Below are 137,865 nucleotides of genomic sequence, written 5' to 3' on the forward strand. Positions count from 1 at the left end.
TTACTTCATCGTTTAATAAGTATTACCACTGTACTAACACGTAATCATTGTTTGCACTCCCCGGCCCCTCCTGTCCTCCTCCTCCTCCTCCGTCAGCGGAACCGACCGTCTTGAACCCTGCAGTGATTCAGACGGTCGAGGTCCCACATAAGACAGTCAGTCTGGACACAGAGACACCGGAACCCGCAAACAACACCCATCTACATGCATAGTATTTCTTATCAGTACATAGCATATACATATATATATATATATTTTTTAGCTGAAAAGCATTAACCAGTCAATTGATTCAATCTGTATTTCAGGACATAGTCACCTCAGAGGAAATCAGGGCGCGGCTGGTATTTGCTGGCATTGCTGGCAGGAATCAGTCCAAGAACTCAATGGATTATAAAAAGTCATTTTTATTTCAATAAAGTTACAGAAAAAGACTTGAGCGGAAATATCCATTACAGTTTAAAAGAAGTATAACACAAAACATCTCATCTGGCACGGCTTGTGCCCGCAAGCAACATCTTCCTATCTCTCTAGCTCAGTGTAAAATCTGCCTGTGATCTGGCCAGTTGCCATTTATAAAGGGCCCCAGATCTCTTCTGCTTATTGGTCCAAATACAGCGCTGTCACCGTGATGTCATTTCACCAGCCAGTCAGTGCACGGTACGTGGGGACTGGCTCTCCTCCCTTTCTACTCCACTAGGCCGTAACTCGAAAAGTAATTGTAACATTTTTGCTGGAACAGACTCCCATTGTCTCTGCTGTGGAAAGTCCCTTCACTTTTCATCTCATTCAGACCCCACAAAGGGTTAACCGGTCGGAGAGCTCCGAGAAGAGGCCCTGCTGCCAGGTTGACTCCCTATTTCGGGCCTGTTCCCACAGACAACAGGCACCTTTTCTTCAGACATTAAAGGCTCATTTCCATTTTTATAAGTAGAGCCATCATTTCATTATCCTCCAGAGTTCAGTTTTTAAAGTCTATAAAAGATTATACTGGTCATATTATACGAATCAGGATGTCAATTTCCAAGAGTGTCACTTGTTGATCTGTGGCACTTCACACCCACTCTGCCATCCTGGGAGGTCATTGTCCATCGTCAATTGAATAATTGAATAATGAAGCATATAATTACATGTGAAAAATAGGTATATACGGCTATATTGGAACGAATCAGGATGTCAATTTCCAAAAGTGTCACTTGTTCTGTGGCACTTCACAGTGTCTAAGGTCTTAGTGTGTGTCTAAGGTCTTAGTGTGTGTGTCTAAGGTCTTAGTGTATGTGTGTGTGTAAGGTCTTAGTGTGTGTGTCTAAGGTCTTAGTGTGTGTGTGTCTAAGGTCTTAGTGTGTGTGTGTCTAAGGTCTTAGTGTGTGTGTGTCTAAGGTCTTAGTGTGTGTGTGTGTAAGGTATTAGTGTGTGTGTCTAAGGTCTTAGTGTGTGTGTGTCTAAGGTCTTAGTGTGTGTGTGTCTAAGGTCTTAGTCTGTGTGTGTGTCTAAGGTCTTAGTGTGTGTGTGTCTTAGTGTGTGTGTCTAAGGTCTTAGTGTGTGTGTGTCTAAGGTCTTAGTGTGTGTGTGTCTAAGGTCTTAGTGTGTGTGTGTGTGTCTAAGGTCTTAGTGTGTGTGTGTCTAAGGTCTTAGTGTGTGTGTGTCTAAGGTCTTGGTGTATGTGTCTCTATGGTCTTGGTGTGTGTGTCTAAGGTCTTAGTGTGTGTGTGTCTAAGGTCTTAGTGTGTGTGTCTAAGGTCGTAGTGTGTGTGTGTCTAAGGTCTTAGTGTGTGTGTCTAAGGTCGTAGTGTGTGTGTCTAAGGTCGTAGTGTGTGTGTGTCTAAGGTCTTAGTGTGTGTGTGTGTAAGGTCTTAGTGTGTGTGTGTGTCTAAGGTCTTAGTGTGTGTGTGTCTAAGGTCTTAGTGTGTGTGTGTTGCTGACGGCTGATACCAGACAATGAACACTGTCTCCTACGCCCTCTGAGGCCCGGAGCAGCTCCGTCTTCAGCCTGTTCACTGGACACAACATAAAGAAACACAATGGAAGAGTTTTAAACTGGACACAACATAAAGAAACACAATGGAAGAGTTATAAACTGGACACAACATAAAGAAACACAATGGAAGAGTTTTAAACTGGACACAACATAAAGAAACACAATGGAAGAGTTTTAAACTGGACACAACATAAAGAAACACAGTGGAAGAGTTTTAAACTGGACACAATATAAAGAAACACAATGGAAGAGTTTTAAACTGGACACAATATAAAGAAACACAATGGAAGAGTTTTAAACTGGACACAATATAAAGAAACACAATGGAAGAGTTTTAAACTGGACACAACATAAAGAAACACAATGGAAGAGTTTTAAACTGGACACAATATAAAGAAACACAATGGAAGAGTTTTAAACTGGACACAACATAAAGAAACACAATGGAAGAGTTTTAAACTGGCCACAACATGAAGAAACACAATGGAAGAGTTTTAAACTGGACACAATATAAAGAAACACAATGGAAGAGTTTTAAACTGGACACAACACAGTTAAATTACACGAAAGGGAAATGTAGTTCCTAAACATAAAGGAGGATTACACCCAAATTAAGATTCCAACATGTTATTTCCATGGCCTTGAAAAATAAATATTTGTGCAAATGAGCCTCTCTCTCTCTCTCTCTCTCTCTGTGAGAATTCGGAGGTTCCCGGTTCGATTCCCGCGATACTGACGGAACCGTCCTGAGACACAGGAATAACATACTGACGGAACTGTCCTGAGACACAGGAATAACATACTGACGGAACTGTCCTGAGACACAGGAATAACATACTGACGGAACTGTCCTGGCGCACAGGAAGAACATGTGTGGATTCTTAAAACGGGTGCGTTCCCCTTTAAGACTAGACAAAGATCTTGTGAGTCATCTATCTGCAACCACAATATGTGCTCAAATAGTCACAATGTGACGACTTCTGTCTCTATGGTGCGGTAATCTTCTCACCTGTGTGTGAGTGTTGTGAGAGATCAGCTTTCAGACTGTGCACCAGCTCCTCCAGCTGCTCCTCCAGCTCTACGGGACTACATATCCCATGATCCTCCTCTTCAGTCGAACACTGCTCCGCTAGTGGACCGCTGAGAGGGCCGCCATTCCAAACTGCCTCCGCGCCAACTACGTGCTGCTCTCTTACTGGACGACTGAGATGCTTGTTAACCATAAACCCTGCCTCTTTGACAAACCACCGGTCCGTGATTTGACCGCTGAGACGCCCATCAACCACGGGTTCTCTCTCTTCGATATGGTCAGCCTCGTCCTCTGTGGACTTTGTCCCCCATTGGATTGTGGGAGATGGAGTTTCCGTGTGCAGTCCAGTCTCAGTCCTCCCCTCTCCTCTGTTCACATCTCCTTCTCTCCACTCCTCCTCACTCCTTTCTTCCTCCCTCCTCTCCTCTTCGCTCTCCTCATCCTTGATGAAGGCCAGCTCACTCTCCTCTTCATCCTCCTCTAAGTCATCTCTGTCATACTCCTCCTCCTCTACTCTCCCCCTCTCCTCTCCTCCTCCTCCGGGGCTCGGGGGGGCTCCCGGCGTGTCTCTCTCGTGTGGCTTGACGCTCGCGTGTTGGTGTGTCCTGCTCAGCGCCTGGGTAGAAAAAAAATAAAATCTAACCCTGACTAACCTTACTGTCATGCACTTGTCCTAATAAACTAACCTACACTGTAACACGCAACACTTGATGAACATTGTTACTCAGCTGATAGAGTTGTACCCTTCTTGCTGTCTTGTCGTACAGAACTTGTAAGTCGCTTTGGATAAAAGCGTCAGCTAAATGACTAAATGTAAATGTAAATGTAGAACAAGAGGTTATTATAGAGGAGGCCCTGTACCAGGCCTGCAGAGAAGCTCTTTATAAGTACATTTATATATACCAGCCCTGCAGAGAAGCTCTTTATAAGTACATTTATATATACCAGCCCCGTAGAGAAGCTCTTTATAAGTACATTTATATATACCAGCCCCGTAGAGAAGCTCTTTATAAGTACATTTATATATACCAGCCCTGTAGAGAAGCTCTTTATAAGTACATTTATATATACCAGGCCTGCAGAGAAGCTCTTTATAAGTACATTTATATATACCAGCCCTGTAGAGAAGCTCTTTATAAGTACATTTATATATACCAGCCCCGTAGAGAAGCTCTTTATACGTACATTTATACCAGCCCTGTAGAGAAGCTCTTTATAAGTACATTTATATATACCAGCCCCGTAGAGAAGCTCTTTTTAAGTACATTTATATATACCAGCCCTGTAGAGAAGCTCTTTATAAGTACATTTATATATACCAGGAATGTATCATTTAACCATCCTAACTATTTATATATACCAGGAATGTTATCATTTAACTATCCTAACTATTTATGTATAGCATGTAGGTATTTCATGTCTCCATAGGTATCTATAGGTTCTAGATCTATGTACCTCTGTCAGCATGCCCTGCAGTCTGAGGTTGTGTTGTCTCAGGGTATCCATGGTAACCTCCATCTCAGAACACCTGTCCTCCAGAATCCCCTGTTCTGATTGGACAGATACCCGCCATGCCTGGAGCTCCCTCTCAAGTAACCTAGACCCCCCCCCACCACACGCACGCACACACACACACAGACATAAGATCCCTTGAAGAATTGTAATATGTGGTCATTATATTGACATGGCAGACGGTCAGCTTGGCTGTAAACAGAAGTAGATGAGCAGCCTTCAAGGTGAAAGATAACAGGAATTTACCAACCTTAGTATGTCTTACCACATATCTTTAATATAATGTAGAAACAGGTTGGAGTGTTTCTTTAATATGAGGTAGAAACAGGTTGGAGTGTTTCTTTAATATGAGGTAGAGGTCTGGGACCTGGTCTAGAGGGCTGGGACCTGGTCTAGAGGCCTGAGGTCTGGGACCTGGTCTAGAGGTCTGGGACCTGGTCTAGAGGCCTGGGACCTCGTCTAGAGGCCTGAGGTCTGGGACCTGGTCTAGAGGCCTGAGGTCTGGGACCTGGTCTAGAGGCCTGAGGTCTGGGACCTGGTCTAGAGGCCTGAGGTCTGGGACCTGGTCTAGAGGCCTGAGGTCTGGGACCTGGTCTAGAGGCCTGAGGTCTGGGACCTGGTCTAGAGGCCTGAGGTCTGGGACCTGGTCTAGAGGCCTGAGGTCTGGGACCTGGTCTAGAGGCCTGAGGTCTGGGACCTGGTCTGGAGGCCTGATGGAGTCTCACCACTTGTCTCTCTGTAGATCTCTCACGTCCTTCAGCAGAGCTCCCCTCTGGTAACACAGTAACAAACAGACACTGTTGTGAATAAAACATTACATTCGTTTGTAGGGGGGGGGGGGGGGGTTGTTACCCAGATATTCAACCATCAACTATTTAAAATATCTGACTGGAGACAGTAAATCTGTTTAAATCAAATGTCTTGAAACAGCTAATAATACTTTCTATCCATTCCATTCTAGTAACATATTGTCTACTCTAGGTCAGGAGTGACACCACCTTCTGTATGTTTTGGTATATCTGTGGGTAGTTAGTGTTGTAGGGAGTGGGTAGTTAGTGTTGTAGGGAGTTACAAGGTCAGGAGTCGTTTTGTTGTTCTTGTATAGTCAGATGGTCTATTCCCTACCGAGTTCGTTTTGTTGTTCTTGTATAATCAGATGGTCTATTCTCTACCGAGTTAGTTTTGTTGTTCTTGTATAGTCAGATGGTCTATTCGCTACTGAGTTAGTTTTGTTGTTCTTGTATAGTCAGAGGGTCTATTCCCTACCGAGTTAGTTTTGTTGTTCTTGTATAGTCAGATGGTCTATTTAAGCATTACATCACGCGCAGGAGTGGGTTGTGACAATTAGACCATGCCTAGGGGTGGTCTAATTGTCACAACCCACGACTGCGCGTGGTGTAATGGCTTTTATACAACTGGTACATTCATCCAACCTTATTGCTATACAATAAACACACATTAATTGAAGATTTATTGAAAAAACCATCCGCCTGAAAAAGTAGTTCCCAAAAAAAAAAGAGAAGTTGCCTTCATGTGGAAGCAGCTCGGAAGTGCATCCAACTGTTCTCAGTAGGACATCCAACAAACTAACACATCCAACTGTCTCTCAACTAAGACATCCAACAAACTAAGACATCCAACTGTCTTTCAACTAGGCATCCAACAAACTAAGACATCCAACTGTCTTTCAACTAGACATCCAGCAAACTAACACATCCAACTTTTCTTTAGTTTTTAACCTACTTTCTATAGAACTTCATTATTAGATGCTTCTATAGAAAGTAGGTAAAACAAATTAAAAAAAGTTTTCTTTGCCCTATAGGAAAAAAAATTAAGTTTTCTTTGCCCTATATAGGGGGGGGGGGGGGGTTCTTTGCCCTATAAGATTATTATTTTTTTTTTAACTTACTTTCTATAGAAGCAGCTGGGAGGTGCGCTGTTTTAAGTGAGCGTGGGTTATTGAATTGATTGATTGATTGATTGATTGATTGCTAATTTGTATTACTGTCCGCCTTGTTTCCAACTGGTTAAGTTTAGGCCCTCTTTCGAAGTTGGTTAAGGTTAGAGTTTGGAATCAGGGCTGGTGGTCTATCGCCCTGCTCTAAAGACAAACTCTAACCTTAACCAACTTCAAAAGAGGGCCTAAACTTAACCAGTTGTAAACAAGGCAGATACAATTTGCTGTTTCCAACTGGTTAAGTTTAGGCCCTCTTTCGAAGTTGGTTAAGGTTAGAGTTTGGAATCAGGGCTGGTGGTCTATCGCCCTGCTCTAAAGACAAACTCTAACCTTAACCAACTTCGAAAGAGGGCCTAAACTTAACCAGTTGGAAACAAGGCGGACAGTAATAAAATTAGCAATCAATCGGTTAGGGGGCGGAGCTGAGCGATCATGGAGTAGACGTGTTTCACATGAGCTCCCTTCTACCGTGCAGAATATACGTTTCTCCCCATTAGTCTTTATTTTATTTTTATTTGTTTTTTGTCTGCTTGCTAATTCGTCGTGTTTCAAATACTGTCGTCGACTTTTTTCGACTTTCTGCGATGTCGGTGGTGGAAACCAGATCCATGAGCGCCCCAACCAGCAAACCACCACCGGGCCTGGCCGCACCATCGCCTGGTGTCGGTGAGATAAGCGAAGCTGTGCTCTTGGTCATGACCAAGCTACATGCAGAGTCTGAGACACGCTCCGCTGAAGCACAAAAGAAAGTGCTGGCGGATTTTTGTGTCAACCTTCATCGAGAGATATCGGAGGAAATAAGGCTGGTGGTCGTCCCGCTGATAGACAAGATGGAGTCGATGCACGCTGTCTCCTCGGCTAATGCTATCGAGCTAGCTGCGTTAACGACGGAGGTATCATTACAGGGCGAGAAGATGGTGGATCTCGAGTCCTCCCTGCTGGCTAGGCAGGCTGAAGTTACCAAACTACAGTCGGTAATTGAGGAAATACAGTCCCGGGAGAGACTCTACAACATCAGGATTGTTGGAGTACCGGAGGGCAGCGGGGAAGGCCGTCTCTCTGAGACCATGCCGGAATTGCTGCAAAAAATACTGGGAAATGACGTCTTCTCTTCGCCTCCCGTCTGTGAGTCGGCCTACAGAGCGGGCAGGTCCGCTCCTGGTGTGAACAAAGAGCCGAGGCCCATCATCGTCAAGCTGAACAGGCTACAGCAGAGGGAACTCATCATGCGGTCGGCTCGTGCCAGAAGGGGTAATCTGAGGCTTGGCGATCACAAAGTGGCCATTTTCGAAGACTTTACACCGGAGGTTCAAGCACAGAGAGGCGAATACAAATTGGTCTTGTCCAGGCTATGGAAACTAGGCCTGAGGCCCACGCTATTCGCTCCCGCGAAATTATCTGTGTTGGATAAGGTCGATGGTCGTTGGATAAAGCGAAGGAATATCTCGAGGGGATACCCGAGAATGTAGCTTGATAACTATATCGGGTGAGTGACTTGGCGATTTGGGCCTGAATACATTGTTAGGGCCGGCTATTCACAAACACTTGCTGTCATGCCCAGACATGCTAACTGCCCACTGCCCATCCAACTAGCGGGGCTTCCCAATGACTTCTGTTACTTGCTAAAGCTGACCTCATGGTCGTACTTGTGTATCGCCTCTTTGGAAGCTAACGAGCTAGCTGAACAATGTACATAATAGACTAACGTGCTATCCGGATTCATCACTAGCTTACGCGCTAGCCTCGGGCTAGCTAGCGGGCTGCGTCTATCGTCTGCGCTGAGACATTCGAGACCCGTTAATATTTACGCACTTTGGTTGTTGTTGCTGTTTAAGTGTAATCGGCTCGCACAATTCAACGGTGATCGGGTCCTTAACTAACTTCTTGTATGCTGTTATTTTTATATCCAGGCTGTTTTGAGCTTTGGGCTCCGGTAGGAGAAGATCGGTTGAATATATATATAAACAAGATATGATAACAGGTTGTGTCAGGTATTGCTTTTTACCATCCCCGGGTTAATGAATGTGTTTAATTCTATTCTTACATAGGTTATGTCATTCCAGCCGTGGTGCCTGATCAGAGGGGAACTTACAGGTGTGCACTTTGACCATAACCCCCTTTTCCCCTTCTTCTTATTATCGTTGTTTAAATGACATTTGTTTTTTCACAATTTACCTGGAACCCGATCCTACCTTAGACTATATGCTGGTATGCTCTAATTTAATTTTGTTTTGAATTTTCCTTTATCCATTTGTACTATAACATTGCGACGTTGATGCGCAGACTCGGAAATAGATGGTTGCAGGGTTGATGTTGAGATGTTATATAATAATGACTATTTTCTTTTTTCTTTTTTCATTATAGTTATCTCATGTTAGGGCCAAGGCTCACAGTGATTTTCGACCGATATCTTTATTGGAACAATATATGATAACAGGTTGTGTCAGGTATTGCCTATTACCATCCCCGGGTTAATGAATGTGTTTAATTCTATTCTTACATAGGTTGTCATTTCAGCCGTTGTGCCTGATCAGAGGGGCTGTTACAGATGTGCACTTTGACCATAACTCCCTTTTCCCCTTCTTATTATTGTCGTTGTTTAAATGACATTTGTTTGCACAATTTATCTGGAACCCGATCCTACCTTAGACTATCTGCTGGTATGCTCTAATTTAATTTTGTTTTGAATTTTCCTTTATCCATTTGTGCTATAACATTGCGACGTTGATGTGCAGACTCCGAAATAGATGGTTGCAGGGTTGATGTTGAGTTGTTATATAATAATGATTTTTTTTTTTCCATTATAGTTATCTCATGTTAGGGCCAAGGCTCACGGTGGTTTTCGACCGATATCTTTATTGAAACAATATATGATAACAGGTTGTGTCAGGTATTGCCTATTACCATCCTCGGATTAATGAATGTGTTTAATTCTATTCTTACATAGGTTATGTCATTTCAGCCGTTGTGCCTGATCAGAGGGACTGTTACAGGTGTGCACTTTGACCATAACCCCCTTTTTTTCCCTTTCTTATTATTGTCGTTGTTTAAATGACATCTGTTTGCACAATTTTGCACAATTTACCTGTGACCCGATCCTGCCTTAGACTATCGGCTGGTATGCTTTAATTTAATTTTGTTTTGAATTTTCCTTTATCCATTTGTGCTATAACATTGTGGCATTGAAGCGCAGACTCGGAAAAAGATGGTTGCAGGTGTGATGTTGAGTTATTATATAATAATGGCTATTTTTTCCATTATGGTTATCTCATGTTGGGGCCAAGGCTCAGGTGGTTTTCGACCGATATCTTTATTGAATTTTATTTTTATTATTATTTGTGTTTATTGGACTAGTGGGGGTTTAATCAGGGGTTTATCTAGAGGGGGGTCGGAGTGGGGAGCGTCTTACTGGATCCATGACTCTAGTGGGAAATGATAGGAAGATGACCATCCTTAGTGGATGGGGCATAGGGTGGGGATTGGAGAGTGGGTATAGGAGGGCTTATAATAGGACGGGTGGGTTAGGGTTTAGAGTAGAAGGAGGGGGGGTTGTAACTGGGGTGGTATTTTTATGTGTTTTATGTGCTGTTGTCTTATGTGTGTAATTGTTCCTCCTCTGAACTCCTGGGATTGACCGTCTGGGCCCGCCTGGATCAGCGCCTCTGTACTCAGCCTGGCTGCACTGGTATGTTCTCTACGCATTTAGACAAACTCGACCATGGCTAAACTGAATATCTTAATTTGGAACGCAGGAGGTCTTAACGCCCCGGCCCACACAAGCGTGCCAGTGTCCTTTGGTTATTGAAGAGAAGAAATATTGACATTGCTCTCCTTAGTGAGACGCATTTATTGGTGGGTGATGTGTCGAGGCTAGCAAATCGACAATATCACGTTATCTCCTCATCCTCAGCCGATGATAAGACGAAAGGAGTCGTCATAGTTACAAGACGTAACCTTGATATCAAAGTCCTGGATGTGTGGTCGGACACGGAGGGAAGGATTACTATAGCAAAAGTTGAGTTCTCTCATAGGAAGATGGCAATAATAGCATTGTATGCCCCTAACACATTTGATTCAGCGTTCTATAATACAATCACGAAGAATATGTTGGAACTTACTGGATACGCTCTCATTGTGGGTGGCGATTTTAATGCGTGCTGGGATGCGGATATGGATAGGTCCGGATCCTCTGAAACAAGCGACCAAAAACGGTCCTCTAAGGCCCTCAGGATGTGGGCCCAGGACACTGGGCTCGCAGACCTATGGCGCTTATCCAATCCCACCCTCAAGGATTACTCTCACCTGTCTGCCAGACACAAAACCTTCTCTCGAATAGACTATGCATTCGCATCCCCTAATTTGTTTGATAGTTTCGACGTCTCATTGGTTCCCCTGGCTCTCTCGGACCACAAGGGGATTTTCCTTGTGGCAACCTTTGGCAGGCTCTCCATGAGAGCTCCCAGGTGGCGTTTTAACTCAACCTTATTAAAGAACGATGATTTCTGCTCGGAGTTCAGGAGTAAACTAGCTGAATTCTTGCAGATCAATGTTGGCACGGTCGATGACCCCAGGGTCCTATGGAACGCATTGAAAGGATTTATCAGGGGTCATGTCACACTTTTCGCCTCCAACTTACGTAAATCCCGGTCAAAAAAACTAGAAGGACTGGAAACATTATATGCGGATCTATACGCATCTTTGCAAACTAACTATAGTGATCGACTAAACACACAACGTAAGATAGTCAAGAAGGAAATAAACTCCATACTTAAACAACAGTCTGAGTTCTTGATACATAGGACAAGGCAAAATTACTACTTTCACAGCTCCAGGCCTAGCCATCTATTGGCAATGAAAATACGCTCGAATGATCATTTCTCGGATATCCCCTCGATCAAGACGCGACAGGGTACAATCACTACTGATTCGAAAAGGATCAACGACACTTTTAAAGAGTTTTACTCGCAGTTATATAGCTCAGAGGTTAATCTCGACGACTCTAAATTTGAATCGTTCTTTGGCGGGCTTGAGATACCCCACATTTCTGAGGAAGAGGCCAAGGAACTGGGGAAACCGATCACTCTTATGGAGTTGAGGGAGACGATTGCTGAAATGCAGAGGGGCAAGGCACCAGGCTGGGATGGTATTCCACCCGAGGTGTATTTAGCTTTTTGGGACCAACTGGGTCCATTGATGCTCGATATGATCAATTATGCTATCGAGCAAGGGGAGTTCTCAAGAGATGTCAACATGGCGTTGATTTCCTTACTTCTCAAGAAGGACAAAGATCCCAATGATTGTGGTAGCTATAGGCCCTTGAGTCTTCTCGGGGCCGATTTAAAAGTGTTTGCCAAGGTGCTGGCCCGCCGCCTGCAGAGATTTATGACGGTATTGGTACACTGCGATCAAACTGGTTTTATCCCGGGGCGTCTGGCTACAGATAATCTTAGGAGGCTGTTGCATGTAATCGATAACCGTAAAGACAATACAACTCCGTCCACAGTTCTGTCTTTGGATGCCATGAAGGCGTTTGACAGACTTGAGTGGTCATACCTGTGGAAGGTACTTGAGGTCATGGGTCTTGGGAAGAGTTTTATTCATATGATTAAAGTCCTGTATGCCTCGCCGTCTGCGATGATACTGACAGGCAAAAACTGTTCCACACTCTTTCCAGTCTCCAGATCTTCTAGACAGGGTTGTCCTCTGAGCCCAGGACTGTTCGCGCTTTCCCTCGAACCTTTGGCCCAATTTATTAGGCAATCGGAGGACATCGTCCCCATAATGGTCAATAATACTCCACACAAAATTGCTCTCTATGTGGATGACCTGCTGATTTTCATGGACGACCCCTCCCGGTCGGCCACAAAATTATTGAGAATAATCGACGACTTTGGTAAAATGTCAAGCTTTAAGATTAACTGGAACAAATCAGCCTGCCTACCTATTAATGAGCTGGCCAAGACGGTACGACTACCAGCTGATATCCCCATAGTAGAACATTTTAAATACTTGGGCATAGAGATATTCCCCACGCTGAACCAAACTACTAAGTACAACTTCACGGGTACTTATGATAAAATACGCCAGGATCTAGACAGGTGGTCGCCCCTTCCTAACTCCTTACAAGCCCGGGCTTCCATAATCAAAATGAACGTCCTGCCTAGGATACATTTTGTTAGCTCAATGCTCCCCCTGCCCCCTCCAATAGACCACTGGCGCAAGGTACAATCGATGGTATCTAAGTTTATCTGGAATAACAAACGCCCGAGAATCAAAAGGGCTACTACTCAACGTAGAAAACAAGATGGGGGCCTCACAATCCCTGATTTTAAGCTTTATTTCTGGTCCTTTTCACTGAGACCTCTGATGTGCTGGCTAGACCCTGTAGAGGCTGTATCGTGGCGCTCCTTAGAAGCGGCGGCAGTCTCACCGCTAAGATTGCAGGATGTAGTGTACTCCACTGTCTCTATTTCGAAATGCCGGCTGAGGTATGGACCGATCATAACTCACGTGATCCAAACGTGGCGTAATGTACAGAGGTCGTGTGGGGTTAAATGCCCATGGCACCTGGACTCTCCAATTTTTAATAACCAGCAATTACTTGTTGGGCACAAGCCGGTTAATATTCCTCAATGGCAAAGGAGGGGAGTGCATACTCTGGAGGATATTTATGATAAGAACGGCCTCAGGACTTAAGAGAATTTTATGATCTTCCCGGCGAGTCATTCTTTCTTTACCTTCAACTAAGGTCAGCACTGAGGGCGCATGGCGTGCCGTGGGCTCAAGCTTTGCACCCACACCCCTTCCTCAGGCTCATAGTGGACAGGACGACATCCAGAGGGTTTGTCTCAGACTTTTATACGCTCTTAATTCAATCCACGTATAAAAATGTATCATTGGATACAATCTGGCGTGTGGATATCCCGGAGTTGGACCCCAAGTTTGACTGGGATGATGTTTGGGCAAATGTGGCATTATCTTCCCGCAACCCCAATCACCAGCAAATTAATTTTAATTATATTCATAGGACCTATCTTACACCTAGGAAGCTATTTGCTATGGGACTGATAACCGACTCTCGGTGCACTTTGTGCTCTCAAAAGGCCACTGGCACTTATATGCATATGTATTGGGATTGCCCACCAGTGGCCCGCTTCTGGAGGTCAATAACGGACAAACTTTCAGACCTGTGTGGCTTAACTATCCCATTCACAGCTGTTACGCTACTCCTGAACGATATAACGACACTACCTGCGTCCGTTCAACTAAAAAGGGTTGTCCTAGCGGGTGTCACAGCAGCGAAGAAGCTAATAGCAATGAGATGGAAGGAGCCTGAGAAGCTTACAGTGATTAACTGGTCCCTAACACTATTGGATGTGATTTATCTTGAGATATCCACGGCGCGGGTGATTGGGGTAGGACAGGCTGGCATTGACCTGTGGTTCGCAGCAGCTGAGAAGGTAAGGACCGCCGTGTGCGGCTGAGCGGGGTTGGGGTGCCTGATCGGGGGGGTCCGGCGGTCTCTTGGGAGGGGGAGGAGGAAATGTTTTGTCTGTCTTGTCTTTTGTCTTGTCCTCTTGAGTTTAGCTGGGGATTTAATGGGGGGGCAGCTATTTAACTATTTCTTCACTGTTTGGTCACTTTTACACGGTCTCTGTGAGTCTATGGAACACCTACAGGTTTTTGTTTTTTCATGAAGGTTCATTGCTCTGTTTTCGGGTCGTGTTCTCAAAAAGTGGTCCTTGTGGTGAATTGGAGATGTACGTTTTATTAATATAAGGTCACACGGCCGGGAATCGGGGCTGAACACTGGGAAAGACCAATTATTAGATAGTACCCCTTGGATTTAGAAATTAGAAGGTTGAACTCTGTTTTCTTTTCTCTTTGTCTGTATAAATTGTTATTCTGTATTATTATTGTTTTTGTTATTTTCTTGTGAAGTTCTATGTATTGTGATTGTGTTAATGTGTTTTGTTTCATGTGAATAATAATAAAAAATGTTATTTGATCAAAAAAAAAATAGCAATCAATCAATCAATTCAATAGTCCACGCACACTTAAAACAGCGCACCTCCCAGCTGCTTCTATAGAAAGTAGGAAATTTTTTATTTAAAAAACAAAATATGCAATTAATCAATCAATCAATTTGCGCGATTTTTATTTTGTTCCACAATGATTCATGACCCATCAATTACATCATCCAACATTGTTTAAGCAACTAAGACATTCGCCGTGACAGAATAGTTTTTCATTTAGTCTTTATGACCCTATCACCATTATCCTTTCGTAATGTTTCCTGTCCGGCTTGCGTCTATTCGAAAGGCAACCGGTTCATGCTTCCGCGTTCGCGTTTTGCGCTCTGATTGGCCACTGCTGTTTTTGGTCGCACCAATCGTGTGACGGCAAGTTCTTTCGCCGGTTAAGCTTAGGCACTCTTTCGAAGTTGGTTAAGGTTAGAGTTTGTCTTTAGAGCAGGGCGATAGAACGCCAGCCCTGATTCCAAACTCTAACCTTAACCAACTTCGAAAGAGTCGCCTAAGCTTAACCAGTGATAAATTAGGCGTTAGGTAGTTTGCTGCTGGTCGAGGCGGAAATGGGCGCGTCACGCGATTGGGCGCACATGTCACATGACCAGAAACGTCAGTGGCCAATCAGATTCGCAAAACGCATGAACCGGTTGCCTTTCGAATAGACGCGTCCGGCTTGTCCGCCATCTTGCTTTCATTCCTAAAACCACGAACGGCGCATTGATAGTAAAGCGGTTGTGGGCGGGTCCTGGGACCAAGAGCGTTGGGTTATGAAAAATACCCATGTGTAAGTTGACTTTCAGCCAATCAGAATCGAGAAATTTGCATGCCGTTGTATAATCGCTACCGAGTTAGTTTACTTGTTCTTGTATAGTCAGAGGGTCTATTCCCTACCGAGTTAGTTTTGTTGTTCTTGTATAGTCAGAGGGTCTATTCCCTACCGAGTTAGTTTAGTTGTTCTTGTATAGTCAGAGGGTCTATTCCCTACCGAGTTAGTTTAGTTGTTCTTGTATAGTCAGAGGGTCTATTCCCTACCGAGTTAGTTGTGTTGTTCTTGTATAGTCAGAGGGTCTATTCGCTACTGAGTTAGTTTAGTTGTTCTTGTATAGTCAGAGGGTCTATTCCCTACCGAGTTAGTTGTGTGTTCTTGTATAGTCAGAGGGTCTATTCCCTACTGAGTTAGTTGTGTTGTTCTTGTATAGTCAGAGGGTCTATTCCCTACCGAGTTAGTTGTGTTGTTCTTGTATAGTCAGAGGGTCTATTCCCTACCGAGTTAGTTTTGTTGTTCTTGTATAGTCAGAGGGTCTATTCCCTACCGAGTTAGTTGTGTTGTTCTTGTATAGTCAGAGGGTCTATTCCCTACCGAGTTAGTTTTGTTGTTCTTGTATAGTCAGAGGGTCTATTCCCTACAGAGTTAGTTGTGTTGTTCTTGTATAGTCAGAGGGTCTATTCGCTACAGAGTTAGTTGTGTTGTTCTTGTATAGTCAGAGGGTCTATTCCCTACCGAGTTAGTTTTGTTTTACTCAGTTCATTCAAGCTCCTCTTCCTGTGGTTCTGGGCTAAATTAACATGGATGTTATGAATAACCGCTTATGAAAGTGGTCGTTTCTGTGCAGTGGTAGATAGTGGTAGTGGTAGAGTATAATAGTGGTATAAATGTATTAATACATTTTTGGGGGGGAAAGCAATACTTTTATTATGCACCTTTCTAAAAGCTCTGTGGATGTGTTATTAAAATAAATAAATACGAATACCACATACAAATTTCATCTATAGCACCTTTAACTCAGATAATGGTTCTGCTTCAATGTGAACGGTACAGGTTCATACTTGTGGAGCTCTACTTCAACACATCTCTTTTTAAGAGTGTAGGTTCATACTTGTGGAGCTCTACTTCAACACATCTCTTTTTAAGAGTGTAGGTTCATACTTGTGGAGCTCTACTTCAACACATCTCTTTTTAAGAGTGTAGGTTCATACTTGTGGAGCTCTACTTCAACACATCTCTTTTTAAGAGTGTAGGTTCATACTTGTGGAGCTCTACTTCAACACATCTCTTTTTAAGAGTGTAGGTTCATACTTGTGGAGCTCTACTTCAACACATCTCTTTTTAAGAGTGTAGGTTCATACTTGTGGCGTTGACTCCTTCTCCTCATCCTCCTCCTCCTCCTCCTCCTCATCCTCATCCTCCTCCTCTTCTGTCGGTTGGGTTTTTGAGGGAAGCCTGGAGGGAGAGGAGGAGACGCGAGGAGACGAGCTGGAAGGAGGAGGAGGAGGAGGGGAGGGAGCCGGGGCGTGGCGAGGGTGGGGGCGGAGCGAGGAGGGAGGAGCAGCAGGCTGGGGGGAGGAGTAGGATGACTGGGGGGAGGAGTCAGGTGTACGGCTGCTGGGAACAGGAAACAGAAACATACCATTGAAAGATGGACAGATACATGTCTATCTTACTAGTTACGCTGCTGACCATAGTCTTATACCTGTATCACTGTACATATTAATACTACCAGTATGACTTACTACCATAGAGTCTTTATACCTGTATCACTATACATATTAATACTACCAGTATGACTTACTACCATAGAGTCTTTATACCTGTATCACTGTACATATTAATACAACCAGTATGACTTACTACCATAGAGTCTTTATACCTGTATCACTGTACATATTAATACAACCAGTATGACTTACTACCATAGAGTATTTATACCTGCATCACTGTACACATTAATTAACTACATTAACTACTATTAACTACAACTCTGTACATACATCTGATTAGCACTATTACTCGGTAGTACTCATTTATATATTTTATACAGAGTTTAATCACCTGTACATTGTATATTGCTGTTGCACTTTACTGTTAAATTTGCACTCTGGTTGGATGCAAAACTTATTTTCGTTGTGCTGTACTTGCACTGCATGATGACAATACATTTGAATCTAATCTAATATTTTTTGCAGTTCAAACTGAGGTATACGGTGTGGTCATTCTAGATTAACCCTTTCACTGCTGCACTACCAAATGGTTAACCCTTTCACTGCCGCACTACCAAATGGTTAACCCTTTCACTGCAACAAGACAGAATGTTAACCCTTTCACTGCCACACGACAAAGGGTTAAAGGCAGAATGTTTAGATGCCGCCAAACAGCGACCCCTAGGAAAAAGTCCCCCCCCGCTTGGTATTGCACTTTGTTTACATGTTTAGTTTTGGTCTGATACTGTCAACCACAACATTCTGCGCGGTGGTGTCAGGAGAACTGCCTCTCCCTGAACGTCAGCAAAACAAAAGAGATGATTGTGGACTTTAGAAGGTCGGGGGTCAGGGACTACAGCCCCCTCAGCATCGATGGGGCACCGGTCGAGAGAGTGAACAGTTTTAAGTACCTCGGAGTCCACATATCCGAGGACTTGACATGGACCACACACATTGACAGTGTAGGCGCCTAAGGAAGTTCAAAGTGAGTCAGAAGATCCTTAAGAACTTCTACTCATGCACAATAGAGAGCATCCTGACTGGCAATATCACCTCCTGGTTTGGGAATAGCACTGCACAAGACCGTAGCAGACTACAGAGAGTGGCCCATTCAGCCGAACGCACAATTGGAGGTGGGCTTCCCACTCTCCAAGACATTTACAACAAGCGTTGCAGGGGTAAGGCTAAGAGAATAATCAAAGACTCTAGCCACCCAAACAACTGCCTCTTTGAACTGCTGCGGTCAGGCAAGCGATACCGGAGTCTCATGGCAAGCACAGAGAGACTCAGAAGGAGCTTCTAGCCCCAGGCCATCAGGATGCTCAACGACAATACCACTATGTAACAAACCATCAAATACACTCACAGCACACACATCCACACGTACACACTCACTTTAAATAAACAACTCAATGTAGCACCCACTTTACCCACTTTAGACACTTTAACAAACTTTATATTTATTGGTAAAGAGATTTGCACTACAACTCATACCTCATTGCACCTTACCCTAAGTTGTACCTCATCCCATTTCTGCATTGTACTGTATATTGTATTGTAACTCGGTTACAATTTTTTTTCCTACTCTGTGTTGTATATTGTATATATGTATATTGAACACTTTTGTTTACACTTGTTTACGTACTTTTGACTTTCTATTTTGTACTTATCTATTTTATTTTGATCTAGCACACTCTCAGGAGCAGAACAGAAAAAAGCATTTCATATAAAAGTATTCTGTATTTTTGTATGACAACTAATAAAGAAACTTGAACTTGAACTTGATTCTCATCTCTAAACTCAATAGATAGAAATAGGTGTTCAGGATATTGCCCTCAAGTGGTTTACAAACTACTTAGACAACAGAGAGCAGTTTGTGTCATCCAATGAATGCTCATCGGTTAAATCAAGGATCTCTTCGGGGTTCCACAGGGTTCTATTCTGGGCCCTTTATTATTTTTTATTTACATTAATGATTTGACTATGTCTTGTAATACTCTACTTCCATTATTATTCGCGGATGACACCAATCTCATAGCTACTCATCATGATTTCGTCAGGTACAGGAGCGGTGTGGAGAACCTGAGGTGTGGTCAGCAGTAGCAACCTCTTCCCTGTCCCCACTCAGCTCCGACCCACACGGCAGATCAGAACTAAACATGTAAACAAAGTGCAATACCAAGCGCGACCTAGAGGTGGCTGTTTGATGGCATCACAGATTCTACCTTTAACAGATCATTCTAGTTCAATAAAGATCATTCTGGTTATATCAAAGATCTCACTTGGCTTGTAACTGTTCTGATGACACTCTCACTAGGCCACGCCTTCTCTCTGCCTCTCTGCGCGTGTATCGTCGTGGCAACAGGGCATGGCAGGCGCTGTGGGTTAATGATGACAGGGACTCTCTCCAGGAGGGCTGAGAGGGAGAGAGAGCGAGAGAGAAAGAGAAAGAGATAGTGTCAACAGCATCAACAGCATCTGTGTGTGTGTGTGTATGTGTTGGTTATCTTAGGACCACTGGTATGGTCTGGTATCCGTCTCCACCTGCTACAGCTCTTGTGTGTGTGTGTGCGTGTGTATGTGTTGGTTATCTTAGGACCACTGGTATGGTCTGGTATCCGTCTCCACCTGCTACAGCTCTTGTGTGTGTATGTGTTGGTTATCTTAGGACCACTGGTATGGTCTGGTATCCGTCTCCACCTGCTACAGCTCTTGTGTGTGTGTGTATGTGTTGGTTATCTTAGGACCACTGGTATGGTCTGGTATCCGTCTCCACCTGCTACAGCTCTTGTGTGTGTGTGTGTATGTGTTGGTTATCTCAGGACCACTGGTATGGTCTGGTATCCGTCTCCACCTGCTACAGCTCTTGTGTGTGTGTGTGTGTGTGTGTATGTGTTGGTTATCTCAGGACCACTGGTATGGTCTGGTATCCGTCTCCACCTGCTACAGCTCTTGTGTGTGTGTGTGTGTGTGTGTGTGTATGTGTTGGTTATCTTAGGACCACTGGTATGGTCTGGTATCCGTCTCCACCTGCTACAGCTCTTGTGTGTGTGTGTGTATGTGTTGGTTATCTTAGGACCACTGGTATGGTCTGGTATCCGTCTCCACCTGCTACAGCTCTTGTGTGTGTGTGTGTATGTGTTGGTTATCTCAGGATCACTGGTATGGTCTGGTATCCGTCTCCACCTGCTACAGCTCTTGTGTGTGTGTGTGTATGTGTTGGTTATCTCAGGACCACTGGTATGGTCTGGTATCCGTCTCCACCTGCTACAGCTCTTGTGTGTGTGTGTGTGTGTTGGTTATCTCAGGACCACTGGTATGGTCTGGTATCCGTCTCCACCTGCTACAGCTCTGGTTTGTGTTTGTGTGTGTGTGTGTGTGTGAGTGTGTGTGTGCGTGTGTGCACACATGCGCGCGTACCTGTGTGCAGTGCTCCAGGACAGGGTGTGTAGTCTTGTGTTTCTTGGTCTGTCTGTCCGTCAGGAAGCAGGTCTGACACAGATGAACGTTCACACACTTCATACAACGATACCTGTAACACACACACACACACACACACACACACACACACACACACAGAGATTCGGCTCAAACAAGGGACTAAACACGTTTCGCAATTATGCCACATCAATGTGGAACGCCCTACCCACAGCTGTAAAGGAATGTGAATCACTACCCACTTTCAAAACCACTCTCAAAGAGCACCTACGGGAGACTGCAACTCGAAACTGGCCCCTGTAAATGTCCTAACCCAACCCCCTCCAATGTACAGTAAATGTCCTAACCCAATAATACACAAGACCCTCTTCTTGGGACCAAGTAAGGTTTCGTCGATATTCCAATGTACAGTTTTGCTTGTACAGTTGTACAGTTTCCTCCACCCCGCCTACCCAACCCCCCCCCACCCCACCCACCCAACCACCTCCAATGTACAGTTCCCACCCCACCTACCCAACCCCCCCCACCCCACCTACCCAACCTCCTCCAATGTACAGTTTCTACGTCAAATGTATACAGTATACTCTCTTTTTTAGACTATTTTTGTATCACAAACAGTACTGTATTTGTAAATCTGGTATGTCATAAATGTCTAGATGTAGCAGTACTGTATCTGTATGTCATATATGTTATGATGAATTGAAAATGGGGGACCCTGATGTAAACGAGATGAAAGTATTGAGCTGTACTGTATTGTACCCAATCTGCAATCTGTTAATAAAGTTTTCAATCAATTAATCAATCAAACACACAGACCAATCAAAACATGAATACATACGTTTTTGATTTTAAATCAAATTTCAAAACACTGCACGCATGCACACACACACACACACAGATACCTGAGGCCAGTGATAGGGCAGTAACACACAGATACCTGAGACCAGTGATAGGGCAGTCACACACACACACATACCTGAGACCAGTGATAGGGCAGTCCTTGCAGGTGTGACAGCGTACTGAGTGGGTGACGTTCTCGCTGACGGTCAGTCGGTACAGAGTGGACAGCCATAGCAACAGACAGGGGTCAGCCTGTAACCATGACAACACATGGTCCTCACTCACACTGGGAGTCAGCACCTACGCACGCACGCACACACACACATAACATTACATACTTTAAATCACTTATGAAGCTGCATCGTGCTGTTTTAGAATGAACAGAATTATCTCTACAATAACTAGTTACAAATGCTTGACTAGTATTTATAATCTTGACACAAAAATCACCATTTGAAACAAAGTGAACCAACGTTGCTCTTAGGAGAAGCTTCTTTGAAACAAAGTGAACCAACGTTGCTCTTAGGAGAAGCTTCTTTGAAACAAAGTGAACCAACGTTGCGCTTAGGAGAAGCTTCTTTGAAACAAAGTGAACCAACGTTGCTCTTAGGAGAAGCTTCTTTGAAACAAAGTGAACCAACGTTGCTCTTAGGAGAAGCTTCTTTGTCTGCTAGAGGTGGTGGAGGGTAGGAGCACCACAGACAAACACATCATTTCTAGTTTCAAACAAGGGTTCCAGGTTTGCTCCTGTAACACTTCATCAGATATCGTATTGATTCAGGATGAATGCTAGCAGGGACCCAACATGACTGCAGACACAGGCTGACACCACACTGTTAACTTATGCCTCACATACGGCTCTTCTCTGGGGTAAAGATAGTGAATGCAGTGAACATTTATAGGTTATCACCCCGAACCTCAGTCATCAAAGCATAATACATTTAAATACGATTCAACCAGTAAAGAATACGGTTCAACCAGTAAAGAATACGGTTCAACCTGTAAAGAATACGGTTCATAATAATAATAATAATAATAATAGATCAAATTTCTATAGCGCTTTTCATAGAACCCAGGGTCGCTACGGTTCAGCCAGTAAAGAATACGGTTCAACCAGTGAAGAATACGGTTCAACCAGTAAAGAATACGGTTCAACCAGTGAAGAATACGGTTCAACCAGTAAAGAATACGGTTCAACCAGTGAAGAATACGGTTCAACCAGTAAAGAATACGGTTCAACCAGTGAAGAATACGGTTCAACCAGTAAAGAATACGGTTCAACCAGTAAAGAATACGGTTCAACCTGTAAAGAATACGGTTCATAATAATAATAATAATAATAATAATAGATCAAATTTCTATAGCGCTTTTCATAGAACCCAGGGTCGCTACGGTTCAGCCAGTAAAGAATACGGTTCAACCAGTGAAGAATACGGTTCAACCAGTAAAGAATACGGTTCAACCAGTGAAGAATACGGTTCAACCAGTAAAGAATACGGTTCAACCAGTGAAGAATACGGTTCAACCAGTGAAGAATACGGTTCAACCAGTAAAGAATACGGTTCAACCAGTAAAGAATACGGTTCAACCTGTAAAGAATACGGTTCAACCAGTGAAGAATACGGTTCAACCTGTAAAGAATACGGTTCAGCCAGTAAAGAATACGGTTCAACCAGTAACGAATACGGTTCAACCTGTAAAGAATACGGTTCAACCAGTAACGAATACGGTAAGAATACGGTTCAGCCAGTAACGAATACGGTTCAACCAGTAAAGAATACGGTTCAACCTGTAAAGAATATGGTTCAGCCAGTAAAGAATACGGTTCAACCTGTAAAGAATACGGTTCAACCAGTAACGAATACGGTTCAACCTGTAACGAATACGGTTCAACCAGTAAAGAATACGGTTCAACCTGTAAAGAATACGGTTCAGGGGGAGCTCCCGTAGCTCACCGCATATCTCGGCGCTATTTCTGCGTCGGGGAAAACCGTGCTCGTCACGGATCTGGGGGACACGAGTTCGATTCCCGGACCCGCCGTCATTTCTCAGAATGTCTTCCCCTGCTCTACATCCCATTTCAACCTGTTTCTGTCGGTCATGCTTGACCAGAAAAGCGATAAACGCTAAAAAAAAAAATAAAAAAAATAAAAAATACGGTTCAGCCAGTAAAGAATACGGTTCAACCAGTAACGAATACGGTAAGAATACGGTTCAGCCAGTAACGAATACGGTTCAATCTGTAACGAATACGGTTCAACCAGTGAAGAATACGGTTCAACCAGTAACGAATACGGTAAGAATACGGTTCAACCTATAAAGAATACGGTTCAGCCAGTGAAGAATACGGTTCAACCAGTAAAGAATACGGTTCAGCCTGTAAAGAATACGGTTCAACCTGTAAAGAATACGGTTCAACCTGTAAAGAATACGGTTCAACCTGTAAAGAATACGGTTCAGCCAGTGAAGAATACGGTTCAACCTGTAAAGAATACGGTTCAGCCAGTAAAGAATACGGTTCAACCTGTAACGAATACGGTTCAACCAGTAACGAATACGGTTCAACCTGTAACGAATATGGTAAGAATACGGTTTCATTTCATTTTATCCTATTTTATTTTACTCTACTCTTATCCTAGGCAACTTGATTTGATTTGTGTTATTATTCTTATTTGTGACCTGTCCTGTCTAAATGTTTAGATGTAGAGAGATTTGCAGTCTAATTTCCCACAGGATAATAAAAGTATTTCTATTCTATTCTATTCTATTCTAATACGGTAAGAATACGGTTCAACCAGTAAAGAATACGGTTCAACCAGTAAAGAATACGGTTCAGCCTGTAAAGAATACGGTTCAATCTGTAAAGAATACGGTTCAACCTGTAAAGAATACGGTTCAACCTGTAAAGAATACGGTTCAGCCAGTAAAGAATACGGTTCAACCAGTAAAGAATACGGTTCAGCCAGTAAAGAATACGGTTCAACCAGTAACTAATACGGTTCAACCTGTAAAGAATACGGTTCAACCTGTAAAGAATACGGTTCAGCCAGTGAAGAATACGGTTCAACCTGTAAAGAATACGGTTCAGCCAGTAAAGAATACGGTTCAACCTGTAAAGAATACGTTTCATAATAATAATAATAATAATAATAGATCAAATTTCTATAGCGCTTTTCATAGAACCCAGGGTCGCTACGGTTCAGCCAGTAAAGAATACGGTTCAACCAGTGAAGAATACGGTTCAACCAGTAAAGAATACGGTTCAACCAGTGAAGAATACGGTTCAACCAGTAAAGAATACGGTTCAACCAGTGAAGAATACGGTTCAACCAGTAAAGAATACGGTTCAACCTGTAAATAATACGGTTCAACCAGTGAAGAATACGGTTCAACCTGTAAAGAATACGGTTCAACCTGTAAAGAATACGGTTCAACCAGTAACGAATACGGTAAGAATACGGTTCAGCCAGTAACGAATACGGTTCAACCAGTAAAGAATACGGTTCAACCTGTAAAGAATATGGTTCAGCCAGTAAAGAATACGGTTCAACCTGTAAAGAATATGGTTCAGCCAGTAAAGAATACGGTTCAACCAGTAACGAATACGGTTCAACCTGTAAAGAATATGGTTCAGCCAGTAAAGAATACGGTTCAACCAGTAACGAATACGGTTCAGCCAGTAAAGAATACGGTTCAACCAGTAACGAATACGGTAAGAATACGGTTCAGCCAGTAACGAATACGGTTCAATCTGTAACGAGTACGGTTCAACCAGTGAAGAATACGGTTCAACCAGTAACGAATACGGTAAGAATACGGTTCAACCAGTAAAGAATACGGTTCAACCAGTGAAGAATACGGTTCAACCAGTAAAGAATACGGTTCAACCAGTGAAGAATACGGTTCAACCAGTAAAGAATACGGTTCAACCTGTAAATAATACGGTTCAACCAGTGAAGAATACGGTTCAACCTGTAAAGAATACGGTTCAGCCAGTAAAGAATACGGTTCAACCTGTAAAGAATACGGTTCAACCAGTAACGAATACGGTAAGAATACGGTTCAGCCAGTAACGAATACGGTTCAACCAGTAAAGAATACGGTTCAACCTGTAAAGAATATGGTTCAGCCAGTAAAGAATACGGTTCAACCTGTAAAGAATATGGTTCAGCCAGTAAAGAATACGGTTCAACCAGTAACAAATACGGTTCAACCTGTAACGAATACGGTTCAACCAGTAAAGAATACGGTTCAACCTGTAAAGAATACGATTCAGCCAGTAAAGAATACGGTTCAACCAGTAACGAATACGGTAAGAATACGGTTCAGCCAGTAACGAATACGGTTCAATCTGTAACGAGTACGGTTCAACCAGTGAAGAATACGGTTCAACCAGTAACGAATACGGTAAGAATACGGTTCAACCTGTAAAGAATACGGTTCAGCCAGTGAAGAATACGGTTCAACCAGTAAAGAATACGGTTCAACCAGTAAAGAATACGGTTCAGCCTGTAAAGAATACGGTTCAGCCTGTAAAGAATACGGTTCAACCTGTAAAGAATACGGTTCAACCTGTAAAGAATACGGTTCAACCTGTAAAGAATACGGTTCAGCCAGTGAAGAATACGGTTCAACCTGTAAATAATACGGTTCAGCCAGTAAAGAATACGGTTCAACCTGTAACGAATACGGTTCAACCAGTAACGAATACGGTTCAACCTGTAACGAATATGGTAAGAATACGGTTTCATTTCATTTTATCCTATTTTATTTTACTCTACTCTTATCCTAGGCAACTTGATTTGATTTGTGTTATTATTCTAATTTGTGACCTGTCCTGTCTAAATGTTTAAATGTTGAGCGATTTGCAGTCTAATTTCCCACGGGATAATAAAAGTATTTCTATTCTATTCTATTCTAATACGGTAAGAATATGGTTCAACCAGTAAAGAATACGGTTCAACCAGTAAAGAATACGGTTCAGCCTGTAAAGAATACGGTTCAACCAGTAAAGAATACGGTTCAGGCTTCCGGTATGAGAGCGGAAGAGTAGCACGCATGCGGTGAGGCTCCTGGTCAAAAGAGCGAAAAACGGAGAAATAAGGACCCGAAAAGTGACGGAAAGTGATCAAAAATGAAGATGCAAACGAGAAGGAAGGAGGAGAAAACAAATATGAAGGAAAGAGAAATGGAGAACTCACAGGAAGAGGAGAGTTCGATGGAGCAGAATCCCCGAGGCGAGACCGAGAAGGAGCAGGCGGAGGAAGGGAGAGTCTCGGCTGAGACAGACAAGGAAATGCCAGGATGGGCCGTGCGCATGCAGGCCGGGATATTGGCGACCATAAAATTTAACTCGGACACGATAAGAAATTATATTGGGAAGTTACGGGAGGAATTGAGGAAGGAACAGGAGGACTTCAGAGGTGAAATGAATACAGAAATCAAAAGGGTGGATGAGAAGATGGCGGAACAGGACAGTAACGTAACAGAGGTACAGACTAGAACGGCGCAGATGGAGGAATGGAGCACAGAGATACACGAGGTGTTAACGTGTGCGATTCAAAAGCAAGAACAGATGGAGACAAAGATATCGGACATCGAGGGGAGGTCACGGAGAAATAACATCAGAATATGGGGATTGAAAGAAGGAGTCGAAGGGGAATCGGTGATCCAATATGTGGAAGAGCTTATCAAGGAACAAATGAAGGAGACGGGACTGGAAAAAATGGAGATACAGAGGGTCCACAGGGTGTTGGCTCCGAGACCGAAACCGGACAGACCTCCGAGGGCGGTGATTATTAACTTTCTGAGATTTGAGATTAAGGAATTGATACTCAGAACCGCGTGGACCAAAAAGATAGAAATCGAGGGGAAAAGACTGTCGTTTGATCAAGATTACTCGACAGCGGTGGCAATAACACGCAGGTCCTACGCGGGACTGAAGAGAATTCTGAAAGAAAACGGAATGAAATTCCAGTCACCCATGACCTCGCTAAGGATTCACTGGAAGGAAGGGACGGTGACATACGCGACGGCGCGGGAGGCGGCGGAGGAGATGAGGCGACAGGGGATGCAGATGGCGGAGGACGGAGAGGGAAGGAGACAGGAGGGCCAGACGCGGAGCCTGCAGCAGAGATTGGAGGGGGCACGCAGATGGACCAGAGTGGGAGATCGAGGCCCGGGAGAGGAGGGAGGAGAGAGGAGAAGGCCGAGGTGAGACGTGACAGACCGAAGGCGGAGACGGACGAGGAGGCCAGAGACTGAGAAGGAGGGGAGAGGAGGCGGGAGGAGACGAACGGATGAGTACACGCACAAGAGATTAAAAAACTATTCAAATAGAGACAAAATATAGAAACTGAAATAACATATACATAAACACACATTCCCAGGTAGAGGCAGGATATAGGAACGAACATAACGTATACATGGACACATAATACACAGGCCGACGGAGGAAATAAATGGAAATATAATTAGGTATGATAGACGGAACACAGAACATATTGAAACAAGTACATAGACACACGCTGAGAGTAACACAGTTGGAAGGGATTAAGGGGATAAATGGACATCACATAGAAAATAGAGAGAAGGAAAAGAAAATAGAAAGGGGTACACAGAAGACACCACACACGGGTTTGGGAGGAAAGAGGGACATTGGAACATATGAGCCGCATTGAGGGGGACCTAGGAAATGGGGATCTTTGATCAGAATGAAGGACAGAGCGCTTTTGACCAGGAGCACGACAGCAATAAGAACAGTAAGAAAGCTGGACAAATATGACGAGCGGTTGGGGGCAAAGGTTTCAAACCCCCAAGCCGTCAGGAGGAGGCCTCTCACTAGGAGAGCAATTACTCCTCACCCACCAGCAGGGGACAGGGGGGGACACAGGGACCCCCCGAACGCCTTGGGAGCACTTTATGTAAAGTTTATGTTTTTTATTTATGTTAATCATTATATGTATTCGGTGAAGTGAGCGGAGGCTACAACCGGAGGGGGGAATGAATGTGACATGGGGGGGACTGGCAGACGAAAGAAGAAGAAAGATGACAATGGTTAAAGGTATAAAGATGATGTCGTTAAACGTTAATGGAATGAATAATGCGATAAAGAGGGGCAAAGTGATGTTGAAATGTAAAAAAAGTGAGATGGAAGTGATTTTTCTGCAGGAGACACATTTGGTAGCACAGGATCATGAGAAACTGAAGAGATTTGGATATGAAAATGCATACTATAGTTCCTTTAAACAGAACCTGAGGAGAGGAGTAATCACGTTAATCAAAAACAGTCAAATTTGAATTGATCAAGGAAGTAAGAGACAAGGAGGGAAGGTTTGTTCTGGTGAAGGGGAAAATGGAGGGCCAAATGGTTACGTTAGTGAATGTTTATGCACCCCCAGAGAGTGAGAGGGATTTATATGAGACCATTTTTGATATGATAGTGATGGAACTAGAAGGGATATTGATATGCGCGGGAGATTTTAATGTAGTACTGAATCACGACCTAGACACCACGAGTACTAGAAAAGGACGGGCACCAATCAGTAGATATATGAATATTCAGATGACGGAAATGGGAATTACAGATGTTTGGAGGGGGATGCACGCCATGGACGGGGAATACACACATTACTCACACCCGCACGTGACATATGCGAGAATAGACTACTTTTTGATGACGACGGGGGACAGTTACAGGGTACGGGAGAGCAGAATAGGAGTAGCGGACATATCGGATCACAGTGCCATATATCTGACAGTAGATCTAGAAGGGAGACGGAGGAACACGATCTGGAGACTAAATGTAGGAATATTAAATAACAAGGGGGTGGTGAGTCAGATCAAGGAGGAGATAGCCAGATACAAGGAAGAAAATGACAACGGGGCGGTAGATCCGAACATTCTATGGGACACACTGAAGGTGGTGATAAGGGGGAAATTGATGGAGAAGACAGCAATGCTGAAGAAGGCCAGAACGGAGACATATCACAATCTGATAGGGAAGCTGAAGAAGCTAGAGGGGAGACACCAGATATCAAAAGAATAGGAAACGCTCGGAGAAATCAAAGAAGTAAAGGCCAGGATAAATAGGGAATTATTGACGGAAATAGAAAAGAAAGCGAGGTTCATGAAACAAACGTACTATGAAGGGGGACCAAAAGCGACCAGACTGTTGGCTAGGAGAATTAGGACGCAACAGAAGTTGAACACGATACACACAATAAGGGATACAAAGACTAATGAAATATTGAGACACCCAGCTGAAATAGAGAGGACATTTAGAGAATACTATGAGAAACTATACACACAGCCAAAAGCAGCGGGAGAAGAGGAAATAGAAGCATATCTGGAGAAGCTAGAGTTACCATCGATAGGGAAAGAACAGAATGAAGAATTAAATAAAATAATTACGGAACGAGAACTGGAAGAGGCAATTAGTAGAGCTAAAAACAACAAGTCTCCGGGGAGCGACGGATTCCCATCGGAATTCTACAAGACAGAATTCCTTAGAACAGGCTGTCATCCCCACCTGCCTGAAGAAGTCCACTATTATCCCTGTACCCAAAAAATCCAAGCCTGCTTTCCTCAACGACTACCGCCCTGTAGCTCTCACCTCCATAGCCATGAAGTGCTTTGAGAAGCTAGTAAAGGGCTACATCTGCTCCTCCCTCCCCATCAACATGGACTCCCTGCAATTTGCATACCGCCCCAACAGGTCCACGGAGGACGCCATAGCCCATGTGCTGCACACAGCAGCATCACACCTGGACAAGAGGAAGGGGAACTATGTGAGAATGCTATTCATCGACTACAGCTCGGCATTCAATACCATAGTCCCCTCCAAACTCATAGCCAAGCTCAGGAACCTGGGCTTGAACTATGACCTCTGCCAGTGGGTCTTGGACTTCCTGACGGGCAGACCCCAGGTGGTGAGAGCAGGCAACTGCACCTCCTCATCCATCACCCTCAACATAGGGGGCCCCCCAGGGCTGTGTTCTGAGTCCCCTCCTCTACTCCCTGTACACACACGACTGTGTGGCTCAGCGGAGTAGCAACACAATCATCAAATTTGCCGACGACACAGTGGTGGTGGGCCTGATCTCTGCCAACGACGAGAGGGCCTACCTGGAAGAGGTCAAGGTCCTGGCGGGATGGTGCCAGGAAAACAGCCTCTCCCTGAACGTCAGCAAAACAAAGGAGATGATTGTGGACTTCAGGAGGTCGGGGGTCAAGGACTACAGCCCCCTCAGCATCGACGGGGCACCGGTTGAGAGAGTCAACAGCTTTAAGTACCTCGGAGCCTACATATCCGAGGACTTGACATGGACCACACACATTGACAGTGTTGTGAAGAAGGCACGACAACGCCTCTACTTCCTCAGGCGCCTAAGGAAGTTCCAAGTCAGTCAGAAGATCCTTAAGAACTTCTACTCATGTACAATAGAGAGCATCCTGACTGGCAACATCACCTCCTGGTTTGGGAATAGCACTGCACAAGACCGAAGCAGACTACAAAGAGTGACACGTTCAGCCGAACGCACAATCGGAGGGGGGCTCCCCACCCTCCAGAACATTTACAACAAGCGGTGCAGGGGGAAGGCTAAGAGAATTATTAAGGACTCGAGCCACCCGAACAACTGCCTCTTTGAACTGCTGTGGTCAGGCAAGCGATACCGGAGTCTCAAGGCGAGCACAGAAAGACTCAGAAGAAGCTTCTATCCCCAGGCCATCAGGCTGCTTAACGAACAATGAACACTACACAACAACAACCATCAAACGCACATAGCACACACATCCACACGCACACACTCACTTTAAACAAACACACTGTAGCACCCACTCCCCACACTTTATAGCACACACTCACTTTAAACAAACACACTGTAGCACCCACTCCCCACACTTTATATTTATTGATGAAGGATTGCACTACAACTCGTACACCTTACTGTAAATTGTACCTAAATTGTACCTCATCCCATTTCTGCATTTATGCTTTGCACTATATAATATTGTACATCAGTACACTGCATAGTATTGTATATTATATGGTAACTCAGTTACGTCTATTCTGCATCGAACATTGTACATATGTCTATACTGAACACTGTGACCTCATTTTCTACTTCTAATTTACATGCTATACTATGTTATTTGATACTATCTTGTCTAGCAGTCTCTGGAGTGTAACAGTAAGAAGCATTTTGTATGAAAGTATTCTGTACTTCTGTATGACAACTATTAAAGAAACTTGAAACTTGACATTTAGAACTGAATTAGCACCCATGTTAGGGGCGGCGTTCAGACACACAATGGAAGAGGGAAAAATGCCCCCCTCGTGGAAGGAAGCCATAATCACCACGATACCGAAGGAAGGGAACGGAAGGATAGAGAATTATGTAGTAGTTTCAGACCTGTGTCCATACTCAACATGGATTACAAGATGTATACATCGATAATATCAAAGAGATTTGAGACGTTTATGCCAGACATTATAGATGAAGATCAAACTGGATTTATTAAAAGGAGACAGACACAGGACAACGTGAGAAAGACATTACACATAGTAGAGGAGATACAAAAACAAGGTGGTAGCGCGGTACTGATTAGCCTAGATGCAGAAAAAGCATTCGACAGTGTGAGCTGGACATTTTTATATAAAACATTGATGAGGTTCGGACTGAACGAGAGGGCGATGAAGATGATCAAGGCGCTATATCAAGAACCGACAGCGAGGGTTAAGGTGAATGGCAGCTTGACGGATAGAATCAGATTAGAGAGGGCTACCAGACAGGGATGTTGTCTCTCACCGACGCTCTTCGCCGTTTTCATAGAACCACTGGCACAACTGATCAGACAGACCAAGGACATTAAGGGAGTAAGGATAAAGGGAACGGAATATAAACTAGGCCTGTTTGCGGACGACGTGATAGTATACATGAGGCAACCAGACAAGAGCTTCCCGGCACTGATGGATCTACTGAAGGAATATGGCCACTACTCGGGATACAAACTAAACGTGACAAAGACACAGACCTTAGCATGGAACTATACCCCAACGACGGAAATTAGGGAACAGTACGGGATAAGATGGGACATGGACAAGATTAAATACTTAGGGGTGAACATCACGAGAGGGGTGGAGAAACTGTTTGAGGCGAACTATACACAGATAAATCAGAACATCAAGAGAGACTTAGAGAGATGGACAGTAATGCCCTTGGACTTCAATTCAAGAATAGAGGTCATTAAAATGAACATACTATCAAGGTTACTGTACCTATTCCAGTCACTACCGATACAAATACCACAGAATCAATTCAGGGAGTGGGACAAACTGATATCGAGGTTCATATGGGCGTGGAGAAGACCACGGGTCAGATATAAAACACTACAACTACCAAAGGAAGAGGGAGGGATGGCAGTACCCAGCCTACATGATTATTACTATGCAGCACAACTGAGAGCAGTGACGTGCTGGTGTAACGACATATATGAGGCAAGATGGAAAGACATTGAAAAAGAAGGGGAGGGATACAAGGTACAAGCTCTGGTGGGAGATAGGGAACTATTTAAAGAAAAAGAGGGACTATTAGATCCAATCACCAAATGCACCTTGACTATATGGAACAGAGTAGTAAAAACACACAAATTGGAGAAGCAGTCAGGGGTTCTGAGATGGGTAGCACATGACAAGAGATTCAAACCAGGGAGGTTAGACCATGGATTCAGAAGGTGGGAGAGGGGGGGGGCAACAGCGATATGCAAAATGATAGAGAAGGGGGAAATGCAGACACTACAAAAATTAAAGGAGAAATTTGGACTAGAAAACAGGGACCACTTCAGATATCTACAGGTTAGAGACTACTACAACAAAGAAATAAGGGGGACCAAAGACGAAGAACAGAATGGAATAATTAGGATGATAGTAAGGGCATACGAAGGAGGGAAAGGGAGGGTAATATCAGCACTGTACCGGGCTATAATGACCAGCAAGGGACACACGACAGACTACATAAGGGAGAAATGGGAGAGAGAACTAGAGATAGGAATAACATGGAAGGAATGGGGTAACATATGCGAGGTGCAACATTCAACAACAGGATCGAGGATATGGAAAGAGTTTGGATGGAAAAACATAATCAGATTCTTTATAACCCCAGAGTTGAAGGGAAAATATGCACCAACACAAAGAGCATGCTGGAGGATGTGTGGGAAGGAGGGGGCAAATCACACACACATATTCTGGGGATGTCAGAAGCTGAAGGGGTATTGGGAGGAGATAGGGGAGGCAATGATCAGAATATTAGGATACGGATTACCACAAACAGGACTGGTGCTTTACTTAGGGGACCTGACACACGAGGGAATACAGGGGGGGGACAAGTATTTAATAAAGATAATGTTGATATCGGCCAGAAAAGCAATAACGAGACTGTGGTACAAGGAAGACCCACCGACAATAGCACAATGGGTAGGAATAGTAGAGGAGATACAGGATATGGAGAGGATAACGCACATGCTGAGGCTACAGGAAGAGAAATTTGGAGAAAGATGGGTAAAGTGGGAGGATTATAAAGGGAACGAAAACGACATCACAGAGGAAGAATCAAATGCAACACAAGAGAGCGAAGGGTAAAGGAGGAAAGAAGTTCAAGGAGGGTCTCTGAACCCATGTCACACACTTTTGCTTTAGTTAGTATTTTATAATTTAATTTTTTTTGGGTAATACAATTGTTTTACATTTTTTGTACTTTATTATTTATGTCTGTTTAACAGTGTTGTATTAATATTCAGGGATGATGTGGTTTGTATATGGGTGAATCAAAAGGCAAAGAGAAATTTAATATAAAAGAAATAGAAAGGGCGAAGGATAAGGGAAGAAAGAAGTTCAAGGAGGGTCTCTGGACCCATATCACACATGATTGCCTTAGTCAGTATTTAATCCTTTTGAGGAGTTATTTTTTTTGTATGCCTGTTTAAGGGCGGTATACAATCAGTCTTTGTATTAAGTACCTGGAAAAACAACTGTAGCAGAACCGTACAACTAACCATGCTACCCATGTAACCATTTATGTTCACTGCATTCTTTCTTATTGTGTTGTTAGTTTCATTTTGGTGTAAGTGTTGTTTGTCTATAAATGTTAATAAAAATTTAAGTTTAAAAAAAAAAGAATACGGTTCAGCCTGTAAAGAATACGGTTCTGCCTGTAAAGAATACGGTTCAACCTGTAAAGAATACGGTTCAATCTGTAAAGAATACGGTTCAACCTGTAAAGAATACGGTTCAACCTGTAAAGAATACGGTTCAACCTGTAAAGAATACGGTTCAGCCAGTAACGAATACGGTTCAACCTGTAAAGAATACGGTTCAACCTGTAAAGAATACGGTGAACCTGTAAAGAATACGGTTCAACCTGTAAAGAATACGGTTCAGCCAGTGAAGAATACGGTTCAACCTGTAAAGAATACGGTTCAGCCAGTAAAGAATACGGTTCAACCTGTAACGAATACGGTTCAACCAGTAACGAATGCGGTTCAACCTGTAAAGAATACGGTTCAGCCAGTAAAGAATACGGTTCAGCCAGTAAAGAATACGGTTCAACCAGTTAAGAATACGGTTCAACCTGTAAATAATACGGTTCAACCAGTAACGAATACAGTTCAACCTGTAACGAATACGGTTCAACCTGTAAAGAATACGGTTCAGCTAGTAAAGAATACGGTTCAACCAGTAACGAATACGGTAAGAATACGGTTCAGCCAGTAACGAATGTGGTTCAATCTGTAACGAATACGGTTAAACCAGTAACGAATACGGTCAGAATACGGTTCAACCTGTAAAGAATACGGTTCAACCAGTAAAGAATACGGTTCAACCAGTAAAGAATACAGTTCAACCAGTAACAAATACGGTAAGAATACGGTTCAACCAGTAAAGAATATGGTTCAACCAGTGAAGAATACGGTTCAACCTGTAAAGAGTACGGTTCAACCAGTAACGAATACGGTAAGAATACGGTTCAACCTGTAAAGAATACGGTTCAGCCAGTGAAGAATACGGTTCAACCAGTAAAGAATACGGTTCAACCAGTAAAGAATACGGTTCAACCAGTAACGAATACGGTCAGAATACGGTTCAACCTGTAAAGAATACGGTTCAACCAGTAAAGAATACGGTTCAACCAGTAAAGAATACAGTTCAACCAGTAACAAATACGGTAAGAATACGGTTCAACCAGTAAAGAATATGGTTCAACCAGTGAAGAATACGGTTCAACCTGTAAAGAGTACGGTTCAACCAGTAACGAATACGGTAAGAATACGGTTCAACCTGTAAAGAATACGGTTCAGCCAGTGAAGAATACGGTTCAACCAGTAAAGAATACGGTTCAACCAGTAAAGAATACGGTTCAACCAGTAACTAATACGGTAAGAATACGGTTCAACCAGTAAAGAATACGGTTCAGCCTGTAAAGAATACCGTTCAACCAGTAAAGAATATGGTTCAGCCTGTAAAGAATACGGTTCAGCCTGTAAGGAATACGGTTCAACCTGTAAAGAATACGGTTCAATCTGTAAAGAATACGGTTCAACCTGTAAAGAATACGGTTCAACCTGTAAAGAATACGGTTCAACCTGTAAAGAATACGGTTCAACCTGTAAAGAATACGGTTCAACCTGTAAAGAATACGGTTCAGCCAGTAAAGAATACGGTTCAGCCAGTGAAGAATACGGTTCAACATGTAAAGAATACGGTTCAGCCAGTAAAGAATACGGTTCAACCTGTAACGAATACGGTTCAACCAGTAACGAATACGGTTCAACATGTAAAGAATACGGTTCAGCCAGTAAAGAATACGGTTCAACCTGTAACGAATACGGTTCAACCAGTAACGAATACGGTTCAACCTGTAACGAATACGGTAAGAATACGGTTCAGCCAGTAACGAATACGGTTCAACCTGTAACAAATACGGTTCAACCAGTAAAGAATACGGTTCAGCCAGTAAAGAATACGGTTCAACCAGTTAAGAATACGGTTCAACCTGTAAAGAATACGGTTCAACCTGTAACGAATACGGTTCAACCAGTAAAGAATATGGTTCAGCCAGTAAAGAATACGGTTCAACCAGTAACGAATACGGTAAGAATACGGTTCAGCCAGTAACGAATGCGGTTCAATCTGTAACTAATACGGTTCAACCAGTAACGAATACGGTAAGAATACGGTTCAGGGACTTCCGGTTTTGAGATGGGTGGATAGGAGACCACTGAAAGAGCTCCCGGTCAAATAACTCGAGAAAGGGAAGTAAAACCGTCTAAAACAGAATAAAAGGTGAAAATTCAAAGATATAAGAGAAAGGGAAGGATGTGCACGCGGAAAAGTGAGAGAAATAAGACCCCAGAAGACGTACAAACACCGGAGGAAAAATCTAACCTCGAGGAAATGACTGAAGAAATGGCTCAGGCGAGCGTGACGCAGGGAGGCAGGGAAGGAGACCCCGTGGAGCCCGCCTGGTTAACCAGAATACAAACGACCATGCTGGCTGGGCAGGAACTACAAGCCAAGGCAATTCTGCAAAGGCTATTCAAGCTATACAAGACAGCATACAAGTTAGCACACAAGCTAACACGAGGAACGTGCAAGCTAGCGCGTTGGCTAGCCAACAAGAGTTACAAACTAGCATACAAGCTAGCGTGATGGCTAACCAGGCGAGCACGCAGAATATCCAAGACAGCATTGATGGACTGAGGGAAGAGTTGAAGAGGGGACAGGACGAACTCAGAGGGGAAATGGATAAAGGACTCGAGGCAATGAACGGAAAAATACAAGAGCAAGAGAAAGACATAAAGATGTTGGAAGAAAGGACGGCCGATACGGAAGAATGGAATACAGAAATGCATGATATTCTGAAAGAGACGCTCGAACAACAGAACATGATGAGAGGAAAGCTAATGGACTTGGAGGCGAGGTCGAGGAGAAACAACATACGAATATGGGGTCTGAAAGAGGGGATGGAAGGAGATTCGATGGTCAAATATGTGGACAGCCTGATTCGAAGAGAATTAAAAATGACAGCCCTCGACAAGACAGGGATTCAGAGAGCGCACAGGACTCTGGCGCCGAAGCCGCGAGAGGACAAACCACCGAGAGCAGTTATAGTAAACTTCTTGGAATTCGAGGTGAAAGAGAACATTCTTAGAACAGCCTGGCAGAAGAAGATAGAGGTGGGGGGACAGAGAGTTACTTTTGACCATGATTATGCAACGGAGGTGGCGGTAAAGCGTCGGAGCTATGTTCAGATAAAAAAATCTCTGAAGGAAGGCGGAATCAGATTTCAATCACCAATGACCACGCTGAAGGTTCATTGGAAGGAAGGCGCAAAGGTGTACGGAGACGTGCGGGAGGCGGCGAGGGACATGAACCAGAGAGGATGGAAGGTGCCGGGAGGAGGAGACGAGAGACCTACGCTGCTGCAGAGGTTGGAGAAGGCGAGGAGATGGACCAGGGTCGGCGGGGGACGAGGAGGAGATGAGGAGAACGGGAAGGTGAAGGGGATCTGAATTGATTCAAAGCAGATCAACTGAGAAGAAGGACGCAAGGACACGGAGAAAGGGGGCGGAGACGAGACGAGACGGTGATCAAAGGGTGGATGAGTACAATGCACACACACAAAATAGATAGTGAGAAGATAGTAATGTACATGAGATAATTATAGGTAGACCAAAATTTAGAAAGGAAGGCATAGAGATTCGAAGCACATTGGACTGATATACGTATGACGCACATAATGCAAGAGAGTGAAAACATGAAAGAGACTTGTTAGGCAGGAAGAGTATGACAAAATACATGGGGGATAATTAAACCGAAAGTGATAAAAAAAAGGGGGGGACATGTGCATTCAAGAGATATATGGAGACGGACATTAAAGGGACTCAGGAAAACACATGTCGCATAACACAGTTAGACGGAAACATGAAAGTGACTAAAGCGGAGCTTTTCAACTGGGAGCTCGGTCAGACCACACACAGAGCTGGACATATATAGTGCGCTCAATGTAGCCACTAGGGGGGGCCCTCTCACTAGGAGAGCCACTACTCCCCACCCACCAGCGGGGAAAAGAGGGGAACGAATAGGACCCTCAAATGCCATGGAAGTTCAAAGAGTGAATTTTGATGTTGATGTTTATTATGTAAATATGTATGTAAGTCAGAAGGAGATAGCAGAGGCTACAACCACAAATATTATTTTATGTGACATGGGTAGAACGGGAGAACAATTGGAAAAGAAATATGACACAAGTTAAGGGTGTAAAGATGATGTCGTTAAATGTGAATGGTATGAATAACCCGATAAAGAGGAGTAAGGTGATGACGAAACTTAAAAAAGAAGAGGAGCCGGTCATCTTCTTGCAAGAAACGCATCTTATATCACAAGAACATGAAAAGCTAAAGAGATTCGGGTATGAAAATCTGTTCTATAGTTCTTTTAAACAGAACCTTAGAAGAGGAGTAGCTATACTAATTAAGAACACAGTGAAATTTGAGATGATCAAGGAAATAAGGGACAAGGAGGGAAGGTATGTGTTGGTCAAGGGGAAAATGGAAGGTCAAATGGTAACACTAATAAATGTATATGCTCCACCGGACAGTGAGAAATATCTATTTGAAACGATCTTTGATATTATAGCGTTGGAAGGGGAGGGGGTCCTGATCTGTACAGGTGATTTCAATGTGGTACTGAATTATGACATAGACACGACTAGCACAAAGAAATGGAGGACAAACATTAGCAAATATATGAATATACATATGGCAGAATTAGGAATCATAGACATATGGAGAGCAATGAACACGCTAGGGGGTGGCCAACCCGCGGCTCGCGAGCCGCATGCGGCTCTTTGCCCGTCAATGTGCGGCTCTTCCATCCATAAAAAAAAATAAAAAAAAATAAAAAAAAAATATATTTTTTAATTTTTTTTTAACTTTTTTTTTTTTTTTTTTACTTTTTTTTTTTTTTTATGTCACTCATTCCATAAGGACGTAGAATAAACATTTACAATTTTTTTTTAAATGGTCCATTTGCATGTTCTTGGTATCTGAATCTAGGGACATATATGGATCAGTGTCAGAAATAGTGTGTCTGTTACTAGGCTTGAGTAAATTGTAATGAACCAAAGGAGAATATCAATTCAATTTAAAAAAAAATATATCTTTGACTGTAAATAACACCATGCTAAAATTGACCAGACCTGAAAAATCTAAGCAAATGAATAAAGGGAAGATGATTAAACGGAAGGTTTTGTAGATACAGTACTGAATTCTGCCATCTTTTTTATAATGTAAGTTTCTCCACCATTTTTCATCATATTGCAACACCGTTTTTTGCAAGACGTTCACAGAAAGGTAGAGAAACTAACTGCGTTCTGTTTTATGGCAATAACATTCAGGTTTGTGGGAGATAATCCCAAAAAATAAGAGAAATTAAAAAGTAAATCCAGAAGTCAGATGATTGACAGGGGCTGGTGTGAGCTGGGTAGGGTAGTTTTTTCGAAATTTGAAAGCCCTGAGTCTCTTCCTTCAAAAGACTACACTCACTTTTGGCTGTGCCACTTCCTCCTGTCAATATGCGCCGGTTTCCGACTCAATGCCCTGAGATTTCTATAATCTTATATTTCACTAATAACAGTTCAAATAATTGGTAAACAAACATAATGCTGAAAATATACACTTTTACTGTATATCTCGGGCTTAAGAGGTTAACCCTGTGAGGCCCAAATTAAAAAGAAATTAGCAACTTCAGAGGCCAGAGGGTGGGACATAAACACATTTACTATCAAATAGCATTGTGAGGCTGAACAACAGGACCAATTGACTATACATGTGCTTAAAGGGGAACTATCTTATAAATGGCTTTTTTCAGTGTTTACCATTGTTTCTTAGCTATGTGGACTTATATTAATAGGATATATGTCTCTAATTCTCATATTGGCGAATTCTTCCAATTCTCCTCTCACAATATTCACCCTCACTGAACTGAGTCATCTGAAAATGTGCATATCTGTGATGTCAGAGATTTCTCAGCTGCATAATAATGTGGCAGTTGATGTGGCAGTTGGCACCAGGCCACACAGTGGTTGGAGCCCAGCCTCAAAACGGCTTAAGATCTTAAGGTAGAAAAATGCGGTTTTTAGTACTTGATTAGAAATACAAAACAATGCATTTTTTTTGAAAAATACCTAGGTGTTCCATAGACTCACAGGAATTGTGTAAAAGTGCCCAAATAGTGAAAGAAATAGTAAAATAGTTCCCCTTTAACATTTTTTAAATAAACATTATTTTTTTAAATGGCTAAAAGTGATTTTGTAATTTTGAAACCGTGGGTCTCACAGGGTACTTTTAACCCTGTGAGGCCCAAATAAAAAAGACATTAGCAACTTCAGAGGCCAGAGGGTGAGACCTATAAACACATGAAGGGTGCCGTGACTGAAAAAAAAGGTTGAGAAACGCTGGTATATGGTGTGGCTCTTTGTGGTACCACAGTAATTTTTTTGTGGCTCTTAGTCTCTGACTGGTTGGCCACCCCTGCGCTAGATAGAGAATATACGCACTATTCACACCCGCACACAACATATTCAAGGATAGACTATTTTCTCATGACAACAGGGGACAGATATCGGGTGGAAGAATGCAGGATAGGAGTGACGGATATTTCAGATCATAGCGCAATATATCTGACAGTAAATCTTAAAAGTAGACAGAGGAATACAGTTTGGAGACTGAATGTAGGACTATTGAACAACAAAGGTTTGGTTAACCAGGTGAAGGAAGACATAATTAGATATAGAGAAGAGAACGATAATGGGGAGGTAGATCCAAACATTTTATGGGATGCACTAAAGGTAGTAATACGGGGAAAATTGATAGCAAAGACGGCATTACTCAAGAAGGCTAGAATAGGGATATACCAGAACTTGATAAAGAAGCTGAAAGAATTAGAGAAAGAACACCAAAGCTCAAAGAACCAGGAGACACTTAGAGAGGTTAAGGAAGTTAGAGGACAGATAAACAGGGAGCTGCTGTCAGAAATAGAGAAGAAAGCTAGATACATGAAACATACATGAAGGGGGACCGAGGGCGACCAGACTGTTAGCTCGACGAATTAGGACGCAACAAAAAATAAACACAATACATACAATAAGGGACACAAACGCAAACAAAATACTGAGAGAACCAGCGGAAATAGAGAAGGCATTTGAAGAATATTATAGGAAACTATACACACAACCGATAGCGGCAGGGGAGGAGGAGATAGAAACATTTTTAGAAAAATTGGATTTACCATCAATAGGGAAGGAACAGAATGGAATATTAAATGCAGAAATCACAGAACAAGAAGTGGGGAATGCGATCAGTAAGGCAAAGAGTAGTAAGTCACCGGGTAGCGACGGATTCCCCTCGGAATTCTACAAGACATTTAGGCAGGAACTGAGCCCCATGTTAGAAGCAGCATTCAGACACACAATGGAAAAAGGCACAATGCCACCTTCATGGAAAGAGGCCATAATTACTACAATTCCAAAAGAAGGGAAAGATAGAGAACTGTGTAGTAGTTTCAGACCTGTGTCCATACTTAATGTAGATTACAAGATGTATACATCAATAATATCCAAAAGATTTGAGACATTTATGACAGATATAATAGACGAAGACCAGACTGGATTCATTAAAGGAAGGCAGACACAGGATAACATAAGGAAGACAGTGCAGATAGTAGAGGAGATACAAAAGGAAGGAGGAAGTGCAGTATTAGTTAGCCTAGATGCAGAAAAAGCCTTCGATAGTGTAAGCTGGTTATTTCTATATAAAGTATTAGAGAGATTTGGATTAGACAAAAACGCTATGAAAACAATTAGGGCATTATATCAAGAACCGACGGCTAGGATTAAGGTGAATGGTAGTCTGATGGACCGGATTAAACTAGAGAGAGCTACCAGACAGGGTTGTTGTCTTTCGCCGACGCTCTTCGATGTATTCATCGAACCACTGGCCCAACTAATTAGACAGACCAAAGACATCAAAGGGGTGGAGATAAGGGGGACGGAACATAAATTGGGATTATTCGCAGATGACGTGATAGTATATATGAGACAACCAGACACAAGCTTCCCGACACTGATGGATCTGCTGACAGAATATGGATATTACTCAGGGTATAGACTTAATGTGACAAAGACACAGACATTAGCACTGAACTACACACCAACGATAGAGATCAAAGAAAAATACAAAATCAAATGGGACATGGACAGGATCAAGTACCTAGGGGTGAACATCACAAGAGGGGGGGAGTGGCTATACGATGCAAACTATACACAGATAAATCAGAAAATCAAGAGAGATCTAGAAAGATGGACCGTGATGCCCCTAGATTTCAGTTCAAGGATCGAAATCATTAAGATGAACATATTACCAAGGTTACTATACCTATTTCAATCCCTACCTATATTAATACCACAAAAACAATTTAGGGAATGGGATAGACAGATATCAAGATTCATTTGGGGGGGGAAAAGGCCAAGGATCAGATATGTGACTCTACAATTACCAAAGGAGAAAGGAGGGATGGCAGTACCCAGTTTAGAAAGCTATTACTATGCAGCACAGCTTAGAACAGTAGCATGCTGGTGCAATGTGAACTATGAGGCCAAATGGAAAGATATAGAAACCAAAAGAGAGGGATTCAAAGTGCAGGCACTGATAGGAGATAGGGAGCTGTTCAGAAGACAGGAGCAACTACTAGATCCAATTACCAGATTCACTATAAACATATGGAACACAATAGTAAAGAAATACAAGCTAGAAAAAGAATCTAAGAGACTGAGATGGATAGCACACAACAACAAATTCAGACCAGGGATAGAAGATCATGGGTTCAAGAGGTGGGAACGGGGGGGTATAACAGCAATGTGCACGATGACGGAAGGAGGGGAGATGCAGACTCTACAAAAATTGAAAGAAAGATACGGACTAGAGAATAGGGACCACTTTAGATATTTACAGATTAGGGACTACTATAACAAAGAAATAAAGCAAGATAGAGACAAAGAACAGAATGGGGTAATTAAGATAATGGTAAAGTCATACGAAGGACGGAAGGGGAGGGTGATATCAGCACTATATCAGGCAATAATGGACAGTAAGGGAAATACAACATTGTATGTGAAAGAAAAGTGGGAAAGAGAGTTGGAAATAGAGATAACAGAGGAGGAATGGTATGACACATGTAAGACACAACAAACAACCACAGGATCAAGGATATGGAGGGAGTTTGGGTGGAAAAATATAATTAGATACTTTATAACACCAGAAATACAGGGCAATTACACACCAGCAAAGAAAACATGTTGGAGGGAGTGTGGACAGGAAGGGGCGAACCATACACACATATTCTGGGGATGTCAGAAGATAAGGCACTACTGGGAAGAGATAGGAGGGATAATAAATGAAATAATAGGATACGAAATACCCCAGGGAGGCCAAGTGTTGTATTTGGGGAATCTGTCACAGGAAGGAATCCAAGGGGAAGACAAATATTTGATTAAGATATTGATAGTGGCAGCCAAGAAAGCTTTTTTTTTTTTTTTTTTTTTACTTTGACCAGTCAGCTGGTTCTTTTTAGCGTTTATCGCTTTTTCGTCGCATTCATACTTGGTCAAGTTCGACCGACAGAAGCAGGCTGAAAGGGTTCAGATGGGGGGAAAGACACTCTGGGAAAGGCACGGCTGCCGTCCGGGATTCGAACGCGCTCAGCCCCAGATCCGCGCAAGCGCGGTTGTCCACGGCGCTGAAATAGCACTCGCGGTACGTGGTGAGCTACTGGAGCTCCCCGGCCAAGAAAGCTTTAACTAAACTGTGGTACAAGGTAGAAGTGCCGACAAAGGATCAATGGATAGAGTTGGTAGAGGGGATACAGGAAATGGAGAGAATCACACATCTGCTGAGGCTGCAAGAAGAAAAGTTTGAATGGAAATGGGGAAAATGGGAAGAATACAGGAGGGGAAGTAACGACATCACAGAGGTTTGAAAAGGATACAAGGAAATGAATAAAAATGTAAATAAATAATGCAAATGTAGAATGGACCGAAGGACCCATGTCACACTTTTTCTTTACTAATTTTTTGTCTATTTGTTTTAATTTATGTACTGTGTATTGTCTATGAATGTTGTCTATGTATGTTGTTGAAAAAATGAAAATAAAAATTTAAGTTTAAAAAAAAAAAAAAAAACGGTTCAACCTGTAAAGAATACGGTTCAACCAGTAACGAATACGGTTCAACCTGTAAAGAATACGGTTCAACCAGTAAAGAATACGGTTCAACCAGTAAAGAATACGGTTCAACCAGTAACAAATACGGTAAGAATACGGTTCAACCAGTAAAGCATACGGTTCAACCAGTGAAGAATACGGTTCAACCTGTAAAGAATACGGTTCAACCAGTAAAGAATACGGTTCAACCTGTAAAGAATACGGTTCAGCCAGTAAAGAATACGGTTCAACCAGTAACGAATACGGTAAGAATACGGTTCAGCCAGTAACGAATGCGGTTCAATCTGTAACAAATACGGTTCAACCAGTAACGAATACGGTAAGAATACGGTTCAACCTGTAAAGAATACGGTTCAACCAGTAAAGAATACGGTTCAACCAGTAAAGAATACAGTTCAACCAGTAACAAATACGGTAAGAATACGGTTCAACCAGTAAAGAATATGGTTCAACCAGTGAAGAATACGGTTCAACCTGTAAAGAGTACGGTTCAACCAGTAACGAATACGGTAAGAATACGGTTCAACCTGTAAAGAATACGGTTCAGCCAGTGAAGAATACGGTTCAACCAGTAAAGAATACGGTTCAACCAGTAACGAATACGGTAAGAATACGGTTCAACCAGTAAAGAATACGGTTCAGCCTGTAAAGAATACGGTTCAACCAGTAAAGAATACGGTTCAGCCTGTAAAGAATACGGTTCAGCCTGTAAATAATACGGTTCAACCTGTAAAGAATACGGTTCAATCTGTAAAGAATACGGTTCAACCAGTGAAGAATATGGTTCAACCTGTAAAGAATACGGTTCAACCAGTAAAGAATACGGTTCAACCTGTAAAGAATACGGTTCAGCCAGTAAAGAATACAGTTCAACCAGTAACGAATACGGTAAGAATACGGTTCAGCCAGTAACGAATGCGGTTCAATCTGTAACGAATACGGTTCAACCAGTAACGAATACGGTAAGAATACGGTTCAACCTGTAAAGAATACGGTTCAACCAGTAACGAATACGGTAAGAATACGGTTCAACCTGTAAAGAATACGGTTCAACCAGTAAAGAATACGGTTCAACCAGTAACAAATACGGTAAGAATCCGGTTCAACCAGTAAAGCATACGGTTCAACCAGTGAAGAATACGGTTCAACCTGTAAAGAATACGGTTCAACCAGTAAAGAATACAATTCAACCTGTAAAGAATACGGTTCAGCCAGTAAAGAATACGGTTCAACCAGTAACAAATACGGTAAGAATACGGTTCAGCCAGTAACGAATGCGGTTCAATCTGTAACAAATACGGTTCAACCTGTAACGAATACGGTAAGAATACGGTTCAAGCTGTAAAGAATATGGTTCAACCAGTAAAGAATACGGTTCAACCAGTAACAAATACGGTAAGAATACGGTTCAACCAGTAAAGAATATGGTTCAACCAGTGAAGAATACGGTTCAACCTGTAAAGAGTACGGTTCAACCAGTAACGAATACGGTAAGAATACGGTTCAACCTGTAAAGAATACGGTTCAGCCAGTGAAGAATACGGTTCAACCAGTAAAGAATACGGTTCAACCAGTAACGAATACGGTAAGAATACGGTTCAACCAGTAAAGAATACGGTTCAGCCTGTAAAGAATACGGTTCAACCAGTAAAGAATACGGTTCAGCCTGTAAATAATACGGTTCAACCTGTAAAGAATACGGTTCAATCTGTAAAGAATACGGTTCAACCTGTAAAGAATACGGTTCAACCAGTGAAGAATACGGTTCAACCTGTAAAGAATACAGTTCAACCAGTAAAGAATACGGTTCAACCTGTAAAGAATACGGTTCAGCCAGTAAAGAATACGGTTCAACCAGTAACGAATACGGTAAGAATACGGTTCAGCCAGTAACGAATGCGGTTCAATCTGTAACGAATACGGTTCAACCAGTAACGAATACGGTAAGAATATGGTTCAACCTGTAAAGAATACGGTTCAACCAGTAAAGAATACGGTTCAACCAGTAAAGAATACAGTTCAACCAGTAACAAATACGGTAAGAATACGGTTCAACCAGTGAAGAATACGGTTCAACCTGTAAAGAGTACGGTTCAACCATTAACGAATACGGTAAGAATACGGTTCAACCTGTAAAGAATACGGTTCAGCCAGTGAAGAATATGGTTCAACCAGTAAAGAATACGGTTCAACCAGTAAAGAATACGGTTCAACCAGTAATGAATACGGTAAGAATACGGTTCAACCAGTAAGGAATACGGTTCAGCCTGTAAAGAATACGGTTCAACCAGTAAAGAATACGGTTCAGCCTGTAAAGAATACGGTTCAGCCTGTAAATAATACGGTTCAACCTGTAAAGAATACGGTTCAATCTGTAAAGAATACGGTTCAACCTGTAAAGAATACGGTTCAACCTGTAAAGAATACGATTCAACCTGTAAAGAATACGGTTCAACCTGTAAAGAATACGGTAAGAATACGGTTCAGCCTAGGGATGCATCGAATGGGAAATTCTTGGCCGAAACCGATACCGAAAATAGAAAACAGTTGGCCGAAAACTGAAAGCCGAAAGGCCGAAAATGATTCATAGAATAGATTTTTTTTACCAATGTTGTGGAACATTATGATTATGGAAAAATATATGATTATGGCAAAACTTAACTTAAATAATAAATAATCACTATTATGGGTCCATAAAACATTTATTCAGCACTTCTGAATGCATACAGTACATTAATTCCATCTTTTCTCTGGCTGCCGCAGCGGACATCTGTGCTCTACTGAGCGCACCTTTCTAGTCCCCAGCTGAATGTGCTCGCTTGACTCGGCACAGTAGACAGCGTCAAAATGTGAATAATATGCATATTAGATCACTCGGTGATTAACCGCGACGGGCATATGGTGAATGGGGATGTAAAGGCATGTTGAAGACGCATTTGTTGGACGCGTTGCGCGCAGAGTTTACATGGAGGCGGCGCGACTCCCGACAGCGCGACATCACAACAACACATGAATGATATGCATATTAGATCACTCCTACCGCGACGGGCATAATAGTGAATGAGGATATGAAAGCATGTTGGGGACACATTTGTTGGACGCGTTGCGCGCAGAGTTTACATAGGGGCAGCGCGACTCCCGACAGCACGACATCATCACAACAACACGCGAATGATATGCATAGATCACTCCTACCGCGACGGGCATAATAGTGAATGAGGATATGGAAGCATGTTGGGGACACATTTGTTGGACGCGTTGCGCACAGAGTTTACATAGGGGCAGCGCGACTCCCGACAGGGCAACATCATCACAACAACACGCGAGGTTGTTTCTGTTTCGGTGATATATTTTCGGTGAAAAAACTCTTTCGGCCGAAAGCCGAAAGGCAATTTTTTGCCATTTTCTGCCAAAAGCTTTCGGTGCCGAAATTTCGGTGCATCCCTAGTTCAGCCAGTAACGAATACGGTTCAATCTGTAACGAATACGGTTCAATCAGTGAAGAATACGGTTCAACCTTAAAGAATACGGTTCAACCAGTAACGAATACGGTAAGAATACGGTTCAACCTGTAAAGAATACGGTTCAGCCAGTGAAGAATACGGTTCAACCAGTAAAGAATACGGTTCAACCAGTAAAGAATACAGTTCAACCAGTAACGAATACAGTAAGAATACGGTTCAACCAGTAAAGAATACGGTTCAACCAGTAAAGAATACGGTTCAGCCTGTAAAGAATACGGTTCAACCAGTAAAGAATACGGTTCAGCCTGTAAAGAATACGGTTCAACCAGTAAAGAATACGGTTCAGCCTGTAAAGAATACGGTTCAGCCTGTAAAGAATACGGTTCAACCTGTAAAGAATACGGTTCAACCTGTAAAGAATACGGTTCAGCCTGTAAAGAATACGGTTCAGCCTGTAAAGAATACGGTTCAACCTGTAAAGAATACGGTTCAACCTGTAAAGAATACGGTTCAGCCTGTAAAGAATACGGTTCAACCTGTAAAGAATACGGTTCAATCTGTAAAGAATACGGTTCAGCCTGTAACGAATACGGTAAGAATACGGTTCAGCCAGTAACGAATGCGGTTCAATCTGTAACGAATACGGTTCAACCAGTAACGAATACGGTAAGAATACGGTTCAACCTGTAAAGAATACGGTTCAACCAGTAACGAATACGGTAAGAATACAGTTCAACCTGTAAAGAATACGGTTCAACCAGTAAAGAATACGGTTCAACCAGTAAAGAATACGGTTTAACCAGTAACAAATACGGTAAGAATACGGTTCAACCAGTAAAGAATACGGTTCAACCAGTGAAGAATACGGTTCAACCTGTAAAGAATACGGTTCACACAGTAAAGAATACGGTTCAACCAGTAAAGAATACGGTTCAACCAGTAACAAATACGGTAAGAATACGGTTCAACCAGTAAAGAATACGGTTCAACCAGTGAAGAATACGGTTCAACCTGTAAAGAATACGGTTCAACCAGTAAAGAATACGGTTCAACCAGTAACGAATACGGTTCAACCTGTAAAGAATACGGTTCAACCAGTAAAGAATACGGTTCAACCAGTAAAGAATATGGTTCAACCAGTAACAAATACGGTAAGAATACGGTTCAACCAGTAAAGAATACGGTTCAACCAGTGAAGAATACGGTTCAACCTGTAAAGAATACGGTTCAACCAGTAAAGAATACGGTTCAACCAGTGAAGAATACGGTTCAGCCAGTAAAGAATACGGTTCACACAGTAAAGAATACGGTTCAACCTGTAAAGAATACGGTTCAACCTGTAAAGAATACGGTTCAACCTGTAAAGAATACGGTTCAACCAGTAAAGAATACGTTTCAGCCAGTAAAGAATACGGTTCAACCTGTAAAGAATACGGTTCAACCTGTAAAGAATACGGTTCAGCCAGTAAAGAATACGGTTCAGCCAGTAACGAATACGGTTCAACCAGTAAAGAATACGGTTCAACCTGTAAAGAATACGGTTCAGCCAGTAAAGAATACGGTTCAACCAGTAACGAATACGGTAAGAATACGGTTCAGCCAGTAACGAATACGGTTCAACCTGTAACGAATACGGTTTAACCAGTAAAGAAAACGGTTCAACCTGTAAAGAATACGGTTCAGCCAGTAAAGAATACGGTTCAACCTGTAAAGAATACGGTTCAACCTGTAAAGAATACGGTTCAACCTGTAAAGAATACGGTTCAACCTGTAAAGAATACGGTTCAGCCAGTAAAGAATACGGTTCAACCAGTAATGAATACGGTAAGAATACGGTTCAGCCAGTAACGAATACGGTTCAATCTGTAACGAATACGGTTCAACCAGTGAAGAATACGGTTCAACCTGTAAAGAATACGGTTCAACCAGTAACGAATACGGTTCAACCTGTAAAGAATACAGTTCAGCCAGTGAAGAATACGGTTCAACCAGTAAAGAATACGGTTCAGCCAGTGACTAATACGGTTCAACCAGTAAATAATGCGGTTCAACCTGTAAAGAATATGGTTCAGCCAGTAAAGAATACGGTTCAACCAGTAACGAATACGGTAAGAATACGGTTCAGCCAGTAACGAATGCGGTTCAATCTGTAACGAATACGGTTCAACCAGTAACGAATACGGTAAGAATACGGTTCAACCTGTAAAGAATACGGTTCAACCAGTAACGAATACGGTAAGAATACGGTTCAACCTGTAAAGAATACGGTTCAACCAGTAAAGAATACGGTTCAACCAGTAACGAATACGGTAAGAATACGGTTCAACCAGTAAAGAATACGGTTCAACCAGTGAAGAATACGGTTCAACCTGTAAAGAATACGGTTCAGCCAGTAAAGAATACGGTTCAACCTGTAAAGAATACGGTTCAGCCAGTAAATAATACGGTTCAACCTGTAAAGAATACGGTTCAGGGGAGCTCCAGTAGCTCACCGCATATCTCGGCGCTATTTCTGCGTCGGGGAAAACCGTGCTGCGTCACGGATCTGGTGGACTACGAGTTCGATTCCCGGACCTGCCGTCATTTGCCAGAATGTCTTCCCCTGATCTATATCCCGTTTCTCCCTGTATCTGTTGGTCATGCTTGACCAGGAAAGCGATAAACGCTAAAAAATAAAGTTAAAAAAAAAAAAAAAATACGGTTCAACCAGTAAAGAATACGGTTCAACCAGTAAAGAATACGTTTCAGCCAGTAAAGAATACGGTTCAACCTGTAAAGAATACGGTTCAACCTGTAAAGAATACGGTTCAGCCAGTAAAGAATACGGTTCAGCCAGTAACGAATACGGTTCAACCAGTAAAGAATACGGTTCAACCTGTAAAGAATACGGTTCAGCCAGTAAAGAATACGGTTCAACCAGTAACGAATACGGTAAGAATACGGTTCAGCCAGTAACGAATACGGTTCAACCTGTAACGAATACGGTTTAACCAGTAAAGAAAACGGTTCAACCTGTAAAGAATACGGTTCAGCCAGTAAAGAATACGGTTCAACCTGTAAAGAATACGGTTCAACCTGTAAAGAATACGGTTCAACCTGTAAAGAATACGGTTCAACCTGTAAAGAATACGGTTCAGCCAGTAAAGAATACGGTTCAACCAGTAATGAATACGGTAAGAATACGGTTCAGCCAGTAACGAATACGGTTCAATCTGTAACGAATACGGTTCAACCAGTGAAGAATACGGTTCAACCTGTAAAGAATACGGTTCAACCAGTAACGAATACGGTTCAACCTGTAAAGAATACAGTTCAGCCAGTGAAGAATACGGTTCAACCAGTAAAGAATACGGTTCAGCCAGTGACTAATACGGTTCAACCAGTAAATAATGCGGTTCAACCTGTAAAGAATATGGTTCAGCCAGTAAAGAATACGGTTCAACCAGTAACGAATACGGTAAGAATACGGTTCAGCCAGTAACGAATGCGGTTCAATCTGTAACGAATACGGTTCAACCAGTAACGAATACGGTAAGAATACGGTTCAACCTGTAAAGAATACGGTTCAACCAGTAACGAATACGGTAAGAATACGGTTCAACCTGTAAAGAATACGGTTCAACCAGTAAAGAATACGGTTCAACCAGTAACGAATACGGTAAGAATACGGTTCAACCAGTAAAGAATACGGTTCAACCAGTGAAGAATACGGTTCAACCTGTAAAGAATACGGTTCAGCCAGTAAAGAATACGGTTCAACCTGTAAAGAATACGGTTCAGCCAGTAAATAATACGGTTCAACCTGTAAAGAATACGGTTCAGCCAGTAAAGAATACGGTTCAGCCAGTAACGAATACCGTTCAACCAGTAAAGAATACGGTTCAACCTGTAAAGAATACGGTTCAGCCAGTAAAGAATACGGTTCAACCAGTAACGAATACGGTAAGAATACGGTTCAGCCAGTAACGAATACGGTTCAACCTGTAACGAATACGGTTTAACCAGTAAAGAAAACGGTTCAACCTGTAAAGAATACGGTTCAGCCAGTAAAGAATACGGTTCAACCTGTAAAGAATACGGTTCAACCTGTAAAGAATACGGTTCAACCTGTAAAGAATACGGTTCAGCCAGTAAAGAATACGGTTCAACCAGTAATGAATACGGTAAGAATACGGTTCAGCCAGTAACGAATACGGTTCAATCTGTAACGAATACGGTTCAACCAGTGAAGAATACGGTTCAACCTGTAAAGAATACGGTTCAACCAGTAACGAATACGGTTCAACCTGTAAAGAATACAGTTCAGCCAGTGAAGAATACGGTTCAACCAGTAAAGAATACGGTTCAGCCAGTGACTAATACGGTTCAACCAGTAAATAATGCGGTTCAACCTGTAAAGAATATGGTTCAGCCAGTAAAGAATACGGTTCAACCAGTAACGAATACGGTAAGAATACGGTTCAGCCAGTAACGAATGCGGTTCAATCTGTAACGAATACGGTTCAACCAGTAACGAATACGGTAAGAATACGGTTCAACCTGTAAAGAATACGGTTCAACCAGTAACGAATACGGTAAGAATACGGTTCAACCTGTAAAGAATACGGTTCAACCAGTAAAGAATACGGTTCAACCAGTAACGAATACGGTAAGAATACGGTTCAACCAGTAAAGAATACGGTTCAACCAGTGAAGAATACGGTTCAACCTGTAAAGAATACGGTTCAGCCAGTAAAGAATACGGTTCAACCTGTAAAGAATACGGTTCAGCCAGTAAATAATACGGTTCAACCTGTAAAGAATACGGTTCAGGGGAGCTCCAGTAGCTCACCGCATATCTCGGCGCTATTTCTGCGTCGGGGAAAACCGTGCTGCGTCACGGATCTGGTGGACTACGAGTTCGATTCCCGGACCTGCCGTCATTTGCCAGAATGTCTTCCCCTGATCTATATCCCGTTTCTCCCTGTATCTGTTGGTCATGCTTGACCAGGAAAGCGATAAACGCTAAAAAATAAAGTTTAAAAAAAAAAAAAATACGGTTCAACCAGTAAAGAATACGGTTCAGCCAGTAAAGAATGAATGAATGAATGAATGAATGAATGAATGAATGAATGAATGAATTTTTATTCACACACACACACGATACATTTTACATGCGAGTATCATGTGATAACATGTCGCAAATTGTGTGCATGTGCCAGGTCTCCCAAGAAGCTATTTAAAGCTTTTGGAGGGAGCCTGAACACAGATACAAACAGAATATGAACAAAACAATAACAAAAAAACAAAAACAAAAAAACAAAAACAAAACAAAACAATACAACGTGGGTAGGTTTACACACCTACCTACTAACTGACATATAACAGAGATACATAATACAGACAATTTTATTCCTAAGTTATAATTTCAATTAGAGATATGATTTTAGCAGTTCCTCTTTCAGTGATTTTTTAAAGGTATTAGTCATTTTTAGATTTTCATCAAGCTTGTTCCAGATCTGTGGACCCCTGCATGCTATGCTTAGGCTAGCACAATTTAGCCTTCTCCTCTTGCCAGATATAAGATGCTAAAGAATACGGTTCAACCTGTAAAGAATACGGTTCAACCTGTAAAGAATACGGTTCAACCTGTAAAGAATACGGTTCAATCTGTAAAGAATACGGTTCAACCAGTAAAGAATACGGTTCAGCCAGTAAAGAATACGGTTCAACCAGTGAAGAATACGGTTCAACCAGTGAAGAATACGGTTCAATCAGTGAAGAATACGGTTCAGCCAGTAAAGAATACGGTTCAGCCAGTAAAGAATACGGTTCAACCAGTGAATAATACGGTTCAATCAGTGAAGAATACGGTTCAATCTGTAACAAATACGGTTCAACCATAGAGATATACATATAGATTATAGATAATATTATAGGTTATATTTTATAGGATATATATTATGTTATAGATTATAGGCTATATATTATATTTTATAGATTATATGTTATAGATTATATGTTGTAGATTATATGATATAGATTATAGGTATAAATGATAGATTATAGGTATAAATGATAGATTATAGGTTATATATTATATAGTATATATTATAGGTTATAGATGATATATGATAGGTTATAGATTATAGGTTATAGATTATATGTTATAGATTATATATTATATGTTATAGATGATAGATTATAGATTATAACAGAGAGAGATACATCCATATATATAGGTTATAGATTATATGTTATATATTATAGGTTATATTATCGATTATAGATGATAGGTTATAGATTATATATAATAGATTATAGGTTATATTATAGATTATAGGTTATAGGTTATTTTACCCCAGAAAAGCAGGACTTTACTGCAGCCTCAACAAGGCCAAACACCCTTCCTTCCTGGACAGCTGATGGAACCTACAGACAGACAGACAAATAGAGACACAGACAGACAGACAGACAGACAGACAGACAGACAGACAGACAGACAGACAGACAGGCAGACAAATAAAGACAGTTTGGGTTCATACTGCTCACGTGTGTGTGTGTGTGTGTGTGTGTGTGTGTGTGTGTGTGTGTGTGTGTGTGTGTGTGTGTGTGTGTGTGTGTGTGTGTGTGTGTGTGTGTGTGTGTGTGTGTGTGTGTGTGTGTGTGTGAGAGAGAGAGACCTGGCTGAGGTCTTGCAGGACGGCTCGGAGACTACTCCTGCTCACTGCTCCTCCTAGTCTTCTGTCACTACACCACTCTGCTACACACACCAGAGCTAGAGAGAGAGAGGGGTATGTGGCGGAGAGAGGCAGGGAGAAAGAAAGAAAGAAAGAGGGAGATTATTTTTCCACATTGCCAGATTGACTGTGTATCTGTAGTACTGTTGGTTCATCACTGTGTGATAGTCTGATGTCACTGTCTGATAGTCTGATGTCACTGTCTGATAGTCTGATGTCACTGTCAGTTAGTCTGATGTCACTGTGTGATAGTCTGATGTCACTGTGTGATAGTCTGATGTCACTGTGTGATAGTCTGATGTCACTGTGTGATAGTCTGATGTCACTGTGTGATAGTCTGATGTCACTGTCAGTTAGTCTGATGTCACTGTGTGATAGTCTGATGTCACTGTGTGATAGTCTGATGTCACTGTCTGATAGTCTGATGTCACTGTCTGATAGTCTGATGTCACTGTCAGTTAGTCTGATGTCACTGTGTGATAGTCTGATGTCACTGTGTGATAGTCTGATGTCACTGTGTGATAGTCTGATGTCACTGTCAGTTAGTCTGATGTCACTGTGTGATAGTCTGATGTCACTGTGTGATAGTCTGATGTCACTGTGTGATAGTCTGATGTCACTGTGTGATAGTCTGATGTCACTGTCTGATAGTCTGATGTCACTGTGTGATAGTCTGATGTCACTGTGTGATAGTCTGATGTCACTGTCAGTTAGTCTGATGTCACTGTGTGATAGTCTGATGTCACTGTCAGATAGTCTGATGTCACTGTCTGATAGTCTTATGTCACTGTGTGATTTTGAAGTTGATTTGCTCTCAAAAACACACACACACACACACACACACACACACACACACACACACACACACACGCACACACACACACACACACACGCCTGGACAAGATGTGGTCCTTACCTCTGTGTTTGGCTGACAGAGTGTCTGCAGACAGGGAGATGAGAGCTACTTCTACTGACCTCCGACATACAAAACCACTCTGAGACCTGCAACACACACACACACACACACACACACACACACACACACACATTGTTACACACTTGAAATATTTCTCATATCAACACATAGCAACCGTCGTTTTGCAGCGTACAGAACAATGGTTGCTATGTTACAGGCAGCCATGTTGGGTCTCACTAGTCGTACACATAGATATATATAAAGACTAGATGGCGCAAAGCGGAGGTCACCGCGGCGGCCATCTTGCTTCAGTGGAATACTGCTTTAAGGTGAGTGATCTGCACAAACAAAAATACTCTTAACTCGCTGAAATCTTGACTGATTTACAAGCGGTTTGGTTTATTACAAACGTGGCTATGATTCTTGCTTGGAAGAATTCTTTTTTTATTATTATTTTTTATATATGAAAGTCCATTATGAGAGGGATAATGTATAGCTATACTCGATCATTGTCGCAAAATAATTGACCGACACAGAGTTTAAAATACAGAGGCGCAGCGCAGAGGTGTTTTAAACATCAGTGAAGGTCAATTATTTTGCGACAATGATCGAGTATAGCTATACATTATCCCGCTTATTACATGGCTAACTTACTAACAATATACCTAATTCATTTTACATCGACAAGACGAGATCAAATGCAGACGCAGTTCTGTTCTGGCTCCGCTGTCATCGTCACACACACTCCGCTGTCAGTGCAGCCAGCAGGTGTGTCTGATTGGCTGCAGTGTGTCAGTGGCCTTGATTGCGAACAGCTGCGCACAGCGGTCATTATTGTTCCACAGAGGTCCATTATCGAGTAATATCGGACCTCTGACGAGCGCTATTGACCAATCACAAGCAAGCATTTCGGCGAATGTGAAAACGCCATGTAATAAAAGTATGATAACTACATCTCTGCCATTTTTAACAAACCAACCGGTTGAAAATTGAGCAAGCTATGGTTATTTCAATAGTACATGCACTATAGACATTCATGTTATGAGTGGACATGGCTGCCAGGGGTGCCTGTAGCAAGATTGCCGCCATGTGGCAACGTCGGTCTCCGTTGGCCAGCAGCGCGGGTGAGTCATCTAGTCTTTATATATATCTATGGTCATACAGAACAATGGTTGCTAAGTTACAGGCAGCCATATTGAGTGTCACTGGTCGTACAGACAATGGTTGCTATGTTACAGGCAGCCATGTTGGGTCTCACCGGTCGTACAGAACAATGGTTGCTATGTTACAGGCAGCCATGTTGGCTCTCACCGGTCATACAGAACAATGGTTGCTATGTTACAGGCAGCCATGTTGGGTCTCACCGGTCGTACAGCTTGTAGATCAACCTGCATGTCTGCTCTGGGGCCTCCAGGGTCACCTGACCCGGCACTTCCTGTGACACGCTGTGATACATCCTGTTCAGGGCCCGGGTCACTTCCTGCCTGTCGAGGACAGCGTCCCGCTCCCAAGATTCACCCAGAGAACCAAGAGCTGGCTGGAGCTCTCTAAGAGAGACCATGTGCACTGTACACACACACGCACACGCACACGCACACATACACACACACACACATGTGTACACACAAACACACCCACACACACACACACAAACACACATTTATGCATCAATTGCACAGCCCTGTTAAATATTCCATCCCACTATATTATTATTTTTTTTCTAATTAGTGTATATACTTGACCACATTGTGCACAATTGTACAGCGCTGGCCTATTTTATTTTACAATTCTATTCTTTTCTATTGTGCTTCTATTTTCATTTACTTTATATTCCATTTTATCTTTTTTTTTTTTATCCACTTTTTCTCCCATTTTTCTATATTTTCTCCCATCCCAATTTCGTATCATCCAATTCAACCCTCCCCTGTCACGAACGCTGTTTCTTGCCTCCCACAAGCCGGCTGCAATGTGGACTAAGTCATACATAGCACAAGTCCCCTCCGGTACTTGAGGTAACAGCAGTCGCATCTTTTCACCTGCGCAGCTCGATCTCTCAGTGGCGAGGAGTAACGCGTGGGAGGCTCACGCTGCCCCCGACACTTCCTGATTCTACTGCGCAGGCGCACCAACCGACCTGTAGGAGTCGCTGTCCACAACGCCCGATCCCCACCCATCAGTTTCCCACCCTCTAATACTGCCAATTGTATTAGTACGGACGACCAGCCAAACTGAAAACAATGTGGAGAGCTGGATTCGAACATGCGAACCCAGCGTTTCCACATTGGTGGCGAGTGCCTTGCCCACTACGCCACCTAGCCGCCTTATATTCCATTTTATCTTATTCTACCTTTATATTTTATTCTACCGTAATTGTCTGTCCATTAATGTCGCACCAAAACCTATAATCTATAACATATAACATATAGTATATAATCTTTTTTTTTTATCGACTTTTTCTCCTTATTTTTCTATTTTTCTCCCATCCCAATTTCGTATTTCCAATTCTTCCCTCCCCTGTCTTGAACGTTGCTAGACTATGCCTCCCACTGGTCGGCTGTAGTGAGGATAGAAGCCTTGCATCACGTGTCCCCTCCGGTACACGAAGAGGCAGCCTGTCGCATCTTTTCACCAGACAGCTCGAACTCTCAGTGGCGAGGAGTAACGCGTGGGAGGCTCACGCTGCCCCCGATACTTCCTGTTTCTGCTGTACAGGCGTTACCCAACCGACCTGTAGGAGTCGCTGTCCACAACGTCCAATCCCCACCCACCGGCTTTCCCACCCTCTAACACTGCCAATTGTGTTAGTATGACGGCCGGCCAGGCTGGTAGCAACGCCGAGAGCTGGGCTCGATACCAGCATCTCCTGCGTTAGTGGCGAACGCCTTGCCCACTGTGCCACCCAGCCGCCCTATATAGTATATAATCTATAACCTATAACATATAATCTATAACAGAGGTTCTCAACAGGGGTGCCTCAGAGAGCTGCCAGGGGTGCCTTGAGATTTAAAAATAAAATAATTATTTTTAAATAATGTTACAAAAAAAATTGGATTACAGAAAATTATCACTAAAATGCTATCTGTTGCAGCTGCACTGTTTTCCATGAAAATACCATATTTGGATAAGTTTGACCATTTCTCAAAATCTGAAAATCATTATTTAATAAAACACAGAAAAGTATCATCAAGTTACTCTGGATAAAAAAAAACTTTACAGACAACATTGAGACAAAGCTTCCTGACACATCTCCATCCAAACTCTTGGAAGAACTCATTGAAATCTCATCTGATACCACCTGGAGAGCTCGTTTCAGAGTGTGGTGCTGAGTACCAAGTATCTCATGATGCAGCAGTTAAGGTGTTGATACCATTCAGCACCACATATCTGTGTGAAGCTGGCTTTTCATCCATGACAGCTCTGAAAACAAAATATAGGGCCAAGTTGAGCCTTGAGGATGACATGCGTGTTGCCTTGTCAAAGATCTCCCCACGTATTGACCGTATTATTAGCCAGCAGCAGCAGACCTCGCATTGAGCTAGAAATGTCCACTGAGTGAAAGAGTGCTTATTTTCTGTATTTATTTATATTTTTTGAGAAATGGTAACTTGGTGATCCTTTTCTGTGAAATGGTCACACTTATCCAAATATGCTATTTTTATGGAGAACAGTGCAGCTGCAACAGATAGCACTTTAGTGATCCTTGGCTTTTCATCCATGACAGCTCTGAAAACAAAATATAGGGCCAAGTTGAGCCTTGAGGATGACATGCATGTTGCCTTGTCAAAGATCTCCCCACGTATTGACCGTATTATTAGCCAGCAGCAGCAGACCTCGCATTGAGCTAGAAATGTCCACTGAGTGAAAGAGTGCTTATTTTCTGTATTTATTTATATTTTTTGAGAAATGGTAACTTGGTGATCCTTTTCTGTGAAATGGTCACAGTTAACCAAATATCCTATTTTTATGGAGAACAGTGCAGCTGCAACAGATAGCACTTTAGTGATCCTTTTCTGTATTTAAAAAAAATACATGATTTTCAGTTTTTGAGAAATGGTCACACTTATCCAAATATGCAATTTTTATGGAAAAGAGTGCAGCTGCAACAGATAGCACTTTTTTTTTTTTTAAACTTAAATTTTTTATTAACAGTTTTTAGACAGACAGCACTTACAAAAAATAAATAATAAAAAATAAAGAGACTAGCATCACAATAAAAACAAAAAGAAAAAACAGTGCACATAAATATTTACATGGGTATCACATGGTTAGTTGTCTGGTTCCCCTACTGTTGTTTTCTAGGTATTTGATACAAAGGCTGATTGTGTATCTCCCTTAAACAGGCATAAACAGGTAATTCCTACTCAAAGATGATAAATGCTGACTAAGGCTTGTATGTGTGATCTGGGTCCAGAGACCCTCCTTGAGCTTCTTTCTTCCCTGATCCTTCGTCCTTTCTTTTTTTTCTCTTGTTTATTAACTTTCACTTTGCCTTTTGGTTCACCCATACACAAACCACATCATCCCTGAATATTTAATATCACACCGTTAAACAGACATAAATAATAAGGTATAAAAGCATTCAGCAATTGTAATATCCCAAAAACAAAATAGAAAATACTAACTAAAGCACAGGTGTGTGACATGGGTTCATAGACCCTCCTTGAACATCTTTCCTCCTTTACCCTTCGCCCTCTTGTGTTGCATTTGGTTCTTCCTCTGTGATGTCGTTCTCGTTCCTTTTATAATCCTCCCACTTTCCCCATCTTTCCCCAAATTTCTCTTCCTGTAACCTCAGCATGTGTGTTATCCTTTCCATATCCTGTATTTCTTCCACTATTCCTACCCATTTTGCTATTGTCGGTGGGTCTTCCTTGTACCACAGTCTCGTTATTGCTTTTCTGGCCGCTATCAACATTATCTTTATTAAATATTTGTCCCCCCCTTGTATTCCCTCGTGTGTCAGGTCTCCTAAGTAAAGCACCAGTCCTGTTTGTGGTAGCCCGTATCCTAATATTCTGATCATTGCTTCCCCTATCTCCTCCCAATACCCCTTCAGCTTCTGACATCCCCAGAATATGTGCGTGTGATTTGCCCCCTCCTTCCCACACATCCTCCAGCATGCTTTTTGTGTTGGTGCATATTTTCCCTTCAGCTCTGGGGTTATAAAGAATCTGATTATGTTTTTCCATCCAAATTCTTTCCATATTCTCGATCCTGTTGTTGAATGTTGTACCTCGCATATGTTCCCCCATTCCTTCCCTGTTATTCCTATCTCTAGTTCTCTCTCCCATTTCTCCCTTATATAATCGGTTGTGTTGTGAAGGATCAGATTAAACCGAATATGTATATTTATTTATATATATATATTTAATTGTATTTGTATATCGTTTGATATCCCCTGTATATTCCTTGTACAATATGCATTGAATATCCCCGTTTCTACTAAACAGCCCATAATAGTTTCATTCTACCATTGGACGAGAACCTGGCGCCAGGTTGCCATACCCCTAGGTCCAAGTTCAATCGTGCCGCCTAACATGTCGAGGCAACCCCCGGTTCCGCGCAGTAATATGTCGGGCGAAATACGAATGGTACTATTTGTTCATAGCGCATATATATATGGCGCCAGTAAAGTAGAACCTTCTTTTAGTCCAGTTCTTTACCCTCCAACAGAGTGACAGACGCAAAAGCCTCCCCACGACGCACGTGCGGTGTAGTAAGGCCTACTTGGCCCAGAATAGGCATTGAGATATCGTGTAGATTAATAGTTGAATGGTCATAGTTTGGCACCATACCGTCGAGTTGGACGTATTCTATTAAGCTAATAGTAGTCTATTTATGTATGGTGCATCGTTCGGTTAGAGTTCTACAGTTATCAGTACCCCCATCGTTCCTGACGTTATCTGGACGCTTAACCAGGCTGGTCAGACCCCTAGTGGTGATTGCATCCGAGGAGCTCCGGGCCAAGAGCGACTGGACCTGTATATTGGATTACTCTACCCAGACGACGGCGAGCCTTCTACGGCTTGGATTATGCTTTGTGTGCTTTGATTATTCCATGGATAAAGGCCAACACTGCTGAGTGTTGGAATTACCCCCCGGAGAGGACTCCAGGTGAGACGGCGCTCTACACGTGAGGTCGCCTCACGTCTCTCCGTTGTGGACCGGCAGATACCGTTCCACAGAGGGTCCAGCTGTATTCGTCTGCGGCCCGAGGTTCTGTGGGCACCGTGTCCAAGACTTTGGATTCTCCCAAGACACCGTCGGCCAGATGGGATACCGCCAGCGGCTTCTCTAACCCCCCCCTCCTACTGTCTTACAACCAGCGGGACCCCCCCCCCCCCCCCCTTAGTGTATCCAGCTATAATCATTTAAGTACCATCGCTATCGTTTTCCTAAATATTCCAGGTTGTATACTTACTCCCTGCGCAACCAGAGATTGGACATTCAATGTTGATTTACCTACGAATACTCATTTGCCATAAAAGTGCATATTCCATATTTCAAATCATAAATGTAATTAAGTGATCGTTGTATACACCCTTTGCTGTATTAAACCTTCGATTTGGTACATTTGTGTTGGTTCGTTTCATCAGGTGGGAAAGTGTTCATCATACTTATATCTTGTACTGGGTGGCCAGAAGTTAAAGTACATGAGGTAGTGGTATTGAATATCATATCTAACAATACAGTCAGGGAATTGTACCCCTCAGTTACAATTGGTCCTTCGAGCCGGAGGGTAACTAGTGTAATATTAATATAGTGTTATTAATATCGAAATGGCCTATGATGAACACTCCACGAAACGATCCTCCTAACCTAGAACGCCCGCGGTGCAGACGACAGACACCTCAGTACTTAGAGGCTTACACTGTCAGTCAACTACCTAGCCTTCGACAAACGGTAAACGCGGTAAAAGTAGAAAGTAAAATTATGTCTGACCTTAACGAACAGGTTTCCCCGACCACAGAGGCCATAGTAGGTCCTAATGTAACTGACCAAGCTCACGGTGGGGACCAGGAGGGAATTGACATGCCTTTACCCCCCGCCACTACTCAAGAAGTAGTCCCCGAACAGCCCCGGGAGGAAGACAACCCTACAGAGAGAGAACTCTGCACGGAAGAAGAGGAGGAGAGCGCCGAGGAACTAGAGCTCCAGGACTCCCCAACGAGTACCCCCAGGAGCGGCTCACGCAGGAGCGGCTCACCTCCACAACCGCCTTCCCCCAACGAAGCGGAGAGGACACTACAACAGGCGTTCCTCGTCAGCCTGACAGCCTCTGCCGAGCGCGATCGTCTCCAAGCACAGATGCTTGGCGAGCGCGAACACCTCCAAGCGCAGCAACGGAGCGAAGAACAACGCACACGTCTGGAGATGAGACGCTTCCAGATGGAAGAGAATAAATTATGGCAAGAGACCGGGCCGACGCCCAGCGCGCCGCTGCCGGTGCCCAAAGAGAAGCAGAGCGCGCCGCCGCCGACGCCCAGCGCGCCGCTGCCGGTGCCCAAAGAGACGCAGAGCGCGACAGACTACAAGCGCAACTAATAGAGCAGCTGATCAAAAGGACAACTCCCTCTCCCTCCGCCAGGGGCTCAAGGAACTCGTCGAGACAACAGTCAAGAGCAGCGTCACCACAACGAGCAAGCGACCCTGAACTTGACCAACAGACCGAGTCTAGACCCCCCGCAGACCCCCTTCCCATACCGGTCCAAGCGAGACCCAGCTACAAGGAAGGAGCGGCATACACTTCGGAGAAGCTAAATAAACGATTACAGGATCTGGAAGATTTGATAGAGGAAGAAGAGGGAGAAGAGGAGAACCAAGCCCGACGACAGCACAGTACTCCACCGGACCAGGAGGTCCCATACAGTCCAGGCTATACCCCCGCGGCGCTGCGCTACAGACCCCCGACTCTATTCACGGGTGAGCACGACGCACGACCAGCCCCGAGGAACAGTACCTGGACCAGCGGGCCATGGTACCCTGCCAGTACCAGCCCACAGCGAGGTGCAAGAGGGGACTCGCCCAGGAGGTCTCTCCCCCAACGCTCGCCGATGTATCAGCCATCCACGGCGTCATACAACGCCACGCCGTCATTCCCAGACTTCGCCTATGAGAGTCGAGCACAGTACACGGAGCTCCGGATGTGCTTAGAGACAATGATGGTGGATGTCGCTGATGAACGCCACAAGTATGCAATACTACTGAAGCACCTGAAAGTACCGCGAGCGCACAATATAGCGCTAGCCTATGCTACCTCTTCGACTCCATACACAGCGGCCCTTGCAGCGCTGGATCAGAGATATGGACGTATATGGGATTACGTAATCCAGGAGATAAGGCATATTGACCGCCTACCCCCAGCCACAGACAATCGCTCACTGGACGACCTGTCAGTCAAAGTGCAGTCCCTGGTGGGGATGCTGGGAGCGCAACGGGAGAAGGGCATGCATGAGCTATACGCCAACTCTAACGTCGAGAGGATTTTGGAGAAGCTGCCACCCGCAAGACAGGAGCGCTTTAGGCGGCAGAGGGACTACCGAGATCCCGACGGCCCCGAGCCATCCCTCCTTGATCTGGCCGACTTCCTGGCGAGAGAGGTCAGCAGCTTACGACTGGACACCTTCGGGCGGAGCACGCCAAGCTCCAGAGAGGGACCCAGGAGAATAAATGATGGAAGAAGATCGGTGACTGTCATGCACCAATCAGAGTCAGTACCGAGCAGTAAGAGTCACAGCACCCCCTCGAGAAAAGAGAAGTGGAAGATAGCGTGTCCCTACTGTGAGAAAGAACACTGGCTGTCACAATGCGACTCATTCACAAAGATGAATGCAGAAGAAGTGAGTCAATGGATAAAGTCCAACCGGCGCTGTTATCGATGTGAGCGGCCCCACATGGCAGCCGAATGCCGCCTAAAGAAAAGGTGCAGCCGGTGCGATGGAGCCCATCTAGATATACTACACGATAGTAACGGAAGACGGCCTATACCTGCACCACGGAGCGGCACCAAGGCAAGTGTCATGTACATTGACCCCGCCAGCAGCAGCGGAGCCCAAGTGCTCTTAAAGGTAGTCCGTGTGACATTGAGCTACCAAGATAAAGTCATGGACACTTACGCCGTCCTTGATGACGGGTCAGAGAAGACCCTTCTGCTCGCCTCCGCTGCGACCCAGCTGGGACTGCGGGGGAGCAAGAACGAAATGACGATTCGGACAATAAGAAGAGATTTAAAGACGATAAAGGGCGAGAATGTCTCCTTCACCATCGCAGCCAACGGGCAGCCAGAGCGACGGTACAAGATCACAAATGCTTTCACCAGCCAAGAAATAGGACTATCGCAGTACACCTACCCTGTCACCAAGTTGATGGATAAATATGTGCACCTGCGCCAATTACCTATCCCGCTCATAGACGGCGCTACCCCGACCCTGTTGATAGGCTCCGACCATGCAGAACTCATAGTCCCGATTGACCGGGTCCATACAGGCCCCCGAGGCTGTCCTGCAGCAGTCGAGACCCGCCTAGGATGGACATTACAAGGCCCCCTTGCTAAATCTCTCAACCGAACAGCAGCCACTAGCTGCTTCCACTCCAGAACGACAGAAGAAGACACCACTCTCCTGCAGCATGTCGAGAGGCTATGGACCCTAGAGACAATGCCCTTTAAGAACGAAAAGAAAGATATTCGCTCTAAAGAAGACATTTACGCCATCAACCTACTCGAGCAGGGGACAAAGAGAGTCACAGTCGGCGGAGTGATGAGATACGCAACTCCACTCCTGAGGCGAGAGGGAATGCCCACCTTTCACGCAAAGAAAGACGCCACGGAGGACCCAGCAGCAGATGAAGAGGTCCAACACAGTGTGAAGAACAGTTTCTACGTGGACAACTGTTTACAAAGCGTCTCGACTCAAGAAGAAGCCGAGGCTCTCCTAATCAAGTTACGCGCCTCCCTAATCAAAGGCGGCTTTGATCTCAGGCAGTGGGCCAGCAGCGACCCGCACGTATTGCGCAGCCTCTCCTCCGCAGACAAGGCTGCCAGCAGCGAGACCTGGATGGCGACAATCCCAGGAGAAGCCCAAGAAATGACACTAGGATTAGTCTGGCGCTTCAAAACAGACTCGCTCCACTATAGACACAAACCCTTGGCTCCAGAGCAAGGAAGGTCGGCGGCGATACCGACCACCAGACGGAGTGTGTACAGAACACTCGCCAGACAATATGACCCGTTGGGATGTATTCTACCTTACACCACCAGGGCAAAGATGATTGTACGAGCACTATGGGACAAGGACCAGGGCTGGGACGACCCAATACCCGCACACCTTGCCTCAACATGGAGAGAGTGGGAGACGGAACTCCGCTCACTCTCAGGTGTCAATATACGCCGCAGCTACTTCCCATCCACAGTGAGGCCAGAGACATGCGAGATTGAGCTACACGTCTTCAGCGACGCCTCCGAAGTAGCCTACGGATCGGTTGCCTATTTGCGTGCCCAAGAGATGGGAGGAAAGATACACACTGCTTTCATACTGGCCCGCTCAAGAATAGCCCCACGTAAGCAACAATCTATCCCACGTCTAGAGCTCTGCGCAGCCCTCGCAGGAGCGCATCTAGCCACGTTAATCCAACGTGAACTCACCATTCCGGTGCATAGAACAATCTTGTGGTCAGATTCCACGACAGTACTCACATGGATTAAGTCTGATTCATGCAGATACAAAGTCTTCGTGGGAGTCAGAGTCACCGAGATTCAAGAATTAACAGAAGAAGCAAGCTGGAGGTATGTGGACACCAAACACAACCCAGCTGACGACATCACCCGGGGAATGTCCCTGGATGACCTAACCCGTCGCAACATCTACAGTGACGGACCAGCATTCCTCAAGCTCCCGGAAGGAGATTGGCCTACGCCCACCCCGAGGGAAGCAAGTAACGAGGAGGCTGAGAACAAGAAGCCTATGTTCTGTGGACTGAGCACTGTCGCCTCCACAGACCCCAACATAGATGACTGCATTACCCTAGAGAGTGCGCAACAAAGAACATTCCTGCGGCACCACCCAGAGATTCAGTCCACCACTGACATGTCAGCAGCTGACTACGAAGAGACTCGTTCCCCGATGAGCTAGACTGTCTACAGGGAGGAAACCCCGTCCCATCAGACAGCAGACTGATTCACCTGGCACCAGAGAGTGACGCACATAATCTCATCAGAGTGGGTGGTCGCCTGCGGAGAGCCCCCGATCTACCAGATGACATTAAGCACCCGATCGTCTTGAACAGCCGACACAAGGTCACAGAGCTGATCATAAAGAAATACGACGAGGATGTACACCACGCAGGAGCAGAGAGAGTCTTCGCGGAGATCAGACGTCGTTATTGGATATTGCAAGGGAGAGAAGCAGTACGGCGCTTCCAGCGAACCTGTCTAGACTGCCGTAAGTGGCGCGCGCAGCCCAGCATACCACGGATGGCTGACCTACCCCCCTGTCGCCTCCGAATCGGCGACAAGCCATTCCACTCCACAGGTATGGACTGCTTTGGCCCGTTGTATATAAAGAGAGGAAGAGGCACCGAGAAGCGGTGGGGTATTGTATTCAAATGCATGACCACCAGAGCGATACATATTGAGCTCCTTCCGACCATGAGCACAGACTCATTCCTTATGGCCTTCCGGAGATTCACATCACGGAAAGGAAAACCGTCTACATTGTTGTCTGATCACGGGACCAACTTCAAAGGCGGAGAAAGAGAGTTGAGAGATAGCTTCCAAGCTATGGGCCCAGAACTTAAGACCCACCTCGCTCCAGCCCAGATTGACTTCCAGTTTAATCCCCCGAACGCACCCCACTTCGGTGGAACCTGGGAACGAGAAGTACGTTCTATAAAGACAGCCCTGTACGCCGTACTCGGAGCCCAGACTGTGGCAGAGGAAGTCCTAATGACAGTCCTCACGGAGATCGAGGGAGTATTGAACTCAAAGCCCCTCGGTTACGTCTCCAGTGATGTAGCAGATGTCGACCCAGTCACCCCCAACACACTCCTGATGGGGCGGCTGGACCCCGCGCTACCCCAGACAATGTACAGGCCCGAAGAAGCGAACGGCCGAAGAATGTGGAGGTACAGCCAAGTACTAGCTGACAAGTTTTGGAGCAGCTTCCTACTTCACTACCTACCGTCTCTACAGACCCGCCAGAAGTGGGTAAAAGAGAGAGACAATTTGACAGAAGGAACAGTCGTCATGATTATTGACCAGTCACTGCCCAGAGCTATGTGGCCGGCTGGCCGCGTAAGCAAAGTGATCACCGGTGCCGATGGCAAGGTCCGAGCAGCTGAAGTACTCGTCCAAGGGCGCACCTACACACGTCCCGTGGCGAGGCTCATAGAACTGCCCCGACTCCCAGATACTATCGATGATGACCATGACCCTATGACTTTGTGAGTTGACTGACCCTTACAGCGGACCTTGAGTGGTAGACAGTGCGGTTAATCTGTCTCTGCTTAGCTAATTAGGTGGGACTAATTAGGGGGCGGCTGTTGTGAAGGATCAGATTAAACCGAATATGTATATTTATTTATATATATATATTTAATTGTATTTGTATATCGTTTGATATCCCCTGTATATTCCTTGTACAATATGCATTGAATATCCCCGTTTCTACTAAACAGCCCATAATAGTTTCATTCTACCATTGGACGAGAACCTGGCGCCAGGTTGCCATACCCCTAGGTCCAAGTTCAATCGTGCCGCCTAACATGTCGAGGCAACCCCCGGTTCCGCGCAGTAATATGTCGGGCGAAATACGAATGGTACTATTTGTTCATAGCGCATATATATATGGCGCCAGTAAAGTAGAACCTTCTTTTAGTCCAGTTCTTTACCCTCCAACAGAGTGACAGACGCAAAAGCCTCCCCACGACGCACGTGCGGTGTAGTAAGGCCTACTTGGCCCAGAATAGGCATTGAGATATCGTGTAGATTAATAGTTGAATGGTCATAGTTTGGCACCATACCGTCGAGTTGGACGTATTCTATTAAGCTAATAGTAGTCTATTTATGTATGGTGCATCGTTCGGTTAGAGTTCTACAGTTATCAGTACCCCCATTGTTCCTGACGTTATCTGGACGCTTAACCAGGCTGGTCAGACCCCTAGTGGTGATTGCATCCGAGGAGCTCCGGGCCAAGAGCGACTGGACCTGTATATTGGATTACTCTACCCAGACGACGGCGAGCCTTCTACGGCTTGGATTATGCTTTGTGTGCTTTGATTATTCCATGGATAAAGGCCAACACTGCTGAGTGTTGGAATTACCCCCCGGAGAGGACTCCAGGTGAGACGGCGCTCTACACGTGAGGTCGCCTCACGTCTCTCCGTTGTGGACCGGCAGATACCGTTCCACAGAGGGTCCAGCTGTATTAGTCTGCGGCCCGAGGTTCTGTGGGCACCGTGTCCAAGACTTTGGATTCTCCCAAGACACCGTCGGCCAGATGGGATACCGCCAGCGGCTTCTCTAACCCCCCCCCTCCTACTGTCTTACAACCAGCGGGACCCCCCCCCCCCCTTAGTGTATCCAGCTATAATCATTTAAGTACCATCGCTATCGTTTTCCTAAATATTCCAGGTTGTATACTTACTCCCTGCGCAACCAGAGATTGGACATTCAATGTTGATTTACCTACGAATACTCATTTGCCATAAAAGTGCATATTCCATATTTCAAATCATAAATGTAATTAAGTGATCGTTGTATACACCCTTTGCTGTATTAAACCTTCGATTTGGTACATTTGTGTTGGTTCGTTTCATCAGGTGGGAAAGTGTTCATCATACTTATATCTTGTACTGGGTGGCCAGAAGTTAAAGTACATGAGGTAGTGGTATTAAATATCATATCTAACAATACAGTCAGGGAATTGTACCCCTCAGTTACAGGTTGTGTGTCCCTTGCTGGTCATTATAGCCCGGTATATTGCTGATATTACTCTTCCTTGCCCCCCTTCGTATGCCCATACTATCATCTTTATTATTCCATTATGTTCCTCGTCTTTGGCCCCCCTTATTTCTTTGTTGTAGTAGTCTCTAACCTGTAGATATCTGAAGTGGTCCCTGTTTTCTAGTCCAAATTTCTCCTTTAATTTTTGTAGTGTCTGCATTTCTCCCTTCTCTATCATTTTGCATATCGCTGTTGCCCCCCCCCCCCCCTCTCCCACCTTCTGAATCCATGGTCTAACCTCCCTGGTTTGAATCTCTTGTCATGTGCTACCCATCTCAGGACCCCTGACTGCTTCTCCAATTTGTGTGTTTTTACTACTCTGTTCCATATGGTCAAGGTGCATTTGGTGATTGGATCTAATAGTCCCTCTTTTTCTTTAAATAGTTCCCTATCTCCCACCAGAGCTTGTACCTTGTATCCCTCCCCTTCTTTTTCAATGTCTTTCCATCTTGCCTCATATCTGTCGTTACACCAGCACGTCACTGCTCTCAGTTGTGCTGCATAGTAATAATCTTGTAGGCTGGGTACTGCCATCCCTCCCTCTTCCTTTGGTAGTTGTAGTGTTTTATATCTGACCCGTGGTCTTCTCCCCGCCCATATGAACCTCGATATCAGTCTGTCCCACTCCCTGAATTGATTCTGTGGTATTTGTATCGGTAGTGACTGGAATAGGTACAGTAACCTTGATAGTATGTTCATTTTAATGACCTCTATTCTTGAATTGAAGTCCAAGGGCATTACTGTCCATCTCTCTAAGTCTCTCTTGATGTTCTGATTTATCTGTGTATAATTCGCCTCAAACAGTTTCTCCACCCCTCTCGTGATGTTCACCCCTAAGTATTTAATCTTGTCCATGTCCCATCTTATCCCGTACTGTTCTCTAATTTCCGTCGTTGGAGAATAGTTCCATGCTAAGGTCTGTGTCTTTGTCACGTTTAGTTTGTATCCTGAGTAGTGGCCATATTCCTTCAGTAGATCCATCAGTGCCGGGAAGCTCTTTTCTGGTTGCCTCATGTATACTATCACGTCGTCTGCAAATAGGCCTAGTTTATATTCCGTTCCCTTTATCCTTACTCCCTTGATGTCCTCGGTCTGTCTGATCAGTTGTGCCAGTGGTTCTATGAAAACGGCGAAGAGCGTCGGTGAGAGACAACATCCCTGTCTGGTAGCCCTCTCTAATCTGATTCTATCCGTCAAGCTGCCATTCACCTTAACCCTCGCTGTCGGTTCTTGATATAGCGCCTTGATCATCTTCATCGCCCTCCCGTTCAGTCCGAACCTCATCAATGTTTTATATAAAAATGTCCAGCTCACACTGTCGAATGCTTTTTCTGCATCTAGGCTAATCAGTACCGCGCTACCCCCTTGTTTTTGTATCTCCTCTACTATGTGTAATGTCTTTCTCACGTTGTCCTGTGTCTGTCTCCCTTTAATAAATCCAGTTTGATCTTCATCTATAATGTCTGGCATAAACGTCTCAAATCTTTTTGATATTATCGATGTATACATCTTGTAATCTACGTTAAGTATGGACACAGGTCTGAAACTACTACATAATTCCCTATCCTTCCCTTCCTTCGGTATCGTGGTGATTATGGCTTCCTTCCACGAGGGGGGCATTTTCCCCTCTTCCATCGTGTGTCTGAACGCCGCCCCTAACATGGGTGCTAATTCAGTTCTAAATGTCTTGTAGAATTCCGATGGGAATCCGTCGCTCCCCGGAGACTTGTTGTTTTTAGCTCTACTAATTGCCTCTTCCAGTTCTTGTTCCGTAATTATTTTATTTAATTCTTCATTCTGTTCTTTCCCTATCGATGGTAACTCTAGCTTCTCCAGATATGTTTCTATTTCCTCTTCTCCCGCTGCTTTTGGCTGTGTGTATAATTTCTCATAGTATTCTCTAAATGTCCTCTCTATTTCAGCTGGGTCCCTCAATATTTCATTAGTCTTTGTATCCCTTATTGTGTGTATCGTGTTCAACTTCTGTTGCATTCTAATTCTCCTAGCCAACAGTCTGGTCGCTTTTGGTCCCCCTTCATAGTACGTTTGTTTCATGAACCTCGCTTTCTTTTCTATTTCCGTCAATAATTCCCTATTTATCCTGGCCTTTACTTCTTTGATTTCTCCGAGCGTTTCCTGTTCTTTTGATATCTGGTGTCTCCCCTCTAGCTTCTTCAGCTTCCCTATCAGATTGTGATATGTCTCCGTTCTGGCCTTCTTCAGCATTGCTGTTTTTTCCATCAATTTCCCCCTTATCACTACCTTCAGTGTGTCCCATAGAATGTTCGGGTCTACCGCCCCGTTGTCATTTTCTAGCCTTATATCTGGCTATCTCCTCCTTGATCTGACTCACCACCCCTTTGTTATTTAATATTCCTACATTTAGTCTCCAAATCGTGTTCCTCTGTCTCCCTTCTAGATCTACTGTCAGATATATGGCACTGTGATCCGATATGTCCGCCACTCCTATACTGCTCTCCCGTGCCCTGTAACTGTCCCCCGTCGTCATCAAAAAGTAGTCTATTCTCGCATATGTCACGTGTGGGTGTGAGTAATGTGTGTATTCCCTGTCCATGGCGTGCATCCCCCTCCAAACGTCTGTAATTCCCATTTCCGTCATCTGAATATTCATATATCTACTGATGGGTGCCCGTCCTTTTCTAGTACTCGTGGTGTCTAGGTCGTGATTCAGTACTACGTTAAAATCTCCCGTACATATCAATATCCCTTCTAGTTCCATCACTATCATATCAAAAATGGTCTCATATAAATCCCTCTCACTCTCTGGGGGTGCATAAACATTTACTAACGTAACCATTTGGCCCTCCATTTTCCCCTTCACCAGAACAAACCTTCCCTCCTTGTCTCTTACTTCCTTGATCAATTCAAATTTGACTGTTTTTGATTAACGTGATTACTCCTCTCCTCGGGTTTTGTTCAAAGGAACTATAGTATGCATTTTCATATCCAAATCTCTTCAGTTTCTCATGACCCTGTGCTACCAAATGTGTCTCCTGCAGAAAAATCACTTCCATCTCACTTTTTTTACATTTCAACATCACTTTGCCCCTTTTTATCGCATTATTCATTCCATTAACGTTTAACAACATCATTTTTATACCTTTAACCCTTGTCATCTTTCTTCTTCTTTCGTCTGTCAGTCCCCCCCATGTCACACTCATTCCCCCCTCCGGTTGGAGCCTCCGCTCTCTTCACCGAATACATATAATGATTAACATAAATAAAAAACATAAACTTTACATAAAGTGCTCCCAAGGCGTTCGGGGGGTCCCTGTGTCCCCCCCTGTCCCCTGCTGGTGGGTGAGGGGTAATTGCCCTCCTAGCGAGGGGCCCCCTCCTGACGGCTTGGGGGTTTGAAACCCTTGCCCCCAATCGCTCGTCATATTTGTCCAGCTTTCTTACTGTTTTTTTTTGCTTTCGAGCTCCTGGTCAAAAGCGCTCTGTCCTTCCTTTTGATCAAAGACCCTCTTTTCTTGGTCCCTCTCAATGTGACTCATATGTTTCATTGTCCCTCCTTCCTCCCATATCCGTGTGCGGTGTCTCCCGTGTACCCCTTATTACTTTCTTTTCCTCTCCTCTATTTTCTATGTGATGTCCATTTATCCCCTTAATCCCTCCCAACTGTGTTACTCACAGCGTGTGTCTATGTATCTGTTTCAGTATGTTCTGTGTCTCGCCTATCAAACCTAGTTATATTTCCATTTATTTCCTCCATCAGCTTGTGTATTATGTGTCCATGTATACGTTACGTTCATTTCTATATCCTGCCTCTACCTGGGAATGTGTGCTTATGCATATGTTATTTCAGTTTCTATACTTTGTCTCTATTTGAATAGTTTTTTCAATCTCTTGTGCGTGTACTCATCCGTTCGCCTCCTCCCGCCTCCTCTCCGTCTGGCCTCCTCATCCGTCTCCGTCCTCGCTCCGTCACGTTTCACCTCGGCCTTCTCCTCTCTCCTCTCTCCGGTTTCGGTCTCCCACTCTGATCCACCTGCGGGCTCCCTCCAATCTCTGCTGCAAGCTCCGCGTCTGGTCCTCCCGCCTCCTTCCTTCTCCGTCCTCCGTCATCCGCATCCCTCGCCGTCTCATCTCTCGCTCCGCTTCTCGTGCCGTTGCGTACGTCGCCGCCCCTTCCTCCCAGTGAATCCTTAGCGAGGTCATGGGTGACTGGAATCTCATTCCGTTTTCTTTCAGGGTTTTCTTCAGTCCCGCGTAGGACCTGCGTGTTATCGCTACCGCTGTCGAGTAGTCGTGATCAAATGATAGTCTTTTCCCTTCGATTTCAATCTTCTTGGTCCACGCGGTTCTGAGTACCAATTCCTTAACCTCGAATCTCAGAAAGTTAATAATCACCGCCCTCGGAGGTCTGTCCGGTTGTGGTCTCGGAGCCAACGCCCTGTGGGCCCTCTGTATCTCCATTTTTTCCAGTCCCGTTTCCTTCAGTTGTTCTTTGATAAGCTTTTCCACATATAGGGTCACCGATTCCCCTTCGACTCCTTCTTTCAGTCCCCATATTCTGATGTTATTTCTCCGTGACCTCCCCTCCATGTCCGACATCTTTGTCTCCATCTGTTCTTGTTTCTGAATCACACATGTTAATACCTTGTGTATCTCCGTGTTCCATTCCTCCGCGTGTGCCGTCCTAGTCTGTAACTCGGTCACGTTTCTGTCCTGTTCCGCCGTCTTCTCCTCCACCCTTTTGATTTCTGTATTCATTTCACCTCTGAAGTCCTCCTGTTCCTTCCTCAATTCCTCCCGTAGCTTCCCAATATCATTCCTTATCGTGTCCGTGTTCAGTTTTATCGCCGCTGTTATGTTCTCCAGTATCCCGGCCTGCATGATCACGGCCCATCCTGGCATTCCCGTGTCTGCCTCAGCGGTACCTCCCCCTTCTTCCGCCTGGCTTTTCTCGGCTTCGCTTCGGGGATTCTGTTTCTTCAGATTCTCTCCTTCTCGTATGTTCTCCATTTCTATTTCCTTCACAATCGTTGTCTCTTCCTTACTTCTCGTGTGCATTTTCCTTTTTAATTACTTTTCGGGTCTTTTTTTATCCGTTTTTTCGCTCATTTGACCAGGAGCTCTATCGCACGTGTGTTACCCGTCTGCTCTCATACCGGAAGTCAACAGATAGCACTTTAGTGATAATTTTCTGTAATTTTATTTAAAGAAATATGCTATTTGATTTACTACCACAAGCAGTGTAATGTCAACCGTACTAAGCCATTTAGACCTGAAACACCTGTTAATAATGCATTATATAGCCTGCATATACACACAAATGTGTTTCCCGGTTTCTTAAATAAACATTATTTTGAAAGCAAGCCCTTTTGTCATCATTGTAGCAAAAAAGATAGGACCGGAAAAGTCTTTATCGTATGTAGGGACGCCCTGGAATATTTTATTGAACACAGGGGTGCCTTGGCAGCAGAACGGTTGAGAACCCCTGATTATAATATATATAATCTATAACCTATAAATCAGACTGTGGTTATGCTGGGTGCCTGTTATTTTGGGTAGTTCCTAGTGGTCAACAGTGTCAGACTGGTTGTACTGGGCAGCTCCTAGTGGTCAACAGTGTCAGACTGGTTGTACTGGGCAGCTCCTAGTGGTCAACTGTGTCAGACTGTGGTTGTACTGGGCAGCTCCTAGTGGTCAACAGTGTCAGACTGTGGTTGTACTGGGCAGCTCCTATAGTCTTAGCTCAGTGAAAGACAAGGGATACAGGTAATGTAGGATCAAATAACAGAATAGCTAATTATATTAATTATTTTAATTATTAATATATTAGGAGAGGTTCCATCCCACTGTATTGCTATTTGTATTCGAATTAGTGTTATTGTGCAAAATTGTACAGCCCTGGCCTATTTTATTTTATAAGTATATATTATATTGTACTTCTATTTTAATTTCATTTATATTCCATTTTATTTTATTCTACCCTTTATTTTATTCTATCTTAATTGTCTGTCCGTTAACGTTGCACCAAAATGACCAATTCAAATCCCTGGTATGTGTTTAAACTACTTGGCAATGAAGACCTTTCTGAACCCCCGTTCTGGGGTCCCTGGCCAGTCATCTGCTGTCGTTTGGTGAGAGACTGTTCTGCCTCAAAGTAGCTTATAGTTAAAATATTAATATAATAACTCACTGTGGCAGAGTTTCTGGAGGGACCGGAGCTTCATGGCAGCTCTGTACACAGCTGGACGGATCTCATTTAGACCCTCTGTCACACAGAAGAGAGCATCAACAAGGTCAACTCAGAGAAGAGAGCATCAACAAAGTCAACTCAGAAAAGAGAGCATCAAAAAAGTCAACACACAGAATAGAGAGAAAGACATGTAGACCACTTATCTCCACACAGAAAATACTACTTAAAGCACCTTTAATTAGTATTAGTACTGAGTACTACGAATTCCAATCTGGCTTCAGAACATCCCACTCCACTGACACATGCCTTCTCTATTTAAACGACCACATCAAACAAGAGGTGGACGCGGGCAAATACTGCGGCATGGTCATGCTGGACCTACAAAAGGCCTTCGACACTGTCAATCACACCATTCTGATTGACAAGCTAAAAGCAATTGGTTTTGATAGTCTATCAGTGAGCTGGATGCAATCCTACCTGGAGGGGAGAGAGCAGATGGTGGAGGTAAACGGTACCCTACCCCCCCCCCCCCCTCACAGTAAGCTGTGGTGTTCCACAAGGAAGCATACTAGGTCCGCTACTGTTCCTAATTTATGCAAATGACATGTCGTCAGCTTGTGACTGCAACTTGTTCCTGTTTGCGGACGACTCAGCCCTGCTGGTCTCTGACAAGAACAAGTTACAGGTTGAAAAAACCCTCAGCTCAGAACTAGGCAAAATCTGCATATGGCTCGCTGATAACAAACTATCATTACACATGGTCAAAACAGAGTCCATTCTCTTTGGTTCAAATAACAAACTCAGCAAGACCGACGGCTTCTCAGTTACAGTGGGTGACAATATTGTCACAAGGAAAGAAGATATTACATACCTGGGTTCCATCCTAGAGGCAAATCTTTCCTGTGACAAAATGGCATCCAATGTAATAAAAAAAGTCAACCAACGAACTCGATTCTTGTACCGGATCTCCTCACTGGTAAACAAGAATACCCTGAAGACTCTGGCAGGAGCACTCATTCAAGGGTACTACGACTATGCTTGCACCTCATGGTACCAAAGCACCTCAAAGGCGCTAAAAACAAAATTACAAACATCTCAAAACAAACTGGTCAGACTACTGCTTGACCTTACTCCTAGAACCCACCTCACCCCTGCCCACTTTGACAACCTAGGATGGCTTAGAGTAGACGACAGAGTACAGCAACTTGCAATGGGCCTGGTCTACAAGATACACTACACGACCAAGGTACCCATGTACATGTCAAAATACTTCCCAAAGGTCAGTGAATACCACGATCACAACACCAGAGGGAGCTTCACAAATCATGTTAAACCCAGATTTGGCTCAAACAAGGGACTAAACACGTTTCGCAATTATGCCACATCAATGTGGAACGCCCTACCCAAAGCTGTAAAGGAATGTGAATCACTACCCACTTTCAAAAACACTCTCAAAAAACACCTAAGGGAGACTGCAACTCGAAACTGGCCCCTGTAAATGTCCGAACACAACCCCCTCCAATGTACAGTCCCCCACCCCCCCCCCACCTACCCAATCCAATGTACAGTTTCTACGTCAAATGTATACTCTTTTTTCTGGACTCTTTTTGTATCACAAACAGTACTGTATTTGCAAATCTTGTATGTCATAAATGTATAGATGTAGCAGTACTGTCTATTTGTATGTCATGTATGTCATATATGTTACGATGAATTAAAAATGGGGGACCCTGATGTAAACCAGACGAAAGTCTTTCTCTGGTCTGCATCCCCTTAACAATTGTATGTATTGAGCTGTACTTTACTGTACCCATTCTGCAATCTGTTAATAAAGTTTTCAATCAATCAATACTGATACTAATACAAGAGCAATATGCACTAGTGGGGGGCTCTTGAGCAAGGCACTGAACCCTCATGATCATATCCTGGGAGGAGTGGTTGCTCTCAGATGCAGGTGTATACATAGTGCAAGGTAATGGAAACAAATTAGAATAGAATAGAGATGGACAAAATGAGTCTACCGATGCTGTCCAGATCCATTGTGTTAAGGACCTCTAATACCTGAGGGGGAAACAGAAATAAATTAAACGTTAAAAATCACACAGGACACGTCAAGTTTGACAAGGCAATATGGCTTTCAGAAGAGAAACGGTGACATCCACCAAAACACACACGCACACGCACACGCTTACACTTTCACTTTCAGTGACTGGCAGATAATGTTCTCCAATGACTGAGGCGGATTTTCCCGGGCCCCCTATGTATTGGTTAGAATGGAAGTATAGCCCCACCCACGCCTAGACGCGTAGTCCGCCGGAAATAAGCAAGAAGAAGAAGAAGAAGTAAGCCCCGCCCACCTGACAACGGCGCTGCATTCAAGACGAGCAGAGAGACGACAACAAGGAGCCTAGAAGGTACCCACAACGCGCATTACTGTCTATAACGGCAACGTAAAAAAACATATTTTGTTTCAGTTGCATGTGACGTGCTGCGCGTGTGTGTATTTATTTACTTAGGGGGGGGGGGGGGGGGGGATGCGCGGTTTTCATTTTGCTGTGTTAATGGCCGACGATGTATTTACTGTTAATGGCCGACGATGTATTACTGTAAATGGCCGATGGTGGAGGATGAATGAATGAATGAATGAAAACTTTATTTAACAGATTGCAGAATGGGTACAATACAGTACGGCTCAATACATACAATTGTTAAGGGGATGCAGACCTGAGAAAGACGTTTGTCTTGTTTCCATCAGGGTCCCCCATTTTCAATTCATATAGACATTTATGACATACACAACATACATGACATTTATGGCATAGGGACATATAGGTATTTAGTACTGATACATTTGTGACATAGGCGGTATTCAAATATACAGTACTGTTACCCCTAGATCCTGACAGAGTATATACATATGATGGGGAGGGGACTGTACATTAGGAGGGGGTGGGTGGGTGGGAGGGAAATATACATACGGCGGGGAGGGAATATATACATGCGGTGGGGAGGAGACTGTCTATTAGGAGGTGGTGGGGGTTTTGGGCATTTACGGTGGCCAGTTTCGAATTGCAGCCTCCCGTAGGTGCTCTTTAAGGGCGGTTTTGAATGTGGGCAGGGATTCACATTTCTTTACAGCTTTGGGTAGGGCGTTCCACATTGTTGTGGCATAATTGCGAAACGTGTTTAGTCCCTTGTTTGAGCCGAATCTGGGTTTAACATGATTTGTTGAGCTTCCTCTGGTGTAGTGGTTGTGGTATTCACTGACCTTTGGGAAGTATTTTGACATGTACATGGGCACCCCGGTCGTATAGTGTATCTTGTAGACCAGGACACTAATGCATGCATGCATGTTGTTAATGCATCTATGCAAGTTTCAAGTTCTCAAGTTTCTTTAATAGTTGTCATACAGAAGTACAGAATACTTTCATACAAAATGCTTCTTACTGTTACGCTCCAGAGACTGTGCTAAGACAAGATAGTATCAAATAACATAGTATAGCATGTTAGTATAGCAACACTAACCCATCCATTCTACATTAATTGCATACACATCCATATGCACACACTCACTTTACAAACAAACACTCAACTTTAACCTTTAACTTTAACACTACACCATATTTTATCTATTTATTACAAAAAGATTTGCACTACATCCATACCTCATTTTTGCATTTTAAAAGGTTTGCATTTTTGTACCTCATTGTCTGCATGTTGTACTTCATTCTGTACTTTAGTTAGTATATTGTAGAGAGAGAGGGAGAGAGATTGCGCTATTTATTATCTACAATGTATTAAAACAACAGCCTAGTAGAGGCTTTTAAATACAGACAGACAGATATTTCACAGACACCAAGCAATGCTGTTGCATTTCATGGCAATCTTCACACAGACCATCGTTCACAGTTTCACACCAAACTGGGGAGGGGTGTTAGTGAGCACACCTGAAGACTGGGCTGTTGTTGTGCAAAGACAGCTGTGGTCGGTGGTACTTAGCCGGGTGCTCACGAGTCACGACACCTGGCTACTTGACTTTGCATGACTTTAGGCGTGTTGAGATGCATCTCTACATTTCGTAGCTCCATTTCTGCAGACCCCTCTCTGATTGGTTGAGCGAAGCCCCTCTCTGATTGGAAATGTACTACCAGATTCGCGTATAACGTTATTTCGCGTGACTTCGCGGTTTATTCATAACGTTATGCACATTTCACAACACAGCCAGCTGTCAGAAACTGTACATTGTAACGTTATGTTATTTCGCGGCCTGCCCATTTGATGTTCCCAAATCATATTCAGAAAGTATCACAGATACTTCTATTGACCAAGGAATTAGTTATTATTAGTAAGACACAACATTTCCGTAGCAATTGACCACCAGACTCTTTCTCTTAAGGCATTAACTGGGTTAATTAATATAAATGTTATATTGTAACTGTCTAGTTACACATTGGTTCCGAAACATGTATGGCTGCAATTAAAACTTTGAATCTGAGAGAGCTCTGGTCAGCAAGCCGGCGAGCGATTATTATTGGTTTTTAATGACAAACCAATTACATAATCATATCCAACATATGTGTAAAGGCACACACAACATATTCCAGTTAACGGTATATTTTTTTAATGATTCGTTATGGCGTAATCAATACTTCCATGCGTATAAATTGCGTTCGCGACCTCCATGTTTTGGGGCTATTCATCAGAAAACTCTGATCCGGGATTCGGCTCCCATCCGTCGGGCAACAACTGTGGGTTTTCAGCCTCTCTCTCTGGAGCTTAACGGAGTTTCGACTCCTGGCTAGAGGAGCTTGTCGCGGCTCATGCGCATGCGCGCGCTCGGCCAATCAGAGAGGGGTCTGCAGAAATGGCCTCAACCAATCAGAGAGGGGTCTGCAGAAATGGAGCTACGAAATGTAGAGACGCGTTCGAGATGGGATAGGCGGACGCAGATCTGCGCAGGTTTTACTACTGCCTCGCCAAGCGCGTTGCATGACGTTTAGAATGTTGTACGACTTGCTCTGAAAATCTGACGAGACGAGGCGCGGAACTCTCGCGGGAGCGAGCCACGCACAGCCTTCAGAGCGAGGCGCCACAGTACCTTTCAGCCGGCTGCTCCCGGCTGGGAAGCGACTTGCTGCGGTCGCGCAAAGCGCGTATTGGCTCAGAAAAGTTGTCAGTCACCAGCCACGTGACAGCCAGGGAGTTATGAGACGTTTGATTGATTGATTGATTGATTGAAAACTTTATTATGTTATGCGTTATCATCATATCATCATGATAAACTTCAAGCTGTCAGACACACACACACAACATACACACATGTGTCGTCTGTTTTGCCTCAATACTGTATATATAATTCTGTTTTGCCTCAATATACACAGTATACATGTATATTGATGCAAAACAGAATTATTCAGCAGTGTGTTGTGTGTGCGTGCGGCCAGGAGCGCGCAACAAGATGGTATACATTATGGTATATGAATAGTATATTCCACTATAGCAGTATATGGTGTGCTGTACATTTGAATCTGATCTAATTTTGCACACGGCCATCGCATTATAATGAGCTGGACAGGTGTGTAATGTGTGTGTGGTGACGTGAAAGCGTATCTGCCATGCGAGACTAGGCGAGAGGCTCTCGTGAAATCGGAAGTGTCCGCCTTTTTAACTCCTCCCCCGGCTTCACTCGGCTACTCTCGTCTACTTTCGAGGCGAACCGAAATCCATCTCGAACACGCCTAATGGCTCAGAGATGGACAAGCAGCCGTTTTCCGTGTGGTCCTATCACGTCGCGTCACCGTTTATTATCATGCACTGTACTGCATACTGAAAACATGCCGGGTACATGTCCCATGTGCCCCCCCCCCCCTTAGTTACGCCCCTGGGCTCAATACACACAATTGTTAAGGGGATGCAGACCAGAGAAAGACGTTTGTCTTGTTTACATCAGGGTCCCCCATTTTCAATTCATAGTGACATTTATGACATACACAACATACATGACATCATGACATTTATGGCATAGGGACATGCATGACATAGTACTGTTACATTAAGTGACATATACGATATGCAAATATACTGTACTGTTACCCATAGAACAGATAATATATGATGGGGAGGAGACTGTACATTAGGGGGGGGTGGGTGGGGGAAAATATACATATGGTGGGGACTCGGGGAGAGAATAATTATATGTACAGTGGGGAGGAGACTGTCTATTAGGAGGGGGTGGGGCGGTTGGACATTTACAGTGGCCAGTTTCGAATTGCAGCCTCCCGTAGGTGCTCTTTAGAAGAGCGGTTTTGAATGTGGGTAGGGATTCACAACTTTTTTTTTTTTTTTACTTTTTTTTTTAGCGTTTATCGCTTTTCTGGTCAAGCATGACCGACAGAAACGGGTTGAAATGGGATGTAGAGCAGGGGAAGACATTCTGAGAAATGACGGCGGGTCCGGGAATCGAACTCGTGTCCCCCAGATCCGTGACGAGCACGGTTTTCCCCGACGCAGAAATAGCGCCGAGATATGCGGTGAGCTACGGGAGCTCCCCTAGATTCACAACTTTTTACGGCTGTGGGTAGGGTGTTTCACATTGTTGTGGCATAATTGCAAAATGTGTTTAGTCCCTTGTTTGAGCCGAATCTGGGTTGCACATGATTTGTGGAACTCCCTCTGGTGTTGTGGGCATGGAATTCACTGACCTTTGGGAAGTATTTCGACATGTACATGGTACCTGTGTTTAGCAAGTTGCTAACTTACTTGTTCACGTTATTGACACTGGAACGTGGGATGTGTTTGTTGTTGGGTTAACCTAGCGTGTAATACCGTTTTCGTCACTGGGATGTGTTTGTTGTTTGGTATGAGTTAACCTAACGCTAGGAACCTTAGCCTGGCTGTTTCTAGAACCTTCTATGACTAGAGCTGTGGATCTTCACTGTCTGCGATTCTGTGATGCATCTCAATAATATGTTACATCCTCAATTTTCGAATCTAGGCTATGACTGCACATGGATACTTTTTCATCAATTGGCACAAGCAGTCAGATAAATTAACTCTTCTATTTAGAAGGTTCTTATTAAATCAGAATGTCAACATTACATGTCTTTACATTAAAGGTGGTGTAAGTGTTTTTTTTTTGTTAAAATAAGTGTTGAATACAATCACTGATATAGATGTTTGGTCAGTAACTCAGTATGTAACATGGGTCTCCCAGTCCCCCCGCTCTCAGTAAACCCAAAATACATTTCCTGGTATCCCTTCACACTTTATCCAATCAGAAGAGAACCCTAGATATTTTGACTTATTTCAAAAAATCTTGCCAAGTCCAATTTGCTTAATACACTGTCAGATTATTTTACTTGTTTCAAGCACATTTGCTTATAACTTAGTTGTATTTCTTATTTTTGTCAGACCATTTTGCAGTTGAGTTTTCTCCTGATTGGATAATGTGGGAACTGGATATCAGAATACTGGTTGCAATATTCAATTGATCATAAACAGAATATTATTGTATGTATTATATATTTGAAGCCTACTTAACCTACAGTTCAAATGCATCGTTTTGGAATACATTTAAATGTAATGCATTTTTTGTATATTCTTTACTCTTTTAACACATTCAGGGCCATTGGGATGCGTCTAATAAATCTCTAGAGGACCGGCAAATGTAAACAGACTTGGGGCTGTTTGTGGAGCTAAATCTATACTTTATAGTATTGCTATCTGTCCATTCTCATTGTCAATTGGGACCATAAACCGTCCCTTCAAAATGGATTAAAGAAATAATTTTTTCATCAATACGTTCTCATTTTATAGCGCTGTGAATATAAGCGTTATACCGCATTTGGTCTAGTATATTTCCTGGAAGGCGAGATAAATGGCTAATAGCTACTAACGTTATATCCAATGGCATTTCCGTTATACAGATGCTACAGTTAAAACTCAAACTGCATATGATCGATGCCAGCTCTATTTGTCTATGGAGATGTTCCCCTTCTTTGCAGGGCTATAACTTTTTAAATTGTATTGCTAAATTGACATTACTATGGCCCATTCAACATCAAGTATCTATCGTTTAGGATGTAGCAACGTTCTACTTTTTCATTCACACATTCATACTAAAATATGGTCTAAAGTATAAATATGTTTTTATCGTTTTCTGCAGCATTCCATAGAACGTGAGTTATAGCCACAAATACATATATTAGATCATCAAATGTAGTTTGATACCGATTGACGTCAGATAAAAATGTCAATTGTACAAGGTCCTAAACGTCATGCCTCATCATCTGCTGGTGACCGGAGGGGGGGGGTTATATAGTATAGTATAGGTGATATATATATCAGAGCAGATTATACGGTTAATAATAATCAAACACGCTGAAACTCACCGCGGCTTCCTCTGACCGTTGGGTGATCAGCGTGGAGCAGAAAGATCGCTATTATGGGATGTTGATATATGCGATCCATTTCCAGGTTGTATAATACTATATGCGTCCAAAACTCCAAATCATGTTGTTTATCGAGTCATTTGCAACCGATCGATGTCCACTGTTGTCCAGTGTATCAAGATGGAGTTCCGCTAGCGATAGCGAGTGCCCGGACGAAATATGGGCGAGCACCACTTCCGGCGAGTCACTTCCGGTTTTGGCGATTCGCCGATCGGCCACCAGATGGCGGTCTTGAACCGTTGGAGAGTTGAGAGGAGATCTACAGGAGATCTCAAGTCTCCGTGGGTGAAATATGATTGCCATGACAGATTTTTGAAATATTGATCTCAAACACGCTGTATGATTGGCAGATTACGCATGGCGGAGAATGACGTGTTAAGTCGTCCTTGGCGATTAAAGGGTTAAGGTACATTTTGAACGGATGAAAAATGTGTGATTAATATGCAATTAATCACAGTTAACTATGGACAATCATGCGAGTGATTGTGACAGCGCTAATATTTATATAGCACCTAGACCTGCTTTATAATCAAAGAAGAAATGGACCTTCCCAGTCCTTGTTTCCCAGTGCTTTTAACAAACTGTACCGCAAACAATTACCACCAACCATCGTTGTGTGGCATCAAAGTATCTTGTATCTTGTTGTACCTTAGACTGCAGTAATAATAGTAATAACTGTAATCATTTTCATCTAAGATGATGTGATGTGAAGATCTTTAAAAAATATTCTCCACACAAGTTATTATATTATAATAACTTGTGTGGAGAATATTTTTTAAAGATCTTCACATCACATCATCTTAGATGAAAATGATCATTCACAACCTTATAGCACATACCCCAAACTGAATGGGTTTCAGTAGTGTCCTCTCTCCATGGGTTTCAGTAGTGTCCTCTCTCCATGGGTTTCAGTAGTGTCCTCTCTCCATGGGTTTCAGTAGTGTCCTCTCTCCATGGGTTTCAGTAGAGTCCTCTCTCCATGGGTTTCAGTAGAATCCTCTCTCCATGGGTTTCAGTAGTGTCCTCTGAATGGGTTTCAGTAGAGTCCTCTCTCCATGGGTTTCAGTAGTGTCCTCTCTGAATGGGTTTCAGTAGTGTCCTCTCTGAATGGGTTTCAGTAGAGTCCTCTCTCCATGGGTTTCAGTAGTGTCCTCTCTGAATGGGTTTCAGTAGAGTCCTCTCTCCATGGGTTTCAGTAGTGTCCTCTCTCCATGGGTTTCAGTAGTGTCCTCTCTCCATGGGGTTCAGTAGTGTCCTCTCTCCATGGGTTTCAGTAGTGTCCTCTCTCCATGGGGTTCAGTAGTCTCCTATCTCCATGGGTTTCAGTAGTGTCCTCTCTGAATGGGTGTTCAGTAGTGTCCTCTCTCCATGGGTTTCAGTAGTGTCCTCTCTCCATGGGTTTCAGTAGTGTCCTCTCTGAATGGGTTTCAGTAGTGTCCTCTCTGAATGGGTTTCAGTAGTGTCCTCTCTGAATGGGTTTCAGTAGTGTCCTCTCTCCATGGGGTTCAGTAGTGTCCTCTCTGAATGGGTTTCAGTAGTGTCCTCTCTCCATGGGGTTCAGTAGTGTCCTCTCTGAATGGGTTTCAGTAGTGTCCTCTGAATGGGTTTCAGTAGTGTCCTCTCTCCATGGGTTTCAGTAGTGTCCTCTCTCCATGGGTTTCAGTAGTGTCCTCTCTCCATGGGTTTCAGTAGTGTCCTCTCTCCATGGGTTTCAGTAGTGTCCTCTCTCCATGGGTTTCAGTAGTGTCCTCTCTCCATGGGTTTCAGTAGTGTCCTCTCTCCATGGGTTTCAGTAGTGTCCTCTCTCCATGGGTTTCAGTAGTGTCCTCTCTGAATGGGTTTCAGTAGAATCCTCTCTGAATGGGTTTCAGTAGTAGCTCTCTGAATGGGTTTCAGTAGTAGCTCTCCTTGCATCAGAGCTTCAGAAAGTCTTCCAGTAGCTTTACAAAGGACTGTGTTCTGAAGAGTTCTTAACACCAGTGCCCACAGAAAACCTACCAACATTCTTAAAGGATCTATCTAGCTACAGATAGTATAATCGTATCAGAGAGAGAACTCAGTCAGTCAGTAACGCAGAAGAAGAGTGTCTTAGGTCAGTCAGTCAGTAGAAGACAGAGGGGATACAGGTAATGTAGGATCAAATAACAGAATAGCTCATTAATAATATATTAGGGGAGGTTACTGGCCAGTCATCTGCTGCTGTTTGAGACCGTTGACCGTTCTGGGTCAAAGTAGGTTATAGTTAGTTAGGGTAAAATATTACATCACTTAGAGTAGGTGTGTTAGCTTTCCTGGTGAGGAGATCTAGGGAGTTAGCAGGGTATATTTTATAAATGGATGTTTTAGCTCTAATGTTAAATGGACTTAATTTATATTAGGGGTGTAACGGTACACAAAAACCATGGTTCAGTACATACCTCGGTTTTGAAGTCACGGTTCGGTACGGGTTTTCGGTACAGTGGGGGAAAGTTTGGCTTTCCATGTTCCACTCAGGGGTGATGTAGTGTGCAAAACTAATTGTACTTTTAGGGCTGTCAATGAATATTCTATATTGAAATTAATAATAAAAGTAATTAATTTATTAAATTATTATTAACAATAAAAAAAAATTCTATTGGATTGTGGGGAAAAAACAGCCCCCGGTGGGCGGTCGTTAGTGGTTAACATATTGTTGTATTTGTTCGGTACACAGCGCGTACTGAACCTAAGTCCAGTACTGAAACGGTTCAGTACGGATACGTGTACCTTTACACCCCTAATTTATATAGATATTTTATCCAAAGCTCTTTACAACGTATGCCTCACATTCACCCGTTCACTCACACATTCACCCTTTCACTCACACATAATAGAATTGACAGAAAACATACTACAATATATCGTCGTCATATATATCTCGTTATGGGGATATGAGTTTTCCCATATTGTGATGCAAGGTTTTATCCATATCGCCCTACGTCATGCTGTCTGCTCTCTTCTCACAGGTTTTATTTACCTTCTGTCCACTGCCCAATCGCCATGAAGCGAAATGCACCCCCAACCAATGAAGGCGTCAACTTGGGCAGGAAGAAACACCCACGTGCGGCGCCAGTGAGCAGTGTGGACTTTGTGAGAAGGAACCGCATTGACCTGGAGTCGATGCTCTATGACTTCGCACTCCTGCTGAGTAAAGTGGACGAGTACGGGCTGATAACCAGTAGGGAGTACCGGAACCTGGTGTGTTCTCACACGCACGCACACACACACACACACACACACACACACACACGCACACGTGCTCATATACTCACACACTCACACACATACTCACACATACTCTCACACATACTCTCACACACACACATGCTCATATACTCACACATACTCTCACACACACACACGTGCTCATATACTCACACACATACTCACACATACTCTCACACTCACACACATACTCACACATACTCTCACACTCACACACATACTCTCACACACATACTCACACATACTCTCACACTCACACACATACTCACACATACTCTCACACTCACACACATACTCACACACACTCGCACACATACACACTCACACACATACTCTCACACTCACACATACTCTCACACATATTCTCACACTCACACATACTCTCACACTCACACATACTCTCACACTCACACATACTCTCACACTTACCATCTTTAGATAATAAAGTAGTCAACCTCTACTGTCTTTAACTATGACTGAACACAACACTATTAACTTACCATCTTTAGATAAAAAAATACTCAACCTCTACTGTCTTTAATAACTATGAATGAACACAACACTCACTCAAGTAAAGTATTGTATGTAAAAACTATCCCTTTAACGTTAATGTGTTGATCTTCTCTCAGAAAGACCATGGGAAAACAACAGAACTACTGGACCGCATGGTGTTCAAAGGAGAGCCGCACTGCCACAAGTTTGTCTCCATGCTGAAGACAGACCAGCGCCTGATGGAGACCTTCCCTAGACTGAAGGACCTGGACTGGGCTTCTCTGGACCCAACCCTTGGACCAGAACCTGCACCAGAACCTGCACCAGAACCTGCACCAGAAGCAACACCTGCACCAGAAGCAACACCTTGCTTCAGTCAGACCCAGAAGCATACAGGTACCTTTATACACCTTTACCAGCATCCTACATGTACCTTTACACCTTTACCAGCATCCTACATGTACCTTTATACACCTTTACCAGCATCCTACATGTACCTTTATACACCTTTACCAGCATCCTACATGTACCTTTATACACCTTTACCAGCATCCTACATGTACCTTTATACACCTTTACCAGCATCCTACATGTACCTTTATACACCTTTACCAGCATCCTACATGTACCTTTATACACCTTTACCAGCATCCTACATGTACCTTTATACACCTTTACCAGCATCCTACATGTACCTTTATACACCTTTACCAGCATCCTACATGTACCTTTACACCTTTACCAGCATCCTACAGGTACCTTTATACACCTTTACCAGCATCCTACATGTACCTTTATACACCTTTACCAGAATCCTAGAACAGGTACCATTATACACCACCACCCAGAATCCTAGAACAGGTACCATTATACACCACCACCCAGAATCCTAGAACAGGTACCATTATACACCACCACCCAGAATCCTAGAACAGGTACCATTATACACCACCACCCAGAATCCTAGAACAGGTACCATTATATACCACCACCCAGAATCCTAGTACATGTACCATTATATACCACCACCACCACCCAGAATCCTAGTACATGTACCAGTACATACCTTTACCAGAATCCTAGAATCCTAGGCGGCACGGTGGTGTAGTGGTTAACACTGTCGCCTCACAGCAAGAAGGTCCAGGGTTCCGCGTTGCCAGGTACCCAGGTGGGGTATCTCCCAGGCCTTTCTGTGTGGAGTTTGCATGTTCTCCCCGTGCTCGCAAGGCCCCCCCCCCCCCCGATAAGAGAAACCCAATGGAAAAACATGCACAACAGTTCGCTAACACCCTCCACCGTCCCTGACGAAGACGGGCAGGATCACTTGGATTGGTCCCCGGGGCGCGGTCCCTCGGCGGCGCCCCTGTCTGCTCCCGGCTGCCCTTGGGGGGAAGGACGACGGCATGGGTCAAGAGCAGAGACTCAATCGCATCGGTGAACCCAACAACTGCATGTGTGTGTGTGTTTCCCTGTGTGTGTGCCGCCCATTGCATCTGTGTCGCTGCATGCCAAATAAAGACTTCTCCAAAGTCCTGCATTATTATTATTATAGTACAAGTACCATTATACACCATTACCCAGAATCCTAGTACAAGTGTTACCATACACATTTACAGACAAGATGGATCAGTCTCAATGTTTAGTGTTTTAACTCTAATTACAATATTTGGGTTTTCTAAAGATTTTTCACAGTTTTCATTTTTTGCATCTATCTTGCAGGGCCAGCAGGGGGCACCAGGGGCATGCCTCAGAGAGTTGATGTGTGTGGGTACGTCCACAACGTGTCGGAGATCAAGACGAAGAATAAGAAGTTCTTCAACGTGGTGTTCCAACGTGAAGACGACACCATCTATGTGTTCGTCTTTCTGCCAGGACGCAGAGACCTGTTCATATCTGCAGAGAAAGAACGGCAAGTTTAAAGATCCCATCAGATTCACCCCATTTAGTCTGTTCTTATCATCTTATTTTTGACTTGGTGTCAAGAGTAAATCTACACCCCTCCTCCCCCCTCTACACCCCTCCCCCCTCTACACCTCTACACTCCTCCTCCCCATCTACACCCCTCCCCCCTCTACACCCCCTCCTCCCTCTATATCCCTCCTCCCCCCTCTACACTGCTCCTCCCTCCTCCCCCCTCTACACATTTATGTCCTCTGTGTTCATGTCTCCATCTTGTTTTTCCAGGAGGCCTGTGAAGCTGGAGAACGTCGTGTGCCAACCGTTTCGTTTTAACAAAATCTACCAGACGGAGGTTATATTCAATGAGCTTTCCAAGTTGAGTGTCCTGACTCACCTGCCCTTCCTCATCAGAGTGAGTGACGTCACTCTGGCTGACCTGCTGACCACAGACGAAAACCACAAGGAAACCAACAGGGCAAGTCGAGACAAATTACTTCACTGTGAAAGATAGGACTTGTTTTTCATATGTGTACATAATGTAAATATCTGTAGATGATGGCAGACATATACTCTGACTTAAAAGAGGAGACAGCCAGTGTGTGTCTTCACTCAGGCCCTGCGAGGGATAGACCCAAGGTCATCGGCCGAGGTGTTAATATCAACAGAGATAGCAGGCCGCTGGTAGGGGAAGATTTGGGTCAGAGGTGTCACCACTGTTGCTATGGCTAACAGCTGTTGCTAGGGAAATACACTCCATAGCTGGGGGTTCTTCCGGGTTGAGTCAGACTAGGACGCGAAGCTGACACGTAGGGACGTTGAGAGAGAGACAGCAGAGATCCCTTTTCACCCTCCGATAGCCGGAGGGTGGGGGAGGGGGAATGCCACGAGATCGCTAGCTTCGGCTAACAGGGAAGGCTTTTGGCTAACCACTAGGCCTCAACCACCATCGAACTGATAGCAGGAGAGACTGGTAGAATTTAAGGAATTCAATAAACCTTCAAAGACTTTTCAGAACTGTTTTCCATCTGGTACAGAAGCTATGTTTATGTAAATAAACATCAAGGAAAGGTATCACGTTTCCAGTGTGTCGTTTTCTTCTGAGTCGGATGCAGTACCGGGGAGATAGTGTATCAGCCAGGTGAAATGTTCTCACCGTCTTCTCAGACAAGAAGATGGATACCAGTTTCCTCTCTGTGCCTTCAGTAGAACGTTATCCGGCTGCAAGCGAATCTAGTTTAGCACAAATGACTGGAAACGGATACGGATCAGCTAGCCTAGCTTAAACCAACAACTAGTTTATCTGAACTGTATCCGCTTCCATTAATTTATGCTAAGCTAGGCTAGCTGATCTGTATCCGCTTCCATTTATTTATGCTAAGCTAGGCTAGCTGGTCTGTATCTGCTTCCATTAATTTATGCTAAGCTAGGCTATCTTGCAGCCGGATAGCTTTCTACTGGAAGCATAGAGAGGAAGTGTCTTCTTGACAGTAAGGATTCGGGTTCTAACTTTGTCTCCTCCTCTCTTTGTCCTTCCTACCTTCCTACTGTCTCAATGGAGAAGGAAATACAGCTCACTCTCCTTTTTAAGAATAATAAAATAACCATAATTTCTCTGTTTCCCCCTCAGAGGCACGTGAACGTCCAGGTGCTGCAGATGACCAGAGTCGGCCTGTCGACGACCCGAGCTGGGAAGCTCCTCCAGCGCCAGGTGTTCATGGTCTCCGACGACACGGCGTCCGGCCAGCTGACGGTCTGGGGCCCGGCCACCGTCCGAGAGAGGACATGGTACCGGATCACCAACGTGGCCACGCGTCAGTTCTCTGGCAGCACCACTCTCAACACGACGCCCGACAGCGTCTTCGCTGAGATCCAGAGCCGCGGCGAGTCCGTCAGGCCCAGCGACCTGGAGCAACAGGTCACCCTCACCGGGAAAGTTCAGGGGTTCAAGTCTGATTCCATTAAATTCACCTGTGGTCAACAGCACCTGATAACAAAAGAGAAACGTGCCAGTCTTTATGATTGTGAGGGTTGTGGAATGAAAATCAAAGGGGCATCTCTGATGATGTTCTTCAGTGGTAAACTGGGGATAGAAGGGTTAGATCACATACTGGACATAGAACACTGCCATGTCGTTCAGCTACTGGGAGAAGATCTGGTCAAGAAAATAAAAACAGTTAAACAACTTGAAGCAGCGCTGTTAAAAATAAAGACTGTTACAGTCACTATTTACAACAGCAACCTTCTGTCTGTTGTGGTGGAGGCGCAGTGTAAGAGCCCAGCTAAGGAGAAACGGCCAATTAAAACTATATTGCCCGCCCCTGTCTCTAATCTCAGAGTGTAGAGTTCCACAGTGTCTCTAATCTCAGAGTAGAGTTCCACAGTGACTCTAATCTCAGAGTAGAGTTCCACAGTGTCTCTAATCTCAGAGTAGAGTTCCACAGTGTCTCTAATCTCAGAGTAGAGTTCCACAGTGTCTCTAATCTCAGAGTAGAGTTCCACAGTGTCTCTAATCTCAGAGTAGAGTTCCACAGTGTCTCTAATCTCAGAGTAGAGTTCCACAGTGTCTCTAATCTCAGAGTAGAATTCCACAGTGTCTCTAATCTCAGAGTAGAGTTCCACAGTGTCTCTAATCTCAGAGTAGAGTTCCACAGTGTCTCTAATCTCAGAGTAGAGTTCCACAGTGTCTCTAATCTCAGAGTAGAATTACACAGTGTCTCTAATCTCAGAGTAGAGTTCCACAGTGTCTCTAATCTCAGAGTAGAGTTCCACAGTGTCTCTAATCTCAGAGTAGAGTTCCACAGTGTCTCTAATCTCAGAGTAGAGTTCCACCGAGAGAGAACTCACTTAGCAGTTTTAAACAGATTTTTAAACCAACCAATTCATCATGATTCGTTTTAGTGTAAACTTTAATTTAATGAAAGTTATTTTTTTTTATCCACTTTTTCTCCCATTTTTCTATTTTTCTCCCACTGTTTCATGCCTCCCACAAGCCGGCTGCAATGTGGACTAAGTCATACATAGCACGAGTCCCCTCCGATACTCGAGGTAACAGCAGTCGCATCTTTCCACCTGCGCGGCTCGATCTTTCAGCGTCGGGGGTCTGGGCTTTGGAGGGGCCCCGCCCCCGTCGCTTCCTGATTCTACTGCGCAGGCACACCAACCGACCTGTAGGAGTCGCTGTCCACAACGCCCGATCCCCACCCATCAGTTTCCCTCCCCCTAATACTGCCAATGTGTATTAGTGCGGACGACCAGCTAAACTGAAAGCAATGTGGAGCGCTGGGCTCGAACAGGGAGATGATCTGTTTGAGCCCAGCCTCCAGTATTCGTGGTGAGCGGTGAGCGCCTTGCCCACTGCACCACGTAGCCGCACCATTTAATGAAAGTTTGTTAAGGGTCAAGGCCAGCACGACCCTAGAGAAGTGGCTTCCCGTTCTTCACGACCTCAGCACCATGGCGAATGGGCAAAGAAGCGAGAGGGCCCCGGCCGGGACCGGTCGGTGAGTGTTGAGAGAGACCTCTCTCCCCTGCCCGTCATCATGGCACCACCGGTGCAGGCCTTTACTCTGCAGGTGCAGGCCTTCATGCCACTCTCTCCCTCCACCTCTGCACCTGGTATACTGTCACCTCCACCTTTGCCGACCTTTGTGCCAGCTCCCGGAGGAAGTTACCAGGGGCTGCCAACAACTATAATAATAATATAATAATGCAGGACCTCTTTAGGGGGTCTTATTGTCTTTTTCTTAGTCGCCGATGCGATAGAGTCTCTGCGCCTAACCCATCCCGTCGTCCTTCCCCCCATGGGCAGCCGGGAGCAGATAGCGCGTCAACGTGAGCCGCGCCCCGGGGACCAATCCAAGTGCTCCTGTCCGTCTTCGTCAAGGACGCCACAGCGTTAGCAATCTGTTGTTGTGCATGTTTTTCCATTGGGTTTATCTTATCGGGGGGGGAAACCCTTGCGAGCACGGGGAGAACATGCAAACTCCACACAGAAAGTCCTGGGAGATAGGGGTGGGACAATACATCGATCCAGATCGATATATCGATCTATTATCAATTATCAAATAGGATCGATGCAACGTAAAAAGATCGATTCATATTGCGATACTCTTATTTTGAAAATCCCCTGGTGAGCAATGCATATCCGCCCGGCCGCCACAACAGTAGCTCACTAGCAGCGTGTGTTAACGTTAGACAGCATTGCTTCAGAGTCCGCCTATTTTGCGACCCGAAATAAGTGCCTGTTGTTTTTTTCCCACAACGGGTCAAAAGAAAAACGAACCAAAAACAGTGAACAGGAGGTCTATTTGTATTAAAAACAATAGATTGTTTTTCATTTAAATGTCTGGAAGAGCTAAAAAAAATTCAAATGATATTTCCATTGCCTTTTTTATTGATTTAAATGTTACTGATTGTGTTAAATGGGCATATAATATCATCTCATATCGATCGCAGGCACCTGAATCGAATCGTATCGTATCCTGGCAGACTTTGTGATATCGGAAAATATCGTATCGTTGTCCAAAGAATCGATATCGTATCGTATCGTGATGAAACTGGTGATTCCCACCCCTAGGAGATACCCCACCTGGGTACCTGGCATCATGGAAACCTGGTCCCCAAGCGGGAATCGAACCCTGGACCTTCTTGCTGTGAGGCGACAGTGTTAACCCTACACCACACTAGAGTGACCTCTGATACTCAACCGCTCTCTGTGCCCTCCAGCCGGGAGAACGGAGGAGGAAAGAAGAAACGACAAAAGAAACGTGACTGATGTATCTTTTTTTTTTTTTTTTTTTTTATTATTATTGCAAAACAAAATTATTAAAAGTCAGTACTCAACACACAATGCATAATGAAACTAACAATTAAGGTGGATAAAATGACATGCAAGTACAGAAACAGAAAACAAAAAAAAGTATATAATAATATTTTACCGTATACAGTGTATATCCAACGAAATTACCAATTATACCAATGTCTTATACAGGATATACCCCTAATACCTATTATCTAAAACCCTACACACATATGCTCCAGCTCGAACCCCCCCCTCCCGGACCCCTCCTTGGATAGTACCTCCATTATCCCTCACTCCTAACCAGACACTACCATTATAAGCTAGCTTTTATTCTCTCCACCACTTCTAACCACATTGACATTTTGGATTCGTTGAGACCCAGAATTCTTGCTGTAGATATTTCTTGATAAATCACATCGAGATATGTAAGAAACCAAACCTTCCGGCACATTTTTTCCGGTTGAAACCAGCGTGATGCGATCAGTTTTTTTAGCTACTGTGATACCCGATAAAACCAATCTCTTTAGCTGTGGATTTACTGCAAACTCAAAAACATCATTCAATAGTAATATACAGAGGGGTGTACTGGTATATTCCAAGATACGAGTTTTGATAATTGATGGGTCACATCTTTCCAGAATGCCTTAACTGGTGGGCAGTCCCAATACATGTGCATAAATGTCCCTTCGTCTCCATTTGTACATTGGGAGCATTTTGAGTCTTGTTTAAGACCCATTCTGTTCAGTCTTATAGGAGTCAAGTATGTCCTGTGAATATAGTTAAGATTGATTTGTTGATGGTCCGGGTTCCTTGATGTAAGACGGACATTTGCCCATGCTCCTTGCCAATCAAAGTCACTTTCCAGGTCTGGTATATCCCTCCTCCAGACAGTCTAGTTGGAGGGTTTCATACGAGGACGTTAGTAATTGATAATAAAAACCTGATACAAAACCTCTCGATGTCTCTCTTTCATAGAAGAATTTGTGGTATCTGTGGTGTTCAACTGGTATGTCTAATGGAACACCGTGAGACTTCAAACATAGCCGTAACTGTATGTAAAAAAGCCATGTGGACTCGGTGAGATTAAATTTTTTGCATATTTCTCCATAACTACAAAAACCCTGGTTGTTAAAAACATCCCCTAATGAGGTTATGCCTTGCTCTTCCCATATAGGGAATCTTATAGGACGTTTTTCAATTAAGAGTGCATTGTTATTGAATAAGGGAGTGTGATTGTGCCATTTTTGTGGGTTAGGATATTTCTTTTGTGTTTCACGCCATATCCGGATCGCATGGGTAATTATGGGGCCAAATTTTCCGCTCACAGTGCTTGATTGGTAGTTTAGTGTGTGCTATGTCCTTCAGTCTATGTGGGGCTACTATGTTTTCTTCCAATTTTCTCCAGGATACTAATGCTTGGGGATCAAACCATATTGTCAATGGTCTTAATGTGTACGCCTTAAAATATTGGAAAAAATCTGGAACTGCCATGCCACCGTCTGCTTTATTTCTCTGTGTGGTGGATCTTTTTATACGTGGTGGTTTGTTGTTCCAAATAAATTTGTATGTGGAGGAGTGTAATCTTTTCCAGTAACCCTCTGGAGGGGGTAACGGTAGCATTGAACTGATGAAGTTGATTCTAGGTAGTACATCCATCTTAACTATTGATACCCTTGCCTGTACTGAGTTTTTAAGTTTTGCCCACCTGTCCAGGTCGTCTTTGATTTTGTTCTGTATTTTTGTGTAATTGTGCTTCACCGTTTGTTTTATGGTGGGAAATATTTCCACACCCAAGCATCTAAAATGTTTTACCATAGGTATCTCACCTGGGAGGGTTGTATCTTTTTTTGCATGGGTGTTAAGTGGAAGGAAAGCCGACTTCGGACAATTTATTTTAAATCCAGATAAATCACCAAAGTTCTCAATCAACTTGAGTAGATGAGGCAATGTGGTGTTGGGGCTTTGCATGAACAATATTACGTCGTCCGCATATAAACAAATTTTATGTTGTGTGCCCTTGATTACGATTGGTTCTATGGATTGGGATTGTCTTATATATTGTGCTAAAGGCTCTAATGATGGATCGAATAGTCCGGGACTAAGAGGGCAACCCTGTCTGGCTGAGCGTGATACCGGAAAGATTTTGGAGATGAATGTACCTGTTGTAATCATGGCCGATGGGTCTTTGTATAATACTTTAATCATATCAATGAATCCTTTTCCTAACCCCATCCTTTCTAATACTGCCCATAGATAAGACCATTCCAGCCTGTCAAAGGCTTTCATAGCATCCAGGGACAGCATCGCCTTAGGTATGGTGTCGTCCTTGTCTGCATCTAGTACGTGCAGTATTCGTCTTATGTTATCAGTGATCAGGCGACCTCTTATGAAGCCAGTTTGGTCCGGATGAACTAAAGACGTCATATGCTTTTGTAATCTGATGGCTAATACCTTAAGAGTACAGTTTGACATCGGTTCCGAGGAGGCTTAAGGGTCTGTAACTACCGCACTCGGTGGGGTCTTTGTCTTTTTTGAGAAGGACTGAAATGAGAGCAATATTGTCGTTTTTATGGAAGCTCCCCTCCTTGACTGAGTATAAGATCATATTTAGTAATAAGGGTCCAATTATGTCCCAACAAGAGAGGTACATTTCTGATGGGATACCGTCTCTTCCAGGAGCCTTACCATTTTGCATTTCGGATATGGCCTTCTTGAGTTCCTCTAGTGTGATCGGTGTTTCTAACTGTTTAGCGTCATCCTCTGAAAGTGACTGATGTATCTTATAACTATATATAGTATATAACATATAACTATATAATTTGTATATGTTAAGTATAAGTATATAACTATATATATCTTATATCTTATTCTCCCTGCTCCACCACTCATTCACTGTTGCTGTGTTGAACACGCTGTGGGGGGATTCCCACAGCAGTTGATTGATGACATTCCCTCCTGCTATGTTGAAATGGGGCACTTTGAAACGGTTACTATGCTAGAAGCCACAGGAATTTCGTTTTAGAACCGTCTAGAACCTTCCCTGTTGCCATGCTAAATTGAAAAACTGCCTCAGAGGAGAGGCGTGTGTCTTTTTATTTTTTTGAATGATCTTTTCCCCCTTCTTTTTCCGTTTTTCTCCCCTCCCAATGTTAGTCGTTATTCCCCTTCCTGGTCGTTGCTCACTATACCCCCTACCGTCGGTCTGGGAGGACGGAGACTATCGCATGCTTCCTCCGACACATGTGTACCCAGCCCACCACTTCTTTTCACCTGGCAGCGCGGACTCTCACTGGGAGAGTGTAACGTGTGGAAGGTCACACTACCTCCCTCCAGATCCTTCCCTCGCTATGCAGGCGCCCCGACCGAACTGTAGGAGTCGCTGTTTACAATGACCCGGACCCACCCATCGGCTTCCCTCCCGCTGACTCTGCCAATCGAGCCAGTATGACGGCCGGCCAAGCCGGAAGCAACGCTGACAGCCGGATTCGATCCCAGTGTCTCTTGCGTTGGTGACGAGCGCTTAGTCTGCTGCGCCACCCAGCCGCTAGGGGTCTTTCTTTTGCTTGCAGCTATGACGCTACGGCCTATACTATAAAGCTGATCTATGTCTAGCTCTTGCTCTCTTACTTTTTATATATAGGCGATATTGACTAAAACACTCTTTGAAAGAGTGGGATTCATTCCTGATAAGGAAAAGTGCTGTGGCTCAGAGAGACAATGTGTCTCAGAGAGAAAACCCAATCAACTATAAGAATCCTTTAAGCTGTCAAAAGATCGTCTTTCCTGGTCGGACATCCTTGGTTATGCCTTTAACAAACAGATTTGATTATCGCTTTTACTGCTTCTAGCTTTATACCTATATAGCTATTCAGTATCTCTCATTTCTGTACTCTATTAGAGTCCTGTTGTATCAAGTAGGTTCTTATTTCACCTGGTCTTTTATACATATTAAAAAGTATGCTGTAGCCAATCAAGTATGCTCAATGTAAGGGGGCTTCTCAGAGCGGAGATGTCTGTTTATTACAAACGAGATTAACAACCTTGTCACAGTTACATTTCAAGTGAATTGATAACTAATTAGTAAACATAGGAAAGTCATTTAGAATAAAAAAGACCCTGCAACCGAGGGGGACTAGGGCGGCGTCAGGGTTTATCCCAATGAGGTGTTGGGATTTACAGTAACTCGGAGCTCACGACAAAGTTTGACTGAGCTAATGCATTCTTGAACATGCCTTTATTTTTTTTGTATCTACTTTTTTCTCCCATTTTCAATTTTCCTACATCCCAATTTCGTATCGTCCAATTCTACCCTCCCCTGTCTCGAACGCTGTTAGGCCATGACTCCCGCAAGCCGGCTGCAATGTGGACCAAGCCTTACATCACGTGTCCCCTCCGGTACTCGAGGAGGCAGCCGTCGCATCTTTTCACCTGTACAGCGCGATCTCTCAGCGGCGGGGGTCTGCGTGGGAGGGCACGCCGCTCCCGTCGCTTCCTGATTCTGCTGCGCAGGCGCACCAACCGACCTGTAGGAGTCACTGTCCACAACGTCCGATCCCCACCCATCAGCTTTCCCACCCCTAACACTGCCAATTGTGTTAGTATGAACGACCAGCCAAGCTGGTAGCAATGCAGAGAGCTGGGCTCGAACCCAGCATCTCCTGCATTAGTGGCGAGCGTTTTGCCCACTGCGCCACTTAGCCGCCCCATGAAAATTGTTTTATGAACTGTGACGTACATGGGTACGTGGGTTGGTCATTACCATTATTACTGTATTTATGACACCATCTGAACATCAGGTTAGTATATGTAAATATGTTATGTTTTGGATGTGATGTGTGTGTGCATGATAGCTAATGCTGTCTCTTTTTCTCTGTCAGATGCCGCCCGTCCCTACACTGAAGAGTGCTGATTGCCTAATGGGTGACAGCTGATGGCAATCACCTCGAGAGGGACGGGTGGACAAATACCTGACAGCACACACACGTCCGGGCGCCTCATGGAGTCATTTGCCAGTGACCATAGAGTTGGAGGTTGCCATTGTTTACCACTGTTTGTGTGGAATAGTTATTATAACACTGTCCACTGTTGTTTGTGTGGAATAGTTATTATAACACTGTCCACTGTTGTGTGGGACTGATTTATTGTGTGTTCATGTTGTTCACACCACTTACCTGGTAGGCATTGTATTTGTGTTGGTGCAGCTACCAGGTGAGTATATATATATATATATATTGTGGCCTCTTGCCTTTTTGCCACTGCTTGTGTGGAATTAATATATATATATCTATGTATTGGGCCTTCTGCCTATTTTTGCCACCCCTAAGTAAGAATATATACTATTGTTGTGGGCCTCAGAGCCATTTGCCACTTCTTAAGTGGAAGTATATATATCTGTATTGTTTGATGGCTGGGTGGTTCCCAGTGCCAACCTAGTTGGCTGGTGTCCTGCGACACTGTTAGTGCTTTGGTGCTCAACTTAATTATAATTATCTTGTGTGTTCTCCCCTTACCCCCTTACCCCCCTTACGAACAGCATCCGGCTTCAACATGGACGGTCGCATTTTACGTAGCTCCCGTAACCAACGCAACAGAGCAACAACAACAAAGTACTTTGCGCATTTTCTACTTTCCCTCCTGTGGATTATGGATTTGTACCTGAATTCACAACTCAAGCAGCAACTCCAGACAGAAGTGGAGGATAGCGAAAACGTAAAACAGCAGTCCCATTGCGACTTCTATTTGTTAACGGGCTCGGAGAGGAAGCATCCAGCCTTCGGAGCCACGACCATCCACACAGTACTTACTGCAAATCCGGAACGAAAGAAATTACCCCCGGCAGGCAAGTGTAATAAGAGATCAATGTTTTTATTATACCTGCTCATGTCGGGTGACATTCATCAGAACCCTGGTCCCGTAATGACACGGAACCAGAGACTACAGTCAAATCTGCTGATCCAAGAAGCAGCAGCCAGCACAACAGATCAACGGCTACCCACACATACTGCGGCTAACGACATGATCAACGGCAACATTCCTCCTCTGCCACCCCTGCAAAAGAACCCACGAGAGGCCACAGCGAGAGGGAAGGAACCGGGGTTCACAACCGAGGCGCCCAGCACGTCGCGGGGATAAAACAGCGAGGCATCGCTCCTCACACCGGCGCCGGAGATCAACAGCATCCACGCAATTGACGCTTCAGCCAGCAGTTGCACCAGCCGACCAGCAAGCGGCGACATACCCTCACAGAAGCCCCAGCGGACTCGGCGAGTGGCTAAAGGGAGAGCGGCGCGGGACATCGAGACCACCAAGGACCCGACGGTTAGCTTGGCTGGCCCCGCCAAGGCCGCCATGCCAGCAAGTCTACCCGGGCCGAGGCCAGGACAAAAGGCACCCCCCCTCCCCCACAATGGAGTACAATCAGACATATCTGTAATCAACCAGCCCCCCCCCCCACATCGCGGGCTTTCACACAAAGGAATACAGACACCAGCAAAGGACAAAGCATTGGATTGAAATCTTATTAGACAGGGCGAAACCGGTACTAGTAGGCACAATCTATAGACCACCAGAACAGAGTGGGTTTTATGACACACTTGATGGGTGTTTAGCTGGGGTGGAGGGGGTAGAAAAAATTCTTATTGGGGACTGGAACACGGATATGCTGCGTAAATCAGCACCCGTCTTCAAGGCCTTCAGTAGATTTTCTGACCTGCACGGTTTCAGCCAGCTAATCACACAACCCACAAGGGTATGCGATTCGACACAAACCACCATTGACCTCATTTTGACCTCTGACAAGTCCATGATCTCCAGTAAAGGGGTGATAGCATGCGGGTTAAGTGATCATTATATGATTTTCTGTACCCGCAAAAAGCTAAAACAGAAGGCCGGCTGTCACAAAACAGTCACATCTAGAGACCTCAAAACTTACTCTAGAGAGGCCTTTAACCTAGAACTGGGGAGCTTGGACTGGTCAGATGAGCTCAGTGGTACACAGGTTGAAGAAACATGGCTTGGATTCAAAACCAAATTCACAGCAATACTCAACAACATGGCACCGATAAGAACCACCAGGGTTAAAAATCGCGCTGAGGCATGGATGCACACTGAAATACTGGCCGCTATGAAAACCAGAGACAAAAAATGCTCTGAACTTCATAAAAGTCAGACAAAGCTTTCCAAAAGCTCAAACAGTGAACTCCAAGCCCACGTGGTTGAACTAAAAATCCAAAGAAACAGACTAAGAAATGACGTAAACACCATGATCAGAACCGCAAAAAGAAATTTCATCAACGACAAAACTGAGGAAAACAAAAACAAACCCCGCGAACTTTGGAAATTACTCAATAATCAACTAGGCTGCAGTAAAAAACTTAAAACCAGATTCTCAAACATAAACATAAAGACGGACAACACGCTCATCACAGACAAGCTGGATGTAGCCAATTACTTAAACATCTTCTTCACAAACATAGCCACAACACTGGTAAACAAACTACCCTCCCACTCAGGGCATTATGGGGTAGAACACATAGTAGCATACTACAAAAACCTAGGGGTCCACAAAGACGACTTCAAACTTGAAATGGTAACAACCGATGAGGTACTCAAAAAATTGAGCGCCCTCCAACCTAACAAGGCCACTGGCCATGACAACATCCCCTCCAAATTCCTCAGAGACGCAGCAGCCGCCATCACCCCAGTCATCACACACATAATAAACCTCTCTATAAAACAGGGGCACGTCCCCAAGGACTTCAAAATTGCGAGAGTGACCCCTCTACACAAAAAGGGCAGCAAATTAGACCCAGGCAACTACCGCCCTGTTTCTATTCTTACCTCCATCTCGAAAGTCATGGAGAAAATAGTCTACGAACAGGTCGAAAAGTACCTGGCGGAAAAAAACCTAATCTACGAATTCCAATCTGGCTTCAGAACGTCCCACTCCACTGACACATGCCTCCTCTATTTGAACGACCACATCAAACAAGAGGTGGACGCTGGCAAATACTGCGGCATGGTCATGCTGGACCTACAAAAGGCCTTCGACACTGTCAATCACTCCATTCTAATGGACAAGCTAAAAGCAATTGGTTTTGATAGCCTATCAGTGAGCTGGATGCAATCCTACCTGGAGGGGAGAGAACAGATGGTAGAGGTAAACGGTACTCTATCCCCCCCCCTCACAGTGAGCTGTGGTGTTCCACAAGGAAGCATACTAGGACCGCTACTCTTCCTAATTTATGCAAATGACATGTCGTCAGCCTGTGACTGCAACTTGTTCCTGTTTGCGGACGACTCAGCCCTGCTGGTCTCTGACAAGAACAAATTGCAGGTTGAAAAAACCCTCAGCACGGAACTAGGCAAAATCTGCATATGGCTTGCTGATAACAAACTATCATTACACATGGGCAAAACAGAGTCCATTCTCTTCGGTTCAAATAACAAACTCAGCAAGACCGACGGCTTCTCAGTTACAGTGGGTGACAATATTGTCACAAGGAAAGACGAAATTACCTACCTGGGTTCCATCCTAGAGGCAAATCTTTCCTGTGACAAAATGGCATCCAATGTAATAAAAAAAGTCAACCAACGAACTAGATTCTTGTACCGGATCTCCTCTCTGGTAAACAAGAATACCCTGAGGACTCTGGCAGGAGCACTCATTCAAGGGTACTATGACTATGCGTGCACCTCATGGTACCAAAGCACCTCAAAGGCGCTTAAAACAAAATTACAAACATCACAAAACAAACTGGTCAGACTACTACTTGACCTGAACCCCAGAACCCACCTCACCCCTGCCCACTTTGCCAACCTAGGATGGCTTAGAGTAGACGACAGAGTACAGCAACTTGCAATGGGCCTGGTCTACAAGATACACTATACGACCGGGGTGCCCATGTACATGTCAAAATACTTCCCAAAGGTCAGTGAATACCACAACCACTACACCAGAGGAAGCTCAACAAATCATGTTAAACCCAGATTCGGCTCAAACAAGGGACTAAACACGTTTCGCAATTATGCCACAACAATGTGGAACGCCCTACCCAAAGCTGTAAAGGAATGTGAATCCCTGCCCACATTCAAAACCGCCCTTAAAGAGCACCTACGGGAGGCTGCAATTCGAAACTGGCCACCGTAAATGCCCAAAACCCCCACCACCTCCTAATAGACAGTCTCCTCCCCACCGCATGTATATATTCCCTCCCCGCCGTATGTATATTCCCCTCCCACCCACCCACCCCCTCCTAATGTACAGTCCCCTCCCCATCATATGTATATACTCTGTCAGGATCTAGGGGTAACAGTACTGTATATTTGAATACCGCCTATGTCACAAATGTATCAGTACTAAATACCTATATGTCCCTATGCCATAAATGTCATGTATGTTATGTATGTCATAAATGTCTATATGAATTGAAAATGGGGGACCCTGATGGAAACAAGACAAACGTCTTTCTCAGGTCTGCATCCCCTTAACAATTGTATGTATTGAGCCGTACTGTATTGTACCCATTCTGCAATCTGTTAAATAAAGTTTTCATTCATTCATTCATTCACCCTTCTCCCTGTTTGTTAATTGTTTGTGGGTTGTTTTTTCCCTTTGTTATATATTCATATTACAGGTGGAGGTTTGAATTCCTGCCACAGCTAATAAATATAATTTACCTTTTGAACGCGCGTTTGTGTTGTTTTCCTATCTGCCGGGACCGTGCTTTAAAAGCATCTACTGAGGGGGTTGTTTTTGTTCATGTGCAGCCTGCTTCAGTTTCTATTCTATGTGGTCATTAGACCTTGGTACGTGACAAACTTATTTCACTTTACTTTTGTTTTTGTGTTTTTATCCGACGATTTAATGAGTTGAGGCCCCGTATATGCCCATCTGGGTCTCTTGCCTCTACTCAGCACCTTTATATACACTGTGTTATCCCTGTATTACATGCTCTTTGTAATATTTTTACTAAATAAAATCAATCAACCATGCCATGTCTCATTCAGGTTTGTTTGTGCATTGTTATTTAATCTTTTACAGGCATTATTTGCAGCCAAAACAAAATAACATACTATTCATAATATTATTCATCAATAATTAAAATGAAATTCATCATGATTTGTTTTTAGTATAAGGTCTGTTGCATGTTTTAACTCTTCGAAGAGTTGGGGTGCCTTGGAGAAGGAGGAAATATTCAGGGGTGCCTTGGTTCAAAAACATTTGGGAATGTGTCTCTAATCTCAAAGTGTAGAGTTTCATAATGATAAAGTTGGGTTATGCCCAATCACATTTCATTTATCAATAACTAAAGGTGTGCCACAGGGTTAAATTATAGGTCCTGTCCTCTTCACTAGTTTAGTTTATTTATTTAGCACATTATTAAAAAAAACAGTGCTAGGAGGGAATGAAGCCCAAAGGGCTATAAAGTTCCACTCCCATCTCATTGACCATAAACAATATGAACGATATACATGTTTATTACATGGCGTTTTCACATTCGCCGAAATGCTTGCTTGTGATTGGTCAATAGCCCCCCGACTGCGGTCATTATTTTTCAATAATGACCGCAGATTTTTCAATAATGACCGCAGAGCGCAGCTGTTCGCAATCAAGCCCACTGACACACTGTTTCAGTGCAATTAGACACTGCCGTGCCGGCGATGACAGGGGGCGGAGCGACGAGCGGACCAGAACACAGCGGAGCCAGAACACAGAGGCTGCCCGCGATAATAATAATCACTTTATTTGGGCTGACAGAGCCACAGAACAACTGCGATTTGTCAAATGAATTAGGTATATTGTTAGTAAGTTAGCCATGTAATAAGCGGGATAATGTATAGCCTACTCGGTCATTGTCGCAAAATAATTGACCTTCACTACGTTTAAAACACCTCGGCGCGGCGCCTCAGTATTTTAAACTCCGTGTCGGTCAATTATTTTGCGACAATGACCTCGTAGCCATACATTATCCCTTACTTATACAACGGCATGCAAATTTCTCGATTCTGATTGGCTGAAACAGTCCATTTACACGTCTTTATTACATGGCGTTTTCACATTCGCCGAAATGCTTGCTTGTGATTGGTCAATAGCCCCCCGACTGCGGTCATTATTTTTCAATAATGACCGCAGATTTTTCAATAATGACCGCAGAGCGCAGCTGTTCGCAATCAAGCCCACTGACACACTGTTTCAGTGCAATTAGACACTGCCGTGCCGGCGATGACAGGGGGCGGAGCGACGAGCGGAGCCGGCCCAGAACACAGCGGAGCCAGAACACAGAGGCTGCCCGCGATAATAATAATCACTTTATTTGGGCTGACAGAGCCACAGAACAACTGCGATTTGTCAAATGAATTAGGTATATTGTTAGTAAGTTAGCCATGTAATAAGCGGGATAATGTATAGCGCTGCACTGACAGCGGAGCCAGAGGCTGCCCGCGATAATAATAATCACTTTATTTGGGCTGACAGAGCCACAGAACAACTGCGATTTGTCAAATGAATTAGGTATATTGTTAGTAAGTTAGCCATGTAATAAGCGGGATAATGTATAGCCTACTCGGTCATTGTCGCAAAATAATTGACCTTCACTACGTTTAAAACACCTCGGCGCGGCGCCTCTGTATTTTAAACTCCGTGTCGGTCAATTATTTTGCGACAATGACCTCGTAGCCATACATTATCCCTTACTTATTGGCAACAATCCACGGTCCTGGGCTCAGGACCCGCCCACAACCGAATCACATAATCACTCCGCCGGCTCACTCCGGGAGAATGTTGATAGCGCCAGAATGTTGATAGCGCCATAACGACTAAATATGAAGCGATTCTGTCAAGGGGAATGTGTTAGTCCTTTAAACAATGTTGGATGATGTAATTGATGGGTCTTGAGTCAATCTAGAACAAAAGAAAAATCGCGGATTGATTGATTGATTAATTGATTGATTTAAATTTCTACTTCCTTCCCACTGACTGCAGCGTTCACTCTCACACTGTCCGACGCTGGCGTACCACACACACACACACACACACACACACACACACGCACACACACGCACACACACACACTCCTGTCTGCAACAGCGGGGGAGTCAGACTGAGAGAGAAGCAGCGCTGTTTTAAGTGAGCATGGTCTATTGAATTGATTGATTGGTTGATTGCTAATTTTATTACTGTACCCCTGGTTTCCAACTGGTTAAGTTTAGGCTAAAAGAAATAAATAAAAAAATAGGGCGAAGAAAACGTTTTTTTTCCTATAGGGCAAAGAAAACTTTTTAATTTGTTTTACCTACTTTATATAGAAGCATCTAAGAATGAAGTTCTATGGAAAGTAGGTCTGCATTCCCTTAACAATTGTGTGTATTGAGCCGTACTGTATTGTACCCATTCTGCATCTGGTAATAAAATTTTCAATCAATCATTCCAATAATACACAGTTGGATGTGTTAGTTGGTTGGATGCACTTCAAGCTGCTTCCACATGAGGCAACTTCTCTCAATCATTCCAATAATACACAGTTGGATGTGTTAGTTTGGTTGGATGCACTTCAAGCTGCTTCCACATGGAGGCAACTTGTCTTTTTTGTAGTTGTGGGAACTACTTTTTCTGGCGGATGGTTTTTTCAATAAATCTTCGATTAATGTGTGTTTATTGTATAGAAATAAGGTTGGATGAATCTGGCAGTTGTATAAAAGCTTTACACCACTTGCAGTCGTGATTTGTGAACAATAAACCATGCCTAGGGGGGTCTAACGACCCTCGGCTGCGCCTCGGGCCTAACGACCACCCCTAGGCATGGTTTATTGTTCACAAACCACTCCTGCGCGTGATGTAATGCTTAAGTAGCATGGTCTACAAAATAAACTACAAAACAGGATCAGAGACATAAGGCAGACACTATAGTGAAAAAATGGAAGATTGACACAAGTCAGTAACAAGAGCAATCTTTAATTTTTTGGGTAGAAGAGGGCAAAGAAGAGGAGAATAACATATTACATTTACATTTAGTCATTTAGCTGACGCTTTTATCCAAAGCGACTTACAAGTTCTGTACGACAAGACAGCAAGAAGGGTACAACTCTATCAGCTGAGTAACAATTAAGCATTACATCACGCGCAGGAGTGGTTTGTGAACAATAAACCATGCCTAGGGGTGGTCGTTAGACCCCCCTAGGCATGGTTTATTGTTCACAAATCACGACTGCAAGTGGTGTAAAGCTTTTATACAACTGCCAGATTCATCCAACCTTATTTCTATACAATAAACACACATTAATCGAAGATTTATTGAAAAAACCATCCGCCAGAAAAAGTAGTTCCCACAACTACAAAAAAGACAAGTTGCCTCCATGTGGAAGCAGCTTGAAGTGCATCCAACCAAACTAACACATCCAACTGTGTATTATTGGAATGATTGAGAGAAGTTGCCTCATGTGGAAGCAGCTTGAAGTGCATCCAACCAACTAACACATCCAACTGTGTATTATTGGAATGATTGATTGAAAATTTTATTACCAGATGCAGAATGGGTACAATACAGTACGGCTCAATACACACAATTGTTAAGGGAATGCAGACCTACTTTCCATAGAACTTCATTCTTAGATGCTTCTATATAAAGTAGGTAAAACAAATTAAAAAGTTTTCTTTGCCCTATAGGAAAAAAAACGTTTTCTTCGCCCTATTTTTTTATTTATTTCTTTTAGCCTAAACTTAACCAGTTGGAAACCAGGGGTACAGTAATAAAATTAGCAATCAACCAACCAATCAATCAATTCAATAGACCATGCTCACTTAAAACAGCGCTGCTTCTCTCTCAGTCTGACTCCCCCGCTGTTGCAGACAGGAGTGTGTGTGTGTGTGTGTGCGTGTGTGCGTGTGTGTGTGTGTGTGCGTGTGTGTGTGTGTGTGTGTGTGTGTGTGTGTGTGGTACGCCAGCGTCGGACAGTGTGAGAGTGAACGCTGCAGTCAGTGGGAAGGAAGTAGAAATTTAAATCAATCAATTAATCAATCAATCAATCCGCGATTTTTCTTTTGTTCTAGATTGACTCAAGACCCATCAATTACATCATCCAACATTGTTTAAAGGACTAACACATTCCCCTTGACAGAATCGCTTCATATTTAGTCGTTATGGCGCTATCAACATTCTGGCGCTATCAACATTCTCCCGGAGTGAGCCGGCGGAGTGATTATGTGATTCGGTTGTGGGCGGGTCCTGAGCCCAGGACCGTGGATTGTTGCCAATAAAGACGTGTAAATGGACTGTTTCAGCCAATCAGAATCGAGAAATTTGCATGCCGTTGTATAATGTTCATCAAAGTGTTGCGTGTTACAGTGTAGGTTAGTTTATTAGGACAAGTGCATGACAGTAAGGTTAGATTTATAAATATAGATGAGGAGGTTGTTGACCTCAATGATGAATTTAGAGTGTTCCAGAGTTTAGGACCTGAACTGTTTATATTAATGATACTGTGTCTTCGCTGAATGGTTGTCAAGCCCATCTGTATATGCAGAGGATACTGTTGTGTATTGTATTGCTGACTCTACAATTGGCTATTGAGAACTTACAACTTTCCATTATTACCCTCCAGGAAGCTCTTATTAAACTTCAATTGGTTCTTAATGCAACAAAATGCATGCAGTTTTCTAGAGCCAGAAACATTGAATATGATGCTTTACACATATCCCATAAGTGGTTCTAGCATTGAGAGAGTCCCTGAATATAATATCCTGGTGTGTGGCTCGATGATACATTTTAATTTAAATTAAACTGGTAAATGAGGGAAACCTCAGTTGCCTTTCGAGTTTTTTTTAATGAATGAATGAAAATATGTATTCTCCATATTCCTCCAAACAAATCACAGTAATATAACATCACAACATAATTTAGTATAATACATTATAGAATATACTTTTACTTTTAATACAAAAAGAAAAAACTTGATTCGCTTGACAGCAGTAAATACAATACAACACTACATAACACAATATAACATAACTTTGTTTATCCGCATTACTCATTTCTGTATTTCTCTAATGTGTATTTTTTAAGCTGCTTTTTAAATTGTGCCATGTTAGTTTGATGTATTCAGGTCAATTATTCCACAACTTCACTCCACAAACAGATATGCACATGCTTTTCAGCGTAGTGTGTACCATTGGTTGTTTAAGATTCCCTCTCCCTCTTAAGTTATATTCTCCTTCCCTGTCTCTGAACCATCTTTGAATGTTGCCTGCAGGATTAGTTTATATCTGCTTTGTATACAATGAGGGGAGTTTTGAAATCAACTAGGTCCATACATTTCAATGTTTGTAGCTTTATAAATAAGTTATTGGTGTGTTCAAACCTATTTTCATCCAGATATGGGGTGGAGGTCAAGGGTCAGTTTTAACGTTGTTTATCGCCCTCCTGACAAGCTGTAGGCTGTCTAGATATAAGTATCTTCAGTAGCTCTATGGACACAGTAGGCTGTTATCAGTATCTTCACTGTAGCTCTATGGACACAGCAGGCTGTTATCACTATCTTCACTGTATCTCTATGGATATCGTAGGCTGTCTACAGTCGATATCACTATCTTCACTGTAGCTCTATGGATATCGTAGGCTGTCTAGATATCAGTATCTTCACTGTAGCTCTATGGATATCGTAGGCTGTCTAGATATCAGTATCTTCACTGTAGCTCTATGGATATCGTAGGCTGTCTAGATATCAGTATCTTCACTGTAGCTCTATGGATATCGCTGTCTACAGTCTATATCAGTATCTTCACTAGCTCCCGCGAGGCTCACAGGGTTAAGACTCTGCAGCTGAACCACTGAATCACCACTGTATCACAAACAGTACTGTATTTGCAAATCTGATATGTCATAAATGTATAGATGTAGCAGTACTGTCTATCAGTATGTCATGTATGTCATATATGTTATGATGAATTGAAAATGGGGGACCCTGATGTAAACAAGACGAAAGTCTTTCTCTGGTCTGCATCCCCTTAACAATTGTATGTATTGAGCTGTACTGTACTGTACCCATTCTGCAATCTGTTAATAAACTTTTCAATCAATCAATCAATCAATGAAGGTCTCTGACAGTAAAACAGGTAGAAATGGTGACGAAACTTTTATGTTCACCTGTTCCTTTAATTGAAATTGTATTCACTGCTGATAATTGAACTCTTGATGGTTAATTTAACTCTTGACGATTAATTGAACTCTTGACGGTTAATTGAACTCTTGATGATCAATTTAACTCTTGACGGTTAATTGAACTCTTGATTATTAATTGAACTCTTGATGATTAATTTAACTCTTGACGGTTAATTGAACGTTGGGTGGGTTTTATTATTTCTATGCACTTTCATTTGTATCTGTGTTATGTGAAGCACTATGCTTCCATGTGTGAACTATGCTATAACATGCCTTGCCCCTGAGGGTATATGTGGAGAATTTTTCACTAGGACAAGTATTAAAAATGTCTCCTACAATTGTCTCCTAAATGTAAATGACCAGTAATAATTATTGTTCTAATCACATTTTAGTCTGTGTGGTCTGTGATCAAATAGTCAAAGAGAAAGAGGTGTTAAAAATGAAAATAAATAACATTTTCCTTTGTCTTTTATACATTTTCTTTGTATGTATAGATGTAGCAGTACTGTCTATCTGTATGTCATGTAAGTCATTTTCAGATATCCAACTTTGAAACGATTCCCAAAAATATCTAGTATAATTACAAGCAAAGAACAATGTTCTAGACTGTCAACAGTCACAAAATATACAATTACATTTATTTATATCCATGTTGAATCTATGCCTCAGAGGTATTTGGTTCTAATTGTGATTATTAGCTCCAGCGGTAAAGGGCACAGATGTATGACGCGGCCTGTATACGTCGCAGCCCGATGACGACACGTTGCTGTAGAAACGACAGAAGCTTCGGGAGCTAGCTAGCTTAGCTAATCATAGAAAGCACACCACTTTTTTACTAGCCAGTTAGCTCATAACTCGTACTTTTACCCGAAATAGAGTCACCATGAGTCCTGACGTCTCAGAACCAAACCTGGACCTGCGATCGTTGGTCTCAAACACAGACATCGACCCAGATCAAAAAGTAAATCTTGTCCTCCATAAACTACAACAAGGTAAATTAGCCTCTCTCTCGCTCTCTCTCTCTCTCTCTCTCTCTCTCTCTCTCTCTCTCTCTCTCTCTCTCTCTCTCTCTCTCTCTCTCTCTCTCTCTCTCTCTCTCTCTCTCTCTCTCTCTCTCTCTCTCTCTCTATGTGTTTGTAAGATTAGATTCAAATGTATTGTCATCATACATCACAAGTACAGTATAATAACGAATAAGTTATAAATATGTTTGGCATCCAACCAGAGTGCAAATGTACAGTAAAGTGCAATAGTACAGTGATTCAACTCTGTATAAAACTCTGTGATACAGGTATGAAGACCCTATGGTAGTAAGTCATACTGGCCAACAGCGTAACTAAGAGTAGGTCATATATAAAATATACATAGTATCCACAGATGTTTCAAATGGATTATATGCAGTACAGACAGATATGGATACATATATATACACCGTAAGAATAATATATACAGCATACAGCATTATTGTAGGCTATCATACAGAGTTATATGCAGGTGTATAAGTACTAAGTAGGTATATAGAATGATTATATGCAGGTTTGGATATATATGCTGCACATTTCAATATATAAATCTGTATCGGCACTATTGTACAGTATGCTATCATAGAGTTGTATGGGTTATATGCAGGTGTATACAATTATTATATGCAGGTATATTCAGACAGATATGGATATACTGTATATATATGTAGTATGCAGTATACAGTATATACAGCACTATTATGCTATCATACATAGTTATATGGGTTATATTCAGTTGTATAATTCAGTGTATAAAAGGATTATATGCAGGTATATTCAGACAGACATGGATATTATTTATACTATATTGTACAATTGCTATCATACAGAGTTATATGGGTAAACTTTAGTATGAGAGGTGGGTAGTTATGATTACTATGATTACAGTGTAAGTTATGGACAGTGAAAGCAGTATAGGTAGTATACATTTAGTTACTGTATCTCTGTCCTCTTTCTGTCTATCTCTGTCCTCTCTCTGTCTTCATATCTCTGTCTTCTTACTGTCTCCGTAACTATGTCCTCTTTCTGTCTATCTCTGTCCTCTCTCTGTCTTCATATCTCTGTCTTCTTACTGTCTCCGTAACTATGTCCTCTTTTTGTCTCTCTGTCTTCATATCTCTGTCTTCTTACTGTCTCCGTAACTATGTCCTCTTTCTGTCTATCTCTGTCCTCTCTCTGTCTTCATATCTCTGTCTTCTTACTGTCTCCGTAACTATGTCTTCTTTCTGTCTATCTCTGTCTTCTCTCTGTCCTCTTTCTGTCTATACTGTCTTATCTCTATCCTCTTTATATCTTCTCTGTCCTCTCTGTCTTCTCCCTGTCCTCTATATGTCCTCTATCTGTCTTCTATTAGTCCTCTCTATGTTCTCTCTCTGTCCTATCTCTGTCTTCTCTCTTTCCTATCTATGTCTTCTCTCTATCCTCTCGGTCTTCTCCCTGTCCTCTCTCTGTCTTCTCTCAGCCCTCTCTATCTTCTCTCTATCCTCTCTGTCTTCTCTCTGTCCTCTCTGTCTTCTACCTGTCTTCTCTTTGTCTTCTCTGTCCTCTTTCTGCCTTCTCTCTGTCTTATATCTGTCCTCTCTATAGGCTTTTCTCTCCTCTCTATGTCTTCTCTCTGTCCTCTCTATGTCTCTGTATCTCTGTCTTTTCTCTGTCTCTGTATCTCTGTCTATATATATAAATGTATATACAGCACTGTTGTACATGGGTAGACTATAGTATGAGGCAGGTAGTTATGATCATTATGATTACAGTGAAAGCAGTAGGCAGGCAGTTATTATTACAGTGAAAGCAGTAGGCAGGTAGTTATTATTACAGTGATTACAGTGAAAGCAGTAGGCAGGTAGTTATTATTACAGTGAAAGCAGTAGGCAGGCAGTTATTATTACAGTGAAAGCAGTAGGCAGGTAGTTATTATTACTGTGATTACAGTGAAAGCAGTAGGCAGGTAGTTATTATTACAGTGATTACAGTGAAAGCAGTAGGCAGGCAGTTATTATTACAGTGAAAGCAGTAGGCAGGTAGTTATTATTACTGTGATTACAGTGAAAGCAGTAGGCAGGTAGTTATTATTACTGTGATTACAGTGAAAGCAGTAGGCAGGTAGTTATTATTACTGTGATTACAGTGAAAGCAGTAGGCAGGTAGTTATTATTACTGTGATACTGATTACAGTGAAAGCAGTAGGCAGGTAGTTATTATTACTGTGATTACAGTGAAAGCAGTAGGCAGGTAGTTATTATTACTGTGATTACAGTGAAAGCAGTAGGCAGGTAGTTATTATTACTGTGATACTGATTACAGTGAATGCAGTAGGCAGGTAGTTATTATTACTGTGATTACAGTGAAAGCAGTAGGCAGGTAGTTATTATTACTGTGATTACAGTGAAAGCAGTAGGCAGGTAGTTATTATTACTGTGATTACAGTGAAAGCAGTAGGCAGGTAGTTATTATTACTGTGATACTGGTTACAGTGAAAGCAGTAGGCAGGTAGTTATTATTACTGTGATTATAGTGAAAGCAGTAGGCAGGTAGTTATTATTACTGTGATTACAGTGAAAGCAGTAGGCAGGTAGTTATTATTACTGTGATTACAGTGAAAGCAGTAGGCAGGTAGTTATTATTACTGTGATTACAGTGAAAGCAGTAGGCAGGTAGTTATTATTACTGTGATACTGATTACAGTGAAAGCAGTAGGCAGGTAGTTATTATTACTGTGATTACAGTGAAAGCAGTAGGCAGGTAGTTATTATTACTGTGATTACAGTGAAAGCAGTAGGCAGGTAGTTATTATTACTGTGATTACAGTGAAAGCAGTAGGCAGGTAGTTATTATTACTGTGAAAGCAGTAGGCAGGTAGTTATTATTACTGTGATTACAGTGAAAGCAGTAGGCAGGTAGTTATTATTACTGTGATACTGATTACAGTGAAAGCAGTAGGCAGGTAGTTATTATTACTGTGATTACAGTGAAAGCAGTAGGCAGGTAGTTATTATTACTGTGATTACAGTGAAAGCAGTAGGCAGGTAGTTATTATTACTGTGATTACAGTGAAAGCAGTAGGCAGGTAGTTATTATTACTGTGATTACAGTGAAAGCAGTAGGCAGGTAGTTATTATTACTGTGATTACAGTGAAAGCAGTAGGCAGGTAGTTATTATTACTGTGATTACAGTGAAAGCAGTAGGCAGGTAGTGATTATTACTGTGATTACAGTGAAAGCAGTAGGCAGGTAGTTAAGTAGGTATAAATGGAGTTACTGGAAGTCCTTCCTCCCCACCGTTGAAGACCTCCTGAGTCTGGCTGGAGACGAGGGGGAGCTGGTGTGGCTGAAGAGGCGTCTGCTCGGAGACGGAGTGTTAGAGTTCTGCGCTCGAGCCGTCAAGCTGAACCACGGAGGCGTCGCGACGGCCACGCGCATGGCTGAGGTTCTGAGGTCAGTTTCCAAACCCTCTCACCTGTTCTGAGGTCAGCTTCCAAACCATGTCACCTGTTCTGAGGTCAGCTTCCAAACCCCTGTTGTTCTGAGGTCAGCTTCCAAACCCTGTCACCTGTTCTGAGGTCAGCTTCCAAACCCCTGTCACCTGTTCTGAGGTCAGCTTCCAAACCCCTGTCACCTGTTCTGAGGTCAGCTTCCAAACCCCTGTCACCTGTTCTGAGGTCAGCTTCCAAACCCCTGTCACCTGTTCTGAGGTCAGCTTCCAAACCCCTGTCACCTGTTCTGAGGTCAGCTGTCACCTGTTCTGAGGTCAGCTTCCAAACCCTTTCACCTGTTCTGAGGTCAGCTTCCAAACCCCTGTCACCTGTTCTGAGGTCAGCTGTCACCTGTTCTGAGGTCAGCTTCCAAACCCTTTCACCTGTTCTGAGGTCAGCTTCCAAACCCTGTCACCTGTTCTGAGGTCAGCTTCCAAACCCCTGTCACCTGTTCTGAGGTCAGCTTCCAAACCCCTGTTACCTGTTCTGAGGTCAGCTTCCAAATCCCTGTCACCTGTTCTGAGGTCAGCTTCCAAACCCTGTCACCTGTTCTGAGGTCAGCTTTCAAACCCCTGTTGTTCTGAGGTCAGCTTCCAAACCCTTTCACCTGTTCTGAGGTCAGCTTCCAAACCCTGTCACCTGTTCTGAGGTCAGCTTCCAAACCCCTGTCACCTGTTCTGAGGTCAGCTTCCAAACCCTTTCACCGGTTCTGAGGTCAGCTTCCAAACCCTGTCACCTGTTCTGAGGTCAGCTTCCAAACCCTGTCACCTGTTCTGAGGTCAGCTTCCAAACCCTGTCACCTGTTCTGAGGTCAGCTTCGAAACCCTGTCACCTGTTCTGAGGTCAGCTTCCAAACCCCTGTTGTTCTGAGGTCAGCTTCCAAACCATGTCACCTGTTCTGAGGTCAGCTGTCACCTGTTCTGAGGTCAGCTTCCAAACCCTTTCACCTGTTCTGAGGTCAGCTTACAAACCCCTGTCACCTGTTCTGAGGTCAGCTTCCAAACCCCTGTCACCTGTTCTGAGGTCAGCTGTCACCTGTTCTGAGGTCAGCTTCCAAACCCTGTCACCTGTTCTGAGGTCAGCTTCCAAACCCTGTCACCTGTTCTGAGGTCAGCTTCCAAACCCTGTCACCTGTTCTGAGGTCAGCTTCCAAACCCCTGTTGTTCTGAGGTCAGCTTCCAAACCATGTCACCTGTTCTGAGGTCAGCTGTCACCTGTTCTGAGGTCAGCTTCCAAACCCTTTCACCTGTTCTGAGGTCAGCTTACAAACCCCTGTCACCTGTTCTGAGGTCAGCTTCCAAACCCCTGTCACCTGTTCTGAGGTCAGCTGTCACCTGTTCTGAGGTCAGCTTCCAAACCCTTTCACCTGTTCTGAGGTCAGCTTCCAAACCCCTGTCACCTGTTCTGAGGTCAGCTTCCAAACCCCTGTCACCTGTTCTGAGGTCAGCTTCCAAACCCCTGTCACCTGTTCTGAGGTCAGCTTCCAAACCCCTGTCACCTGTTCTGAGGTCAGCTTCCAAACCCCTGTCACCTGTTCTGAGGTCAGCTGTCACCTGTTCTGAGGTCAGCTTCCAAACCCTTTCACCTGTTCTGAGGTCAGCTTCCATACCCCTGTCACCTGTTCTGAGGTCAGCTGTCACCTGTTCTGAGGTCAGCTTCCAAACCCTTTCACCTGTTCTGAGGTCAGCTTCCAAACCCTGTCACCTGTTCTCAGGTCAGCTTCCAAACCCCTGTCACCTGTTCTGAGGTCAGCTTCCAAACCCCTGTTACCTGTTCTGAGGTCAGCTTCCAAATCCCTGTCACCTGTTCTGAGGTCAGCTTCCAAACCCTGTCACCTGTTCTGAGGTCAGCTTTCAAACCCCTGTTGTTCTGAGGTCAGCTTCCAAACCCTTTCACCGGTTCTGAGGTCAGCTTCCAAACCCTGTCACCTGTTCTGAGGTCAGCTTCCAAACCCTGTCACCTGTTCTGAGGTCAGCTTCCAAACCCTGTCACCTGTTCTGAGGTCAGCTGTCACCTGTTCTGAGGTCAGCTTCCAAACCCTTTCACCTGTTCTGAGGTCAGCTTACAAACCCCTGTCACCTGTTCTGAGGTCAGCTTCCAAACCCCTGTCACCTGTTCTGAGGTCAGCTGTCACCTGTTCTGAGGTCAGCTTCCAAACCCTTTCACCTGTTCTGAGGTCAGCTTCCAAACCCCTGTCACCTGTTCTGAGGTCAGCTTCCAAACCCCTGTCACCTGTTCTGAGGTCAGCTTCCAAACCCCTGTCACCTGTTCTGAGGTCAGCTTCCAAACCCCTGTCACCTGTTCTGAGGTCAGCTTCCAAACCCCTGTCACCTGTTCTGAGGTCAGCTTCCAAACCCCTGTCACCTGTTCTGAGGTCAGCTTCCAAACCCCTGTCACCTGTTCTGAGGTCAGCTGTCACCTGTTCTGAGGTCAGCTTCCAAACCCTTTCACCTGTTCTGAGGTCAGCTTCCAAACCCTGTCACCTGTTCTCAGGTCAGCTTCCAAACCCCTGTCACCTGTTCTGAGGTCAGCTTCCAAACCCTGTCACCTGTTCTGAGGTCAGCTTCCAAACCCTGTCACCTGTTCTGAGGTCAGCTTCCAAATCCCTGTCACCTGTTCTGAGGTCAGCTTCCAAACCCTGTCACCTGTTCTGAGGTCAGCTTTCAAACCCCCGTTGTTCTGAGGTCAGCTTCCAAACCCTTTCACCGGTTCTGAGGTCAGCTTCCAAACCCTGTCACCTGTTCTGAGGTCAGCTTCCAAACCCTGTCACCTGTTCTGAGGTCAGCTTCCAAACCCCTGTTGTTCTGAGGTCAGCTTCCAAACCATGTCACCTGTTCTGAGGTCAGCTGTCACCTGTTCTGAGGTCAGCTTCCAAACCCTTTCACCTGTTCTGAGGTCAGCTTACAAACCCCTGTCACCTGTTCTGAGGTCAGCTTCCAAACCCCTGTCACCTGTTCTGAGGTCAGCTGTCACCTGTTCTGAGGTCAGCTTCCAAACCCTTTCACCTGTTCTGAGGTCAGCTTCCAAACCCCTGTCACCTGTTCTGAGGTCAGCTTCCAAACCCCTGTCACCTGTTCTGAGGTCAGCTTCCAAACCCCTGTCACCTGTTCTGAGGTCAGCTTCCAAACCCCTGTCACCTGTTCTGAGGTCAGCTTCCAAACCCCTGTCACCTGTTCTGAGGTCAGCTGTCACCTGTTCTGAGGTCAGCTTCCAAACCCTTTCACCTGTTCTGAGGTCAGCTTCCAAACCCCTGTCACCTGTTCTGAGGTCAGCTGTCACCTGTTCTGAGGTCAGCTTCCAAACCCTTTCACCTGTTCTGAGGTCAGCTTCCAAACCCTGTCACCTGTTCTCAGGTCAGCTTCCAAACCCCTGTCACCTGTTCTGAGGTCAGCTTCCAAACCCCTGTTACCTGTTCTGAGGTCAGCTTCCAAATCCCTGTCACCTGTTCTGAGGTCAGCTTCCAAACCCTGTCACCTGTTCTGAGGTCAGCTTTCAAACCCCTGTTGTTCTGAGGTCAGCTTCCAAACCCTGTCACCTGTTCTGAGGTCAGCTTCCAAACCCCTGTCACCTGTTCTGAGGTCAGCTTCCAAACCCTTTCACCGGTTCTGAGGTCCGCTTCCAAACCCTGTCACCTGTTCTGAGGTCAGCTTCCAAACCCTGTCACCTGTTCTGAGGTCAGCTTCCAAACCCTGTCACCTGTTCTGAGGTCAGCTTCCAAACCCCTGTTGTTCTGAGGTCAGCTTCCAAACCATGTCACCTGTTCTGAGGTCAGCTGTCACCTGTTCTGAGGTCAGCTTCCAAACCCTTTCACCTGTTCTGAGGTCAGCTTACAAACCCCTGTCACCTGTTCTGAGGTCAGCTTCCAAACCCCTGTCACCTGTTCTGAGGTCAGCTTCCAAACCCTGTCACCTGTTCTGAGGTCAGCTTCCAAACCCTGTCACCTGTTCTGAGGTCAGCTTCCAAACCCCTGTCACCTGTTCTGAGGTCAGCTTCCAAACCACTGTTACCTGTTCTGAGGTCAGCTTCCAAACCCTGTCACCTGTTCTGAGGTCAGCTTCCAAACCCTGTCACCTGTTCTGAGGTCAGCTTCCAAACCCCTGTCACCTGTTCTGAGGTCAGCTTCCAAACCACTGTCACCTGTTCTGAGGTCAGCTTCCAAACCCTGTCACCTGTTCTGAGGTCAGCTTCCAAACCCTGTCACCTGTTCTGAGGTCAGCTTCCAAACCCTGTCACCTGTTCTGAGGTCAGCTTCCAAACCCTGTCACCTGTTCTGAGGTCAGCTTCCAAACCCTGTCACCTGTTCTGAGGTCAGCTTCCAAACCCTGTCACCTGTTCTGAGGTCAGCTTCCAAACCCCTGTCACCTGTTCTGAGGTCAGCTTCCAAACCCCTGTCACCTGTTCTGTTCTGAGGTCAGCTTCCAAACCCGGTCACCTGTTCTAAGGTCAGCTTCCAAACTCCTGTCACCTGTTCTGAGGTCAGCTTCCAAACCCCTGTCACCTGTTCTGAGGTCAGCTTCCAAACCCTGTCACCTGTTGTTTAAATGTCCACATTTCAAGATAAGCTTTACCTTGAAGGTGCTGTAAGTGGTTCTTCTCGTTAAAAAACAAGTGTCTACATGTCTACATTGACTCTAGGCAAGATTTCTTGAAATACGAAAAATATCTAGGGATACATGCAACATGTAAACAACAACATCCAATCATCTTTTGGGAAAAGCAATACACACCCTTTTCAAGACCTTCCTAACCGCTCTGTGGATATATAATCTAAAATATCTATGTTTCTAGTGAGGCTGAGACCACTTATCCATTTACTTATTTATTTTAATGGTTTAAAATACTTTTTTCTTAAAAAAGAAAAAAAACTGGGCACCCAAGTGGCGACCCATGTAACGCGCTGCGTCGCGAAGCGGCCGACCCGGGTTCGATTCCCGGACCCGGCGTCCTTTGCCGAATGTCTTCCCCCCGCTCTGTCTCCCGTTCTTCCTCTCTCTCTCTCTCTCTCTCTCTCTCTCTCTCTCTCTCTCTCTCCCTCCCTCTCCCTCTCCCTCTCCCTCTCCCTCTCTCTCCCTCCCCCTCTACCGGACTGCCGGTAGTACAAACAAATACAAATCTACCAAAAACATAATTAAAAAAGAAAAAAAACTATTATTTAACGTTAGTTCGTGTGTGTGATAATAATATTAAAATGTATATTTTTTAATATATACTGTATATATATATATATATATATATATATATATCTTTTTTTAAATATATATTTATTTATTTATAATAATAATTAAAAAAATCGATATTTATCGATAATTTTGTCCCGATTTATCGAAATGGCATATCGTCTCAGCCTTAGTTTCTAGTGACGTTTGAGACAGTTGATTCAAAATGTTGCAATACTGTCAGAGCTTTGACGTAAATATCTTTGTTTCGTATTCTTTTCCCCCTGCAGTTCCTGTTGTGTGGGGGTGGAACCCCATACTACAGACATGCAGGCATTTCATAGGCTGCTGCTGCCATCAGTCATGGATAGCCTGCTGTCATTGGCCGGCCAGCTGATGAGGAGAGCTGTGGGGGTAACCAGTTAATTCATAATGTATTGAGTCAGTCAGTCAGACAGTCAGTCAGTCAGTCAGTGAAGACATAGAGACGGTTCCTGTCAACATTCAACACCTGGGCCCTCATGCATCAACGTGTTCTACGCACAGATCTGTGCGTAACCCGTGCGTACGATCATTTCTAAGCAAAGAGTGGGATTCATCAATTTGAACTTGAACTTGACTTCGTGCGTACATCTACGCACAGGTCAGACCTGGCGTACCTAGCTCCCAGTGGTAGAATATATTATTACAACAAGGAAATGAGCTTCTGTGCATAATAACACTGGATGTTCTGTATGAACCGTAGTTCATTATAGTTCATTGTAAGATAGCAACAGTAGTGTAATTATGGTCAAAACCCTATAAATAGCATTTGGAATAATAGATCTTTCTCTCAGAATGAATGCAGCATGGTTTATATAGCGTTATCGGAATATACGGGGTGTAGGCTACTGACTGACTGCGCTCCGCGTAGCTTGATTGATTGATTGATTGAAACGTTTATTAACAGATTGCAGAATGGGTACAGTACAGTACAGCTCAGTACATACAATTGTTAATTGGGGATGCAGACCAACTTTCGTCCTGTTTACATCAGGGTCCCCCATTTTCAATTCATCATAAATCATAAAGCTCAACTCGTTATTATTTTGCGCACAGACCGCCGAAACACGGGAACGTTTTGATTATATTTAAAAGGCTTTACGTTAAACGAAACAAGTGGAATTTCGAAGCTGTAAGCAGAATAAGTCATATGAATATAGTGTTCTTCCCCCTTTTTACTGTACAAGAAAGAATAGAAAACGCATTGCAATGACACCATGCAGATAGTGTACAGACTATATGATGGGATTCAAGTTCGCGTTTTTGTTGCTCATAGGCATGCTGTCAGAGTATGATATCTTAATCAAACATTCTAGAACATTTGTCGTCACAGATCATGTCCTAATGGAACATAGGCTATGGCATGGATCGTGATATTGTGTGGACTGTTATTATTACTGTACGGCGGTACCACCCATTGTGACAGCAGCCTTGACCTTGAGTCCCGCACACAAACATGATGGAATTCAAGTTCATGTATTGAAAGGCAGGATACATCATACATGCAGTGAGATTCATTGTTCTTGTATATGCTCTCGTATTATATATTGTTTATATAGGCTACCCAATACTGACATCAAAATAGATTGTAGTATGCCTCTAGAAATCATATGCAGCAGGTAGAAAATTGACGGGAGATCCATCGCGATTTGGAATAGAATTGAGGAGAACTTTAATCCGTGGGTATTAATCAAACAACACGGGAAAAGGCAGTCATATTCCAGCGCGGTCTTTATTAGCTGACAACAAAATAGATGCCTCTAAAAATCATATAGCCAATCGAACACAACTAATAAAGGCATTCATATTACAGCACGGTTATAATGACACACAACCAACGCCAAACAGTGGTCAACGAACCGTCTTTATTAGTATTTTGAGCTGTCCAGGCAGAATTGCAGCAATGGTCTTAGGGAGCCGTTGATATCTGACATCACCGTTTACAAGTCCGCCTTTTATTTATCCCATAAATCATAATACGCGATAGTGTCTTCTTGGTTCGACAGCAGTGAATTCTCCGTGGAGTTTCTCGGAGTCCCGCTCGGGTCGGTCCATTATTTCACATCCCATGGGGGGTGTTTCCTCATTTTCATGATCATATATGGATAATCATGCACGAGCATTGACGGTAGAACAAAGTGGTATTCATCAACACGGCAGGGCATAGAGCCTGCGTACGCACGTGTGATGAATGCCGACTTCCCTGTGCGTACGCTAGTTCTACATTCCGTGCTTACGTGTGGAAATAGGTCAAGTTCTACGTCCACGTTGATGCATGAGGGCCCTGGTCCTTCAGGACAATAAATAGCTCTATCATCTCTCTGTCTCTCTCTGTCTCTCTCTGTCTCTCTCTGTCTCTCTCTGTCTCTCTGTCTCTCTCTGTCTTCTCTCTGTCTTCTCAATTCAATTCAATTAAATTCAAATAGGCTTTATTGGCATGAAATATTAACATACTTATTGCCAAAGCAAGTTCAACATACAAACAATAACATATATATTAAGCAATAAAATATCATAATATTAGTAATAACAGTAAGGACAATCAACAAGAAACATTAATTTACAAAATAGTCACTCAGTCGGGTAGTCATTTTTTTTCTTCTTTTTTTAACTTTATTTTTTAGCGTTTATCGCTTTTCTGGTCAAGCATGACCAACAGAAACAGGTTGAAAATGGGATGTAGAGCAGGGGAAGACATTCTGAGAAATGACGGCGGGTCCGGGAATCGAACTCGTGTCCCCCAGATCCGTGACGAGCATGGTTTTCCCCGACGCAGAAATAGCGCCGAGATATGCGGTGAGCTACGGGAGCTCCCCCGGGTAGTCATTTTTCAAGTGTGGCCACTCAGATACATTTACAGGGCTTGTTCTCGTATTTTGTGACAACCGTCTACATATTTTGCAGCTAATGCTGTACACTGACTTTTCTCCCCACACATGTATAGCAGCTTTTGGTGATCAGTGATCTCTCTGTCTCTCTCTGTCTTCTCTCTGTCTCTCTCTGTCTCTCTCTGTCCTCTCTCTGTCTTCTCTCTGTCTTCTGTCTGTCTCTCTCTGTCTCTCTCTGTCCTCTCTCTGTCTTCTCTCTGTCTCTCTCTCTGTCTCTCTCTGTCCTCTCTCTGTCTCTCTCTGTCCTCTCTCTGTCCTCTCTCTGTCTCTCTCTGTCCTCTCTCTGTCCTCTCTCTGTCTCTCTGTCCTCTCTGTCCTCTCTCTGTCCTCTCTCTGTCTCTCTCTGTCCTCTCTCTGTCCTCTCTCTGTCTTCTCTCTGTCTCTCTCTGTCTTCTCTCTGTCTTCTCTCTGTCCTCTCTCTGTCTTCTCTCTGTCCTCTCTCTCTCTCTCTCTCTCTCTCTCTCTCTCTCTCTCTCTCTGTCTCTCTCTGTCTCTCTCTGTCCTCTCTCTATTCTCTATCTGTCTCTCTCTGTCTCTCTCTGTCCTCTCTCTGTCCTCTCTCTGTTTCTCTCTGTCCTCTCTGTCTTCTCTCTGTCTCTCTCTGTCTTCTCTGTCGTCTCTCTGTCTCTCTCTGTCTTCTCTCTGTCTTCTCTCTGTCCTCTCTCTGTTTCTCTCTGTCTCCATATCTCTCTCTCTCTCTCTCTCTCTCTCTCTCTCTCTCCTCTCTCTCTCTCTCTCTCTCTCTCTCTCCCCCCTCCCTCTCCTCTCTCTCTCTCTCCCCCTCTCTCTCTTTCCTCCCCCCTTCTCTCTCTCTCTCTCTCTCCCTCTCTCTCTCTCTCTCCTCTCTCTCTCTCTCTCTCTCTCTCTCTCTCTCTCTCTCTCTCTCTCTCTCTCTCTCTCTCTCTCTCTCTCTCTCTCTCTCTCTCTCTCTCTTCTCTCTCTCAGAGCGGGGGCTCTGAGGTGCTCTGTCTCTTTAAGAGGGTGATGGACTGTACCGGCCGGGTGCTGAGAGCTCACAGCTCCCTCGCTTCACAGGGTGAGACCTAGAGCTTCAAGTAATACAACCAGCAGTCATTGGGCTGTCGTAATAATAAATACACTTTATTTGTATATGTCGTAGAATGTTTAATAATGTTGCCATGGTGGAAACCAGTACTGGTTTGGTTCCCATTTAAAGGCAGAATCTGTAATGCCATCAAACAGTGGCCTCAAGGCCAAAGCTCTTGGTATTGCACCTTGTTTTCATTTTTGGTCTGAGTTGGGTTGGAGTTGAGTAGAGATAGAGGGGTTGTTACTGCTGAGAGGTCTGGATAAACTCACACTATAAGATAGATGGATAGATAGATAGATGAGGGGTTGCTACTGCCAAGAGAGGTCTGGAGAAACTCACACTATAATAAGTTACTATATAGCTATAATACTGTCTATATATTTAGAATATATAATGATATATATAGCTATATAGTAACTTATTATAGTGTGAATATTCACCATATTTTCGCCACAATCCTGTGCTGTTGCTAGGCAACTCAGGCCAGGTCATAGGCAGGGCTGTCACTAGGGCTGTCGCCGCGGTAACCGCATCACCGCAATCCCGCGGATGCAGAACAGACAACTGCGTCAACCGTGGACTAAACAAAAAAGGGGCGTCATCATTTTTAACTCAGTTCATTTAATGACGAGACGAATTATTATATATTATAATAGGCGATTATTGACGCTATAAATTTGCGCGACGCCATTTTGTTTGTTTTATTTCTCTTATTTCTAACGTTATTCACGCGAGGTGGGTCAGATTATTCGGCACAACACCGGTCATGTAACTTGCTCAATGTTATTTGACTAACGTTACACGCAAATTAAGTGCTGCCTCTCTCTACCGACCCCGCTACACTCTGACTAACCCCTACCATCACTTCGTTAACGTTATTATAGCTATGATCTGTAATGTCAACTGGATAACGTTAGCTTTGTTTGCAAACGTAAGTTAACGTTCGCTATCTATGACGTTAGCTATAGGTTAATGTTAGCTATCTATAACGTTAGTGTAGTCCCGAGTGTAGCGGGGGCGGCGGAGAGGCAGCACTTAGTTTCCCCAATGATGAACAATGATGACACAAGTTGTGATATTTAACTAGCTATGTATGTGCATTCACATTCACTAACGTTAAAATAGTGTTATATTAACGTTAAATGTTCGCTCAAATAACGTTAGTTTTAAGTAAGGAGAAGGGGCATATCCCACAACGCATCACTCTTAAAGGAGCAGGCAACACCCTACTACTTTCATCACATTTCAGAATGTTGAGGGACAAATGGATAGATTATCAAACATGTTTAAAATAGTTTCGGGGCTCCTACAACCTTAGAATTAGTTTCTAATCACGATCGCGGGTAAACTCGCATGTCTTAATAATAAAAAAATATATACAGGTATAAAAAAATAATAATAATAAAAAAAAAATGAAATATATATATATTTTTTAATAGAAGTGCGGTACCACCGCATCCCGCGGTGATTAGCCACACACACAACCGCGGTGAGAAAATGTCATACCGCGACACCCCTAGCTGTCACCATCACCCAAGTACATTGAATCATTTAATTACAAAAACTCTCTCTATATATATTGTGATGTAGGTTATAAATATTATGTAGGTTATAAATATTATGTATGTTTGGAAAGCTCTATGTTAAAGTCTCTCCCCTCCCTCTCCCTCTTGTAATGCTAGAATGATTTATAAATAAAGTGGTTATTAAAACAACAAAAAACTCTCTCCCCTCTCCCCTCTCTCTCTCCCCTCTCTCTCTCCCTCTCTCCCCCTCTCTCTCTCCCTTTCCCCCTATCTCCCCCCCCCTCTCTCTCTCTCTCTCTCTCTCTCTCTCTCTCTCTCTCTCTCTCTCCTCTCTCTCTCTCTCTCTCTCTCTCTCTCTCTCTCTCTCTCTCTCTCTCTCTCTATCTCTCCCTCCCTCCCCCCTCTCTCTGTCTCTCTTCCTCTCTCTCTCTCTGTCTCTCCCCCTCCTCTCTCTCTTTCTGTCTCTCCCTCTCTCTATATATATCTCCCCCCCTTTCTCTGTCTGTCTGTCTGTCTCTCTCTCTCTCTCTCCTCTCTCTCTCTCTCTCTCTCTCTCTCTCTCTCTCTCTCTCCTCTCTCTCTCTCCCCCCCCCCCCTCCCCCCTCTCTCTCTAGTCTTCAGTTCTGTCCAGTATGAGCAGGTCCAGATGAGTGAGGATGTCAGAGTGGTTCTGGTGTGTCTGTCTCTCTGGACTGGTATCTGCCTGTCAGACAGGTGACACATACACACATGTTTGAGAGTTATATTTCGTATCTATCAATAAAGAATTTAAATCTGAATGTATACTATGAGTGAGAGTAAAAGTAAACAGTATACACAAGGTGCAGTATACCCAAGGTGCAGTATACCCAAGGTGCAGTATACCCAAGGTGCAGTATACACAAGGTGCAGCTATACCCAAGGTGCAGTATACACAAGGTGCAGCTATACCCAAGGTGCAGTATACACAAGGTGCAGTATACCCAAGGTGCAGTATACACAAGGTGCAGTATACCCAAGGTGCAGTATACACAAGGTGCAGTATACACAAGGTGCAGTATACCCAAGGTGCAGTATACCCAAGGTGCAGTATACCCAAGGTGCAGTATACACAAGGTGCAGTATACACAAGGTGCAGTATACACAAGGTGCAGTATACCCAAGGTGCAGTAGACACAAGGTGCAGCTATACCCAAGGTGCAGTATACACAAGGTGCAGTATACCCAAGGTGCAGTATACACAAGGTGCAGTATACCCAAGGTGCAGTATACACAAGGTGCAGCTATACCCAAGGTGCAGTATACACAAGGTGCAGTATACCCAAGGTGCAGTATACACAAGGTGCAGCTATACCCAAGGTGCAGTATACACAAGGTGCAGCTATACCCAAGGTGCAGTATACACAAGGTGCAGTATACACAAGGTGCAGTATACACAAGGTGCAGTATACCCAAGGTGCAGTATACACAAGGTGCAGCTATACCCAAGGTGCAGTATACACAAGGTGCAGTATACACAAGGTGCAGTATACACAAGGTGCAGCTATACCCAAGGTGCAGTATACACAAGGTGCAGTATACACAAGGTGCAGTATACACAAGGTTCAGTATACACAAGGTGCAGTATACCCAAGGTGCAGTATACACAAGGTGCAGTATACCCAAGGTGCAGTATACCCAAGGTGCAGTATACACAAGGTGCAGTATACCCAAGGTGCAGTATACACAAGGTGCAGTATACCCAAGGTGCAGTATACACAAGGTTCAGTATACACAAGGTGCAGTATACCCAAGGTGCAGTATACACAAGGTGCAGTATACCCAAGGTGCAGTATACCCAAGGTGCAGTATACCCAAGGTGCAGTATACCCAAGGTGCAGTATACACAAGGTGCAGTATACACAAGGTGCAGTATACACAAGGTGCAGTAGACACAAGGTGCAGTATACACAAGGTGCAGTATACACAAGGTGCAGTATACCCAAGGTGCAGTATACACAAGGCGCAGTATACCCAAGGTGCAGTATACCCAAGGTGCAGTATACACAAGGTACCCTAACTGGCATGATATGTCATACGTTCTAGTATTTGTTCTCTGTATTTGTCTTCATCATAAATATTTCATCATATTTCAATATTTCATCATAAAATAATTTTAAGATGTTCTTGTTTAAATGAGAACTAGAAGATATCCGTGGTTTCTCTTTGCCTTACGGCGTTCAGCGCCTTAGAGTTTTTCTTATATATTTTTTTATATTACATGCTTTTCTCCAGGACTTTCAAACAAGATGGTCTGAGTCTCAACTAGGAGGTGGTCTGATGGGGGGGACTGAGTCAGCCCCCCCCTCAGGACCACCTCCTAGTTGAGACTCCGCCCCCCTCAGGACCACCTCCTAGTTGAGACTCAGCCCCCCTCAGGACCACCTCCTAGTTGAGACTCCGCCCCCCTCAGGACCACCTCCTAGTTGAGACTCAGCCCCCCTCAGGACCACCTCCTAGTTGAGACTCCGCCCCCCTCAGGACCACCTCCTAGTTGAGACTCAGCCCCCCTCAGGACCACCTCCTAGTTGAGACTCCGCCCCCCCTCAGGACCACCTCCTAGTTGAGACTCAGCCCCCCTCAGGACCACCTCCTAGTTGAGACTCCGCCCCCCTCAGGACCACCTCCTAGTTGAGACTCCGCCCCCCTCAGGACCACCTCCTAGTTGAGACTCCGCTCCCCTCAGGACCACCTCCTAGTTGAGACTCCGCCCCCCTCAGGACCACCTCCTAGTTGAGACTCAGCCCCCCTCCGGACCACCTCCTAGTTGAGACTCAGCCCCCCTCAGGACCACCTCCTAGTTGAGACTCCGCCCCCCTCAGGACCACCTCCTAGTTGAGACTCAGCCCCCCTCAGGACCACCTCCTAGTTGAGACTCCGCCCCCCTCAGGACCACCTCCTAGTTGAGACTCAGCCCCCCTCAGGACCACCTCCTAGTTGAGACTCCGCCCCCCTCAGGACCACCTCCTAGTTGAGACTCAGCCCCCCTCAGGACCACCTCCTAGTTGAGACTCAGCCCCCCTCAGGACCACCTCCTAGTTGAGACTCCGCCCCCCTCAGGACCACCTCCTAGTTGAGACTCAGCCCCCCTCAGGACCACCTCCTAGTTGAGACTCCGCCCCCCTCAGGACCACCTCCTAGTTGAGACTCAGGACCATCTTGTTGGAAAATCCTGGGGAAAGACCTCATCCTCATCATCATCATCATCATCATCATCATCATCATCATCATCATCCTCTCTCTCTCCAGTCAATTTCTCTCCAGGCTGAGTCATGATTCTGTCATGTTGCTGCTGGACGACACTGTCAGCCAATTAGCCGTCACCTCTGATGCCGCGGTGGGCGGGGCCGCCGTACGATTGGTCCTCCTCATTGCCAGTCAGCTGGAGTCCCTCCCCCGACTGATCCTCCAGAGGTTTCATGGTAAAGGACTTGTGTTACTATTAATTTCCCCCCCAACGCCATGTTGCATGTAGCACAGCCCTACACTTAAAATACCCTATCAGTACATTACCTCAGCCCATCTACCTATCGGTACATTTATCTCAGCCCATTTACCTATTAATACACCTATCTCAGTCCATTTAGTCAAGTCAAGTCAGTTTTATTTGTATAGCACATTTCCAGGCAGCGGCAGCTGACACCAAAGTGCTTCACAAGCAGGTTGATAAAAACAAATTAGTGTGAGGCAAGGTATAAGATTAAAAGAAAGAAAGAAAAAAAACATAGCAAAGCAATGAAAGCAACAAAACAAACAATATGGTGCAAGATATAAGATTAAAAACATAATAAAGCAATGAAAGTAATAAAAACTGGTAGGACACAGTAAAACAAAGAGGATAGAAGGGTCAGGGGTCTAGTGGTAGTTAAGTAGGGGGGAAGGCCAAGGAGAACAGGTAGGTTTTCAAGAGTGATTTAAAAGCCTGTACGGTCTGGGCAGTCCGTACGCTGAGGGGGAGGCTGTTCCACAGTCTAGGAGCTGCGGTGGAGAAAGCTCTGTCTCCCATAGTTTTGAGCCTGGTTCTGGGTACCACCAATAGCATCTGGTCAGCTGATCTGAGGGATCGGTGGGGGGTGTGGTGGTGCAGGAGCTCGGACAGATAGGAGGGAGCCGTGCCATTTAATGATTTAAAAACATTTAGTGCTAATTTAAAATCGATCCTGAAGCTAATAGGCAGCCAGTGGAGCGAGGCCAAAACTGGGCTGATGTGTTTGTATTTTCTTGTTTTGGTGAGGAGGCGCGCGGCTGCGTTCTGCACCAGTTGTAGGCGGCGGAGGAGGGACTTGTCAATGCCAGTGTACAGAGCATTGCAGTAGTCTATCTCAGCAAATGTACCTATCAATAAATGTATCTCAGTCTATCAATACACCTATCTCAGTCCATCCATCTATCAATACATCTACCTCAGTCCATTTACCTATCAGTACATCTACCCCAGCCCATTTACCTATCAGTACATCTACCCCAGCCCATTTACCTATCAGTACATCTACCCCAGCCCATTTACCTATCAGTACATCTACCTCAGCCCATTTACCTATCAGTACATCTACCCCAGCCCATTTACCTATCAGTACATCTACCTCAGCCCATCAATACATTTGACTGACAGGTCTGGACCACCTTCTGAACAAGGACTGGAAGGGGCGGGGCTTCGACCAGGAAGTGGACCAGCTGATCAGGATTCTACACAGTGATGTCACCACAACAGTCCAGGTGCAGGTACAGCTACAACAAAGTCTAAAGAGAATTCGCTTCACTCTGATGCCATCTTGATAACAGGGACTAACAAGACTTAACAGACTCTCTCTCTCTCTCTCTCTCTCTCTCTCTCTCTCTCTCTCTCTCTCTCTCTCTCTCTCTCTCTCTCTCGCTCTCTTTGAATTATCTTTTTCCTCCTTCTTTTTTTCAGTTTCTTCTCCCATCCCAATGTTAATCGTTATGCCAATTCCCAATCCCCTTCTTGGTCGTTGCGCACTCTACCCCCTACCGTCGGTCTGGGAGGGCGGAGACTATCACATGCTTCCTCCGACACATGTGTACCCAGCCCATCGCTCTTTTCACCTGGCAGCGCGGACTCTCACTGGGAGAGTGTAACGCGTGGAAGGATCACACTACCTCGTCTAGATCCTTCCCTCGCTGTGCAGGCGCCCCGACCGAACTGTAGGAGTCGCTGTTTACAACGACCAGGACCCACCCACGCCGGCTTCCCACCCGCTAACACTGCCAATTGTGTTAGTGTGGACGGTCGGCCAACCCGGAAGCACCACAGCTGGATTTGATCACACTGTCTCTGTGGTGGTAGACAGGCGCTTAGTCCGCTGCGCTACCCGGCCACGCCCTCTCTCTCTCTCTTTGAATGAGGAGTCATCTTGATAACAGGGACTAACAAAACTGAGTGGCCAAATGGTCGGAAGATAAAAGAAAGCATGTTGCTTGTGGCTGGAGTTCCAGAAAGCCTCTAACCCCTTTGCATGTGTCTGTGTCTATAGGTGTTATCAGAGAGTGTGCGTGCAGCGTGTGTGTATGTGTATGTATGTGTAACGTAAGGTTATGTATATAACCAAGTTCTATGAATTATGGCGACGCTCAGCATCATCTGCACTGTACTTCACTTCGTGCACGTGCACTGAATAAAAAATTCCACCATGTACCTTTACATCCCAACATTCGTCTGGCCACACCCCCATCCGCTTACCTTCATAAGCAGGTGTGTGGTCACCTACTCGCCTCCTTCCCAAACTTTCACCACAAGGCGAGATCAAGGGCCGCAGCGGCGTCTGATGCTGAGCGTTGCCATAATTCCTAGAACTTGGTTATATACATAACCTTACGTTCTATTTCATTATGGCTTTCGCTCAGCATCATCTGCACAAGAGAGTCTGAGCGGGAGCCATAGCCAGACAAATGTACCCCGCTGAGGCCCCCCACAACCATCAGACCGGGGAGGACCGAGCCCCCCGACCCTCCCTAATGGAGGATACCCCCCCTATTGGAGGCTTACGGGAGGGAGACGGATCCGACCGTGCAAAGAGGAGCTCAAGCAACTCAACGCACAGGGTGAGCAGACCGTGGCTTGACCCCACGACTACACACACGCACAACCCGCATGCCACCAGGGAACGAACGGAAGGAACAACCTCGTTACTGCCCCCAAAATCACGGGGTCAAGATCAAACCCAACCCCGTGGCAAGGCTGTAGCAGCGGAGCGCGAAGCAAGACCCAGACCCACTGAAGGGACTGGATCCCCTGGAAAAAGGGGGCCCGGAGAGGTCAAGACCCCACCAGGCGGTCATTTAGTGACACCGCCCCCACATCGCCAGCGTATTCGGATAAGGCCCCTCCAAGAGCGGGCCCTTTCCCCCCAATAGCACACCGCCTGGCACACTGACCCTGCAGAACAGGCAGTCAGCATGGCCGTAAGCACTCAAAAAAGGTTAACCAACGGAAGCAGGCAGCGCACCGGGGAAACCAGGCAGCAGGCTGTAACCTGAGCCTGGAGCACTGCGGACGAGACAGGCGCCAAAGGAGTCAGCTGAAAACGGAAGGGGCGTATGCTGGCATTGTTGATCACCATGACAAAGCCTCCATTAAAAAAAAACCACCCAGAGGGGTCGAGGCAGAGAAGGCTGACATGATTGGCAGACGTCATGAACGTGCAGGGGTACACTCAACCGGGCAACCCGGGAGTTGACTCTGCTCCAACATACCAGGGAATCAACTACCCTCTCGGTACAGACGGTGGTTGTTCCTATAACCCCTCAAGAAAAAACTCCAAAACACACCTGCGGGTATACACTGGCTATACCGCAGTACAAGTGTTTCAGTTTTCAAAAAAGGGTTATTCCAGGCCTACGGGTCGACGAAACATTACTTCGGACCGGGCCCGGCGGCTCGGGAAGCACAGGGTTACCAGAGGAGGTCCAAAGACCACCCCAACAGCCCCCTCTTCGCCACGCGTGAGAGAGGAGCGAAAAGAATGGAGAACCAGCCCTAAGCACACCGCACTTGGTATTCCCAGGCGGTCTCCCAACCAAGTACTAACCAGGACCGAACCTGCTTAGCTTCCGAGATCGGACGAGATCGGGCGTGTACAGGTTGGTATGGCCGTAAGCCATTACGATAGTGCAGAGTACAACATGTACCCAACAAAGGGTCTCCATAACGCCTAACCCTGTGACACCCGGGCCGACCGGCATTATTCCCCCCGAAAAAAGCACAAGTCCCTCAGGGTACCAGAACAGCAGATCTGCATCCCCGGCGGACAACGGGTTAACTGACCTGGACCAGCGCGACCAGACCAGTCCCGTGCCCTAACCACGCTGACATGCCCACTCCAGAAGAGGGGGTAGGTATGCGTGTCGATCTAAAACATGAAAAGAGGGCGCCACCCAGACGGTCCCAATTGTACCTCGCTCAGTGGCCCACCCCAAGGGCGTGAGACCCCTCTACCTATGTTCTGATCTATTCCGTTAACATCCCCCAGATATGAACGAGAATTCATCGAGACAACATAGTAAACTGGCGCTCGGAAGAGACAAAACTCCATCCCAGTTGCCCTATAAAAACGCTGTTTTAATAACGAGCAACCAAGGCGCACTTAGCCCCTGCGTGATTCTTAACAGAAACACCCCGAGCCAGCACTATGTACGCGTCGAGACCCAAACACATCAATGGATAGTCTAGCAAGACACCAAACATTGTTCCTCCAAGTTGCCTGGGAGAACGACACGGAGCCGTCGTGCTTCATGTTCCTTCCTCTTTTTATTTAAAAAAGAAAGAAACACAGACTGACATGAATCCCACGTGACGCAGCTGAGGGTAATTTCTTTTTACATTTTTACATCCCACCACCCTCGCCACAGGGAGGAGACGGAAATCCCCAGAGAGACTTCCCATGCGAGCTGTATAGATTGAAAAGAATATATTGCAACATTGAGCTATGTAACACTTGGGTTAGGGCTCTCCGAGGAGGAGGCACTGAACCAATACACACTCAATAATCGAATTGAATCGAATACACACACAATAGAGCAGAACTCCTTTTTGAAGTTCTACTCACCTTGACAATCTGAGGAGGAGGCTCTGAAACTCTGAGGAGGCTCCCTCACAGGGAAGGAGAGTCCGAACTCACAGAAGGCACTTCTCCCCGAGGAGGAGCTTCATGAGGAGGATCTCTGACAACTCCCTGAAACAGATCCATAACATGGACCTGAACAACCCACGGAAGTCTTACCAACAGAGACGCGCTCAGTGACGTACTCTATGGCGGGGGAATTTCCGCGGTGCACACGCCCAATCTTCCAGGGCGTGGGACCAGGAAACTCCCCCCCCCCCCCCCTCTTACCCTGTAACGTGCCGAACAGCAACGTGACAGGAACCTTGAAGGACAGGAGGTTTTAACCCCTGACCAATCAGAAAAGGGGAGGAAAGGATTACCAGTTCACCCCTTTACGACCCCACACCCATGATACGATGTAATGACAAGTAGAGCATGACACAGTCATAGCCTGCTACATGAAGTATCGAACAGCCTCACATAGCTCATGTGCTAACCTGCTATCTGATTTTTACTAAGGAAAAAACACAGAACAGAGAGGGCCCCCTTTAAGAGCCCCGGTACCAGACTTACACATGTGCTTCTGTGGCCAAACCTAACCCAGTTGTAGATCACAAGACACACACACAACCCTTCATCACAACAAAAAATGGCAAAAGTACACTCTTGCTACAGAGGAACGCCGTTTTTCATAACGAGAGAATACAGAATCCTCGATTATGTATTGGCCACAGGCCTTGCTAAGCACACATGATAAGTGACCAAACAATCCTTTCTTTAGGAAAAAATAGTTTCTCAAGCGGAAAGCACAACCCCAGCAATTAAGCTGAGGGTTACATCGTATCCCCACAAACACAGTGACACAATATATTGTAAACAACATGTCTGAGACGAGGGTGGGGAAGCCCCAGGGAAACCGGGGGGATCACCCCTCCTTCCTTACCCTTGATACGACCAAGTTGAACAGGTAACCCTGTTAATATGTGAACACACTGTTCATTGTCATTACAGGCTGAGAAAAGAATTCATTCCTCAATCACATGTCACTAAGCATAGCTTCATATGTTAATTAACCCCCTTAGTTGTGAGTTCACGTTACATGAACACACATGTTCTCATCACAACTAACCAGATAATTTTTACACATGTAAACAACAACCCGATTTCTATGGAGAGAGAAGCTATACCAGTGACAAGACAATTCACACACAACACGCGTCGTATCCTCAATGTATTGCAGCAACACACGTTTTGGAAAACATCGTTATTACAAAACATTTAGAAGGGAAGGAAAGAAGAAGTGTTTAAAGTCCGGTCGGGACTCCTACCCTGAGCGCAGACCAAGAGAACTGCAATCTGGCTAACGGGACACCGAAGTTCAACACAGCATCTCCTGTGTTGGCGACGAGGGTAACGTCGCTGCGCCACCCAGCCGCTACGTTTCTCTATGTTGACGCAGTCCTCGCTGGCAGGGCTCTTGGTGTAGGTTTGACTAACATCCTCTGTCAAAGATGACGTCGTAGTCAGAGTGTTTAAGGCATGTTATAGTCATAGCAACGTTCAACAGTGTAGCATTAAGCTAACAGCCGTCCGACTGATAGCAACAAGCTAAAGTTTACTAGCCTGGTAAACACAGCGAGCTAGCGCCGCAGCTAACAGCTGACTGGCTAACACAGTAGGCCACAACTAGCACGCCAGCTAAGCAGCTATCCGACTGATAGCAACAAGCTAACGTTTACTAGCCTGGTAAACACAGCGAGCTAGCGCCGCAGCTAACAGCTGACTGGCTAACACAGTAGGCCACAAACTAGCACGCCAGCTAAGCAGCTATCACCTGAACTGTACACAACGACATACCAAGCCACACTTCAGACAGGCCGCTGTCCAAGTCCCTCCCCTAAGAGGGAAAAGAAAAAGAATGTCAAACACAGTTTTCAACGGTGATCCAGACATACAGCGGGGCCAGCACAATTCCCATTTCGGGCTGCAGCCGACTTTGAACATGGAACTCCCGATAAAGAAGATCCTATGCCCACATTTCCTCGTTAGGGTGTACTTTCATTTTTATGTGAAAGGTGGGGCCTGCACGGGACAGAGAAGCATCCGCTCGAGAATCCTGGGTTCACCAGGACCTGGTCGCGGCCCACTAGATTGACCATCATGGGTGTCAGACCAAGATCTTCCGATTGCCGTTTAAGCCGAGCAGAGGACCCCAGTCTGGAGTCGGCGTTTCGTAAAATTGTCAGCTAACCCCCACAGCATCAACCACAACCAGAGCTCGCAAGCAAAACAGTACGTACCCCACCCTGGAAACAACCGCTTCTCACAACAGTCGGTGCTTCCCACAGTCCAGCTGTATGGCCGGAGGGCAACCCCATCCAGCCGCAGCAAGGAGGACTGTAGCTGGGGAGCATGTCAGCGGCGTGAGCTCCTAATACGAAAAAGCCGTTGAAGGTCAGAATGATCATCATCTTCCAGACACTCCAGTAACGAAGACAATATCGCCGTATTTTCTCGAAATAGTGAGAGAGAAAATAAAGATATGATGTCAACGTATCTTCCTGTTCTTTTGTTTTCCAACTTTCTTCTACTAACAACCTCGTCAAGTGGGGATCTACCGAAGGCACTTCCTTGTGGTGAAAGTGAAGAAGGAGGCGAGTAGGTGACCACACACCTGCTTATGAAGGTAAGCGGATGGGGGTGTGGCCAGACGAATGTTGGGATGTAAAGGTACATGGTAGAATTTTTTATTCAGTGCACGTGCACGAAGTGAAGTACAGTGCAGATGATGCTGAGCGAAAGCCATAATGAAATAGAACCTGTCTTCTCTCTGTCTATAGGTGTTACCAGAGTGTGTGTGTGTAGGTGTAACCTGTCTTCTCTCTGTCTATAGGTGTTACCAGAGAGTGTGTGTGTGAGTGTGTAACCTGTCTCCTCTCTGTGTCTATGGAGTGCATGTGCAGTGTGTGTGTGTGTGTGTGTGTAACCTGTCTTCTCTCTGTCTATAGGTGTTACCAGAGAGTGTGTGTGTGTGTGTGTGTAACCTGCCTCCTCTCTGTGTCTATAGAGTGCAGCGTGTGTGTGTGTGTGTGTAACCTGTCTTCTCTCTGTGTCTATAGAGTGCATGTGCAGTGTGTGTGTGTGTGTGTGTGTGTGTGTGTGTGTGTGTGTGTGTGTGTGTGTAACCTGTCTCCTCTCTGTCTACAGAGTGCACGTGCAGCGTGTGTGTGTGTGTGTGTGTAACCTGTCTCCTCTCTGTGTCTACAGAGTGCACGTGCAGTGTGTGTGTGTGTGTGTGTGTGTAACCTGTCTCCTCTCTGGGTCTACAGAGTGCACGTGCAGTGTGTGTGTGTGTGTGTGTGTAACCTGTCTCCTCTCTGGGTCTACAGAGTGCACGTGCAGCGTGTGTGTGTGTGTGTAACCTGTCTCCTCTCTGTGTCTACAGAGTGTGTGTGTGTGTGTGTGTGTGTGTGTGTGTGTAACCTGTCTCCTCTCTGTGTCTACAGAGTGCACATGCAGCGTGTGTGTGTGTGTGTGTGTGTGTAACCTGTCTCCTCTCTGGGTCTACAGAGTGTGTGTGTGTGTGTGTGTAACCTGTCTCCTCTCTGTGTCTACAGAGTGTGTGTGTGTGTGTGTGTGTGTGTGTGTGTGTGTGTGTGTGTGTGTAACCTGTCTCCTCTCTGTGTCTACAGAGTGCACATGCAGCGTGTGTGTGTGTGTGTGTAACC

General features: G+C 44.2%; 3 protein-coding genes across 3 annotated transcripts in view; 2 read left to right on the forward strand and 1 right to left on the reverse strand.

Moving 5' to 3' along the window:
• Positions 1–2,029: 2,029 nt before the first annotated feature.
• dytn (dystrotelin) lies at positions 2,030–77,902 on the reverse strand (the record flags this gene model as incomplete). Its single annotated transcript, XM_084322189.1, has 13 exons — positions 2,030–2,034; positions 2,985–3,621; positions 4,461–4,602; positions 5,243–5,289; positions 19,297–19,398; positions 20,403–20,514; positions 21,397–21,560; positions 54,399–54,470; positions 54,722–54,816; positions 55,695–55,780; positions 57,059–57,260; positions 75,863–75,937; positions 77,884–77,902. The coding sequence occupies 13 exons, from the start codon at positions 77,900–77,902 to the stop codon at positions 2,030–2,032; spliced, it is 1,758 nt and encodes a 585-aa protein (XP_084178315.1).
• Positions 77,903–78,225: 323 nt separating this feature from the next.
• Positions 78,226–92,287, forward strand: LOC311234997 (uncharacterized protein; the record flags this gene model as incomplete). Its single annotated transcript, XM_084322307.1, has 6 exons — positions 78,226–78,276; positions 87,297–87,528; positions 88,185–88,443; positions 89,767–89,956; positions 90,232–90,421; positions 91,574–92,287. Exons 2-6 carry the CDS (start codon positions 87,331–87,333, stop codon positions 92,285–92,287), a joined length of 1,551 nt encoding a protein of 516 aa, XP_084178433.1. The 5' UTR covers positions 78,226–78,276; positions 87,297–87,330.
• A 19,495-nt stretch (positions 92,288–111,782) lies between these two features.
• iqcb1 (IQ motif containing B1) overlaps positions 111,783–137,865 on the forward strand; it is a 49,487-nt gene continuing 23,404 nt past the window's right edge. Inside the window, exons 1-7 of the mRNA XM_084318840.1 lie at positions 111,783–111,893; positions 115,211–115,358; positions 120,843–120,966; positions 124,428–124,518; positions 126,674–126,773; positions 129,327–129,499; positions 130,690–130,799. Of these exons, the coding sequence (XP_084174966.1) occupies positions 111,785–111,893; positions 115,211–115,358; positions 120,843–120,966; positions 124,428–124,518; positions 126,674–126,773; positions 129,327–129,499; positions 130,690–130,799 (855 nt within the window). The 5' untranslated portion in view covers positions 111,783–111,784. The remainder of the gene's footprint in view (positions 111,894–115,210; positions 115,359–120,842; positions 120,967–124,427; positions 124,519–126,673; positions 126,774–129,326; positions 129,500–130,689; positions 130,800–137,865) is intronic.

The sequence above is a fragment of the Notolepis coatsorum genome, assembly GCF_963971535.1.
Source record: "Notolepis coatsorum genome assembly, chromosome: 1".
In the NCBI taxonomy this organism is placed as follows: domain Eukaryota; kingdom Metazoa; phylum Chordata; class Actinopteri; order Aulopiformes; family Paralepididae; genus Notolepis; species Notolepis coatsorum.